The sequence below is a fragment of the Macaca fascicularis genome, chromosome 4 (assembly GCF_037993035.2).
Source record: "Macaca fascicularis isolate 582-1 chromosome 4, T2T-MFA8v1.1".
NCBI lineage: Eukaryota > Metazoa > Chordata > Mammalia > Primates > Cercopithecidae > Macaca > Macaca fascicularis.
Window position 1 is genome coordinate 140,284,686 of NC_088378.1, and position 117,885 is coordinate 140,402,570.

Below are 117,885 nucleotides of genomic sequence, written 5' to 3' on the forward strand. Positions count from 1 at the left end.
AAGTCAGAGTGGTATGACATGCTTAAAGTGCTACAAAAAGAAAGCTGTCAACCAAAAGTTCTATATCCAGAAAACTTATTCTTCAAAAATGAAAATATGCAGTTTTACAAGATGAAAAGAGTTCTGGAGATTGGTTTGCAAAACAGTGTGAATGTTCTTACCACTACTGAACACTACCACTACAAATGGTTAAGATGGTAAATTTCATGTTATGGGCATTTTATCACAATGAATAAGTTAAAATAAATGAAGGAGAAATTGAGATATTTCCAGTTAATTAACAGCTAACTGAGAGATTCTATTGCCAGTAGATTTTTCCTATAAGAAATACTAATGTGAGTCATTCAGATTAAAATGAAAGGGCAGTAGACAACAGTTCAGAGACACATGAAGAAATTATATGCAAAGAACCCCAGTAAAGGTGTTAAGACAACACAGTGTGTTAAAGTGTACACTCTTCATCTAATGGAACTGGGACACCTGGATGTCCACATTCTAGAGGATGAAGTTGAGGAGCTGGAAGTGGTGACTCCACCTGCAATCTCAGCATTTTGAGAGACTGAGACAGGAGAATTGCTTGGACCCAGGAGTTCAAGGCTACCATGAGCTCTGATTGCACCACTGCACTCTAGCCTGGGTGACACAGACACTGTGTCTGCAGAAGAAAAAAAAGAAACTGAAACCCTACCTCACAGCATGTGCATAAATCAACACAAAATGGATTAGAGATGTACATGTAAGGGTTAAATTATAAAACTCTTAGAAGAAAATACAGAGGACTCTATTTTAATAATTTTTTCTGTTTGTCTATCCCTGAACAAATACTTCACTCTTTTTATTTTTTATTTTTTGAGACGGAGTCTCGCTCTGTCGCCCAGGCTGGAGTGCAGTGGTGTGATCTCTGCTCACTGCAAGCTCTGCCTCCCAGGTTCACGCCACTCTCCTGCCTCAGCCTCCCGAGTAGCTGGGACTACAGGCGCCTGCCACCATGCCTGGCTAATTTTTTGTATTTTTAGTAGAGATGGGGTTTCACCATGGTCTTGATCTCCTGACCTCGTGATCCGCCCTCCTTGGCCTCCCAAAGTGCTGGGATTACAGGCGTGAGTCACTGTGCCCGGCCCCTACTTCACTCTTTTAATCACTGTGGCTTTCAAATATCTGTTGATATCTGATAGTTTAAGTACTCCAATTGTGTTATCTTCCAATATTGTTCTGACTATTTTAAGCTCCTTACATTTTCGTATACATTTTAGAAGGAGCATGTCAATTCCCACAAAAAACAAACAAACAAACAAAAAAAAAACTGTTGGGATTTTTATTACCATTGCATTGACTCCATGGATCATTTTGTGGATAAACAGTATCTTAGCAATATTATCTTTCTCATATATATGAAATAATTATCCACTTAATTTGTCTCAGCAATGTTTTGTAATTTTGAGTGATGAGATTTTGTGTAACTTTTATATTTTTTTCTAGAATTTCTGTTTCTTCATGGTATTATACATAGTACTGTTTAAAGAATGTCAGTTCTTCTCACTGTTTATTACTCATGTATAGAAATGTTACTTTTTGCTTTATACTGGCCTTGCCAAATTCACTTATTTTTAATAGTCTGTTCATAGAGCTTCTTAATTTTTCTTCATACACAATAATGTTTTCCTTGAAGAAGACAGTCATATTGCTTATCTAGTCTAATTTTTTTTGTTATTGGACACACAGTACAATGTTAAATAAAAGTGATGATAGTGGACATCCTTCTCTTGTCCCCAACTCAGAGGAGTGTTTAATATTTCTTCATTAATTATGACTTTATATATAGGTATTTATTTGTTGTAAATGACTTTATTCTGTTAGGGAAGTTCTCTTTTATATCTAGTTTATTTAGTTTTTATTATGAATGCCTATTGAACTTTATCAAATGGTTTTCCTGCATCTATTGACATAACTGCATGTTGTCTTACTTTTTTCTATTCTTGGGGTAGATTATTCTGACATTTTGAAGTTAAATCTACCATGTATTTTTCTTATAAGTCCCATTTGGTCATTATGTGTTATACATTTCATATATTACTAGGTTATATTTACTAATCTTTTAATCGGAATTTTGGTGGCTATGTTCACCAGATCATTTCGATGATGGGTTTATTTTTCTTGTAATATCATTGTCAAGTTTAGGTCCTTGTCTGAGTTATGTTGCCTCATAAAATTAGTTGGAAGGTGTTTACTCTTTCTTTATTATCTAAGAAATATGAGACAGTGTATTAATCCATTCTCATGCTGCTAATAAAGACATACTCAAGACTGGGTAATTTAAAAGGAAAGAGGTTTAATTGACTCAGAGTTCAGCATGACTGGGGAGGCCTCAGGAAACTTATAATCATGGCAGAAGGGGAAGCAAACACATCCTTCTTCACATGGCAGCAACAAGGAGAAGCCAAACAAAAGCAGAAAAGGCCCTTATAAAACCACGAGATCTTGTGAGAACACTCTCACTATCACGAGAACAGCATGAAGGGAACCACCCCCATGATTAAATTATCTCCCACCAAGTCCCTCCAACAACACGTGGGGATTATGGTAACTACAATTTAAGATGAGATTTGGGTGGGGAAACAGCCAAACCATAACACACAGTCTGCCTTTCACGTCTATGAGTTCCACGTCTGTGAATTCAACTACCTAAGGACTGAAAATCTTACGTTGCTGCTGATGTATACTATGTAGTTATGACTACCTACAATGGTTATGTCTGTACAGAAGATGTACAGACATTTTTCTTGTCATTATTTCCTAAGCAATACAGTATAACAACCATTTACAAATCATTTACATTGTATTAGGAATTATAAATAATCTAGAGATGATTTAATGTATACAGGAGGATGTGCATAGGTAATAGGCAAATACTAGGCTATTTTATATATGGGACCTGAGCATCCATGGATTTTGGTATCCACAGGGGCCCTAGAACCCATTGTTTCTATGTTCCAGGGGAAGACTGTATAAGACTGACATGCCTTTTTAAAAGTTTTTGAAAGAATTGGCAGGCGAAGAAATCTGGACAATGGGGTTTTTCTGGTGGGAAGGAATTTATTTAGAATTCAATTTCTTAATGGATATAGGACTATTTATATTTTCTACTTAGTTTTCTTTTGGCTTTATTCAACCATCTTTTTCAAGATCTCATATCATTATACCCAAATTTTAAAAGGTCTTTCCATGAAGTTGTATCTAACTTTCTCTTATTTTGTTTTAATAAAATTTACAGTTTTATAATGTCCCTTCTCATAGTGTTCATTTATGTTTCCTCTCCTCTTAAAATTAATCTTTCTGGGGATTTGGAAATAGTTTGCCCATCTTTTCCTCTATTTTCCTTAATATATTAATCATAAATATTTTGAAGAATGTTCTTGCTTCCTGACTTCAATATCCAGATCATCTTTGAGTCTGCTTCTGTTGATTATTTCTTCTCTAGTTGTTGCATTCTCTCTGCTGCTGACATGGCACATATTCTAGATGATGGATTTTAGAGGCTCTGGGTTTTGTTTTCTTCCTCCAAAGACTGGTAATAGTTTGTCAGTTAGGTAATTATCAAAGAATCACCTTTAGTAAAAATCAGACCCACTTTGATTCTGCTTACTCTTGATTTTAGCCTTTGCTGGGGTAGGTCTATTTCAGTGTGGTCCTTACTCCAAGGTCAGGGTCCTCACTTATAGGGCTTCTCCATCCTGATGTCTCAACACAAGTTTTGCATGGCTAAAATTCCAACATCTCCTCACACTATGGAGCCTGTGACATTTCTACTTAGCATGCAATCTCCAAGCAGCTGTTCTCTGGTGGGCTTCTTAGAGTGTCATCTGGAGCACATGCAGCTTAGGAGTGTAGACTTTGGGAGTTTCTTCTCTGTAACTCCCTCCCTCAGCACCCTACTCCTAAATCCCAGTCAATGTGCCAAGCCTGCACTCCCATCTCTGTTTCCTTTGCCAGTGAGATTGATTCTCTCTGCGTGGGTTCCATTTCCCTTCATTGTACTTTGGCAAATGCTTTTGGAAAGAAAGCTGATGAGGATGTGAATCTCCCTTTTAGGAACTTCCATTCTCTGAAGGGTGAGAGTCCTGTGCTGGCTGCTGTTTTGTGGCTGCACAACTGCATTGTATGTTTTTTCTGACTTTTATGCTTGTTTACAGTGGGAGGATGAGTTAAAAATGAGCTGTTCTGTGACAATTTGAACCAGAAGACCTCTAAGCCTCCAATGGTCATTTGCATTTCAAATTCTGCATAGGGTAATTTGACACCTCACAGGAAAAGTTAGTATGTTTTTATATTGATGCCTAGTTGAAACCTCAATTTCAGTGTTAACAACCTTACACACACAAAATACAAACACACACACACCCCCCCACACACACTGTGTTATACAGTCATGCATTGTATGTTTGGGTCAATGATGAATTGCATATATGACTGTTGTCCCATGAGAGTTTAATGGAGCTGAAAAATTCCTATCATCTAGTGACACTGAAGCCATCATAACCTCATAGTACGATGCATTAATCATGTGTTTGTGATGATGCTGCTGTAAACAAACCTACTGCACTGCCAATCCTATAAAAGTCTAGCAGATACAGTTATGTACAGTATGTAATACTTCATCAATGATAATAAATGACTATGCTGTGTTTTATGTACTTACTACAGTTTTTATTGTTATTTTAGAGTGTGCTCCTTCTATGTATCAAAAAAAGTTAACTTAAAACAGCCTCAGCCAGTTCCTTTAGGAGGTATTCCAGAAGAAGGCATTGTTATTATGGGAGATGGCAGCTCCATGCATGTTATTACCCCTGAAAATCTTCCAGTGGGACAAGATGTGAAAGCTGAAGATGGTTGATATTGTTGATCTTGTCCCTGTGTCAGCCTAGGCTAATGTATGTCTTTATTTTTACCAAAAAATATTAAAAGATAAAAATAATTAAATAGGAATAAGCTTCTAAAATGGGAATATAAAGAAAAATATTTTTGTAGAGCTGTATAATGTGTTGATGTTTTAAACTAAGTGCTATTACAAAAGAGTAGAAAAGTTAAAAAGTTTATAAAGTTAAAAAGGTTACAGAAAGCTATGGTAACTAATTTATTATTAATTATTAATTATTAATAAATAATAAAATTATTAGTTAATTATTAATTAATAAGATAATTTATTATTAAAGAAAGAAAATGATTGTTAAAATCAACTTAGTGTAGCCTAAGTGTACAGTGTTTATACAGTCTAAGCAGTGTACAGTCATGCCCTAGCTTTCACATTTACTCACCACTCACCCAGGGCAACTTCCAGTCCTGCAAGCTCCATTCATGGTAAGTGTCCTACACTGATACGCCATTTAAAAAATCTTTTTTTAACCACATTTTTACTGTACCTTTTCTCTGTTTACACATGCTTAGATCCACAAATACTTACCATTGTGTTAGAATTGGCTGCAGTGTTCCATACAGTAACCTGCTATATAATTTGCAGCCTAAGAGCAATGGGCTCATCATGTAGCCTAGGTGTGAAGTAGGTTATACCATCTAGGTTCGTGTGAGGACACTCTGTGATGTCCACACATGACAAAATCACCTAAGGACTCATTTCTCAGAAGCTATCTCACCGTTAAGCAAAGAATGACTGTATATATATATAAGTCCTCCGAAGTTTAAACATTTTCAATTTGATACATTTGTGTCTCATTTAAGAAATACTTTCCATTCCAGCAGGTGTTAAAAAAAAAAAAAAAAAAGAAGAAAGAGGCTGGCACAGTGGCACATGCCTATAATCCCAGCACTTTGGGGGGCTGAGGTGGGTGGATCATTTGAACCTAGAAGTTTGAGACCAGCCTGGGTAACAGGGCAAAACCCCATCTCTACTAAAAATACAAAAATGAGCTGGGTGTTGTCTCACACACCTGTTGTCCCAGCTACTCAGGGGGCTGAGACGAGAGGATCACCTGAGCCTTGAGAGGTCGAGGCTGCAGTGAGCCATGATCGGGCCACTGTAATTCAGCCTGAGTGACAGAATGAGAACCTGACAAAAAAAAAAAAAAAAGAAAGAAAAAAGAAAGATTTTCCTATTCAAATATTTTTAGGATATCCTCCTAATAACTTTGGCAGTAATATTACTTTTTCATATTTATCTATACTGCTTATATAATTTTTTGTTTATATCAAGGTATAGAGATATAATTTAATCACGGCATGTTTAGTAGACTATCGGTGCTGGGAAAGGGCTTAGGAGATGATGATGAATCAAAACACAGGATAGAGGCTGGGTGTGTGGCTCAGCCGGTAATCCCAGCATTCCGGAGAGCCAAGGTGGGTGAACTGTTTGAACCTGGGAGTTTGAGAACAGCCTCAGCAACATAGTGATACCTCATCTCTACAAAAAAATTTAAAACAAATTAGTTGGGCATGGCATGTTCCTGTAGTTTCAGCTGCTCAGGAGGCCGAGGCTGGAGGATTGCTTCAGACAGGGAGGTCAAGGCTGCAGTGAGCAATGATTGCGCCACTGCACTGCAGCCTGTAAGGTTGGTTTGTTTGTTTGAGACAAGGTCTCACTGTCTTTCAAAAAACCAACCAAACAAAAATTAAATAAAAAACCCACAGGATAGAACTCTCTATGGATAGTAATATATAAATTAAAAGAAAGAATGACAGGAATCAAATTAATGAAGTCATTTCTGTGTGGAAGACTTCCTGATGATTTTGATGCTTTTCCCAGAGGAATTTTTCCTTTTTTTTTTTCCCCAGGAAACATGTATGATATGAATTAAGATAAACTACTCTTTCCTCTGACTCCTGACTTTCTGGTTTCCCTTCATCTCCGCTGACATCAGGACATTCCTGAGTATCATAAAGGTCCTGCAATCATAGCCATTTAGAACTTTGAAAAACGCAGTCACTCTCTTCCAAACCAGTATTTGTTAAAGTTGCAGAGAGAGTATTTTTTGGTTTCTTGGGAGATAGAGGATGAAGGGGGCACTCACGCACAGAACATCTATTCCAACACTTCTGTCCTCATCAGCCTTTGGTTCCTTCCTATACATTATACCAAAAAATTTCTCACATCTAATCCTGTTTAGCTAGGCCATGACTAAGTCAAACGTTTAGATCCACTCTGAGTGTGGAAAATCTCAAATTGTTTTCCACTGCTCTCACACCACAACAACTATTAATGCAGAAGACTTCTCTGACCAAATGTAGGGAATTTCTCCATCAACCAAGCAATTGGTTCTGTGATGGACACCAGGTGGGTGTCCTCTAACTGAATTCTGGCACTATCTCCCTGGAGATAGCATCACATCCCATGGGTTGAGAGCTCAGTCCCCACGACTGTCCCCCTCCCACTCCTGATGCCAATCTCTAGCCTCAGGTTATTTTGTCTGTGTTTCTAACTAACTCGCTATAAATCGGGGTTCCCATAACCCATTTCTCAGGTTTGATTAATTTGCTAGAATGGCTCACAGAACTCAAGAAAACACTTACATACATTTACCAGTTTATTTAAAAAGATACTCTAAAAGATACAAATAAAGAGCCCCATGAACAGACACATAGGGTAAGGTCAGAAGGGTCTCCAGTGCAAGAGCTTCTGTCCCGTGGGATTGGGATGTGTCACCCTTTCTGGCACATGGTCAAGTTCTTGTTCACCTTCCTGTTAGCCTCCCTATGTTCACCTATCCAGAAGCTCTCCAAACTCTGCCCTTTTGGGTTTTGATGGAAGCCATATTTCTTAGGCATGATTCATTAAATCATTGGCCATCAGCTTAACCTTCAGCCTCTCTCCCCTCCCTGCTAATGATATGATCCTATATCTAGAAAACTCTGAAGACTCCACCAAAGAACTATTAGATGTGATAAATTCAGTAAAGTTGTGAGATGCAAAATCAACATACAAAAATCAGTATAATGTCTATATATTATTAATGAAACAGCTGAGAAAGAAATAAAAAAAGCAATTCCATTTACAATAACTAGAAAAAAATGCCTAGCAATAAGTTTATACAAGGAAGTCAAAGATCTCTTAAAAAGAAATCTAACAACACTGATGAAAAAAAGAAGAGGACACAAACAAATGGAAAGATATTCCATGCTCATGAATCAGAAGAATTAATATTAGAAAAATGACCATAATTCCCAAAGCAATCTGAAGATTCAAGGGAATTCCAAAAAAAATACCAATGTTATTTTTCCACAGAATTTGAAAAAATAATTCTAATATTCCTATGGACCCAAAACATTTTTAAAAAGCCCAAATAGCCAAAGCAATCCTGAGCAAAAAGAACAAAGCTAGAGCCATCATACTAGTTGACTTTAAAATGCATTACGAGGCTATAGTATCCAAAACAGAATGGTATTGATATGAAAACAGACATGCCAATCAACGGAACATAATAGAGAATGCAGAAAAAAATCCATATATTTATAGCCAACTGACTTTTAACAAAAGTGCCAAGAACACACATTTGGGAAAAGGACACCCTCTTCAGTAAAAGGGCAGGAAAATGGATATCCCATATGCAGAAGAATGAAACTAGATTCCTGTCTCTCACTCTATTAAAAATCAACTCAAGTTGACTTAAAGACTTAAATGAAAGACTGAAACTATAAAACAACTGGAAGAAAACAGGGGAAACACTCTAGGTCAGTGGTCCCGGCAAAGGTTTTATGGCTAAGACTTCAAAAATATAGAAAACACAAAGAAAACCAGACAAATAGGACTATAATAAGCTAAAAGCTTCTTCACAGCAAAGAAAACAATCAACAGAGTGAAGAGACAATCTGTTGAACAGGAGAAAATATTTTCAAACAATTTATCTGACAAGTGGCTAATATCCCGAATATTATAAGAAACTCAAACAACTCAAGAATTAAAAAAACCAAACAATCTTATTAAAAGTGGGCAAAGGGCATGAATAGGTATTTCTCAGAAGAAGAATACAAATGGCCAACAGGTACATAAAAAAATGTTCAACATCACTAACCATCAGGAAAATGCAAATCAAAACCACAGTGAGATGTCATCTTACCCTAGATAGAGTAGCCACAAGTGAAAAGACAAAAATAATAAAATAAAGTAAAATAACAGATGCTGGTGATGTGGAGAGAAGGGAACCCTTATACACTGTTGATAGGAATTTAAATTAGTACAGCCACTGTAGAAGACACTACGGAGAGTTGTAAAAAATCTAAAAATAGAACCACTATATTATCCAGCAATTTGGGGGTGGGTTTGGAAAGCCCTGGAGTTCAGGGGTCACGGTTGGCAGAGAGCAGGGCCTGGGGGTGCTTGGGTAGCTGGAGGAGAATGAAGGAGGCAGACGCCTGGGTCCCAAGGTATCGAAGTGAGGGAGGTGTGGGGCTGTCCCAAGAGGGCAGGAGACTAAGAGAGAAGAATTCTTGAGACCTGTTGGGAATAGGGAAGGGTCAAACCCTCAGGATCCAGGGCAAGGGGTCAGAAGCTTGGGCCAGGCTCATCGCTGAGCTCTTTGTAACCCACCACCATCTTCAGACTCCCAGCTAAGTTGTGCACACGTCCTCTAAGAACATCTCCTTGGCTGCCAGCAGAGGGACCTGCTCTTTGCCTGTGACCCTGTGGCCACTGGGCCTAACAAGGTGGCTCCTCCTGTCAGACAATGAAGAGGCAGCCGTCCAGCAAGCCGAGTGCTGTGACTCCAGGCTTCCTGGGGCTGGACTCTGCTAGGATAGTAAGGCCCTAGCTCAGAAAGTGGGGCCCTCAATCTACCAGGGCTGGGCCCCTTAGACCCTGTCCTTCACTCTCTTTTTGTCAGGACCCTAGGAACTCTCTCTTGCTTTACACACACCTACACATACACACACACACACACCCCTCTTCTAAAGAAACACTTCCCACTTTTCTCTCCTCCCTGACTCCTTTCACCCTCCTCCTTTTTCCTCCTCCTTCTCCAATTCTTCTTCTTCTTTCTTCCTTTTCCTTCCTCCCTCCTCCTCCTCCTCTTCCTCCTCCTCCTCCTTTTCTTCTTCTTCTTCCTCCTCCTCCTCCTCCTCCTCCTCTTCTTCTTCTTCTTCTTCTTCTTCTTCTTCTTCTTCTTCTTCTTCTTCTTCTTCTTCTTCTTCTTCTTCTTCTTCTTCTTCTTCCTCTTCCTCTTCCTCTTCTTCTCCTTCTCCTTCTCCTTCTCCTTCTCCTTCTCCTTCAAAAGATTCAATTGACTCATAGTTTTAGTGTTGGGTATGACTCCTTCTTTTCTTATGATCCATTTCATCTCCCTTCTGCTGTCTGGGGCCTCCCTTCTTCCCGGACTGAGGTCCCAGGGGGCTGCTGTCCTCAGGCCCCAAGGTTGGAGCTCACAGACTGATTCCCGGGATGAGCAGCCTCCATCTGCAGGAGTAGTGGCAGGAACACGGGAGGGGACAGGAGGTCAAGGTCCCATCCTGGAGGCTGGGGGACTGGGTCTGGGTCGTGCATTAGGAAGGGGCTGGGGTTGAGTCAGCTCCAGACCTGATCCTGCTGTTTTGGACTGGAGGCCTCTCTCTGCCCTGAGACAAAAGTCCAGCCAATCAGTTGTGGGAGAAAACGTTCGTATCAACGTGGATTTTGGGAGGCTGGATGAACTCAGAGCCTGACATGAGACCGGGAGACTCCCTTGTGTGCAAAGCTCTGTCCAGGTGCTGGGAACAGAGGGAGAGCCTGGGAAGTCCTGGCTGGGGAGACAGGGGAGCGGGGTCCTCTGTCCTCAGCCCTGTGGCGACACGGGGGCACCGCCACGCTGCTCTCGGATTCTGACTGAGCGCTCTGGGGGACCGGGCTGCGGGCTGCGTAGGGCAGACGGTGCTGATCCTGAGGTCATCCACTCGGGGATGGAGGTTCCTTCTGAGCAGCCCTGGAATCCACAGGACTCCGGCTACATTTGCTGTCCTGCAACGTGAGGCAATTGTGAAGTAACAAGGTCTGGCTCTAGAATTCTTATGGCAAACACGGCTGTCATAAAATCCAACCAGAATGAGAGTCCAGGGCCTGAGTTGACCGCCCTGGGCACGCCTGGCTTTGATGGGGTTGCCAAAAATGTAACTTTGGCACTTACAGAAATTTCAATGGTTGCCGAAAACTCCAAATAAGTGTGTACGATTTCATTTCTGATGTCTCTGGCTGTGCTTTTAAAAGGGCTGAATGAGCCATGGAAAGAGGCTGAAAAGCTCCTCTGGGAATTCTCAAATCCTTTTCACAGCAGTAACTTGGACCTAGAAAGCCAAGACTGAAGGAAATAGGGAGAAGGATCTGGAGACGGAGCTGTCTTTTCTGATCAGCAGGGGCATGGTGTCAGGGCGCTTTCCCCTCTGTGTTCAGCAGGATGGACTCTGCAGTGAGGCACAGCCCCTGTCTCCCGGGAGCCTCAGATCCACACATCCTCCCAGTGCCCCACATCAGAAGCATTTTTTTCCTTATCTTGTTTTTCACAGACTCCTTTCCCTTTTTGTCCTGTGGCTACTAATACAACAGACAGGCAAGATCTTATAAGACCAGGTAAAAGATGTCACTGATGATAGCTAAGACACGATTATGAAGGAACAGTGGCAGATACAGACAGAGCAAGAGACAGAGACAAAATAGAGAGACAGAACAGAAGTAGAAAAACACAGGAAAAGAATATCCATCCATCCATCCATCCATCCATGCTTCTGCTACCTATCTACCTCCTTGCAAGTTAGGTACATCAACACTTTTTTTTTTTTTTTTTTTTTTTCTGAGACGGATCTCGCTCTGTCACCCATGCTGGAGTGCACTGGCACGATCTCGGCTCACTGCAATCTCTGCCTCCTGGGTTCAAGCAATTCTCTGCCTCAGCCTCCCGAGTAGCTGGGATTACAGGTGTCCGCCATCATGCCAGGCTAATCTTTGTATTTTTAGTAGAGACGGGGTTTCATCATGTTGGTCAGACTGCTCTCATACTCCTGACCTCATGATCCACCCACCTCGGCCTCCCAAAGTGCTGGGATTACAGGCATGAGCCACTGCGCCTGGACACATCAACACTTTTAAATTCATGCTCCAATAAAATCACAAGCATTTTTTTTGCTGGCTCACACCTGCCCTCCTTCATCCAGCTGACTGATATATTTGCTGAAGTCTTGCCATGTTCTGCACTGGGTACTGAGCACTGGCATCTAAACAGGAACAGATCCCTGTGATGCACTCACATGGGGCCCTTTACTGTCCCGTCCCTGGTTGTGAGACATCCTCATCTCCCTGAGGCTCTTCCTTCTGGTTACTGGGAAAAGTCCCCGGCCCGCCTCCCTTCTGACACCTGAGAGACTCCAACATCCTGGAACATCACTATCTTTGAATCGAGCACTGATTTTCAGCATTTATCCTGTGTCCACCACTTGAGTACTAAATACCCTTTTGATGATTTTCTCATTTAGAAGTGAAGCTGCTAGAAAAGAATGTGGTTGTAACTTCAGGTGTGTTGTTTAAGAGAATTCTAAAAATTAGGAAAATTCATGGAAAGGGCCTTTTCTGCTTTCTTTCAGAACACTTCATGTTCATCTTCTTATCTGTGGTTGATAGATGGAAAAGTGGCTTCCATATCTGCTGACTTATTGCAAGTAGTGGAAACACCTCATCAGAAAGACATGTGTGTCTCCCTGCTCAATCCTGGAGCTGCCAATATGCTGCATGTTAATTCCTCACCGACCTTACTCAAGCCCTCTGGAAGAGGATGGTGCTCCTAAAAATGTCCCAGTGGCGTGGGACAGCAAATTCCTCTGTGCTCACTGCAAGCAAGCAAACAATTCAACTTTTCAATCCCATTGAGTATCTGAAAATGAACTGTGTTTTCAATGTATTCCCCTACAGACAGTACACTGCAGAGGAAACCTGTTCAAATCCACAAAATGATTTTGAGTCAAGAAGCTAAATGTGAGGTCCTTCAAGAAAGAAAAGTTAAGAGATTCCCTGACCTTAAATTTCATGTTGCACTTGTAAGATGGAGCTGTTAGCATCTGTCCCTACCTCTGGGTACCCAGCAGAATGTGCTGTCTTTTGAGACTCAGGAAGATAGTCACCCACACACCAGGGGCACCAAATAAATCCCTAGGAGGGACCCCGTGGTCCACCAAGGAGCCTCCTCAAGTAACTTCTTCCCAAAAAAAACCTTGAAGTCCTAGAAATCAACTAAGAAAAAAGATATTCATGTCTCTGATTAAAAAAATAATGAGGCCGGGCATGGTGGCTCAAGCCTGTAATCCCAGCACTTTGGGAGGCCGAGACGGGTGGATCACAAGGTCAGGAGATCGAGACCATCCTGGCTAACACAGTGAAACCCTGTCTCTACTAAAAAATACAAAAAACTAGCCGGGCGAGGTGGTGGGTGCCTGTAGTCCCAGCTACTCGAGAGGCTGAGGCAGAAGAATGGCCTAAATCCGAGAGGCGGAGCTTATAGTGAGCTGAGATCTGGCCACTGCACTCCAGCTTGGGCGACAGAGCGACACTCCGTCTCAAAAAAAAAAAAAAAAAATGAAATGCCAACAGTCTGGCACCCAATAGGGAAGCTATGAGACTACATTTTCTGCATGTGGAGAAGACATATCTAATGGAGAAATGGGAACTTGTCTCAAAAGTGTTGGGCTACAGTGAGAGAATGTGGTTGTCACCACCACCACCCACTGCCCACTCACTCAGTAAACCCTCCCCATTTTAACAAAGGCACCAATGATGAGAAATGCTTAGCACCTTCCTCTACTGTAGTAAGCCTATTATAATGTCATCTTCTGTGGTTGATTTTTTTCACTTAAGTGTGGCCTCTGGGCTTGTGATGGGAGAGGTTGCTGTGAAGGTTTCTGACATTCCCTGGAGACATTTTCCCCATTGTCTTGGTGATTAACATTGAGCTCCCCCTTACTGATGCAAATTTCTGCAGCGGACTTGAATTTCTCTCCAGAAAATGGGTTTTTATTTTCTGTTGCATCATCAAGATGCAAATTTTTCAAACTTTTATTCTCTGCTTCCTCTTGAACACTTTGCTGCTTAGAAATTTCTTCTGGCAGATACACTAAATCATCTCTTTCAAGTTCAAAGTTCCACATATCTCTAGGGCAGAAGCAAAATGCTGCCAGTGTTATTGCTAAAGCATAAATCACCTTTATTCCTGCTCCCAACAAGTTTCTCATCTCCATCGGAGGCCACCTTAGCCTGGACTTCATTGTCCATATTACTATTAGCATTTTGGTCAAAACCATTCTACAAGTCTTTAGGAAGTTTCAAGCTTTCCCATATCTTCCTGTCTTCAGAGCCCTCCAAGTCTCTAGGAAGTTCCAAACTTTCCCACATTTCATGTCTTCTTCTGAGCCCTCTAACCTGTCTCAACCTCTGCTTGTTACCCAGTTCTAAAGTCACTTCCACGTTCCTGGGTATCTTCATAGTAGCACCCCACTCCTGGTACCAATTTAATGTATTAGTCCATTCTCACACTGCTATGAAGAAATACCCGAGGCTGGGTAATTTATAAACGAGAGGTTTAATTGACTTACAATTCCACACTGCTGGGGAGGCCTTAGGAAACTTATAATCATGGCAGAAGGCACCTTGTCACATGGCAGCAGGAGAGAGAATGAGTGCAATCAGGGGAAATGTCAGATGCTTATAAAAGCATCAGATCTCATGAGAATCACTCACTATCATGAGAACAGCATGGGGGATCTGCCCCCATAATTCAATTACCTCCCGCCGCATTTCTCCCATGACACATGGGAATTATGGGAACTACAATTCAAGATGAGATTTGGGTGGGAACACAGCCAAACTGTATCATTAATGCATTATGAAAGTCAGATTTATACATTCTAGATGTTTTGTGAGGCTGTCTAGAAAGCAGTTTGAGACATTTCCTATAGGAAAAAACAAATCATCTCTCCAAGATGTTATTGGGTTTAGAATTTCATGTTTATCATTATTAAAATGGGGCCGTCCAACTGAATTATCTAGAAAACTAAGTGTAGGTGAATTACGCTGGATACATTTAGATTTAGCCATCACTTTTCAACAACACTAAGAAATGGAAAAAACAAGGTATTAAGGCAACAGCCTGCATGATGAATAAAATAGTACCTCACATCTCAACGCTAATGTTGAATGTCAATAATCTAAATGCTCCACTTAAAAGATACAGATTGGCAGGATTGGTAAAAGTCCACTAATCAAGCATCTGCTGTCTTCAAGAGAATGCCTAACACATAAGGACTCACATAAACTGAAGGTAAAGGGGTGGAACAATTCCATGCAAATGGAAGCCAAAGGTGAGCAGAAGTAGCTATTGTTATATCAGACAAAACAGCCTTTAAAGTAACAACAGTTTTAAAAAAAAGACAAAGAGGAACACTATATAATGATAAAAGGATTAGTTTAACAGGAAAGTATCGCAATCCTTAATATATATGCACCTAACACTAGGGGTTCCAAATTTATAAAACAATTATTACTAGAGCTAATAAATGAGACAGGTGGCAACACAATAATAGTGGGGGACTTCAATACTTCACTGATAGCACTAGACATGTCCTCAAGAAAGTCAACAAAGACACAATGGACTTAAACTATACCCTAGAACAAATGGACTTAACAGATACTTACAGAACATTCTACCTAACAACTGCAGAGTATACCTTTTTGTCATTATCACATGGAACATTCTCCAAGATAGACCATATGATAGGTCACAAAATAAGTCTCAATAAATTTAAGAAAATCAAAATTATATCAAGTACTCTCTCAGACCACAATGGACTGAAACTGGAAAGGAACCCTCAAAACTGTGTGAATACATGGAAGTTAAATAATCTGCTCTTCAATGATCTTTGGGTCAACAATAAAATCAAGATGGAAATTTAAAAATTCTTTGAACTGAATGGTAACAGTGACATAACCTATCAAAACCCTGGAATACAGCAAAAGCAGTACTAAGATGAAAGCCCAGAGCATTAAATACCTATGTGAAAATGTCTGAAAGAGCACAAAAAGACAATCTAAGGTCAAACCTCAAGGAACTAGAGAAACAAGAACAAACCAAACTTAAACCCAGCAAAAGAAATGAAATAACAAAGATCTGAGCAGAACTAAGTAAAATTGAAACATGAAAAAATGATAAATGAAACAAAGCTGGTTCTTTGAAAAGATAAGCAATTGATAGACCATTAGTGAAATTAACTAAGAAAAAAAAAGACCCAAATGAGCTAAAGTAGAAATGAAACAGGATATATTACAATTGATACCACAGAAATAAAAAAGGTCATTCAAGGCTACCATGAATACCTTTACACACACAAACTAGACAATTTAGAATAGATTGATAAATTCCTGGAAATATACAATCCTCCAGATTAAATCAGGAAAAAACAGAAACTGAACAGACCAATAACAAGTAGCAAGATTGAAAGAGAAATAAAAATTTGCCAACCAAAAAAATCCAGGGCCGGATGAATTCACAGCTGAATTCTATCAGACATTCAAAGAAGAATTGGTACCAATCTTACTGAAACTATTTCAAAAGAAAAAGAGGGAATCCTCCCTAAATTATTCTATGAAGCCAGTATCACTCTAACACCAAAAGCAGGAAACGACATAACCAAAAAAGAAAACTACACACCAATATCCCTGATAAACTTAGATGCAAAAATTCTCAACAGAATACTGGTTAATCCATCCAACAGCATATCAAAAAGATAATACACCATGATCAAGTGGGTTTCATACCAGGGATGCAGGGATGGTTTAACATATGCAAGTCAATAAATGTGATACATCACATAAACAGAATGAAAAACAAAAATAATATTGTTATCTCAATAGATATATATATTAGGGTTCTCTAGAGGAACAGAACTAATAGCACATATACATATGTATATGCATATATATATATAGGAGTTTATTAAGTGTTAACTTACACAATCACAAGGTCACACAATAGGCTCTCTGCAAGCTGAGGAGAAAGGAGAGCCAATTCAAGTCTCAAAACTGAAGAACTTGGAATCTGATGCTCGAGGGCAGGAAGCATCCAGCACGGGAGAAAGATGTAGGCTGGGAGGGTAGGCCAGTCTCTCTCCTTTTCAAGTTTTTCTTCTTGCTTTATATTTGCTGGCAGCTGATTAGATTATGCCCACCAGATTAAGAATGGATCTGCCTTCCCTGGCCCACTGTCTCAAATGTTAATCTTTTTTGGCAATACCCTTACAGACACACCCAGGATTAACACTTTGTATCATTCAATCTAATCAAGCTGACACTGAGTATTAACCATTACAAGTTGACCCCTTGTCAACTTGAACTCATACTCCTCTCCTGAGATCATATATAATCTTCAAACAAAGACAATAATAAGGTCATAATTACACCTAACATAATACAATGATCCTTCGTACAACTAGAAACACACCAATCCCCAACCCAAATACTATTACATAAAATTAATAAAACTGAAATGATGACATGAAGTCAATAAATCTTAAGTCACATGATAAAGGCAAAGGAAATAAAATAAAGGTATTTTCTTAGTCCAAGCATATACATGCACAAACATGATTTTTAGAAAAAGGAGGCAATATTCATGACAATTACAGTCCCTGTTTCTGCAGGTGGTCATGTGGGTATAGCTGGTATTGATGACTACCTTCTTCTACTACCCATTCTCTATTCCCTTTGCCTTCAGCAAGCACCTCAGCAGGTTGTGAACTTTTTCCTGGTGGAGAGTGACCCAAACCTTCATTCCTGAGTGATCTGGGCCATTTGTAGTCTTGCCTGGATTGGGCTGTTGTAGTTTCCCATTGACCCTAATTACAGGGCATGGTAATACTAAGAGGCATCCTAATGGATCTTCCATGCATACTCTTCCTTACCTCTGCTGTGGAGTAGTAGACTGATTTCATCTTGACAGTCCCGGTCGATCACCCCAGCCAACACTGTAACTCCCTTCATAGCCTGTTGACTTAAATATAGGAGGAGCCCAAAGTATGCAGGTGGCAATCTTAACTTCCAGTTTAATGAAATCGATGTTGTGTCTCCCGGTGGCAGCGTTCCCCCCTCTGGAACTAAGACCTCTAGGCCAGCAGAATGTAATGTTGTGGGAACAGGAAGCAGAAATTTTGCTAGTGGATCACTAGGGGTGATGTTGAGTGGTGCCACTTCCAATCCTTGATTCCTGCACTCATAAATTCTGGCTATGGGAGAAACACTACCATATATTGGACACTGACTCAGAGCATACACAGCCTTCTGGATAACTTTGCCTCATCCCTACAAAGTATTGTTATCTAGTTGGCATTGTAATTGTAACTTCAAAAGGTCATTCCACCATTCTATCAATCCAGCTGCTTCAGGATGATGGGGAACATGGTAAGACCAGTGAATTCCATGAGCATGAGCCTACTCCTGCACTTCTTTAGCCATAAAGTAAGTGCCTTGGTTAGAGGCAATGCTGTGTGGAATACCATGATGGTGGACAAGGCATTCTGTGACTCCATGATGGTAGTCTTGGCAGAAGCACTGCATGCAGGATTGGCAAACCCATATCCAGAGTAAGTGTCTATTCCAGTGAAAACAAACCTCTGCCCTTTCCATGATGGAAGAAGTCCAATAATTCACCTGTCACCAGGTAGCTGGCTGATCGCCCAAGGAATGGTGTCATATTGAGGGCTCGGTGTTGGTCTCTGCTGTTGGCAAATTGGGCACTCACTCAGAAGTGGCTGTAGTGAAGTCAGCCTTGGTGGGTGAAAGTCTATGTTGCTGAGCTCATGTATAACCTCCATCCCTGCTGCCGTAGCCACTTTGTTCATGGGCCCATTGGGTGATGACAGGAGTGGCTGAGAAAACATGCTGAGTGTCCATAGAATGGGTCATCCTATTTGATTATTAAAATCCTCCTCTGCTTAGATCACCCATTGGTGAGCACTCACATGGGATACAAATATCTCGGTGGGTTTTGACCAGTCAGAGAAGCCCATCCACAAACGTCTTCCCCAAATATCTTTGCCACTAATTTTCCAATCACGCTTCTTCCAAGTCCCTGCCCCTCCAGCCAAAACATCAGCTACAGCCCATGAATCAGTATATAATCCTACATCTGGCCATTTCTTGTTCCATGCATAGTGCACAACCAGGTGAACTGCTCAAAGTTCTTCCCACTGGGAAGATTTCCCTTCACTGCTGTCCTTCAGGGATGTCCTAGGAAGGGGCTGTAGTGCTGCAGCTGTCCCCTTTTGGGTGATGCCTCCATATCGTGCAGAACAGTTTGTGAACCAGGCTCTATTCTTCTGTTCCTCTGTCAACTGATCATAGGGAACTCTTCATGAGGCCATCGGTGCAGGCTGAGGAAGAGAAAGCAGGGTGGCAGGAGTGGAGACCCTGGGCATCTGAGCCACTTCCTCAAGTACCTTACTTGTGCCTTCAGGATCTGCTTGAGCCTGATCATGTATATGCCACTTCCATTTGATGATGGAATGCTGCTGTGCATGACCCACTTTATGGCTAGATGGGTCACAAAGCATCCAGTTCATGATAGGCAGTTCAGTTGCATGGTGACTTGATGACCCACAGTCAAATGTTCAGTTTCCACCAAAGCCTAGTTACAGGCCAAGAGGTGTCTCTCAAAAGGAGAGTAGTTATCTGCAGAAGATGGCAGGGCCTTGCTCCAAAATCCTGGAGGCCTCTGCTGTGATTCACCTATAGGGGCCTGCTGGAGGCTCCAAACAGCATCCCTATCTGCCACTGACACCTCAAGCACCACTGGACCTGCTGGGTCATATAGTGCAAGGGCAGAGCAGCTTGCACAGCAGCCTGGACCTGTTGCAGAGCCTTCTCCTGTTCTGGACCCTACCCAAAACTGGCAGCCTTTCACGTCACTTGATAAATGGGCCAGAGTAACATACCCAAATGAGGAATGTGTTGCCTCCAAAATCCAAATCGGCCCACTAGGCATTGTGCCTCCTTCTTGGTTGTAGGAGGGGCCAAATGCAGCAACTTATTCTTTACCTTAGAAGGAATATCTTGACAGGTCCCACACCATTGGAGCCCTAGAATTTTACTGAGGTAGAAGGTCCCTGAATTTTAGTCAGATTTATTTCCCATCCTCTGGCACACAAATGTTTCATCAATAAGTCCAGTGTGTTCTCTACTTTTTGCTCACCAGATCCAATCAGCATAATATCATCAAGGTAATGGACCAGTGTGATATCTTGCAGAAGCGAAAAGTGATCAAGGTTTCTTTGAATCAGATTATGACACGAAGCTGGATTGTTGATATACCCCTGAGGTAGGATAGTAAACGCATATTGCTGGCCTTGCCAGCTGAAGGCAAATTGCTTCTTGTGAGCCTTATGGACAGGAATGGAGAAAAAGGCATTTGCCAAGTCAAAGGCTGCATACCAGGTACAAGGAGATGTGTTAATTTGCTCAAGCAATGAAACCACATCTGGTACAGCAGCTGCAATTGGAGTTGTCACCACTTGGTTAAGCTTATGATAATCCACTGTCATTCTCCAAGATCTGTCTGTCTTCTGCACAGATCAATTGGGAGAGTTGAATGGGGATGTGGTGGGAATCACCACCCCTGGGTCTTTCAAGTTCTTGATGGTGGCACTAATCTCTGCAGTCCCTCCAGGGATGTGATATTGTTGTTGATTTACTATTTTTCCAGGTAAAGACAGCTCCAATGGCTTCCGTGTGGCCTATCCCACCATAATATCCCTCACTCTACCAGTCAGCATGCCAATGTGGGGGTTCTGCCAGCTGCTATTTCTATGCCAATTATGCACTCTGATAGTGGGGAAATGACCACAGGATGAGTCTGGGGGTTCATTGTACCCACTGTAAGTCAGAACTGAGCTAAAACTCAATTAATTACCTGATCTCCATAAGCTCCTACTTTAACTGGAGGGCCACAATGACATTTTGGGTCCCTTGGAATCAACGTCACCTCAGAACCAGTGTTCAGTAGTCCCTGAAATATCTGATCATTTTCTTCTCCCCAGTGCACAGTTAACCCTGGTAAAAGGCTGGAGGTCTCCTCACAGAAGGATGGAAGAAGATTCACTGCATAAATTGTCAGTAATGTAGTGGGGTCCTTCTTCAAGGGGACCCAGCCTCCCTTTCATTCAAGGGGTTCTGGGTCTGTAAACTGGCTCTAGTCTGGAAATTGACCAAGGGGCCATGATTCTTTGTTTTTATAATTCAAATTAGTCTTTTGTCCATTGCACATAGAAATTTTCTGCTTTTATAAATTAATTAGGAATGAAGTAGGCTTCCTATCAATTTAACTCCTAGGAACACCATAATTAATTAACCAATGCCAGAGCTCTACACGAGTCGGACTATTCTGATTGCCACTTTGCCTCTGCTATCCAATACGGTAGCTACACTCACCTTGCCTTTGATGGTTGAGTGCTGCCACTTGGCCCCTACCACCTCGGGATCCAATTATTCCCATTGTATTTAAATTTTATTTTATTTTATTTTATTTTTTGTTTTGAGACGGAGTCTGGCTCTGTCGCCTGGGCTGGAGTGCAGTGGCCGGATCTCAGCTCACTGCAAGCTTTGCCCCCCGGGTTTACGCCATTCTCCTGCCTCAGCCTCCCGAGTAGCTGGGACTACAGGCGCCCACCGCCTCGCCCGGCTAGTTTTTTTGTATTTTTTTAGTAGAGACGGGGTTTCACCGTGTTCGCCAGGCTGGTCTCGATCTCCTGACCTCGTGATCCACCCGTCTCGGCCTCCCAAAGTGCTGGGATTACAGGCTTGAGCCACTGCGCCTGGCCTTGTATTTAAATTTTATAGTTGAGTGACTGTGATTCCCACTGTTACCTCTGACATACAGAGAAGAGCAATTACAGGGCTCTTCAAAGATGCAGGTGCTGCCCTCACAAACCTATTTCACAAGGCATTGGTCAAGGGTATATCTTCTGGACCTTCCTAGCTGGGATGAGTAGGTCTAAAGTGACTAATCCACTCCACCATCCCAATCTCCCTAAGCTTTTGGATTCCTTCCTCTACATTAAACCAAGGGAGATAAGGCATGTCCAGCTTGCTCACAGTGGGCCATCTTTTAATCCATATTTCAGCTAACCAAGCAAACAAACTATTAAAACCTTTTTTAACTCCCTGAGTTGCAACATTAAAAGCAGAGTCCTTACTTATTAGGCCCAAATCAATAAATTCAGCCTTATCCAACTCTATGTTCCTTCTACCATTATCCCACACCTGTAATATCCATTCCCATGACTGTTCTCCACATTTCTATTGATATAAATTAGAAAACTGAAACAGTTCTTTTCGAATGTAGTATACCTCCTCATGGGTCACACTCTCAACCTCACCTCTAGGGGCCTGCCGGGACTTTAGTGTAGTTATAGGTCTAGAAGCAAACAGAGGTGTTAGGGGCGGCTCCTGAGGAGAATCAACATTATCTTGCCTGGCAACTGCCTCAGGGCAGGCCATCACTGTTGCCTCACGCAGTGCAGGGTTTGTCTTCTCAGACAAAGGTGGAAAGGCTGATGGCAGCATGGGCTGGGGAGGGGATGTTGCCTGTACTGGGGACGAGGAAGCTGATTCTTCTAGCAAAAAAGTTTCATCATAGTTTACACACTCAGTGTCCCCAGCTTCATTAGGATCCTCCCACATATCCCCATTCCAAGTTGCAAGGTCTCATTCTTTTCTGATCAATGCCCTCACTTTAACAGTAGACACGTGGTGAGGTTGTGCATGCATCTTTCATTGCAGGTCAGCCACTCACATGGGAAAAGCTTGTGTCTGTCTTTCCACAATTTCAGCTTTTTCTCTACAGGAGATAAGACTCTCACTCATGGGGCAATCTTAGCAGATTTGAGGCTCAGTATCTGCTTCTGAAGCTGGGAGTCAGAATCCCTAGTTAATCATCTTCTTTCATCACTTTGTCCACTGAACTTGGGAGAAACCAACCAGCTTTATTATGTTCCCTGGTTCTCTACATATGGTCAAAGGTATTAGGTTTAGAGTCACTAAACTTGCTTCTCAGGAGTAGTGAATCAGGAGTGTCAAATGCATTTATTTTGCATAACTCTCTAAACAGTTCATGCCAGGGACTATCAATGTTCTCCATACTATTAGAAGTAGAGTCCTTAGCATTTTTGGGTCTAATCATATTAAGCAACCAACACCAGAAACCCCCAAACCAATGAAAGAACTCCATCCTTAATATTCTGTTCCTCTAGAACCACTCCTGATACCAAAATCTGTATTAGTCAGGGTTCTCTAGAGGGACAGAACTAATAGAATATATATACACATACATAGTAAGTTAGTACTTAATATATAAATTATTATATATATATTATGTTAGTACTTAATGCTAACAGAATAATATAACAGAATAATATAACAGAATAATATATATTATAATGTATTATATGTAATATATATTATATATATATGCTTATTAAGTACTAACTTACACAATCACAGGGTCACATAATAGGCTGTTTGCAAGCTGAGGAGCAAGGAGAGCCAGCCTGATTCCCAAAACGGAAGAACCTGGAGTCTAATGTTTGACGGCAGGAAGCATCCAGTATGGGAGAAAGATGTAGGCTGGGAGGCTAGGCCAGTGTCTCTCCTTTTCTTGCTTTTCTGTTTGCTTTATATTTGCTGGCAGCTGATTAGACTGTGCCCACCAGCTTAAGAGTAGATCTGCCTTCCCCAGCCCACTGTCTCAAATGTTAATCTATTTTGGCAACACCCTCACAGACACACCCAGGATCAATACTTTGTGTCCTTCTATTCAAATCAAGTTGACACTTAGTATTAACCATGCATAAAAAGCATTTGACAAAAATTTGACAAAATCCAGCATTGCTTTATGATTAAAACCTTCAACAAAGTTGGCATACAAGGAACATACCTGAAGGTAGTAAAAGCCATTTATGACAAACCTACAGCCAACATTATATTGAATGAGGGAAATTAGAAATCATTCCCTCGATAACTGAAACAAGATAAGGATGCCCGTTTTCACCCCTTTTATTCAACACTGTACTGGAAGTTCTAGCCAGAGCAATCAGACAAGAGAGAGAAATAAAGGGCATCCAAATTGGCAAAGAGAAAATCAAACTGTTCCTGTTTGCCAAAGATATGATTGTACAGCTAGAAAACCCTAAAGACTCATGTAGACCAATGAAACAGAATAGAGAACCCAGAAATAAAACCAAATACTTACAGTCAACTGATCTCTGACAAAGGAAATGAAAACATAAAGTGGGGAAATAACACCCTATTCAACAAATGCTGCTGGGATAATTGGCAACTCACATGTAGAAGAATGAAATCGGATCTTATGTCTCACTGTGTACAAAAAGTAACTCAAGATGGATCAAAGACTTAAATCTAAGACCGGAAACCATAAAAATTCTAGAAGATAGCACTGAACAAAACCCTTCTAGACATTGGCTTAGGCAATGACTTCATGAGCAAAAACCCAAAAGCAAATGCAACAAAAACAAAAATAAATTCATGGGACCTAATTCAGCTAAAAAGCCTCTGCATAGCAAAAGAAATAATCAGCAGAGTTAACAGACGACCCACAGAGAGGGAGAACATATTCACAAACTATGCATTTGACAAAGGACTGATGTCCAGAATCTACAAGGAACTCAAACAAATCAGCAAGAGGAAAACGAATAATCCCATCAAAAAGAAGCCTAAGTACAGGAATAGAAAATTCTCAAAAGAGGATATACAAATGGCCAGCAAACATATGAAAAAAATGCTCAGCATCCCTAATTATCAGGGAAATGTCAGTGAAAACCACAATGCAATACCACCTTACTTCTGCAATAGTGGCCATAACTGAAAAATAAAAAAACAATAGGTGTTGGTGTGGATGTGGTAAAAAGGGAACACTTTTACACTGCTGGCAGGAATGTAAACTAGTACAATCACTATAGAAAACAGTATGGCAATTCCTTAGGGAACTAAAAGTAGATTCACAATTTTATCCAGCAATTCTTCTACTGGGTATCTACCAGAGGAAAAGAAGTCATTATATGAAAAAGACACTTGCACACACGTTTATAGCAGCACAATTCACAGTTACAAAAATATAGAACCAGTCCAAATGTCCATTAACCAATGAGTGGATAATGAAAATGTGGTGTGTATCATGGAAAACTATGCAGCCATAAAAAAGGATGAGTTTATGTCCTTTGTAGAGACATGGATGAAGCTGGAAACCATCATTCTGAGCAAACTATTGCAAGGACAGAAAACCAAACACCACATGTTCTCACTCACAGGTGGGAATTGAACAATGAGAACACCTGGACACAGGGTGGGGAACATCGCACACTGGGGCCTGTCATGGGGCAGGGGGAGGGGGGAGGGATAGCATTAGGAGATATACCTAATGTAAATGACGAGTTAATGGGTGCAGCACACCAACATGGCACATGTATACACATGTAATAAACCTGCACATTGTGCACATGTACCCTAGAACTTAAAGTATAATAAACAAACAAACAAACAAACAAAAAACCACCCAACAATCTATTGATAGATACATCCAATAATGTAAATGAATCTTTTAATCTTTAGGGAGTCATGCTGAGTGGAAAAAAAAGCCAATATCAAAAGAACATGTACTGCATGATTCCGTTCATATCACTTTCTTGAAATGACAAGTTTAATAGAAGCAGAGAACATATTAGTGGTTGCCAGGGGTTAGGCTTGGAAGTGGGGAGAGGTCAGTGTGATTATAAAAGGGTAGCATGAGGGCTCCTTGTGGTGGTGGAACTGTTCTGTGTCTTGACCATATCAATGTCAGTGTCCCTTGTGATATTATGCTGTAGTTGTAGCATGCCATTGAAGAATACTGGGTAAAGAATGTGTGACATTTCTCTTTATTATTATCATTATTATTGTTTTATTTGTAAGACACAGGATCTTGCTGTGTTGCCCAGGTTGGTCTCGAGCTCTTGGGCTCAAGTGATCCTGCTGTCTCCACCTCCCAAAGTGCTGGGATTACAGGCGTGAGCCACCACACTTGGCCTCTTTATTCTTTCTTACAGTTACATGTGGATCTATGATTACCTCAAAATAAAAAGTGTAATTTAAAAAAAAAGAAAATGTGGTATGTATATATACACCACAGAACGCTACTCAGCCACAAAAAGAAGTGAAATAATGGCAATTGCAGCAGCCTGAATGACGTTGGAGGCCTTTATTCTAAGTGAAGTAATTCAGGAATTGAAATCCAAATGTCATGTGTTCTCACTTATATGAGAGTGCAAAGGCAAAAGAATGATATAATGAATGTTGGGGACTCAGAGGGTAGGGCCATAGGATGGTGTGGGAGAAAAGACTACACACTGGGTACAGTGTACACTCCTCGGGTGATGGATGCACCAAAATCTCAGAAACCACCGCAAAAGAACTTATCCATGTAACTAAAAACCACCCCCTTCCCCCATATCAAGTTTATCTCTGAATTAGCAAGGTACGTTCCTTGCTTGTCATGACCCATGGTCCTGGGATGTTTATAGCTAAGGAAGCAGTTTGGTAATACCTTCAAGGATAAACTCCTATGACAGCAAAATGTCCAGATACCCCAATATCACATAACAGTATTTGCTTTAAAACTGATTATGTAACTGATACAGGAATTAAAAAGAAATTATTTAGGCAGATAGTGAGAGTAAAGAAGTCCTTGGTAAGGTTTTCCTTTTAATGAAAAGCAGCCCCCAAATCATTTTCTTTTCTAACAAAGAGCAGCCTGTAAAATTGAGCTGCAGACATAGACAAGCAAGCTGGAAGCTTGCATGAGTGAATGCCTGCAGTCGTGCCAATAGGAAAAGGCTACCTGGGACTAGGCAAGTTCAAATGGCAGCTCCATTTTTCCTTTCCAACCATGTGTGCAGTAGGGAGCAGACAACATGGTGTCAGCCAAGTGGAAAGCCTATTTGCATAAGATTAGGGTGGAGTGGTCAGCTTTCCCATGCACTATGTAAACATCACACCTGGTCCAACCAATCTGTGGGCCCTATGTAAATCAGACACCTCTTTCAGCCTGTTTCTAAAATCCACTGCATTCTGCCATGGGCTGGAATTCCCACTTGGGTGCCCCTTCTCTCACAGGAGAGAGAGCTATTCTCCTTTCTCTTTCTTTTCTTTTGGCTATGAAACCTCTACTCCTAAACTCACTCCTTGTGTGTGTCTGTGTCCTTAATTTTCTTGGCATGAGGCAATGCACCTTAGGTATCACCCCAGACAAAGGTGTTGCTTTATTTTTGTTGCTCATTTGGGATCCCAAGGTACATTCATCAGAATGGTGAGTATAGAAGCAGACCTCCACTCTGTTTTTTTTATTTTGAGGCTCTTGGCCTCCATTTTGGAATCAAATCAAACCAAATACTGGGTCCCCTTCAGCCATTTAAAAATGGTTAGTGTGGCTCCCAGCATTACAAGACTTGGGATACAGGCTTCCTGGGGAAAACATGGAGAATCCCCGATTACCCATGGGTTTCTGGGCATATTGGCCATGTTTGAACCAGTTTCCTTTCATGTAGGACCTAGACATCACGTGGGGCTGGAAGAAGTCATGCAGCAACTGAGGATTTCTGGTTGGGGCTACCACGTGGTGTTATCAAAGGCTTCTAGACTGACCCCAGCCTCTGACTGCCTGATTGGGTGTTGGCAACAGGATCTCTAACTTTCCTATGATTTCCTCCTTTCTTGTCCATGATCGTCATGTCTCCTATTCTCTCTCTGTATACAATGCTGCAGGAATTTTACAGTTTAGAGAAGTAATCCTGTTAGGCATGCTCAGCAAATGCTGTAGTAACCAGGGATATAGCTCAGGGGAATGTCATTGCGATATTCTAGGAACACATCCCCCCTACCCGCCACAGTGAGCATCTCTGTCTGTTCTTGGTCTGGAGAGCACATGACATTTTGAGGTCACTCTCTGCCCTTGGTCTGGAGTGTACATGGCATTTCAAGGTCAACAGCACCAACTAGTGGAATAGAAGTCCTATCCATGAGGCACATTGTTGGTCCTTTGCCAAAAACTCTAACTTCCCAATTCTCCCTTTTTGCATCCCTCTACTAGAAACTAGGTTTTATGCTGCTTCTGTAAATGGGAAATCTCTGCCTTCAACAAGGAGGGAAATGTCCTCCAAAACCAAATTTTAGTCTCAATACTGTCTCATCAGCAGGAAAACCACCATTCAGTCTCTATGTTCTTTTAAGGCACCTATTCTGCCTCCAATTAAAATGGTACCTAAATATTAAGGGGATTTAAGTCCAGAAGTTAGCTGGAACCATTCTATAAGGGTAAAGGCTTTAGCATGGCCCATAATAGCAGGATATGAAGTTCAATCTAGTATGCCCCTTCTATTAAAGGGGTCTTGCTGAAATGTAACTATTACGTAGTTTTTTCCAAGGCATTTCTTTCTGGGAGCCAGGCAGACCACATAAGTCTATGAAGTCAAAGGGAAATCGCAAGCAGAGGACTGGAGTCCCATGGGTAAGTGTGACTAATTCCAGTCACTTAGTTTTTCTGGTTCCATGGCTGAGGGTCATGCCTTCAACCATGGACAGCACATTAAACAAGGTACCAGGATCCAGACACCAAGGAGGGAAAACAGCAGGGGGGAAGCCCCACTCTTCCCAGCCACCCTAAGTCACACCCAAAGGAAGGAGACTAAAGGGATGCGTTTTTCTTGCTTCTCTTTCTAGATAGGTAACACAGATTCTTCAGCTTGCACACCTCTGGAGTGCATTCTGAAGCACAAGGACTCCTTTGACCATGAGAGTTTGATGAAAAAGCAGCTCATTTTCTTTTGCACAAGAGCATAGCCTTTTTACTAGGCTTTGTAAGCATTGCACAGTCAACTCAGCTCTTTTAGCAGTCGTATCAGGCAGGCCTATAGAGACTGATTCCCGAAAATTAGAGAAGTAACTTCCAGGGAACCATCTGAGGATACCCCTTATTTGGGGCCCCATCAAATTCCTTTCTCATTAAAGGAACTTAGGCAAATAAAGGGAGACTTAGGCCATACCCTGGCCCTACCTGCCTCTCCCATCCACATCGTCATCTCCTCCAGTTCTACCACCCAAACTCCCAGACTTTTCTATGGTATTTTTCCTTAGTTCTTTTAATGTTTTAAAATGGTTCCTATCTCTAGAAGGTTAACTGGAAAAAGTTAACCTCCCCAAACCTTAAATGCTTGATTTAGAATTGAGCTTGGCAGGAAGGGAACCCAGAAGGCTGACATGCTGACAAAAGGGTAATAGTTATTTTACCAGCTTGGCTTTTGGCTTCTCTCTCCCTGTGCAAACCAGTAAAAGGGATAATAAAGATCCCTGTTTAAACACTCTGTAAAGTTTTAATGAAAAAGGATTTGTGAGGTTGGTCTTAACTTGCAGCCAATCTGGTGTGCTTTTTGTCTCTTTCTGTATTGTGCTTATTTCACACACATGCCTAAATGAAAACATCTCATGGATCCCATAAATACATACACCTACTATGTACTCAAAACAATTTTTAAAAATAATTAAAATTGTTTTTTTAAAGAAAAAGGGCCAGGCATGGTGGCTCATGTCTATAATCCAAGCACTTTGTGTGGCCAAGGCAGAAGGATTGCCTGAGGCCAAGAGTTTGAGACCAGTCTGAGACAAAGTGGGCAACAAAGTGAGACCTCATCTCTACAAAAAATGAAAAAATTAGCCAGGCACAGTGACTTGTGCCCGTAGTCCCAGCTACTTGGGAGGCTGAGGTGGGAGGATCCCTTGAGTCAGGAAAGTTGAGGCTGAGTGAGCTGTGACCATGCGACTGCACTCTGGCCTGAGCGACAGAGCAAGACCTTGTCTCAAAAAAAATTATTTAGCCACTTACCCAACATCTCATAAAATTGTGACTCAAATGAATTATAGACCTAGAGTTTATACTGTAAAATTTCTGAAAGAAAATATAATGGAAAAATTTTGCGACTTTGGGCTAGGCAAAATTGTTACACAAAACACCAAAACCATGAGTCACAAATTTTCAAAAAAATGATAAATTGGACTTATTTTAAATGTAAACTTTAGTGCTAAAAAAATACCATTAAGGCCGGGCACAGTGGCTCACACCTGTAATCCCAGCACTTTGGCAGGTCAAGGCAGTTGGATCACCTGAGGTTGGGAGTTCGAGACCAGCCTGACCAACATGGCGAAACCCTGTCTCTACTAAAACTACAAAATTAGCTGGGCATGGTGGTGCATGCCTGTAATCCCAGCTGCTCAGGAGGCTGAGGCAGGAGAATTACTTCAACCCAGGAGGTGGAGGTTGCAGTGAGCCAAGATCATGCCATTGCACTCCAGCCTGGGCAACAAGGGCAAAACTCCATCTCTATATCTATATATCCTCTCTCTCTTTCTCTCTCTCTCTCTCTCTCTCTCTCTCTCTCTCTCTATATATATATATATATATATATATATATATATATATTTTTTTTTTTTTTTTTTTTTTTTTTTTTTAAGAAAATGAAAAGGCAAGCCACAGGGAAAATATTTGAAAATTGTATATGTGATAAAGAACTTGTATCCAGAATATGTGACAAGTTTTTGAATTCAATAAGAAGAAAGCCCAATTAAAAATTGGCAGAAGGTACAATATGTCCAACTGATATTTTACAAAAGTACAAAAGAAATTCAATGGAGGAAGGAGAGCCTTTTGAACAAATGGTGCTAGAGCAACTGAACAACCACAGTGAAAAAAAAACAACAACCTTGGCCTAACCCTCATACCTTGTGCAAAAAATAACTCAAAGTGGATCACAAGCTTAAATGAAAAACATAATTTTAAAATGACAAATCTTGAGTCAGGCATGGTTGCATAGGCCTGTAATCCCAGCTACCTGAGAGGCTGAGGTGGGAGGATCCTTTGAGCCTGTGCTACATTTTTTTTCCAAATAAACAAACAAACAAATAAATATATATTACAACCCTTTTACGAAAACATTGTCAGATTAGGAGAGGACAAAGAGCACTTAGATATAACCCCAAAAGTATAGTCCATAAAAGAAAAAGTTAATAAACTGGATCTTAAGAAAATTTAAAACTTTGCTCTGTGAGACACCCATGAAGAGCATAAAAAGACCAGCTACAAAATAGAAGAGACATGCAAGCAACATATTCTATAAAGAATTGTAGTTAGCATATATGAAGAATTCTTAAAACTCAATAGTAAAAAATAAATCCAAATACAAAATAGGCAATGAGCAAAAGACATGACCACACATTTCACTGAAAAGGATAAACACAGGGCTAATAAGCACTTAAAAATGCTCAGCATCATTAGCCATTAGGGAAATACAAATTAAAACCACAGGAGATATCACTATACACCTGTGAGAATGGCTAAAATACAAAATAAAGATAACATTAGATGTTGGCAAGGATGCAAATAAATCTTATTGTTCATATATTGCTTGTAGGAATGAGAAATGGTACAGTCACTCTGGAAATGAGTATGGCAGTTTTCGGCAAATCTGAACATGCGACTACCATACAACAGGCAATTGTCCTCCTTGGCATTTATCCTGAACAAATACAAACTTATGTTCACAAAAAACCTGTACACAATATTCATAACTGCTCTATTCATAGTAGCCCCACACTGAAAATAATGCAAATGTCTTTTAATGAGATCAGCTAGTTTAACACACAACTCAGTCATCCAAGTGCCCTTCCTCAAGACTACCATCCTCTTTCCATATCCAGTAAGTTTTTTTTTGTACACTTTCCATTTTCTTGAAAAGAACATTAAAAAGACATGTATTTGGGATCAAAATTTAACAAAAGTCATAATTTTTATTGCTCCATCAAAATATTCTTAAGCAAGAATTCAGTTTGACTCCACTGCCTTGATTTTTGTTACGGTGCTGGATGTGTTACCTACCTTGGCATTTGCACCATCCATGGAAAGGTCAACAAAATGTAACAGGCAGATTGCAACCTGGTCTTATTGTGAAAACAGGCAGATTGCAACCTGGTCTTATTGTGAAAACAGATTTCTCTCCTGGATCCTCTGAAAGGCACCCCAAAATCTCAGTAATCTACAGCCACACTTTGAGAACTGCAAAAATTAAGTATATTTCCTAGTGGGATACAACTTCTAGGACCTTTAGATTCAGCTCTCTCTTTCTCTCTTTCCTTCATTCTTCCAACTGATAATTATATAAATGTTCAAATGTGCAAAAAAGCTGAAAGAATAGTGGAATGAAGTTCATCAGTTGTCATTGTGCCATATTTGCTTAATATCTCTTTAGATACATGGAAGCAGATTATGTGATGACGGACAGTGGAGACTCAGAGGGGCTGAGGTAGATGAGAGGGAGTGTATGATGGGAGGTTGCTTGGTGGATACAGTGGTGCTTGATGGATACACTGCTCCTGTGATGGATGCACTGAGGGCCTGCCTTCACCACAGTGCAATACATCAATGTAGCAAAATTGCACTCGCGACTCATGAATATATACAACTTTTAAAAATACAATTTTTGTTAAATAATAAATAAATAAAGGCTGAGCGTGGTGGCTCACATCTGTATTCTCAGCACTTTGGGAGGCCAGGTGGGAGGATCGCTTGGGGCCAGGACTTCTGGATCAGTCTAGGCAACATAGTGAGATGCCATCTCAAATATAATTATAACAAATAAAAAATATATATATCTCTCTTTTTTTTTTTGAGATGGAGTCTTGCTCTGTCACCCAGGGTAGAGTGCAATGGTGCAATCTCGGCTCACTGCAACCTCCACCTCCCGGGTTCAAGTGATTCTCCTGCCTCAGTCTCCCGAGTAGCTGGGACTACAGGCATCCACCATCATGTCTGGTTAATTTTTGTATTTTTGTAGAGATGGGGTTTCACCATGTTGGCCAGGCTGGTCTCGAACTCCTGACCTCAGGTGATCCTTCCACTTCGGCCTCCCAAAGTGCTGGGATTACAGGCATGAGCCACCATGCCTGGCCATATATATGTGTCTTTATAGATTCAGTTGTATGTGTTTGTATAGTGTGTGTGTGTGTTTATGTATGAAGAGAGACAGAATGGACTAAGATTTTTGAGTGAACCATTTAAACTAGCTTGCTAGACCCATGATACTTCACCATTAAGCACCTCATTGTGCATCTCCTAAGAGTAAAAACCTACATTATCACACCAAAGAAAATAAACAATAATTCCGTATTATCTAAAGCACTTTCATATTCAAATATCTTCACTTCTTCAATCTATTCTTTGTACATTTTTTATAACTTGTTTCCATAAAATATCCATTCATTGCCTTTGATTATGTGTCCTTTAGTTACCTATAATCTACAACAATCCACTAATCTTTTTTTCTTTTAGAACGGCATGACTTATTGCAGGCCAAATAACTTTAGAATGCTCTCCACACCTAATTTATCATATTATTTCCTCAGAGGCCTTTTACTTTGCTCTTCTGTCTGCTGTGTTTCCTAAAGACCTAGACAGATCTGGGTTAAACATCTGGCAACAATGTTTCCAGGAGGGGCTGTCACCTGCACTTTCATTACATTGGGAGGCACACAAGGCTTTTCAGGGCTCTTTCTGACACCATGATAGCCAAATGCATTTTGATTTCCCAGAGACGCGTACACCTGGGCTGGGAATGCAGCGGGTACAAGTGCGATTTTCTGGCAATAGGAGGTCCTGTCACTCTCCCCATTCCTCACGGGCTTCAGTCCCACACACCCTGAGACTCTGGTCTCCAGACCTGCAGCCATCAGGCCAGGTCCCTCCAGGCCTGAACTCCCTTTGCCTGTTTCCCAGCCCCACTTCGTTTTGTGTCTGTTTCCTCATCCCTTCCCCTGTCCAAGCCCAGCTCCTGAGTGTCTACCTCTCAAACCAGTGTTCTCATCCAGGGGAGATTTTCCCACCAGAGGACAGGAGCTATGTCTGGAGACATTTTTTGTTGTCATAACTGGAGTGAGGAGGAGGTGCTGCTAGTATCTTGTGGGGAATGGCCAGGGATGCTGCTAAACATCCCGCAGTGTACAGGTAAGCCCAATCACCCATGTAACAGAAAATTATCCAGCCCAAATACCTAGAATGCCAAGGGTGAGGAGGCCTGCGAGGACCTTCTCTTCCTTGAGTACAAACTTCCTTGAACTCCAGCAAAGGACAGAGACAAAGACCACTGAGAGATGCCCTGAAAGACATGTGTGGCTCCACCCCAGTCATCCCTCCCTTCCCCAGAGCTCTATCTCTATGTCTGTAGTGCTTAGGCCCTTAGCTGGGATCCAGAAACCAATTCTCCTATGACACTGCATGGAAAAGTGATGTTATGTGCACATGTGGCTTCATTACCAGAGGTCGGACTTTGATATTTATCATATCAGCCAGGGGTCCTAGACACAACGGTTCCCCCAACAGGCCACGATCCTCTGCACCAGAGAGAGGGTAGAGATTGAGGGACGCCCTCACTCAAATCTTCTACCACTGCTAATGAAGTACTAAAAAGAGGTACAAGGCAGTGTATCCCCTGTGGGGACCTGGCAGAAAAGCAGGGTCTCCACCATGTCAAATTCTATAGAAAAACATACCACTTTGGCAAAATATCCAAGCCACATTTCTAAGCCCCAGGCAGCAGCTCAAATACAAACTATATAAAAAACTCAAAGTCTTAGTCAAGCTAAAATCATGGAAGCTGGCTGCAAGGGTTTGTGAGACCTGTAGTTAGAGAAAAGGACAACTCCACTTAGAACCGCAGCAGAAGGGCATCACGTGGTTCCCTGAATGAACCCTCTCCTTTCAGCAGGAAATTGTGAGGTATTTTTTTGGGGAAAAAGTAGAATCTCCTTAAATTTCTGAGATTTACACTTACTGCTTATTCATTGACTTTGTAGATGTCAACTTCCTTTGAACATCCTGCAATTCACTTTTTTACTGTAAGTGGAGAGAATCTGAACTTGTTCTGAAGCAGGAAACCAGGGACTGGTTATGTGAGCTATCACCCCACCCCATGGCTAGCTCCCTTATGCAATAAGCATAAGAGATTGTGAGCCAACAAAATTTGTAGCAAGGAAAACAGTAAACCCTCCATTTCAGTCTATGTTTCAGCTTGTCTAGTAATGATCTAGTCTTGCCTCACTCTTAACATTTTAAAGTTTATAATTCTACTTGATACTGATTTTATAAGAATTCATGTATTTTCATTTCTGTTGTGTTTGTCACTGGAAGCCTCCTCAAAACAACTGTGGAGTAAAGAAAAGGAAATAAATGCATGGTGTACTAGTGCTCAATGCATCTTGCAAATGTGTCAGCCCCACTTCCACAGATGGTGCTTTAACAAATGGTGCTGAGAAACTGGATATCCACATGCAAAAGAATGATGTTGGCCAAAATTCATAGCCTTCCCTACACCATACTCAACAATTAACTCAGAATAGATCAAACAACTAAACTTAAGAGTCAAACCTGTAAAACCCTTAGAAGAAAACATTGAGGAAAGTCTTGTGAACATTGGATTTGGTACTAGTTTCTTGGCTGGATGACCCAAAGCACAAGCAATTAAAGAAAAATGATAAATTAGACTTCATCAAATTTAAAAACTTTTTTGCAACAAATGACATTATTAAGAGAGTGGAAAGAAAATGCACAGAACGGGTGGGGTTATTTGCCAATCATATATTTGATGAAAAATTAATATTCAAAATACATAACAAACTACAACTCATCAATTAAAAAACCAACACCATTCAAAAATGGGTAATGGACATGAAGAGACATTCACGCCACTGTTCATCACCCACACAATGGGTAGAGTGAGGCTTTCAAATGGGAATTAGAGCACATCGTCACCACCACATCCCAAAGTCACTCCAGCTTCCTCCCTTTTTAGTGCAATGAAACCCCAATGTCTCACCATTTCCTACAAGCCCCTCAACACAGGGCCCCTCTGTCAACTCTGAGCTCATCCTACCCCTCTCAACCCAGCTCACTTGTCTCCATTCACACCAACCTCTTGTCACCGCTCTGTCCTGTCTCTGCCACCTACCCATGCTGTGACTCCCACATGTACCTACTCCCCAGGGATTCACATGACTCACTCCTCACACGATTCAGGTCTCTTCTCAGATAACCAGTGGTCAAGTTCTCAGAAACGTCTTGCTCAATGACCTTGTCTAAACTACGTCTCCTGCTATTCCCACCATCACCGATCTTCTGGCCTAGGGCATATTTTTCTCAATGGCAATTATTGATAATACTAGGCTTTATTTCCTTACTGTCCATTAGTGTATCAGGGTTCTCCAGAGAGACCCAACCAACCGGATAGATAGATAGATGATAGAAGGAAAGCACCACGGTCACTGAAGAAAGGGCCCTCATGGAAGACGTGTGACAAGAAAGGTCTGCTGTCCCAGGGCCACCATATTTGGAGTGACTCCCATTCTAGGCAGGACTTCTCTTGCTTTTTGTATTCACAGTAGTTCTGAAATTGCAGGATGCTGAAACTGCAATGCTGAAACTCCCTGTGTTGAGGGGCTTGTAGGAAATGGTGATGCAGCACTGGCCATTTATACTGTTTCTTTCTTTACCATTAAACACTGTGCCAAAGAGCACCTTAATACATTTCTTTCCTCTTCCTGGAGACAGGCAAAATAATAGTAGATATGTTGAAACACACAAATGTACTTTAAACACGTGCTTTCAGAAAAAGCTACTAGAAGATTAAACGCACCAAAATGAGGGGGGGGATACAAAAGTAAAAAGAAAGATTGCATATCCATGTTCATAGCAGTGTTATTCACAACAGGCAAGACATGGAAGCAACCTATATGTCTACCAACAGATGAACAGATCAAGAAAATATGATGATGTACAGACAATGGAATATTATTCAACATTAAAAAGAAGAAAATCTTGCTATATGATACAACATATATGAACCTTGAAGTCATTGCTAAGTGAAATACGCCAATCAAAAAAAAAAACCAACTCCAAACACTGCATAATTCCATTTATATGAGGTGTCTAAAATAGTCAAACTTGATGAACGTGAAAGTAGAATGGTGGTTGCTAGGTAAAATTTCCAGGTAGTGAGGCATTTTTGTGCAATGGGCACAGAGTTTCAGCTTTCAAGGTGAAATATTCTAGAGATCTGTTGCACTACAATGTGCTTACAATTAACACGATTATAGTACTGTATATTTTTCGGTTTTTTTTTTTTTTTTTTTGGCTGGAGACAAGGTCTCACTACTTTCCCCAAGCTGGACTTGAACTGTAGGCCTCCAGTGATCCTCCTGCCTTAGCCTCCCAAATTGCTGGGATTACAGGCATGAGCCACCACACCTGGCCAATGGTACTGTATTCTTAAAAATAGTTATGATAGTAAATTTTATGTGATGTATTTTTTGCCACAATGAAAAAATGCTTAGCTTTGTTACTAATTTAGAAAGAAACTGCATCAGCTAATTAAAAATATATTAGGATGTGGCCTGTGGTCCTGACTACCCAGGAGGATGAGGTGGGAGGGTCACTCGAGCCTATGAAATCGAGCCTGCAGTAAGCCATGATGGCACCACTGCACTCCAGCCACCACTGCACTCCAGCCTGGCTGACAGAGCAAATCCCCTCTTTCTCTCTCTCTATACACACACACACACACACACACACACACACACACACACACACACCCACCCCCAGAAGAATCAGCATCTCATGAAACTAGAAAGAAAGGCTCATATGCCCCAGCCCTGACATCTTGAATCAGTCTGCATTTGGCAGGACCCCAGGTGGCTCCACCGCATGTAAAGCACTGCCTCATGCAGTGGAGGGAGATCCTAGGATGGTGACTCTGCTCCACAGGGAGAAGCCTCCAGTCCAGATGGGAGCAGCCAGAAGGGCCCAGGAGGGACATTTCCAAGAAGGTAAAGTGGAATATCCAAAGTCTGTAACTTCTTAAAAGAGTAATACAATACGGCTGGGCACGGTGGCTCACCCCTGTAATCCCAGCACTTTGGGAGGCCGAGGCGGGTGAATCACCTGAGGTCGGGAGTTCGAGACCAGCCTGACCAATATGGAGAAACTGTCTCTACTAAAAACACAAAATTAGCCGGGTGTGGTGGTGCATGCCTATAATCCCAGCTACTCAGGAGGCTGAAGCAGAAGAATCCCTTGAACCTGGGAGGTGGAGGTTGTTGTGAGCCAAGATTGAGCCATTGCATTCCAGCCTGGGCAACATGAGCAAGACTCCATCTCAAAAAAAAAAAAGGCTAGGTGCAATGTCTCACGCCTGTAATCCAAGCACTTTGGGAGGCCGAGGTGGGTGGATCACGACGTCAAGAGATTGAGATCACTGTGGCCAACATGGTGGAACCCCGTCTCTACTAAAAATACAAAAATTAGCTGGGCATGGTGGTACATGCCTGTAATCCCAGCTACTCAGGAAGCTGAGGCAGGAGAATTGCTTGAATCTGGGAGGTGGAGGTTGTGGTGAGCCGAGATTGCACTACTGCACTCCAGCCTGGACAACAGAGTGAGACTCTGTCTCAAAAAAAAAAAAAAAGGAGTAATACAAATAGAAGAAATATCAACATTAATGAGTGCTATTTATAAAATAAACAAAACAAAGGCAAGTATTAACTACAGGAAGAACAAATGTTCAGGAAGTGAAAAGTGGTCAAGCTGACATATGAGAAAATTAGTCATGGAAAAAGAAACAAGGAATGACTGAACTAAACATAATTACTATAGAAATACATTGGGAAGATGAAAGAATGGGAAGAGTGAAAGGGAACAGGTACAATTAACTACTGCATTCACCACTGTGCTGTGCAACAGATAATGGCTGCAACTGAAAAATCAAGCAGTATTAATGAAGGAATTGTATTTAGACATATGGAAGTAAAAGTTGAAAGACTTAGCAAAAATGTTGAAAATTGTTACCTCTAGGAAGGCAGAAATTGAGAAGATGCAGAGAGGACTTGTTTCTCTAGAGAAATCCTATGCAAATATCTGATGTTTTAAATCATGGACAATTAAACTTTGATTAATAAAAACTTAAATGAATTTGAAAATTTATACCTAATGAGAACTGAATTCAACAAGTGACAACTGTTAACTAATATAAATAAGACTATTAAATATATAACATAAATGCATAAATGTGTGAATGACATCAACCTGAATAAAAACATAAAAGAAAATGTCGATGAACACATCTCTGTAAAAATAAGTAGCACATGAGTGAATTCCCTACTCCAAGCTCCCTTACTAGTTGCTTTGTGAACCCAGGCAGTTGGAGGAAACAGGGCCCAGCTAGGGTCCCTCATCCTTCTCGTTTCCAGGCAGGTCCTGCATCCACTCCTGCTGCAAGGAGGGTTCCCATCCCTGCCTTGAGTCTGTTTCACAGGTGTCACCCTAACGCTGTCTGCCATGACCGCCTTACCTGGGTGGGGCTGAGGTTGCCTTGACCAAGAAGTGCATCACCCATCTGTGTGTCCCAACACCAGCAGTCAGGAGGCATCAAGAAACAAGGTGAGGAATAACCCACCTCTTACATGTCCACTTTCCTGGTTCATTTATTCTTCATTAATTCAGTCCACACCTCCCCAGCAGTCACTTTATGCCAGAACCTGACTGACTGGAATTCTTCAAAATCAGAAAACCTCGAAGCTCTCTCTATCCCCTCCCCAGTATCATACTTCAGCTCTGTGTCATCACTGGAAGACTCCAACTCTTCAAGCAGATGTTCCCTCACACGGTCAGTCCCTGAATGTCGGTGCCAGATGTCCCACCTCCACCCCTCCCTAGTCCTTTCTGTTCTGCTGTGAATCTGTCAGTCATCGGGAACTAGCAGGGAAAGCGGACAAGGAGGGGAGGTTGTTTTCACGCTGCACCAAGGCATTGAGACAGACCTCTCGTTCTCCCTGAGCCTCACACTTTATCTGCTCCCAGACGCATGAAATAAAAGAGACTAGAAATGTCTGTTTAAAGAGTAAACATCTATGGTATAAAATTATGCACACATAATAGTAGACACAGAGTAATGCATAACAGTGTGACGGGGTGAGGGGACCTCAAGGTGACAAGAAAGCTGGTCCTGGGCTGGTCAGGAGGAGTCATTACCAAGACACTCACTCATAAAGCTCACCTACGATAACCTAATTACTACACATGTAATATATTAAAATATCTTAAAATACAATAAAATAGGCCAGGCACAGAGGATAATATAATAAAATAAAATAAATTAAAATGTAATAAAATAGGCTGGGCACGGTGGCTCATGCTTGTAATCCCAGCACTTTGGGAGGCTGAGGCAGGCGGATCACTTGAGGTCGGGAGTTTGAGACCAGCCTGGCCAACATGGCAAAACCCTGTCTCTATGAAAAATGCAAAAATGAGCCGGGTATGGTGGTGCGTGTCTGTAACCCCAGCTACTCGGGAGGCTAAGGCACGAGAAGTGCTTGAACCCGGGAGGTGGAGGCTGCAGTGAGCCAAGATTGTGTCACTGAACTGCAGCCTGGGTGACAGAGTGAAACTCTGTCTCAAAAAAAAAAAAAAAAAAAAAAATACAAAAACAACAGAAATGATGAACCAATTAATATGGTACAGCTGCAAACACCTCATATCTACTAACACTTTGCAGCATCCAACAACAATAAATAAGTGCTGATATTTTCTCTGTTTCATAGGTCAGGAAACAGAGGGAAAGTGCTGGTGAGATCCAGGCAGGGAGTTGAATCCCAGCCACCTGTCTGTAGAGTCTAGGCACCCTCAGCGGAGCCAGTGGACCCAGGAGCTGACATCAGAGGCTGAAATCCGAGCTATGTGGCATCCCTGTGGTCTCCTGTCCCAACCGAGTGTTGATCCAGGGTCCGCAGGCTCACGAGCTCTGGAGAAAAGAGGGAAACGGGTAAATGCTCCACTGGGTGCAGTGTTCTGTTTATTCCCTGAGGACTTTTCTCTCTTCAGTTGCTCCAAAACCAGATTCACCCTTTCTCTGAGGGAAGATGAGGCCCCCACTTTTTTCTTCCTCCCTCCCTGCTTTTCCCAGCTCCTGCCAGTTCCCTCCCATCACTCCATCAACATCAGCCCCTGCCCTTGCCCATCACCCATCGTGCACGGAGTGAAAGGGCCACAAGACTAAAGGACAAGACCCAAGAGGGAACCCAGTGCCCTCCCTTCCTCTCAGACCTGACCAGTCCTGTTACAGCGAGAGGCCTCCCCAAAGAGAGGCCCTGACCCTTGCTCTCAGTCCCCAGGCCCTCCTCTCCTGCAGAGGCACCTGCACACCAGGGCAGGCCCTGCCCACTGTGGGCTCTGCCCTCTATCTGCAGCTCAGTGCTCCTCCCCTCCCAGCCCTGAGCAGACAGCTCCTAACTGGGAACCCCATCAGGAAGGCTGGGGGGTCTAGCAGGCCCAGCATGGAAAGACGTGGCTGCCAGAGAATCCGCACCTGACGTGACCCTGGGACCCCCACCTTGCTTGAGAAGGCCTGGCCTCTCCTGACCCACAGCACCTACCGAGGCCTGTGACCTGCTCTTGAGTCACCACTGCTCCTACCTGGTCCACTTACTCCACCCCAGGGCTGCTGCTTGGTGAGGCTGCGAGGCCTTCCTGCTCTGTCCCTAGCAGGGATTCCACCTAGGCCACTGCCCTTGCAACCTACAAGGGATTTTCTCCATGTGAAGTAGGGGAGTCCCCTTAGCCTGAGGCTGCCTCCGCCCACCCTCTGCACCTGGGAACTGCCACTGCCACAGCCACCATCTCCCACACAGATTCTCCTGGAGAGGGGGCTCCAAATTTGAGTTCCTGTTTCATTTAATATGCTTTACAGTATTACAGGAAATCCTATTAAGATGGCAGAGCTGAAATTATGAACATCCTTATTGGACATCGCAGGAATTTTGTGAAATTTGAGTTCCTGTTTCATATAATATGCTTTACAATATTAGAGGAAATCGTATTAAGATTATAGAGCTAAAATTATGAATACCTTTACTGGACATCAACATTGAAAGCAGGAATTTTGAGAAACTGGCACATGAACTTCATACCCTTTTCCTGGCCAAAACCCCAGTGACCTATGAGAAAACCATTCCTGCCCACAGGGAAGCAGAACTGACATTCCCTCTACGGGAGACACCGCAGGTGAGAGCAGGAGCGACCACAGACCTGCGCTGCCCCTGCTGTGGGTGCCTCCTGGACGGGGCCCTCTTGCTGCAGGGCAGAGGATGAACCTTCCCATCTGCTCAGGCCTGAGGGGCCGACTGATAGTGCAATTAGGTTCAAGGATGAGAAACCAGCGCCCCTAACGCTAGACACGCAGAAGTGGGGAAAGATTCAGGTCTCCTGGACACCCCAGCCTCTCACTGTCCCCTGCGCTGCTTCTGTCTTTGCAGAAACACAAAACTTCCTGCTGTCTCTTTTCATCCCCCGCCAAACAACCTGACTGCGGGGAAATGATTCTGACCGTCCCTTACTCCAAACTTACCAGGCAGTGACTACCTTGAGAAAGGGAAATTGGCTCAGGGAGGGCGAGGTGAGGTCACAGAGCACAGAACAAAGCCCCCAAAAGATGGCACCTGGGGACTGTGACCCTCAGGGACTGGAGAAGAAAACACTCGGATGGCCGGGCGCGGTGGCTCACGCCTGTAATCCCAGCACTTTGGGAGGCCGAGGCGGGCGGATCACAAGGTCAGGAGATCGAGACCACGGTGAAACCCCGTCTCTACTAAAAATACAAAAAATTAGCCGGGCGCGGTTGTGGGCGCCTGTAGTCCCAGCTACTGGGGAGGCTGAGGCAGGAGAATGGCGTGAACCCGGGAGGCGGAGCTTGCAGTGAGCTGAGATCGCGCCACTGCACTCCAGCCTGGGCGACAGAGCGAGACTCCGTCTCAAAAAAAAAAAAAAAAAAAAAAGAAAACACTCGGAGGTGGGATGAAAACAGGGACCACAGCTGCCCTGATGAGGGGCTGGGCCCCGCTCCTCAAATGGCCCAGGAACATCTGCTTATCTACTCATCCCTGTCATCTGCAAGGAAACTCTAGGAGGCCAGGCAGTAGGAACCTGGAAAGAGCGGGGCCTTGAGTGGCCCAGAGGACACAATACCCCCGAGAAAGCTCCTGGAGGAGGTGCACGGGGAGCTGCAAAGTGGACAGAGATGGCCATGTGTGCTCAGGACCTTCTCTGTTACAAGGGGTCTCCAAAGGGCTACACAGGCAGGGCCCCCAGGCTGGGCCTCACAGGTCTTTTTCTGGGTGTCCACCCCGATGGCTGCAGAAATAGGGGAGAGGGATGCAGAGAGGAAGGGACTAGGGGCACCGCCTCTCCTCAGATTCCTCTCCAGTTTCTGGCCCTCCCCAGATTATAGCCACCTTTACTATTTGCTCCCTCTGAGGCCATGATCATCCAGGCCCTCAGCAATCAGCACGTGATTCCCAGTTCACACCGCCTGGATGCGCCCTAGTGAGCCTGAGAGACACAGAGACCAGCATGGGGACAAAGCAGGCACCGCAGCCCTCCCTGCTGCCCACTGCTCACCTGCAGCAGGAGGAGGCCACAGCCGGACATCTGACCCTCGCTTGGGAAGAACTTAGCGGTGTAGATGGAGATGCTGCTCCCATTCCCCTCCCAAATTCCCCAACTTCCATCCCCTGTTCCAGAAGCCTTGTCACCAACAAGCCTATTTTTGCAGGAGCAAGGAGGGGGCTCTACTGCCCGGAAAGGGGCCTTACCATCTCCAGAAACTGCTCCCTTTCCTCACCTGGACCCTCTGCAGCTGATGTTTTCTTCTTACAACAAAGGACATAGAGAATAATAACAAAAATAGCAGCAGCAGCAGCAGCAACAGCAGCAGCGACAGCAAGAACATATGGAATGTCTAGCCATTGACTCTGAAACACCAGCACTTTCCCTGAAAAAAAATTATAACTTGTTATACACTGAGCAGAGAGCCACAGCCATCCCTGCTGTCCCTACCGTGGCCTGACCCTCTCCAGGGTCACCCCAGGCTCACCAGAGGGCACAGGGTGAGTGCTGTGATTCCCGCTGTGTTCCATGTAGCAGGCGAACCTCTGCTCCTCGCCTTGGCGAATTCTGGTGGCCACCCAGGTCTGGTAGGTTCCATTCTGATCAGGCAGGATCCCCCCCCACTGCTGGGCGTTGTGGTTCAAAGACACCCCATCCTGACGCCAGGTCAGTGCGATATTCCGGGGATAGAAGCCGGAAGCCCTGCATGTCACGGTGATGTTGCCCTCTGAGGCCTCGCTGTGGGTGACGTTCACCATGGGGGGCACTGGAGAAGAAAGGGCAGAGCCAGTGAAGCCCTGCTCCCCTCTAAGGGAGATGCAGGGAACGGGGCTGCTCCTCTCCACTGTTCTCACTCTGGCTAAAGCCCTCCAGGGCCCCTGACCTGCAAGTCTGTCCTCACCCTGGGGCCCAGTTCCTCCAGGCTAGCAGGAGGATGGGCCTTGGGACTGTGGCCTCAGGCTCTGGGATCCCCGCATTGATGCTGAGGAGGGGGATGTTGGGGTGGACTCCTGGGTCGTGGGGCCAGGAGGGAACTCTCTGGGATGGGCAGGCTGGGAGGCAGAGGGGGCAGCCCTGGCCCTGAAGGCTTCCTCTCCTGCCTGACACCCGCCACAAGCTCAGGATTCGGTCAGAGGGCCCGCCGCTTTCCCAGGTTACAACACTGGAAGGTTCAGTCCCTGACTCACTGTCTTTATCCAGTGGCTCTAACGATAGAGGCAAATCAGGACACAAGATGCCAACAGGAAATGCTTGCATCCATAGCACAGGGAGGGTTTCCCTGGACAGAGTTGGGAGGCGGAGGCAACTCTAGCAGAATTGGAGGGAGAGGAGAGCCCCTGGCCAGGGTTGGTACCTGTTCTCCTGACGGCCACCCCGGATTCTAGATATCGCTGTAGTTTCTTCAGGCAGTCTGCCTGCACAGCGCGATAGTGTGTCTTGGTCTTCATGGTATCTTCCTTCCAGAAATTCCTGATGTTCAGAGCCAGGGTCTGAGCTCTGGAGGACTGGAGCTCTGTCCATTCCTGAGTCTCCAGGTTTTGGGAGAGGAAGAGCTCGCCATCGTAGTAGAAATGCCGCAAGCCCCCGGTGCTGTTGTCTTCATGAATCTCACAGACCTTAATCTCCTGGAGAGAATGCAAGCCTGCCCCCACCCAGCAGTGACTTCTCCATTCCCGAAACCATCACCTTTCTACTGAAGTGAGGAACTCAGCCCAGGGGGTACCCCTTCCTGGCCCTCCTCCATGCCACCCTGTGTGGGTTGAGTGCCGGCTCACCTCCCTGCTGAGATCCACTGACCCCCATTTGTCACCCCTAGCCCGAGCCAGATTCAGTGGGAAGACAGGTCCCTGCTCTCTCCCCCTAACTTTTCTGGAAAAAGCCTCTCCCCGCTGCCCACTCTCACCTCCTTTCTGGCCTTTGATATGAGCCAGGGTCATCCTGAGGTCCTTCCCGTTCTCTGTCAAGTCCGCAGTCTCTGTGTCCCAGGTCTTAGCTCCCAGGACATCTTCTGCCCACTGTCCCTGGGGCCTTGCCCTGCGCGTCTCCCTGTCATAGCGCACGAAGAGCTGACCATCCAGATGTCCCTCAGCAAGAAACTCTGATTGCACAGATCCATCCCGGGACAGCACCGTGACGTTGTAACGAAGACTGTGGAGCTCTGGGGAAGAGGAAATCACAGATGAAACTTCTTCCTGGAAATAACTTAACATCGATGTTTAACACACAGGTCTGCTGTCCCAAGCTTCCTGAGGAGGCAGGAAATGCACACGGGCAAAGGGACAAGAACGAGGATTTCAGATACAAGGAAAACTGTGAGGGTGGGAGGACAGAGGAGGGGACTGACGAACAGAAGAAGGGGGAATGGAGATGGCAAACTTGTAGGCCAGGTGCCAGGACTGGGTGGCCACAAGCCCCCTAAGGGAATAGGGGCCATGGGGTGAGGCTGCCCTGAAGGGGCAAGGGAAGGCAGCGGTGGAAGGAAGGTCTTGCCAGAGGGGACGGGGGGAATGGGAAGGGACTCAGGCTCAGGGGGACCCATGTCCAGTGTGGCTGTGGTGCACAAGTGAGGGTGAGATGGAGGCAAGGGGAGCTGCCTCGAGAAAAGACTCATCATGGGGCATGGCGGGGACAAGGGAGGGGGTGGTCATGAGGCACAAGGGGTAGGAAGGTTGTAGCCCCAGGGAAGCTTAGAGTGGGGTCAGTATCCCAGAGGGGAGCAATGGTGTGGGCTTGGGTCCAAAGTGGAGGAGTGGCATGACAAGGCCCCAGGACAGCAAGTGGGTGGAACAGCTAGTGTCCACTGGGGTGAGCAGGTGACAAAGAGTCAGTTGATCTTTTCAGCAAATAGTTCTGGGGGCACTGGTTGTTCAAATAAAATAAAATTGGACCCTTAATTTGTAGTATATACAAAAATTAACTCAAAATGAATCAAAGACCTAAACTCTACACTCAAGAACTAAAACCTAAAAATTTCTTAGAAGCAAACATTGGGGATAATCTTCATGACATAGGATTTGACAGTGCTTTCATGGATATGACGCCAAGGCACAGATAGAATAGAAAGAACTGACAAACTGGACTCATGAATATTCAAAACATCTGTGCATCAAAGGGCACAATCAGAGTGAAAAAGCAATCAACCCCTGAAATGAAATAAAAATTGCAAGTCGGCCGGGCGCGGTGGCTCAAGCCTGTAATCCCAGCACTTTGGGAGGCCGAGACGGGCAGATCACAAGGTCAGGAGATCGAGACCATCCTGGCTAACACAGTGAAATCCCGTCTCTACTAAAAAATACAAAAAACTAGCCGGGCGAGGTGGCGGGCGCCTGTAGTCCCAGCTACTCGGGAGGCTGCGGCAGGAGAATGGCGCAAACCCGGGAGGCAGAGCTTGCAGTGAGCTGAGATCCGGCCACTGCACTCCAGCCTGGGCGACAGCACGAGACTCTGCCTCAAAAAAAAAAAAAAAAAAAAATTGCAAGTCATATATCCGATAAGAGATTAGTTTCCAGAATATGTAAAAAAGTCTGACAAAAACAACAAAACAGTCAACCCACTAAAAAATGGGCAAAGTAGCCATGAGAAGCTATGTGGGGGAAAAAATGGGCAGAAGACTTAAATCGCCAATTCTTCAAAGAAAATATAAAAATGATCAATAAACACATGAAAAGATGCTCAATACCAGTAGTCACTAGGAAAATGCAAATCAAAACCACAATGAGATACCACCTCAAACCAATCAGGATGGCTATTATCACACACACACACACACACACACACACACACACACAGAGCAAGGTTGGCAGAGAGGTAGAGAAAATGAAGCCCCTGTGTGCGGCTTCTATTTCTGGATATATACCCCAAAATAAATAAATATATACCCCAAAATAAATAAATATATACCCCAAAATAAATAAATATATACCCAAAAATAAATAAATATATACCCAAAATAAATAAATATATACCCAAAAATAAATAAATATATACCCAAAATAAATAAATATATACCCAAAAATAAATAAATATATACCCAAAAATAAATAAATATATACCCAAAAATAAATAAATATATACCCAAAAATAAATAAATATATACCCAAAAATAAATAAATATATACCCAAAAATAAATAAATATATACCCCAAAATAAATAAATATATACCCAAAAATAAATAAATATATACCCAAAAATAAATAAATATATACCCCAAAAAAATAAATATATACCCAAAAATAAATAAATATATACCCAAAAATAAATAAATATATACCCAAAAGAAATGAAATATTTGCCAATATCCGAAAGGTAGAAGTAACCCAAGTGTCCACTGTCTGAGGAATGGATAACCGAGATGTGGTACATACATATCATGAGTATTATCCATCTTTAAAAGGAATGAAATTCTGACCCACACTACAACCTGGATGAACTTTGAAAATATTATTATTATTGTTTTATTTTTTAGTTTTTTAGAGATGGAGTTTCCCTCTTATTGCCCAGGCTGGAGTGCAGTGGCCTGATCTCAGCTCAATGCAACCTCCGCTTCCCAGATTCAAGCGATTCTCCTGCCTCAGCCTCCTGAGTAGCTGGGATTACAGGCACCTGCCACCATACCCGGCTAACTTTTAGTATTTTTAGTAGAGATGGGGTTTCACCATGTTGGCCAGGCTGGCCAGGCTGGTTTCGAACTCCGAAACTTGGGTGATCCACCTGCTTCAGCCTCCCAAAATGCTGGAATTACAGGCATGAGCCACTGTGCCCACCGAATCTCAAAAATATTATAAGTGAAATAAGCCAGAAACAAAAAGACAAACAACAAACATTACATGATTCTACTTAAATGAGGTATCTAGAGTGGTGACATTCATAGAAACAAAAAGTAGAATGGTGGTTACCAGGGGCCAGAGGTAGCGAGGAATGCAGAGTTACTGATTAATGGGTACAGAGTTTTGGGTTGCACAAAAATGTGAATGTAGCTAATGCCACTGAGTATACACTTAAAAGTGGTTAAAACAGTAAAATTTATGTAATGTATACTTTACCACAATTAAACATTTAAAGAACAAGAAATATCAGTCCTATTCAAACTGTTCTGAAAAACAGAGAAGAAGGGAATACTTCCAAACTCATTTTACAAAGCCAGGAATATCCTGATACCAAAACCAGGCAAAGACACATCAAAAAAAGAAAACTGCAGGCCTATATCCCTGATGAATAATGATGCAAAAATTGTCAAGGAAATACTAGCAAACCAAATTCAACAATACATTAAAAAGATCATTCTTTATGATCAAGTGGAATGTATTCCAGGTATGCAAGGATGATTTAACACACACAAATCAATCAATGTAATATGTCATATCAACAGAATAAAGGACAAAAGCCATATCACCATTTCAATTGACACTGAAAAAGCATTTGATAAATTCAACATCCCTTCATGATAAAAACTCTCAAAAAACTAAGCATACAAGGAACAGACCTCAATATAATAAAAGTCACATATGACAAACTCACAGCTAGTAACATACTGAATGGGGGAAAACTGAAAGCCTTTTCTCTAAGATCTGGAATAAGACAAGGATGACTAATTTTACCAGTTATGCAACACAGTACTGCAAATCCTAACTAGAGCAATCAGACAGGAGAAAGAAATAAAAGGCATCGAAACGGGAAAAGAAGTAGTCAAATTATCATTGTTTGCAGATCTTGAGGTCTGATGCTTGGAAAAAACTAAAGACTCCACCAAAAAACTATTAGAACTGAAGAACAAATTTAGTAAAGTTGTAGGATACAAAATCAACAGTAAAAAATCTGTAGCATTTCTACATGCCAACAGAAAATAATCTGAAAAAGAAATCAAGAAACGAATCCCATTTACAACAGCTACAAATAAAATAAAATACTGAGGAATAAACTTAACTGAAGAAGTGAAAGATTTCTCCAATAAAAACTACAAAACAGTGATGTGGCTGGGCGTGGTGGCTCACGCCTGTAATCCCAGCACTTTGGGAGGCCGAGGCAGGTGGATCACCTGAGGTTGGGAGTTCAAGACCAGCCTGACCAATGTGGAGAAACCCTGTCTCTACTAAAAATACAAAATTAGCCAGGCACAGTGGCACATGCCTGTAATCCCAGCTACTTGGGAGGTTGAGGCAGAAGAATTGCTTGAACCTGGGAGGCGGAGGCTGCGGTGAGCCAAGATCACTCCATTGCATTCTAGCTTGGGCAACAAGAGCGAAACTCCATCTCAAAAACAAAAAACAAAAAACACTTATGCAAAAAATTGAAGAGATATTCCATAAAAAATGGAAAACATACTCCATGTGCATGGATTGGAAGAATCAATTCTGTTAAAATGTCCATACTACCCAAAGCAATCTACAGATTCAGTGCAATCCCTATGAACACACTAATGGCATTCTTCACAGAAATAGTAAAAATAATCCTAAAATGTATATGGAACCACAAAAAAACCAGAATAGATAAAGCTATCCTGAGCAAAATGAACAAAACTAGAGGAATCACATCATCTGACTTCAAATTATACTACAGAGCTACTGTAACCAAAACAGCATGATACTGGCATAAAAACAGACACACAGACCAATGAAACAGAATAGAGAACCTAGAAACAAATCCATACATCTACAGTAAACTCATTTCCAACAAAGGTACCAAGAACACACACTGGGCAAAGGAGAGTCTCTTCAATAAATGATGCTGGGGAAACTAGACATCCCTATATAGAAGAATGAAACTAGACCCTATCTTTCACCATATACAAAAATCAAATCAAAATGGATTAAAGATGTAAATCTATGACCTCAAACTATGAAACTATAAGAGAAAACACTGGGGAAACTCTCTACGATGTTGGACTGGGCAAAGATTTTTTAAGTAATACCCCACAAGCACAGGTAAGCAAAGTAAAATTGCATAAATGGGATCATACCAAGTTAGAAAGCTTCTGCACAGCAAAGGAAACAATAAACAAAATGAAGAGACCATCTAAGAATGGGAGAAAATATTTTCAAACTATTCATCTGACAAAGGATCAGTAACTGAAACATATAAGGAGCTCAAACAACTCTATAGAAAAAAAAATCTAATAATCCAATTTAAAAATGAGCAAAAGATCTGAATAATCATTTCTCAAAAGAAGACATACAAATGGCAAACAGGTATATGAAAAGGTGCTCAACATCATGCGCCATCAGATGAAGGCAAATCAAAACTCTTACGATACAACATCCCACCCCAGATAAACTGGCTTTTATCCAGAAGACAGGCAAATAAGGAATGCTGGTGAGGATGTAGCAAAAGGGAACCCTTGCCCACTGTTGGTGGGAATGTAAACTAGTACGACCACTATGGGAAACAATGTGCAGAGGTTCTTCCAAAAACTAAAAATATAATAGAACTGTCATATGCTCCAGCACTCCCACTTTTAGGCATATACCCAAAAGAAAGGAAATCGGTATATTAAACAGCTGTCTACATTTCCATGTTTATTGCAGCACTATTCAAAACAGCCAAGATCTGCAAGCAACCTAAGTGTCCATCGCAGACAAATGGATAAAGAAAATGTGGTGTACATGTGTATGTCAAGTACTATTCAGCCACAGTGTCATTTGCAAAGAACTGGAGGTCATTATGTGAAGTGAAATAAGCCAGGCCCAGACAGACACACTTTGCATGTTCTCACTTATTTGTGGCAGCCTAAAATTAAAACAATTGACCTCATGGGGAGAGACAATAGAATGATGATTACCAGAGGTTGAGAAGGGTAGTGGGGAGTGGGGGAGTGGGATGGTTAATGGGTACAAAATATAGTTAGAATGAATAAGATCTAGTAGATAGCACAGCGGGGTGAGTAAAGTCAACAACAATTTATTGTACATTTAAAAATAACTGAAAGAGCATAATGGGATTGTTTGTAGCACAAAGAAAGGATAAATGCTTGTTGTGATAGATACTGCATTTACCCTGATGTGATTATTACATATTGTAGGCCTGTGTTAAAATATCCCAGGTACCCCATAAATATATACATATATATCTACTACATACCCAAACAAAAGTTAAAAATTAAAAACAAAGCAAGGGGTGGGAGTGCTGGCCAGAGAGAGAAAACCAAGGTAGAGGGAGAGATTCTCAGCCTGAGGAAGGGCCTGCCAAAAGGAGTAGTGCTGGAGGGGGAACAGTGGCACTGCAAGCAGGCAAAACAGATTTTAGGTATGTGGTGTAGGGAGTGAGAGCCCACTGGGGTCAAGGAACCAAAAGAAAAGAATGAAGGTCAAGGAACAGTTGGCCCAACGGCCTGTTTTAGGTCTGTGTTGGGGAGGGGAGATGGGCAGAGCAAGAACTGGAGGGCGGCATGACCATGGGGCAGGAGTGACTGTGGGAGAACTTGAGGTAGGGTGAGGACAGGAGGGGAGGGTGGGACTTGGGAAAGATGAGTACTTGCTGAGGGCCCAAGGCAGCTGGGCAAGAAGTGGGAGCAGTGCAAGGTCCCAAGGTGGAGAGGGGCGGAGGGACCCGGGAGGGATGGTTCAGCACCTGTGGGCTGGAGGGTGGGGTCCTCAAGAAGGTGAGGCTGAGGATGAAGGAGTGGGGAAGGGGCCACCGTGAGGCAGAGTCCAGAGCAGGCACCTGCACTAGAGAGGAGGGGGCATCTGCACTGCCCTGTGCCCTGCCTAAGGCCCAACTGCCATTAGCACCAGGGCTCCCCTTGGGTGGTCTGGAGGGGAGTGGGATGGAGGGAAGACCCCCAGAAAAAAGGCAGCACCAGAAAGTTAGGGTCAGGGACAGTTGGGAGTGGGAGGCATAGGGGCAGCACTGGGTGAAGGCTGCTTGTAGGAAAGGCCCATAAGGGAGGCAGGAGGGACTTTCGGTGGCGGGGGCAGGGGATGAGGGCAGAGGACACCCTGGAAATGGCGACAACGGCCGCGTCCGGCTCCCCGCACCACCGACAGCGCACCTTAGCCCCGCCCTGATAGTACAGCGCTCGCCGCTACCCACCCGACCGCCCGAAACGCCCCGCTGCTCCCGCTCCGCCGAGGACCGCCAGGAACAGCACTCACCAGCAGCGGCTCCCGGACGTGCAAAAGGGAATATGCTGGCCAGAAATAGCAAGACCCGGCCCGGTCCCATGGTCCCGACGTCCCCACCCTCTCAGCGGCTCAAGCAGTGGCGAACTGAGCTAAGCCCGGGGGAATGCGCGGCAGAAACTTAATCACCTGGCCCGGCCCCGACCGCTCATCCAATGAAACTGGGGCCCGGAACTTAGGACCAATCAGGAGCGGAGAGGGCGGGGCCACGCTCGGAAGAGAAACTTCCAGTGGGCTGGAGACCTGGGGAGATTTAGAAGGCTGGACTTGGCTCCCAGAAAAGGGGAGCACGCGGGAGCGCAGCCTAAAGCAGGGACGAGCTTCGAGTAGCTGAGAGTACAGCTCCAACTTCATGAGCACGGCCAGGGCCCTGCCCGCCCTCCCGGCATCGCGACCACCCATCCCCACACCCCCACCCCTAGGAGCGCGGGCCTCACCAAGCCCCATTCGCCGGCCGCCCCATCAGACCGGCTCTCGCTGGCTTGTTCCTTCCAGGACAGACAACGCGTGGCTATTCTCCCAACACACTCCCTTAACCGCGCACAGTGTCACTGGCAATGAGAATAGTGACCAGATTTGCAGACCTGTTTCCAGATGTCAGCCACCTCTGCCTCTCAGAAGCACCTGCCCCAGTAGAACAGCTCAGACCACAAACTCTCTTAGACGTTTCAGCTTTATAATCTCCTTCTCCTCCCTTTGACTCAAAGCCAGGCCCCCCCTTTCACCCCCTTATATCCTTTAAGTGTCTGAGGTCTCCCAGGGCCGCCTCTCTATTCAGTCCCTGGGTGATCACAGGGCCAACGAGGCGGCTCCCCATGGTTCACTACAACAAGCTCTTTCCAGACTCCCTTTTCCAGCCTGATTTAGGACATCTGTACCTCTGGGACCATAGTCCCCTTCAATGTGGCAGATCTACAAGGACTCTCTACACATCTCCCACCACATCATCCTCTCTTCCTCCTCAGTTTCTCTTAAGAGCATCACCATCCTTGGTCCCTTCTGATTTCCTCTTTCCCCTTCATCTCCGGGAGTCAAAGTCAGCTCCTCCAATCCTATTTCAATCCCACAGCCACAATGTTAGTCTAGGCTTTCCCCTCCCTTCAGCCTAGATTACTGCACAGGCTTCCTAAACACTGTGCCTGCCTCAGTTACAACCAGAGTGCTCCAAGCCACCCACAGCGCCCCATCTGCTGAATGTCACACATGATGGATGCTTCTACTCTGTCATGGAAACCACAGCTGCCATAACCTGCTGTCTGGCACCACCCCCATTTCTCTGGTGACATCTCCCCAGGGTTGCAGTAAAAGTGGGCTCTGGGATCTCCTCACCCTATCCCACCAGGATGCCGCTTCTCAAGCAGTTTCCCTCTTCCAGGTTACTGTCACCTCTGACTTGGAACCCATCAGACCGCACCATAGCCTTAAAATCTTCCCAATGAGGCTGTTCTGAGTGCAGTGGTGTTTACAACTAATTGATTACAATCAGTTATAGATGTCTTTGTTTCTTCTTACTCCCACTGTTTCACTTGACTAGCCTTTAAAAGAAAAAGAAAAGAAAAAAGAAAAAAAGGAAAAAAATCTTCCAGGGTAGATAGTGGTGATGATGGTACAACCTTGTGATTATGCTAAAAGACACTGAGCTGTACACTTTAAAAGGATAAATTGTGTGGCATATGAATTCTCAATTCTCAGTAATAAGAATGCTGTCTGGAAAGCCTCTTTCTACTAAGAGAATTGCCTTGTCCCCAATGTGCATCTCTTAGTCGCTGGGACATCTAGGCAGTGGTCTTCAAACCTAGCCACTGCGTAGAACCACCTGGAGAGTTTTAATATCCGTGTTCCCAGGCCACAGCCATAACCTAGGTTGTTAAATCAGTAAACCTAGGTTGGACCTAAATCTCAGTATCCTTTAAAGTTCCCTACATGTTTCCAATGTATAGTCAAGTCATAGAACTACTGATTTAGTCTGTGGTTTGAACCTTCCTGATAGTACTCACTGTGCCCTGCCTTGAATCTTTTTTAATTTTTTTAATTTTTTAAAGAGAGGAGTCTTGCTCTGTCACCCAGTTGGAATGCAGGGGCATGATTATAGCTCACTGCAGCCTTGAATGTCTGGGCTCAAGCAATCCTCCCACCACAGCCTACTGAGTAGCTGGGACTACAGGCGAGTGCCACCACACCCAGCTGTCACCTACCATCTTCTACCCTATGAACCCTCCAAGATCAGGAAATGTGCCCATTTCTTCTTTGTCAGCCTCACAAACTTTTTTTTTTTAAGTTAAAGTATACCTGTCATTACTAACTAGTCCCCCATGATCCCTAGCCTATACTTTTCTGTGGATTAAAATGTAGCATATTTGAGAATTTTAACAATTTCTTAGTTTTCCCATTCACATTCACTGATGATTTATTTTGATCCTCATAATTTATTGAGCACAGCAGGGACTGGGGTCCTTTCCCCACCTCAGAGAGATTATTTTCACTGCTAACGGTAGTAAGCCTAGTGAGAGACAGAGAGGGAGATGGACCCAGCCCTTCCCTCCACAGTGTCTACCCTCCCTCCAGGACCTTCTCCCTGTGCCAGCTCCAGCAAAGGATCTCATTCAGCTCACCGCCAAAAAAGACTTTTAATAGTTCAATAAAAAGAATGAATATGCAAGGTTTGTTCTAAGGCATTTAGAAGTGGTTTCAGGGAGACATGAAGCCAGTCCTCTCTGGGGCTAGGGAAGGCCAAGATGGTCTTGAGCTCCAGGAGAGTTGCTTCTTAGTGCCCAGGCCTGGGCGTCCCTCCCCCACCAAGCCTCCCAGGTCTTCTGTCCAAAGCCCTCCCCCTCCACCCCACCACCAGCCCCGTCTGCTCTGCCCCATCAACTACGTTTTCTCCCTTAGCACTTGCCTTATACCCCATGCACTCACGAGCATAGAGGCGATTTCCTTCTCCCAGACTTTAGGCGCCACTGCAGGGTCCGGAAAAGAAAGAGAAACGGCCCAGCGCGGTCGCTTACATAACCCAGGGCGGGGCTGCGCTCCGCCCCCGAAAGCTTTTCTTTTTTTTTTTCGACGGAGTTTTCCTTCTTGTTGCCCAGGCTGGAGTGCAATGGCGTGATCTCGGCTCACTGCAACCTCCGCTTCCTAGGTTTAAGCGATTCTCCTGCCTCAGCCTCCTTGCTAGCTGGGATTACAGGCATTCACCACCATTCCCGGCTAATTTTGTATTTTTAGTGGAGACGGGGTTTCCCCATGTTGGTCAGGCTGGTCTCGAGCTCACGACCTCAGGTGATCCGCCGGCCTCGACCTCCCAAAGTGCTGGGATTACAGGCGAGAGCCACAGCGCCCGGCCTTGCCCGCAAGCGTTTTCAAGTCTGCGGCCCGGAGTTCACTGCGAGGACTGGGATCACCCGTCACCCCGCCCTGGTCTACGGAAAACGAAACGTGTTTACTGATCTAGAAACGGAATAACGGCGCTGGGGAGGGCGGAGCTGCCTTCAGGCTTCTGGTCTCCAGCTGCGGGTCACTCACACCTGCCGCTGTGAAATGCAGACCCGCGGGGCAGGAATTCCGAGTCCGGGCTGGAGCGCGATCTGGATTGTGACTCGCTTGAAACAGCACTGCGGCGGATTCGGATCCGGGTGAGTAGGGAAATGAGCCTCAGTCCCTCCCACGGGCCGCCCACGGATTCCAGGATGCGAAAACGCTTCCTGCTGCTCCACCACCCCTGGAAGGCAGAGGCCTCCTCTGGGCGGTTCTGATGGAAACGGGCTCTACCGCCCGCAGGAAAACCCACAACTAACGGGCCAGGAAAAAGCCTCTCAGGGTCCCGCCACTTCAGTGAGGATCCTGATTTACGCCCCGAGTGTGGCCTCCATCAAAGACTGGAGTGACCTTCACTGAAATGATACAAGGGGCCCAGGTCGCTGCGGCTCTCAGAATGCGGTGACAGCGCCGCCTCGCGTCCCTTCCCTGATCTGCCCCCGGCGGATGCGGACACGTTTGTTGGCCTGGAGGCTGGAATACACCGGGGATCAAATGCAGAGAATGCAGAAAAGAGGGAAGGATGGGGGGACGCGTTGAGGAAAGGAGGGAAGAGATAGGAAGAAAAGGGGAGAGAAAAAGTCAAGGAGAGATTTTTTTTTTTTTTTTTTTTTTTTTTTTTGGAGACGGAGTCTTGCTCTGTGGCCCAGGCTGGAGTGCAGTTGCGGGATGTCACTGCAAGCTCCGCCTCCCAGGTTCACGAGTAGCTGGGACTACAAGCGCCCGCCACCACGCCCGACTAATTTTTTGTATTTTTAGTAGAGACGGGGTTTCACCGTGTTAGCCAGGATGGTCTCGATCTCCTGACCTCGTGATCTGCCCTCCTCGGCCTTCCAAAGTGCTGGGATTACAGGCGTGAGCCACCGCGCCCGGCCGGAGAGATAAAATTTAAAAGACGCAGTTTCATTATTTCTTTTATTTTTGCCCTTTATCTAGTTTTACTTATGAACATTTTTACCATAGCTTTCTCTCTCTCTGAATCCGTAAATATAATGCTATTATTGCTTTTTCAGAGCCTGTGAGTGTAAGTTGCGGAGAGCATGACCCTCTACCTCCAGATGTGTCAGGGTGTGTCTCCTGGGCACAAAAACAAGGTTTTTGTTTTGTTTTGTTTCACATAAGCAAAGTACAAGTCTCAAAGAGGATAATATTTTTAAATCATCTTATTGGGGGCATACTTTGCATGTAATAAACTGCATCTATTTAAAATGTTCAACTTGTTGAATTTTAGCTATTGTACACACCCCCATCTCCATTACCACAGTGAAGATAAAGAAGATTTCAATCGTCTCCCAAAGAACAGCTACACGATAAAATTCTATGCTGTCATTAAAAAGAGTAAGAGCAATTTTAAGCATTGCTATGAAAAGATGCGCCAAGCATACTTCTAACCTTTTTTTAAAAGGTTAAGGAGGCTGGGCGCAGTGGCTCATGCCTGTAATCTCAGCACTTTGGGAGGCTATGGCTGGCATATAACCTGAGGTCGGAAGTTCAAGATCAGCCTGGCCAACATGGTGAAACCCTGTCTCTGCTGAAAATACAAACATTAGCCAGGTGTGGTGGCGGGTGCCTGTAGTTCCAGCTGTTTGGGAGGCTGAGGTAGGAGAATCGCTTGAATCTTGGAGGCAGAGGTTAGAGTGAGCCAAGATTGTGCCACTGCACTCCAGCCTGGGTGAAAATGCCACTAATACCACTGACATAATATTAATATATATTTTAAGTAGGGGAAAACCTGGAAGATTCCTCATGAAAGTTTTGACAGTGACTCCAGAGACTGGGATAACTTTGTGACTTTCATTTCCTCTTAAATGTTGTGCTGGGGTCTGACCAGCAGACTCAAGCTGCACGATGGATGAATAACATACTCAGACACCAATATTCAGTGAATGAGTGCGCCAGGGGGCCGGGCCACTCACAGAAGGGGTTGTGGCAGCTGGGTACCCTCAGTAACTGGCCCTGTGGGCCTTTATTCAGCACAGATTTAATGACAAAGGCTTTGAGTCAACACATCTGTTGGTAATTAATCTAGTCGCTGTCCCCCGGAGAGAGCAGTACTACAAATGATCAAAGGTTGGTCTTAGGACTGCATGAGTAAACATGCTCTTTAAACTCCCTTACATGTCTTTGTACCTACTCGAAGCTATTAACTCAAGGTAAGAGGATTAGGCTGGTATCCAAGGTAGAGGATTTCAGTCATAACCCTATCCTGAGGCTTTTGCAACACTTTCTGCCTTCCAAGAAGGTTTGTGTCTATTTCCTATAACTTTATAATTATTCCCACCACCTGACCAATCCCCTACGATGTTGAAATTTTATCTTTTAGTATAAACTTAGATTTGGGTGGATTGCAGTGTTTCATGACTATAATCCCAGTTCTTTGGGAATCAGAGGTAGAAGGATCACTTGAGCTGGGGAGTTCCAGGTTGCAGTAAGCTCTGATTGTGCCATTGCACTCCAGCCTGGGTGACAGGAGGAGACCCTGTCCCCAAAACAGAAAAATAAATAAAATTTCAAGATAATAAAAATTATAAACTTGTATCTATGTGGAGGTTAAGGAAGAGAATATTTCAGTTGAAAATATGAGGCTAAGCCCTACAACGAAATAGTTACAGAGTTTTAAAAACTAAAATGTTCATTAAAACCCACCACCAGAAACTCTCGTTCAAGAGGATCATTCCTATTTTCATGGCATTGAATCTTTCTTAAAGTGCCTTTGGAAGAGATGTTTTCAGTGGAATAAAGGGATATGTAACAATATTTACAAAAGGGGTTGGCTGTAATAAAAAGGAAAACGCAAATGAGTGGGGACACAGTTCCATTTATTCTCAAAGCACGTTTGAAAACTGCGTAGCCATAGCGTCCTTGGGTGGAGACAAAGTCGAGGCAGATCTTGTTCCTGGAGTATTGATCTGATTTTGGAACCGGTCAAAGGCTTTCAGAAATCAGGCTGACTTTCAGATCTAAAGTCTCAAGAATGTTCGTTCTAGCAGTGAGCCCGTGGCAAGAATCTAACCCGTCTGGGCGATGCTCGCTCTGCTTCCACCTAGTGGCAGTGGTTGGAAGGACAGGGCACAGTGATACTGTATTGGTGGGTCTGAAGCCAAGGTGAAACCGCCTTTGCAAAATTATAACTAGAGAAATCATGACAGTGAAAGATATCAAACCTAACTGACCCCATCTTGCTTCTAACCGCTAAACTGCCCTTGTTCATTTCTAGGCGTAGGCTGAACTAGCCTTGGGAAGGAATTTAGTTTATAGCTTGAAGGAAAACTGTTCTTGTAAAACGAAGAAAGGCTACCGGCCATTAAGTTAGGATGAGACGGGCTGGAATTCTAAATATTACCAGCCATTATTCCGGAGGTCATAAGATTTGCAACTTATCCTGTTACTCTTGTAGGCAACATCACTATTGTGAACCTCAGAGCAGCCTTTTGAGATGTCTTTTCAGGTTTTTGCATTTCTAACAACTGGAGGACCCGATCTGGACCTGCCAACCAGTCCTGTGGCCCCGACTCAGGAGCTGACTCAGCCTGAGAGAATAGCCTCCACTCACTATGATTTCATACCAGGGCCAACCAATCAGCTCTCCTGATTCACTGGCCCCTCCATCCACCAAATTATCCTTAAAAGCTGATCAGAGTTTTCAGGGAGACTGATTTGAGTAATAAAACTCTAGTCTCCCGCACGGAGGGCTCTGCATGAATTACTCTTTCTCTGTTGCAATTCTCCTGTCTTGGTAAATCGGTTTTGTCTAGGTAGTGGGCAAGATGAACCCACTGGATAGTTACCAAGGGAGTCCAGGCCAGTGTACAGGATGTGCTTTGCCCTAGTGGGGTCCTGGTAGCGGACGAAAGGCGAGGACACTCAGGGAATAAAGGGCAGAGGAAGAAGGAGCACAAGGGAGGACCCAAAGCCTCCAGACCTCTCCTTCCTTCCCTCCCTGTTAGGGTTGGAGGGACCAGCACTGTCCCAGGAGGGGCGGCCGGTGGGGTGCAGAAAATACCCTGGTTGCAAAGGGGTGTCACGTGCCCCCCCACAAAGGTCCTGGCTGTCAGCTGCTACTGATGAGTTCAAACTAGGAGGAGATTCACATGTGTCCTCTGCCAAGTAGACTCCTTATCTCCCACTCTGGCTGGTTCCCCAAATCCATTCTTATAAAGCACAAAAACCAAGAGCCAAATTCTGCCTGACTTTTCTAACAGCTGGAAGGTCCTCCCCCTTCCCATTCCTCACATGCTCCCTTCTTGCCCCGCCTCCTCCTCTTTGTCTCCACTTCCTCATCCTTTTCCCTCTCTGGACCCTGCTCCTGAGTATCTCCCACCTTCTTCAGAGGACTTCCCCTCATGGAGTACAGATTCCTCCACCTCCAGGAAAAAGAGACAACGGCCACTGAGAGAGACCTGATAAATGCCTGTGACGCCACCCCTGAGGTCAGCCTCTCCCTCAGCGCTGGCTCTGGCTGTGTTTGTTTTTTTGTTTGTTTGTTTGTTTTTGAGACAGGGTCTTACTCTGAAGGTCAAGGTAGAGCAGTGTCCCCATCACAGCTCATTGCAGGCTCCAACTCCTGGACTCATGCAATCCTCCCACCTCAGCTTCTCGAGTAGCTGGGACTACAGACTGGAGCTGCCACACCCTGTGTGTGTGTGTGTGTGTGTGTGTGTGTGTGTGTGTGTGTGTGTGTGTATTTTGTAGAGACTGGGTCTTACTTTGTTACCCAGGCTGGTCTCGAACTTCTGGCTTCAAACAATTCTCATGCTTCAGCCTCCCAAAGTGCTGAGATTATAGACATAAACCACAATGCCTGGCTCCTGTGTGTGTACATACAAAGTGCTAAACCTGGTGCCTAGGAAACATCCCCACCTTGGCATTGCTTGCAAGAGTCGGTATTTTGTGCACCTGTGGTTTTATTTCGGGAGCTGGGACAATTATATTCATCAGAACAGCACAGTGTCAAGGCCCTCACCCCCAGAAAGCTTACGGGACACTGTTTTATGGAGGAGAGTGAGATTGGAGGAGCCCTTGACTCCAAGTCTCCTGATCCTTCTTACACAAAGAGATGCTGAAAAAAAGTGCAGGACACTTCATTTCCTCCTGAGACCAGACAGGGAAACCAGAGCCACCATGGATGTCAAATTCCAGCAAGGAAACACCAGTATAGCAAAATCTCCACGTCACATTTTAAAGCTCACACAATGGCTCAAAGAGAACCAACATCAAAAACCCGAATTCCTAGCTCAGGTGAGGTCACCGAAGTTGCCTGTGAGGTTTCGTGGAACTGCAGGTAGAAAGGGCATCTTTACTGAGAGCTGCAGCCCAGTTGCTCCTGCATCTTGGGGCCCCTTGAAAGGACCCGCTCTCTTTAACAGCACGTCGTGAGGCCATTTCCGGGGAGAAATGTAGACTCTCCTTGGACTCCTGAGGTTTTTACACTTACTTGCTGACTCTGTGGACTTTGACTTCATCATTAAACATCTTATAATGATGTAATTTCCTTTGACTGTAAGTGTAGAACAGGATGCTGTTCCTGAATCAGGAAACAAGGGACTAGTGACCTGCACTGTCGCCCCGCTCCGTGGTGCTCAGATGCAGTGAAATCATGAGGCAACAAATCTATGGCTAGGTAAACAGAGAACTCCATTTCAGCAAATGTTTCAGATGTTCCTTCTTGCCTAGTAATGTTCTAGCTTTACCCCAGCCTTAATCTTTTAAAATGTATATTTTCCTTGGTGTTGATTTTAAAATAATTCATATGTATTTATTACACTGGGTTTTTTGCAGTAAGCCACCTCGAATGTTGTTATAGAATTAAAGTAAGCAAATAAATGTGTGGTTCTCCATGGAGTTACTGCTAACACCACGTTAAAAATGTATTAACCCCAAATCCAATAACTTCTCACTCCTCTACTGTCTTCTCACTGGAGCCATCCTCTCCAAGATAGTAAACCGGAGGGCTTTCCAGCCGAGCTTCCTGCTGACTCTCATGCCCGCTGTCCATCACCCACACAATAGGCAGAGTGAGTCTTTCAAATGGGAATTAGAACTCATCCTCACCACCACATCCCACAGACACTCCAGCCTCTTCCCTTCCTAGCACGTTGAAACCCCAGTCTCTCACTATTTCCTACAGCCACTCATCACAGGATCCCTCTGGCCACTGTGGCCTTATCCCACCCCTCTCAGCCCAGCTCACTCATCTCCACTAACACTGCTCAATCCTGTCTCAGGCACCTCCCCCTGGAACTCCCCATGTGCACCTGCTCCCCAGGGATCCAAAGGCCCCTCACACCATTCAGGTCTCTGCTCAGATGTCCAGTGGTCAAATTCTCAGGAACATCTTGATCAACAAAATATATCTCCTACCATTCTCACCTCCATCAATCTTCTAGCTCAAGCATATTTTCTCCGTAACAATTATCACTGATATTAGAATTGTTTTCATTTGTTGTCTGTATCAATGACACAAGTTCTTTGAGGCAGGGACCTTGTCTAGTCACCACTTGGATTTCCAGCATCTAGAAATCCAAATACAGAGACGGGGCTCAATAAATATGGGTTGAATAAATGGGTGAATATAATGGTACACTGCTTTTGAGAAGCAATTTGATAATATGTATGAGAAGGCTTAAAAATGTTCATGCCCTTTCACCTAATAACTTATATTTGAGAAATCTGTGATTTTAAAACCAAATCCAATATCTGGAAAGATCTTTAGGTATAAGGATATTAATTACAATAGTGAAAAAAAAATTACAAAAGAAAAGTGGCTAGGTCCTTTGTTTGGAAATAACCTACAGCTATTTGGCACCATTTTCCCAACAGCATGTGCTCACTATATGTCTCTGTGTCACATTTTGGTAATTATTGAAGTATTTCAACCTTTTTCATTATTATACCTGTATGGCGACCTGTGGTCAGTGGTCTTTGAAGTTACTCTTGTAATTGTTTTGGGGTACCATGACCCACACCCTTATAAAATGGTGAACCTTATTGATAACTGTTGTGACTTCTCCACCAACTGGCTGGTTTACTGACTCTCTCTCTCTCCCGGCCTTCCCCATTCTGTGAGACACAGAAATATTGAAGGCAGGCCGGTTAGCAACCCTACAATGGCCTCTAAGTGTCCAAGTGAGGAGAAGAATCTTGCTGCAAAGTTCGCTGTGTTATTTTAAGAAATTGCCATAGCAATTTTCAGCAACCACCCTTCTGATCAGTCAGCAATTATTAACATTGAGACAAGACTCTCCACAGCAAAAAGGTTAGGATTAGCTGAAGCCTCAGGTGATTGTTAGCATTTTTTAGCAATAAAGTAGTTTTACATTAGGGTATGTACATAGTTCATTTTATACATAATGCTATTGTACACTTAAGAGACTACAGTCAAGTGTAAATATAACTTTTATATGCACTGGGAAACTGAAAAATTTGTGTGATTTGCTCTGTTGCCATGGTCTGGAACCAAACCTGCAATATATCCGAAGTATGACCGTAATTTCTCTTTCCCTCTTCTTGCTGGCCCAGAATGATACTGTAGGGATTTGCCATCTCTGGTAGGTCTGGGCACTTTGTATCCTTTATAACTTTGGCTCCTGGAATATGACACTGGTACAGGCCTCAAGCTCTGTTGGACTAGTGAGCCTCCTCCCATTCTTCCTGAACTAGAACCAAAGCTCCGTGCACACACTGTGCATGTGTGAGCCTGTGTAGAGATGTCGGCTTCCTGCAGCGTGTTCTGAAGGGGTGTCCTGTTGTGACTGGGGGCACAGCCACAGACCACTGGGCAGAGGTGGTTCAGAAGGGAGTGGATGGCCCCAGTTTTGATCATCTGAAAACAGGAAGGTCCTCAGACAAAAACCCACGTCTTAGAAGGCAAAACTGCCTGAGAGTGGACAGCGGCTAGCCAGCTCACCATCCGGGATATCGCTCTGCACTGGGAGGGAAGATGGCCGCTGCCATGGTGTAGGGGTCCAGGAACCAGGCAGGGAGGCCTTCCTGGTGGGCGGTGCTTCTCACAGCTGGTAGCTGAAGCATCTTTAGATGAGGCCAAAGACCTCACGTTCCTCACTAGCTGACTTGTCCCCCCTCAGTGGAAAAAGAACCCAGAAATTTCTTAAAATTTAGGGGAAAGGGACTTTCCCTCTTGTCTCTTAGTGCTAGGGTTATGCATGACACATACTTGCATTGCAATGTGGACACAGCTTAAAGTCTTAATTATTAGAATATAAGAGGCTCAAACTACTGTTGTTATGTATATGTGAAACTATACATATAAGGTTAAACAACCTGCAACCAATTAACATTGAGGAGACATCACATTTGTAAATTTTAAAACAATATTGACAGGCATTTAGAAAAACAACAAATGAGACTTTTGCAAGACAATCTAAATGGTACGCATATAATAACATTGCTTCGTGAAAAGGACATTTGAACCATCTGAGTCTCTGCTTTAGGTTATAACTCCAAAATGGACTAGTCCCCAATAATTTACAGTAGGCAGCCCCAGGCCACAAAGAAAGGTGTCAGGGCAGACCTGAGACCTGGAGTGAGTCACCCCCCTCCCTCAGGGACAAGAGTGAATCCTCTAAGACCCCTCTTCCTCCAGGCCCTCCACCCAGTCATCAGGGAGACAAGAAGAAGTCCACACAGCACTAAGGCCCAACTGTCTCACCGTCCTCACTTCCATGGACAGAGCCCAGGTGAGAGCCATCCCTGAGCCTCCTCCATCGTCTCCCACAGCCTCAGCACCGTTGTCTGCCTTGAGTCCACCAGGACTGAGCTCCTCATGCCCTTTCCCTGTTGGTGTCAGTCACATTGGGTCCCCCAAACACTCTGCATTCACATCCCCACAAGGCTCCGCACACCCCTATTCTGTCTCCCCATACCCCCTCCCGAATCCAGAAATCTTCCCGCTGTGCCCCCGGGAATTCTCAGCCCAGGATCAGCAAAACCTCCACATCCTGCCTCAGATGTTCCTGCACCTCGCAGCTCCAGCGATGTCTGTGTCTCCCAGAGGATGTGGCCCCTTCCAAAATCCTCCCACATGGGGGAGTTTCCACAGGGACCTTGTACCCTTGGCCCAGAGGTGGGGTGGCATCCTCACTCTTCACTGTGGTTCTTCAACCTTTCTGCCTCCTTCATCCCTAAGTCCCCTAAGCTGTCATCAGATTTGGGCCCCACTCCCCTCATTGCAGCCATTCCCTGTGGGCTGCAGGCCGTTCCTCTCAGTCCTGACTCTTGTAGCTTCTGGTTCACTATTGCCCTCTCCAGCAATCCTTGATCCTTGATCTCCTTGATCCTTGATGACTTCAACATACGCAGATGTGATGGGCTGAGTAATGGTTCCCAAAGATGTCCAATCTCAATTCTTGGCACCCTGGAGCAGGTTACATTACATGGCAAAAGGGACAACACTGATGTGATGAAGATTAAGGACTTTAAAACTGCGAGATAATTTTGGACTATCTGTGTGGGCCCAAATAAATCTCACAAGCCATTAAAAAGCAGAGAAGCTGCTCTGGCTGGAGTCAGATGCTGCAGAGGAGGAAGGCAGAGGAGATACAGTAGAAAAGGGAGATCAGAAGTTCCAAGCAGGAGGATTGGATATATTGTAAGAGACATGTGTGAGGAACTGAGAGAGGGCTCCAGGAGCTAAGGGTGGCCCCTGGACAATAGCCAGCAAGGAAGTGGGGACCTCAGTCCCATCTGCAAGGAGGTGAATTCATACAAGAATCTGAATGACCTTGAGGGTGGATTTTTCCTCAGAGTCAGAAGGAACACAGACCTTGATTTTAGCCCCATGAGTCTGTTGAACTTGTAACCCACATGATTGTGACATGACAAATAGATGCTGTTTAAAGCCACTTGGTTTGTGTTAATTTTTATGGCAGCAATAGACACCAATACAGCAGAGAGGATGCATCGCCCTCTGGCTTCTCTGATGCTGGAACTCCTCTCCTCCATGACCTTCTCCTCTCTCTGCCTGAATCTCATGCCCTTGTCATCCCTAGGCCTCATCATGGCCAAGAACCCCAGCCCTTCCATACTCTCAATCTCACACTTCCCATTCTTTGACCATCTTTCCACTCATCCCCTTGCACGGAGGCCACAGGCTCTGAGGACACAGATACTATCATTTGATAATATGCTGTGATGTAATATCAGTGAACCACTCATTGCCTATGTGCCTGCTTTCCAGGCTTGGAGTCTGCCCTATAGTACATGAATTCCAACAATCCTTCCACCCACCCTGGGATTCCCAACCGAGTGATCCTGCCATCTACTCTCTGTCCCTCACCCTTGATGTCCTCTCCTCCCTCTTCAACCATTTTGAATTATATTGTAAATAATTTCCATCCCTCCCTTGCCCCTCCCTTGTATTGTCACACTTGTTTGGCAAAACTACACAGCTGGTGGATTCCACCTCTGCCTACACTGCACCTGCCCCCATGAGCTGCAGGAGGCTGGAGAGCAGCACACAGCACACTGACTACTCTCTCCAACTTCATGACCCACACCTCATGGGGGCCCCCTACCACAGCCAGCAATCACCCTCTCCCAGCATGGCTCACCCTCAGCCTCCTCCTGGCCTGGGTGACTCTTACACACCTTCTCTCTGCTCACACATCCAACCCTCTATCTGCATTCTTACTTCAGCTAATGACCTTGCTTCCTACTTCACTGAGAAAACTGAACACACTAGAAGACAACTTCACAGATTCCATCTGCTCTTGCATTTGCAGCTGCGCTGCATGCTGGGCCTTCCACCACATGGATGGTTGTTGTGGGTTAACCTTCCTGCTCCCAGCCAGAGCCAGTCCCTCTACTGGTGTCCCAAACATCATCCCTTCTCATTTACTTAAAGGTATCAGTTCATCAGGTCATACCTCTTTTTCTCTTTTATCATCACCCTTTGTCCTTTCTCCCCACTGGATCATTGTGGCAGTCTTGAGAATGCACATTCCAGCCCCTCAGCTAGAGGAAGCACAACTGATGATGTTGCAGTTGTTGCCGCTTGTTGCCTCTGATGCCACAGAGGAGGAAGACAGAGGAGACACAACAGATCAGGGAGGTCAGAGGTTCCGAGCAGAAGGATTGGATATGTCATAAGGGACACATGTGAGGAACTGAGAGAGGGCTCTACGAGCTAAGGGTGGCCCCTGGACAACAGCCAGCGAGGAAGTGGGGACCTCAGTCCTATCTGCAAGGAAGTGAATTCAGACAAGAACCTGCTATAAAATCTATTGCTACATGTGCTCTGAGACCACACTTGCCATGGGCTTCTTTGATTCAATAATTGAGGGAAGAGGAGAAACAAAGGCAAGACTGTCCCTCCTTTAAAGGCCCACTGAGGCTCCAGGGCTCACCCTTACTGAACTTCTCTTAACCTGCACTGGGTCTAGGATACTTCCAGTCAAACTTCCTTCCCTCTCTCCTTCACTGGGGTTTAAACTTGCATTGCAGTCTGGCTGGGCACAGTGACTCACGCCTGTAATCCCAGCACTTTGGGAGGCCGAGGTGGGCAGATCACATGAGGTCAGGAGTTTGAAACCAGCCTAGCTAACATGGTGAAAACCTATCTCTACTAAAAATACAAAAATTTGCCAGGTATGGTGGTGTGTGCCTGTAATCCCAGCTACTTGGGAGGCTGAGGTGTGAGAATCACTTGCACCTGGGAGGTGGAGGTTGCAGTGAGCTGAGATCACTCAAAAAATAAAAATAAAAAAGCCACTTGCATCACAGTCTTATGGCTTTCCCAGTCTTTTCAAAATCATGATCCATTCTCAATGCCTAGATCTCAGTCAAGCTTCAGATTCAGACCCCAGTGATGGAGGAGGTGTCCATATTCCTAGGAGGGAGTTCCCTGCAACCCTATGGCAAGTATATGCTGAGTCAATTCCCTGAGCCATTCTGCAAAGGGACCTACAGCCATTTACTTTAGAGACTGTACCCTGGGAAAGGGAAATAGGGAGAACCTGGGCGAGTCTGACTTTGGGTGTGAGATGATGTTGATGCCCAGAGGCCCACAGCACCATCATCACCCCCATCGCATTGGGGATTAAGGAGGCCACGAAATAAACCTGGACACATGATGGCTTATCATGGAATCACTGAGTCCATAGACCCAGCCCTAGTTATGTCCCCATTCTCCTAGTGCATCATTGACACGGATGCCCTGGTGGCTGGAGTCACCCCCACACTGGCTCCCTAGTCTGTGGAGTAAGGGCTCTCATTGTATTGAAGGCCAAAGGGAAACCTCTGAAACTGCCTCCATTCTGGCCAAATCACAAATGATCATGTGTCCCAGGGTGAATCTTGTGGAGGTCACTGCAAGTGTTGTGGGGTTAGCACCAACATTAGAGAGCTGAAGGATGTGGGGTGGTGTTGGGCTGCCTATTCTCTCCATGTAATCTAGCAAATAAGCCTGATGGGGCCTAAGGAATGAAGGGGATTACTCCAGACATGACCAAGTAGGAGTCCTGATTGCAGCTAGCATGCTGGCTGGATATATCTGGTAGAGCAGATTAATAAGGCCTCAGGCACACAGTGTGCAGCTGGGGATTTGCTGAGTGCATTCCTTTCCATTCCAATTAGAAGTGGATATAGGCCGAGTGTGGTGGCTCATGCCTGTAATCCCAGCACTTTGGGAGGCAGAGGAGGGCCGATCACCTGAGGCTGGGAGTTTGAGACCAGTCTGACCAACATGGAGAAAATCCCTCTCTATTAAAAATACAAAATTAGCAGAGCATGGTGGCGCATTCCTGTAATCCCAGCTACTTGGGAGGCTGAGGCAGGAGAATCACTTGAACCTGGGAGGCAGAGCTTGCGGTGAACCGAGATTGTGCCATTGCACTCCATCCTGGGCAACAAGAGTGAAACTCTGTCTCAAAACAAAACAAGCAAACAAACAAAAACATTAGCCAGGGTTGGTGGTGTGCACCTGTAATCCAGCCTGGGTGACAGAGCAAGACTCTGTCAAAAAAAAAAGAAAAAAAAAAAGAAGTGGATATAAAGTGACTCATGTGGGATCCACAACACATTTATTTATAGTTTGCCTCAGGGCTACTATCATTCCCCAGCCCTGTATAGTACAGTCTTAACAGATCTGGAGAACCTGGACATCCTATAGAATATTAAATTCCTTCATTTCACTGACAACATCATGTTGACTGGGATGGATGAGCAAGAGGAGGAAAGTACACTGGAGGCTTTGGTAAAACATCTTCTCTCCAGAGGGTGAAGATAAACCTAACAGAGATTCAGAAATGGCAACTGCAGTGAAGTTTTACAGGTCCAGTGTTTAGGGGCATCCAGGTGTGTCCCCTCCAAAGTAAATGACAAACTGTTGCCTCTTGCATCCTCATGCAAGGAAGCAAGCACACTGCCTGATGAGCCTGTTTGAGCTCTGACATCAAATTCCACAGATAGATATATTGCTTTAGCCAACACTCTAGGTGACATAGAAGGATGCCAGCTTTGAGTGGAGCCTCCACAGGAAAGGACACTGCAGTAGATCCAGGCCATGGTGCAGCCGCCATCCCTCAGAGCCCCCGGTGCTGAAAGTGCCAGTGGTGGGGTAAGATTTGGGATGGAGCCGAACCAAGCACCAGCAGGAGAGTCACAACGGAGGGCCTGGGATTCTGGAGTAAGGCCACGCCATTCACAGCAGAGACATATACCCCATCCAAAGCAGAGCAATATGTTAGAAGCAGCTTTTGGCATGTTACAGGCCCTGATGAGATGAGAATGCTTGACCATAGGACACAAAACAACCATGTGATTCCAAGTGCCCATACGAATCAGCATCTGTGTAACTCATGAAGTCATACATTGGACATGCCCGACAGCATCCATCATGAGATGGAAATGTTTCATGTGAGTTGAGCCTGAATCCCATGTTAACATCCGCAGAAAACACCCAAACCTGAAATGGCCCTGAATCACCAAGCAGAAGCATTGAAATTAGCCAGCCTTCCCCATGGGTCAGCCAAGCCGGGCAGGATGGGTACATAAATGGAGCAAACACAGTGGCAGGGCTGAGGCTACCTATGGGTCCAACAGTACTGACTCCCTCTTGCCAAGGCAGATCCAGATGCTGCCACCTCTAAATGTCTTACTCATCAGCATTTGAGGCCAATGATGTTACCTGGTAGGGCTCTATGTTTTCAGGTGACCAACAAGACCCTAAGTGAGGAGTTGACTACATTGCACTCCTTCCATCCCGGAAGGGCCAGAGGTTCATCTTCACAGGGATAGGCACCTATTCTATAGGTGAGTTTTCCTGTCCTGCTCTCAGACCTTCAGCCAGCACCACTCTCTGGGGGCTGTGGATATTCCTGATCCACAGGCTTGGCATTGCTGTCCGTGCAGTATCTTCGTGGGGACCCACTTGACAGGGAAGGAGGTGCAGTGTGGCCATGGCTGTGGGACCCACTGGTCCTATCACCATCTGCACCAACCAAGGGCTGCTGGCCATAAAGAATGCTGAAAAGAGCTTCTGTAGGCACAGCTCAGCGCCAGCTTGCAGGAAGCTCTCTGCAGGTGGGAGGGTGCCATCTTTCAGGACATGGTGCATTTTTAAAATCAAAGACACCTCTACGGTTCTGTGATCTCAGTAGGAAGAACACGTGGGTCCAGATACCAAGGGGTAGACATGGATGTGGCTCCATATCCCATTCCTTCAACTCACCTACTGTGGGATTTTGCACTTCTCCTCTCCCAAAACCATGCTCTGCGGGGTAGAAAGTCCTGGATTCTAAAGGAAAGTACTCTTAAAAGGGGACAAATGAGTGCCCACCGAACTACACATTACAGCTGCCACAGAGCAACTTTGGACAGTGTGTGCCCAGAGATCAGCAGGTGAGGAGTCCCCTCCTCTCCAGGCACAGGTAACAGATCCTGATCCCCAGGAGGAGGCATGGCTGCTGTCACACAATGAGGGGAGGAGGAGTTCATGTGGAACCCAGGGATCCTCTTCGGGGCCTCCTCGTTCTGCTTGTCCCATTGTAAGTGTGAGGAGAATGGTCCACCAACCCAGACTGAGAGGGTTTTATTTCCAAGGACCCAGACCCCTCAGGAAGGAAGTTTTGAGCTGCATTTTCAGGTAATTTCCCAAGGCCTCGTTCCTGTGCTCTGACATCCTCAGCAGCAGTGATGCAGAGGCCCTGCTTCCCGCGGGCTGTTCCCAACCAGTGATGGGTCACACCAGGGACACGAAAGCAGGACCATTCCTGGGACACAGAGGACTCCTTTGATGGCCAACGGTGGCTGCAGGACTCTTCCATGGCCTTGCTCAACTCTCCTTAGATTGCCTGTGTTCTAGAATGCATCCAAAACACCTTCTCACCTTCTGTCCATCACTTGGGGTCACACTTGCATCTCAGTCTATTGCCTTTCCCAGGGTTTCCTGGCTCCCTTCCCACATTGTCTAACAGGTGCCTGCCCTAATAAAATGCTGCAACTTTTATCCCATGGTGGCATCTGCTTCTTGGAGGACTTGGACCAACAAAATCTTTTCCATCTGCACACCAGTGACCTCTTACCTATTCCAGTTTGTAAAATCCTTCTGTTTATCTAACTTCTCCCACCTGCAGTGGCTCCAGTTTCAAGTTGTTTTACATTTAAGTTGTTTTAAGTCACTAAACTTGGGGAACATCTGTTACACAGCAACAGACAACTAATGTAGCTCTCTTATGTCTCCACGATTCTAGAGTGGCTACCTATGTGTGTTCACTTCCTTCTATTTTGATAATACTGGCTATACATGGTGTTTCCAGTTCCTCTACATCTATTCTCTTCTTGATTTCAGTTTGTCTTTTCCTCTTTGTTGCTTTCTGTCCTTCCCTTTTTTCTTCTGTCCCTCTCCCTCTCTCTTTCTTCTCTATTTTCATCCTCCCTCCTTCCTTTCCTTCCTTCCTTCCAACCTCCCGCACTTCATCCAGTTTTCCTTTTTATTATGAAACATTCCTAAGATATAAAATAACCCTATGTGGTAATGCTCTAAGGAAGCATTTTCTGAAGCTATATTATAAGTATAATGCCACATAAATGGGATACCAGTAAAGAGCAGGATGTTATTAACAGAGTCTGAATAAAAAACACCTGTTGTAATTCTGCAGTCAAGACAGTGGCTTTTTAAATTAAATTAAACTAAATTAAATTAAATTTTATTTTATTTTATTATACTTTAAGTTCTAGGGTACATGTGCACAACGTGCAGGTTTGTTACATATGTATGCGTGTGCCATGTTGGTGTACTGCACCCATTATCTCCTCATTAAATTAGGTATATCTCCTAAAGCTATCCCTCCCTCCCCCCCGCCCCACAATAGGACCTGGTGTGTGATGTTCCCCTTCCTGTGTTCAAGTGATGTCATTGTTCAATTCCCACCTATGAGTGAGAACATGTGGTATTTGGTTTTCTGTTATAGCGATAATTTGCTGAGAATGATGGTTTCCAGCTGCATCCATGCCCCTACAAAGGACACGAACTCATCCTTTTTTATGGCTGCATAGTATTCCATGGTGTATATGTGCCACATTTTCTTAATCCAGTCTGTCACTGATGGACATTTGGGTGGATTCCAAGTCTCTGCTATTGTGAATAGTGCCTCAATAAACATACATGTGCATGTGTCTTTATAGCAGCATGACTTATAATCCTTTGGTATGACTTATATCCCCAGTAATGGGATGGCTGGGTCAAATGGTATTTCTAGTTCTAGATCCTTGAGGAATTGCCACATTGTTTTCCACAATGGTTGAACTAGTCTACAGTGCCACCAACAGTGTAAAAGTGTTCCTATTTCTCCACATCCTCTCCAGCACCTGTTGTTTCCTGATTTTTTAATGATTACCATTCTAACTGATGTGAGATGGTATCTCATTGTGGTTTTGATGTGCATTTCTCTTATGGCGAGTGATGATAAGCATTTTTTCATGTGTCTGTTGGCTGTATGAATGTCTTATTTTGAGAAGTGTCTGTTCATATCCTTTGCCCACTTTTTGATGGGGTTATTTGTTTTTTTCTTGTAAATTTGATTGAGTTCTTTATAGGTTCTGGATATTAGCCAAGACTGTGGCTTTTAACTCTTAATTCCTCACCTTTAAGCCAGTGTTTTCAGAAGACATCATGAACATGAGCTCTTCCACTGACGTAAAAGTTGCATTGTAAAAGTTTAAGTTGGGCCGGGCGCGATGGCTCAAGCTTGTAATCCCAGCACTTTGGGAGGCTGAGACGGGCGGATCACAAGGTCAGGAGATCGAGACCATCCTGGCTAACACGGTGAAACCCCGTCTCTACTAAAAAATACAAAAAACTAGCCGGGCGAGGTGGCGGGCACCTGTAGTCCCAGCTACTCAGGAGGCTGAGGCAGGAGAATGGCCTAAACCCGGGAGGCGGAGCTTGCAGTGAGCTGAGATCCCGCCACTGCACTCCAGCCTGGGCGACAGAGCGAGACTCCGTCTCAAAAAAAAAAAAAAAAAGTTTAAGTTGGTAAAATCAGTTTGAAAATCAAATTTTCATCATCTAGTATGGGTAAAGTCCATGCAACATATCATCCAACCATCACACTCCTGATCATATACTCTGGGAACCTTCTTGCCTATGTGTCCAGGAGACAAGCACACTAATGTTTATAACAACTGGAGTCAACCACATATACATGAATAGAAAAGCAGCAAAATTGTAGTATAACAATAAAATATAAAGCTTCAGCAGTCTAAAAATGAATGGATGACAGTCGCCCACACCAAAGAGGGCTCCTGCACAGAATGTGCATCCTGGAAACATAAATGCAGTATGAGTTTACCATACGGGAAGCTCAAAAACTGGCAAAATTAACTCATATTTGGTTTGGGGGTATATATACTTATTGTACAAATCTCTATAAAAATACAAAGGAATAATAATCACAAGACCCAGGATGGAGGCTCTTTCTGGGGGATGGAATTGGGCAGCAGCCCAGGGTGGTCTCACAGATTCTGTGTCTTATGCTAGTGCTGGTTGCCCAGTTAGTTACTTGATTATGACTTCTTAATTGGAACAAAGCCATAGCCAATAGTAAGGAGGCATGTGACAGAGAGTACCAGGATTTCATGAAAATGGCATTGGCTAGAAATAGGTCATTTGATCCTTGACTCACTGGCATCTCTCTAGATTTTCTGGTATACAATGTTCAATCTAATGTGCAAGCCAATTTCATCTTGCAAAGGATTTGATGTGTTACATATTACCACACATATACCCAAATTAAACTTCTACAGAATTGGAAATACACATGGTTGGTCAAAATAAATTAAACAGGGAAATATTACATAGGAATAACCAGTGAGGGAACAGCAAATATAACTGGAAAACACAATAGGGCTGCTTAAAAAAAAACTTTAGAAGCACATAATAGAAGTATTATTTAGAATCTGTTTAAGGAAAATAAATCTTGGGGCCATCAAGTCACTAAGTTAAAGGAAAACTCAAGCTGGGAACTGCTTAGGGCCAACCTGCCCCCCATTCTATTCAAAGTCACCCCTCTGCTCACTGAGATAAATGCATGTCTGATTGTCTCCTTTGGAGAGGATAAACAGAAACTCAAAAGAATTGCAGTCATTTGTCTGTTATCTACCTGTGAGCTGGAAGCCCCTCCCTGCTTCGAGTTGTCCCGCCTTTGCTTTGAGTTGTCCCATTGTTCCAGAAGAAAGCAAAGTTCATCTTGCATATGTTGATTGATGTCTCATGTCTCCCGAGAAGGTATAAGACCCAACTGTGCTCTGACCACCTTGGGCACAGTCATCAGGACTTCCTGAGGCTGTGTCATGGGTGTGTATCCTCAATCTTGGCAAAATGTACTTTCTAAATTAACTGAGTCCTGTCTCAGATTTTCAGGGTTCACAAACCATAGTGGTGTCCAAATCGCTTCTATCACATCTCATTCAAAACCAGAACCAAAGATGTTAAGATTATTATACGATGCCCACCAAAAAGGTAGTTTTAGAAAAATCTTGTTCCTAGATTGGAGCTAACCATTTTGGGAAACTGCATCCAACCAAAGTTATTGGCATCATGCTAAGCTAGATATGTTGACTGAGGCATGAGAGTCACATTTTTCTACCTGAAAAGCAATCTGATTAGGCAAATATTGTTGAATATGATATATGAATACGAAAATTGGCATTTGGAGCATTTTTAAATCACATTTGAGACATCTTAGAAAAAACAAAGACTTATTTTCAAGGCATTATTGTTATGGCACTGAAGTCTTGGAACTATTTGATCTAGTTACTATATGTTCTCAACTGTGTTGCAACAAATTAAAGAGATCATTGTTATCAAAGGTATTTGCAATAAAAACTCAGAGATATTATTTTATCTCCTTCCTGTCTGAAACTTCCCCCCCAGCACCCAAGGCTTTGCGATGTCGCAAACTTTTAATCATTACTTTAAAAAGAGAAGCTGAAATCATTAAATAAAAGAATCAGATGAAAGAAGCTTTTGATTTACAAAATCCTCAAACAATAATTGTAATTTTGCTTTTAACATATATGCGAATTCTTTGAGAATCCTCCCTTCCAGAGGTGCAGCTTAATTCCCTCCTGGTGAGTGTGGCCTGGACTTAATGATGCATTTCTAACTGATAGAGGAATGCTGACATAACAGTTTGTGACTTGGGATGTTAAACATAAAACGCATTGTGGCTTTCCACCTTTGCTCTCTCTGTCTCTGGAATCATGAATTCTGGGGAAAGCCAGCTGCTGTGTCATTAGTAGCCCTGTGGAAAAGTCCATGTGGCTAGGAAGTAAGGGCTCCTGGGACCAGACAACAAGGAACTGAGGCCTTCTGGGACCAGACAACAAGAAACTGAGGCCTCTTCCAATAGCCATGTGAGTGAGCCATGTTTCATGTGAATCTACAAGTCTAGTTAAGCCCTGAGATAATGCAGCCCTGGCTGACAGCTGGACTGTAACCTTGTGAGAGGCCCTGAGCCAGAAGCACTCAGGGAAACCTCTCCCGGATTCCTGACCATTGGAAACTGCGGGAGATGATAAATACTTGTTGTTGTGAGCTGCTAAATTTAAACAATTTGTTAAATAACAGTAAATAACTAATATAGCTTCATAAGAGAGGAAAAATTATTGCACTTTAATTTTCATTTGCTCTACATTTATTATTATTATTGAGAAAAGGTCTTGCTCTGTCACCTGGGCTGGAGTGCCTTGGAAGGATGACAGCTCACTGCAGCCTCAACCTCCTGGGCTCAAGTGATCTGCCCACCTTAGCCATCCCAGTACCTGGGAGTACAGGCATGCACCACTATACCTGGCTAATTTTTTGTATTTTTTGTAGAGATACGGGTTTTGCCATGTTGTTCAGGCTGATCTTGAACCCCTGGAATCAAGTGATTTGCCTCTGCCTCTGCTTCTGAAAATATTGGGATTACAGGCGTCAGCCACTGTACCTGGCTTAAATTAATTATAAGATATTAAACATTTCATTTGGTTTTAAGAGGTGAGAAGAATTTCAATGGCTAGATAAGATATATTTTATTACCATTCACAGTGATTGTTTTATTTGAATTTCAATTTCCAACTATATTCCAATTAAACACAAAAGAAAGATCCAGGCCATGCTAGGCTGATTCTATCATGGCCTCCAAAAATCACCCCCTGGTCATTCACCTTCCCCCAGTTACTCAACCAACACTAATGTCGGTGCTGCTGTGAAGGGATATTTGCACATATAATTAAGGTCCTAAATCAGTTGACTTTAAGACAGGGACTATCCTGGTTTGGGCTGTCCTCATGTTGTGAGCCTTTTGAAAGGACTGGGTTCTTCCTGAGCATAGAGATTCACAGTGTGCGAGGAATTCAGCATGAGTGGTTTCCTGCACTGTGGGCTTTGAAAATGGAGGAGCTGTGTGGCAAAGAACAGTGGTGGGAACCAGGAATTGAGTGCAGCTCTTGCCCCTCTCCATCCTGACAGTCTGCAAGGAACAGGGACCTCAGTCCTACAACTGCCAGAAACTGAATTCTGTCATCTCTGTATAGGCTTGAAGGAGGAACTCAAAGTGAAAACACAGCTTTGGGAATCCCTGAACAGAGACTCTATCCACATCATGCTGGGATTTCTAAGGAGCTGTAAACAAATAAATAGGTGTTGCTTGGCTTGGTGTGGTAGCTGATGTCTGTAATCCTAACATTTGGGGGAATGACTCAGGAGAATCACTTGCAGCCATGAGTTTGAGACTAGTCTGGGCAATTTGATGAGACCTTCCTCTCTACAAAAAAGGAAAAAAAAATTAATTAGATGGGCATGGTGACACTTGCCTGTTATCCTAGCTACTCTGGAGACTGAGGCAGGCAGATCCCTTGAGCCCAGGAGTTTGAGGTAACAGTGAGCCATGATTGTGCAACTGCACTTCACCCTGGATGACAGAGGCAGACTCTGTCTCTAAAAATAAATGAATAAATGGGTGCTGTTTAAAGCCAGTGTTTGTGATAATTTGTTATGCAGTCGTATAAAATTCATACACAGGCTCAAAAGGTACATGGAATGAATTTATGAATTTATATACACAGTAGTTGCATAAAATAAGATCTTTCTTACCTTTTTCCAGTGTTTTTCATTTTATAATTTTCCATGATGCAATTAAATTTTAATACACTCGTATTTCATTTATTCAATCAACAAAAATTAATTTAGTGCCTATGATGAACCAAGTGTGCCCTCATATGCTCATGTGCCTTACACTCTATAAGCTTCACAAGAGTGAGATGGAGCCATTGGAGTGTTTTATGTGAAGAAATAACACACTCTGTGACAGAGCAGGAGCATCACCATCTCTGATAAGTCCCTCGTTCTAAAGTTACCTTAATAAAAAAATGCCTAAATCCAAAGGGCATCAGCCTAATGTCTAAAGTCAGCACGGCCATAAACCACAAATAACATCTCCAACCAGAAACATTCCAAACTCCTCCCCGACCAGAGACATGCTAGCTTCGAGATAACGCCCCTCCGGCCAGGAAGATGTCTGCCCCAAGATAAACTCACCTCCTCCCAGAAACATTCCAACCCTGTCATAAAACTTCTCCCTCACACAGGAAGATTTCAAGCTTGTAATAAGCGCCTCACCCTAAAACCAATATATATTCTTAGTCTGTAAAAGAAAGTGCTCCTGACCAAAATTGGTCAGAAGACCCTGTCAGGTTTTATCTAAAGTAAACCTGTCTTTAACTGCCAAGCCATGTTTCATGTTTCTTTCCTCTTTCTTTAACTCTTACACTCTAACTCACAGTAGCAGGACCACTGTGGAGAGAACAGTCATGTAGCAGGTAATGGGACAGTGCTAGAGGTGCTATTCAGGAGTGACAGAGTGGTGGGGACTAAAGGGAGAGGAGGAATCCTGAGGAATGAGAGGGATGGAGGGAAAGACTGGAGAAGCAGGAGGTGAGGAAAAGGAGCAGAGGGAAAAAATTCGAAAGCAGCAGAATTCTTAGGTTTAAACACATTGTTTAATAGATTTTTAATACATTCATCCACAGAGACTCGAAGGGTGTTTTTTTTTTTTGCATTTGGTCTTTAATACCTTATGTGGGACTGCCTAAAAACTAATTGCTTTTTAATCAGGTTTAAAAAAATACTAAGTGTTCCTATGAAATATGCACACCACTTAGATGTGGTTATTTTCTAAAAACAGGCAGTGCCTGAGCACTGATGAGGGGCATTGTGACTGCATTCAGTGCTTGCAACTGTGAGGTGAATGAATGTACTAGCTCCTGGTTGCAACATACAGTAACACATTGTGCTACTTTGTATTGAGGAGATGTCCTGGACTCACACAGAAACTCAGGGCTATGAAATGAAGGTAATTTTAAAATACAAGCCAGAGTCACAGATATATAGTCTGAAAGAGGAAAACTTAGGAGCCTTGTGTGTCCAGTTGTAATGACAAAGTCACATTTTTTACAGATTAGCTTCCTGATAATTCAGGGGTTACCAAGATTCTGCTACTCACTATAGCTATTAAACAAAATGGAAACTGGTCTCTAATCTCATGGGCTCAGGCACAACTTTTTCAGATTTAAACAAAAAACAACCCCTGTCTTTGCACCTCCATTCCCAGGACAAGCTCACTCTCTGGAACCAAGCTCCCTGGGGTGAGTTTTCTTCTAGAAGAGTCCTGGGGGACAGGTAAGGAGTGGGAGGCAGAAAGTCTAGTTCAGGGACAGGTATTCTGGGATGAAAAGTGAAGGGAGAGGGCCTGGGCACATGCAGAAGGTTTCTGCCTGGTTTCTCAGACAACTCCTGGGCCCACAAACGGGGAGACATTGGGACAGAGCGCTTGATACAAAAGAAGCAGGGTAAGAGCAAAGTTCCTGGGCCCTGGAGCTTGGCTTTCTGGGTTTCAGGTCCCGAGGGCGGTGTCTGGGGTGGTGAGGCTCAGCCTTGGGGATTCCCCAACTCCCCAGCGTCTCTCTTCTCCCTCTCCCGACCTGTCGGGTCCTTTTTCCCGGATACTGATGACACGGCGCCAGTGCTCACTCCCATTGGGTGTCGGGTTTCGAGAGCAGCCAATCAGCGTCGCCACGGTTCCCGGTTTTAAAGATCCGGCGGACACACCCCGACTCAGAGTCTCCACAGACGCCAAGAATGGGATCTTGGCGCCCCGAACCCTCCTCCTGCTGCTCTCGGGGGCGCTGGCCCTGACCGAGACCTGGGCAGGTGAGTGCAAGGTCGAGAGGGAAACGGCCTTTGCGGGGAGGAGCGAGGGGCCCGCCTGGCGGGGTGCAGGACTCGGGGAGCCGCGCCGGGGGGAGGGTCGGGCGGGTCTCACCTCCTCCCGCACAGGCTCCCACTCCATGAGGTATTTCGGCACCTCAGTGTCCCGGCCCGGCCGCGGGGAGCCCCGCTTCATCTACGTGGCCTACGTGGACGACACGCAGTTCCTGCGATTCGACAGCGACGCGGCGATTCCGAGGATGGAGCCGCTGCGCCGTGGGTGGAGCCGGAGTGTTGGGAGCGGGAGACACGAGGCGCCAAGACCCACGCAGAGAATTTCCAAGTGAACCTGCGGACCCTGCTCCGCCACTACAACCCGAGCGAGGCCGGTGAGTGACCCCGGCGCGGGGCGCAGGTCACGACCCCTCTCCATCCCCAACGGATGGCCCGGGTCGTCCCCGAGTCTCCAGGTCCGAGATCCACCCCGAGGCTGCGGGACCGGCCCAGATCCTCGACCCAGGAGAGCCCCAGGCGCCTTCACCCGGTTTCTTTTTCGGTTTGGGCCCAAATCCCTGTGGGTTGGTCGGGTCGGGGCGGGGCTGACCGCGGGGGCAGGGCCAGGGTCTCGCCATCCCGGAGTTGTACGGCTGCGACCTGGGGCCAGATGGGCGCTTCCTCCGCGGGTACGACCAGTTCGCCTACGATGGCAAGGATTACCTCGCCCTGAACGAGGACCTGCGCTCCTGGACCGCAGGGGACACCACGGCTCAGATCTCCCGGCGCAAGTGGGAGGTGACCCGTGAGGCGGAGAGGGTGAGAGCCCACCTGGAGGACAGGTGCCTGGAGTGGCTCCGCAGATACCTGGAGAACAGGAAGGAGACGCTGCAGCGCGCGGGTACCGGGGTCCACGGGGCGCCTTCACCATCTCTTGTAGATCTCCCAGGCTGGCCTCCCGCCAGGAGAGGAGGAAAACGGGAACAAAGCTAGAATATCGTCCTCCCTCTGCTCCTGAGTGGGAAGAATCCTCCTAGGTTTCCGGATCCTGTACCAGAGAGTGACTCTGAGGGCCCACCTGCTCTCTGGGACAATTAAGGGATGAAGTCTCTGAGGGAATGGAGGGAAGACAATCCCTGGAATACTGATTAGCAGTCCCCTTTGACCCCTGCAGCAGCCTTGGGCACCGTGACTTTATCTCTCAGGCCTTGTTCTCTGCCTCACACTCAGTGTGTGTGGGAGTCTGATTCCAGCTCTTCTGAGTCCCTCAGCCTCCACTCAGGTCAGGACCAGAAGTCGCTGTTCCTCCCTCAGAGCCTAAAACTTTCCAAGTAATAGGAGCTTGTTCCAGGTACCTGTTTCCAGGCTGGTGTCTGAATTCTGTGCTCCCTTCCCCACCCCAGGTGTCCTGTCCATTCTCAGGATGGTCACATGGGCACTGCTGGAGTGTCCCATGAGATGTGCAAAGTGCCTGAATTTTCTGACTCTTCCCCTCAGATCCCCCAAAGACACATATGACCCACCACCCCGTCTCTGACCATGAGGCCACCCTGAGGTGCTGGGCCCTGGGCTTCCACCCTGTGGAGATCACACTGACCTGGCAGCAGGATGGGGAGGACCAAACTCAGGACAGGGAGCTTGTGGAGACCAGGCCCGCAGGGGATGGAACCTTCCAGAAGTGGGGAGCTGTGGTGGTGCCTTCTGGAGAGGAGCAGAGATACATGTGCCATGTGTAGCATGAGGGATTGCTGGAGCCCCTCACCCCGAGATGGGGTAGGGAGGGGGACTGGGGGGTCATGTCTCTTCTCAGGGAAAGCAAGAGCCCTTCAACAGGGTCAGGGCCCCTCACCTTCCCTTCCTTTCCCAGAGCAGTCTTCCCAGCCCACCATCCTCATCGCAGCCATTGTTGCTGGCCTGATTGTCCTTGGAGCTGTGGTCACTGCTGTGATGTGGAGGAAGAAAAGCTCAGGTAGGGAAGGGGAGAGGAGTGGGGCCTGAGTTTTCTTGTCCCACTGGGTGTTTCAAGCCTCAGGTAGAAGTGTGTCCTGTCTCGTTACTGGGAAGTACCATCCACACACACAGGCCTACCTAGCCTGGGCCCTGTGTGCCAATACCTACTCTTTATGAAGCACCTGTGACAATGAAGGACAGAGAATCACCTTGATGATCGTGGTGATGGAGACCTGATCCCAGCAGTCACAGGTCGGGGGAAGGTCCCTGCTGAGGGCAGACCTCAGGAGGGCAGTTTGTCCAGAACCCACACCCACTTTCCTCATGTTTCCTGATCCAGCCCTGGGTCTGCAGTCACATTTCTGGAAACTTCCCTGGAGTCCAAGACTAGGGGTTTCCTCCAGGACCTCATGACCTTGCCTTCCCCCAGCCCCTCACAGGACATTTTCTTCCCCCAGGTGGAAAGGAGGGAGCTACTCTCAGGCTGCGTGTAAGTTGGGGACTGGGATGTGGAGGAGCTCACCCACCCCCTAATTCCTCCTGTCCCACGTCTCCTGGGGGCTCTGACCAGCTGCTGTTTTTGTTCTACCCCAGGGAGCAATGGTGCCCAGGGCTCTGATGTGTCTCTCAGGGATTGTAAAGGTGAGACCCTGGGGATCTGAAGTGGGTGGGGGTGGGGCAGAGGGGAAAGGACTGGGTTATGGGGATTCTTTGTCTGGGACATTTTGAGTGTGTGGTGGGCTGTTCAGTGTCACTACTTACCATGACTGACCTGAATTTTTTCTTGACTATTGTTTTCTGTAGCCTGAGACAGCTGCTTTTTGTGGTACTAAGATGATGGGATTTCCTCATGCCTCCCCTTTGTGACTTCAAGAGCCTCTGGCATCTCTTTCTGCAAAGGCGTCTGAATGTGTCTGCGTCCCTGTTAGCACAATGTGAGGAGGTGGAGAGACAGCCCAGCCCTGTGTCCACCGTGACCCTCGTATCCACGCTGACCTGCATTCCTTCCGCAATCATCTTTCCTGTTCCAGAGAGGTGGGGCTGGATGTCTGCATCTCTGTCTCAACTTCGTGGTGCACTGAGCTGCAACCTGTTACTTGGCTAGTGAAAATAAGAATCTGAATATAAATTTGTTTTCTCAAATTCTTGGCATGAGAGGTTGATGGATTAATTAAAGGAGATGATGCCTAAAATTAGAGAGAGGAATTAAAGACCTGAGAACCTTCCAGAATCCACCTGTTTTCTGTGCAGAGTCTGTTGCAGGTGGGGACTGGAGAAGGCTGTGGGGGGCTGGGTGTGGATGGGGCCTGTGCCCAGTTGGTGTTGAGTCCATCATGGGCTTTATGGGGTCAGTCCTCAGCTGGGTCACCTTCACTGCTCCATTGTCTTTGTCCCTTCAATGGAAACTTGTCCTGCAGGAGCTGTGGTCACAGAAACTCAGACATCGCCCAGGGTGGCCTCTGCACACAGGAGTCACTGTGCTATTGAGAGAAAAATTTTGAGAGCCATTCAGCTCCTGCCCTCCTAATAGTCCTCTATCCTAGATTGTATTTTCCATCTTCTCTTTAACATTTCTGTTTTATTTTTTATGACTTTTCTATTTTTATGGATACATAAGAGTTGTACATATTTGTGGGGTATGTATGATATTTTGATACAAGCATATGATGTGTAATCATCAAATCTGAGTAACTAGGATATCTGTTTCTTCAAACATTTATAATTTCTTTGTGTTGGGAACATTCTAAATCTTCTCTTCTAATTATTTTGAAATATACAATACATTATTGTTAACTATAGTTTCCCTATTATGCTACTGAATACTAGATCATATTCCTTCTATCTGACTGTTGTACCCATTAACCAACCTCTCATCAACCCCTGCCTCCCTACTGCCCTTCCCAGCCTCTGGTAACCACCATTCTATTCACTACTTTGTTGAGATCAATTTTTGTAGCTCCCACATATAGGAGGGAGTGATATTTGTCTTTCTGTGCCTGGCTTACTTTACTTAACCTAATGTCCTCCATTTCTATCCATGTTGCTGCACCCAACCTTTTTAAAGGAACCAGTTTCTGGAATTAGCGGAGAGGAGGGATCCCATAATTTTTCCTCTTAGGTATGTTTCTGGTGGAACTGCTATTCTACTCTGCTCTCCTACCCTCTCTCCCTGCCCTGGTTCCGGTAATCTTGGTGCTGGCTCCAATCCAAACTCATGAATCTATAAAGCAGAGTCTAATTTAGAGTTATATTTGTTTGTAAAATTGGATCCATAGTCTAGATTTTTTCTTTCCTGAAGAGAGAAACCTGATTAGGTGCTGCAGAGTGTGTGTGTGTGCGTGTGTGTGTGTGTGTGTGTGTGTGTATGTTGGGGGAGGGGGGTTGGTGTGGCGAGGGCACAAGCAGCCCTGTTGAGAAAAGCACAGGCCATCCCGAATGTCAGTGTGAGGGAACCTTGTGCTGTGGCTGTCAAAAAACAGCATTTGGCCTGAGGCTATGTTAATAAAGCTATAGTCTTTAGAATAGGGAGGTGTGCTACAGTGATCATTCATTCAACTGACCTTTGTTGTCTGACAGACATACGGCAGAGTGGTTTTGCATCTGGGGAACATAATTGAAGTAAAATAAGAAAAATCTTTGGCCTTGTGGAGCTTGTGTTCCAGTGGGAAGAGGCAGAGGATAGATACACTATGAGCAGAGTAAGGAAGAAAGATGCTAGAAGGTAGCAAGTGTCTTCGGGTAGGTGATCCAAGGTGGCTGTTATACAGTGTGGCCTTGTTGCAAAGGTGACCTTTGAGGAAAGATTTGAGGGACATGAGTTATCCGTGAGGATGTCTGGGGAAGTTCTTTCCAGACAGGGGAACCTCCAGTGGAAATGCACTATGGCAGGAAGGTGTCTGTGTGCCAAGAAGAGCAGGGAGGCCAGGAGGGCTGGACAGAGAGAAACTGAGATGAAGGCAGAACTGTGGCCAGAGCAGGTGGGCCTGGAGGGTGTGGTGAAGGATCTGATATTTGCTCTAAGTGAGATGGGAGTTAGAGGATAGTTTTGAGCAGAAGCGGGACATGGTACAACTTCTCTTTTAAAAGAATCTCTCTGGATTACTGGCAAGACGGCCGAATAGGAACAGCTCTGGGTTCCAGCTCCCAGTGAGATCGACGCAGAAGGTGGATGATTTCTACATTTCCAACTGAGGTACCTGGTTCATCTCACTGGAACTGGTTGGACAGTGGGTGCAGCCCAAGGACGGTGGGCCGAAGCAGGGTGGGACGTTGACTCACCCAGCAAGCACAAGGGGTTGGGAAACTCCCTCTCCTAGCCAAGGGAAGCCATTAGGGACTGTACTGTGCACTCCAACACAGATACTGTGCTTTTCCCATGGTCTTTGCAACCTGCAGACCAGGAGATTCCCTCTGGTTCCTACACCACCAGGGCCCTGGGTTTCCAGCACAAAACTGGGCGGCCATTTGAACAGACACTGAGCTAGCCACAGGAGATTCTTTTCATACCCCAGTGGTGCCTGGGATGCCAGTGAGAAAGAACTGTTCACTACCCTGGAAAGGGGGCTGAAGCCAGGGAGCCAAGGGGTCTGGTATGGTGGGTCCCACCCACACCCAGCAAACTAAGATCCATTGGCTTGAAATTCTCATGGCCAGCACAGCAGTCTGAGCTTGACCTGGGACACTCGAGCTTCGTAGGGGGAGGGGTGTCCACCATTGCTGAGGCTTGAGTAGGCGATTTTACCCTCACAGTGTAAACAAAGCCACTGGGAAGTTCAAACTGGGTGGAGCCCACCACAGCTCAGCAAGGCTGCTGTGGCCAGACTGCCTCTCCTTTCTGGGCAGTCCATCTCTGAAAACAAGGCAACAGCCCCAGTCAGGGACTTATTGATAAAACCCCCACCTCCCTGGGACAGAGCACCTGGGGGAAGGGGCAGTTGTAGGCGCAGCTTCAGCAGACTTAAACATCCTTGCTTGGCAACTCTGAAGAGAGCAGCAGATCTCCCAGCACAGTGTTCAAGCTCTGATAAGGGACAGACTGCCTCCTCAAGTGGGTCCCTGACCACCGTGTATCCTGACTGGGAGACACCTCCCTGTAGGGGCAGACAGACATCTCATACAGGAGAGCTCTGACTGGCCTCTAGTGGGTGCCCCTCTGGGACAAAGCTGCCAGAGGGAGAAACAGGTAGAAATGTTTGCTGTTCTGCAGCCTCCGCCAGTGATGCCCAGGCAAACAGGGTCTGGAGTGGAACTCCGGCAAACTCCAGCAGACCTGCAGCAGAGGGACCTGACTGTTAGAAGGAAAACCAACAAACAGAAAGGAATAGCATCAGTGTCAACAAAAAGGACATCCACTCAGAGACCCCATCTGAAGGTCACCAACTTCAAAGACCAAAGGTAGATAAGTCCACAAAGATGGGGAGAAATCAGCGCAAAAAGGCTGAAAATTCCAAAAACCTAAACACCTCTTCTCCTCCAAAGGATCACAACTCCTTGCCAGCAAGGGAACAAAACTGGACAGAGAATGAGTTTGACGAGGTGACAGAAGTAGGCTTCAGAAGGCGGGTAATAACAAACTCCTCCAAGCTAAAGGAGCATGTTCTAACCCAATGCTAGGAAGGTGAGAACCTTGAAAAAAGGCTAGATGAATGCTAACTAGAATAACCAGCTTAGAGAGGAACATAAATGACCTGATGGAGCTGAAAAACACAGCATGAGAACTTTCTGAAGCATACGCAAGTATGAATAGCTGAATCGATCAAGCAGAAGAACGGATATCAGAGACTGAAGATCAACTCAATGAAATAAAGCAAGAAGACAAGATTAGATAAAAAAGAGTGAAAAGAAATGAACAAAGCCTCCAAGAAATATGGGATTATGTGAAAAGACCAAATCTACATTTGATTGGTGTACCTGAAAGTGATGGGGAGAATGGAACCAAGGTTGAAAACACTCTTCAGGATATTATCCAGGAGAACTTCCCCAACCTAGCAAGACAGGTCATCATTCAAATTCAGGAAATACAGAGAACACTACAAAGATAGTCCTCAAGAAGAGCAACTCCAAGACACATAATCGTCAGATTCACCAAGGTTGAAATGAGGGAAAAAATGTTAAGGGCAGCCAGAGAGAAGGCTCAGGTTACCCACAAAGGGAAGCCCATCAGACTAACAGTGGATGTCTCAGCAGAAACCCTACAAGCCAGAACAGAGTGGGGACCAATATTCAGCATTCTTAAAGAAAAGAATTTTCAACTCTGAATTTCATATCCAGCCAAACTAAGCTTCATAAGTGAAAGAGAAATAAAAGCCTTTACAGAAAAACAAATGCTGAGAGATTTTGTCACCACCAGGCCTCCCTTACAAGAGCTCCTGAAGAAAGCACTATGCATGGAAAGGAACAACTGGTACTAGCCACTGCAAAAACATACCAAATTGTAAAGACCATTGATGCTATGAAGAAACTGCATCAACTAATGGGCAAAATAACCAACCGACGTTATAATGGCAGGATCAAATTCACACATAACAATATTAACTTTAAATGTAAACAGGCTAAATGCCCCAGTGAAAAGACATAGACTGGCAAATTGGATAGAGTCAAGACTCATTGGTGTGCTGTGTTTAGGAGACCCATCTCACGTGAGAAGACACACATATTCTCAAAATAAAGGGATGGAGGAATTTCCAAGCAAATGGAAAGCCAAAAAAAAAAAAAAAAAAAAAAAAAAAAAAAAAAGGCAGGGGTTGCAATCCTAGTCTCTGATAAAATGGACTTTAAACCAACCAAGATCAAACAAGACAAAGAAGGGCATTACATAATGGGAAAGGGATCAATGCAACAAGAAGAGCTAACTGTCCTAAATATATATGCACCCAATACAGGAGCACCCAGATTCATAAAGCAAGTTGTAAGAGACCTACAAAGAGACTTAGACTCCCACACAATAATAGTGGGAGGCTTTAACACCCAATATTATCTGTCAGTATTAGACAGATCAACAAGACAGAAAATTAACAAGGATATCCAGGACTGGAACTCAGCTCTGGACCAAATGGACCTAATGGACATCTACAGAACTCTCCACCCCAGATCAACAGAATATATGTTCTTCTCAGCACCACATTGCACTTATTCTAAAATTGACCACATAATTGGAAATAAAACACTCCTCAGCAAATGCAGAAGAATGAAAATCATAACAAACAGTCTCTTGGACCACAGTGCAATCAAATTAGAACTCAGGATTAAGAAACTCAGTCAAAACCACACAACTACATGGAAACTGAACAACCTGCTCCTGAATGACTACTGGGTAAATAATGAAGTGAAAGTAGAAATAAAGATATTCTTTGAAACCAATGAGAACAAAGACACAACATACCAGAATCCCTGGAACACATTTAAAGCAGTGTATAGAGGGAAACTTATATCAATAAATGCCCACAAGAGAAAGCAGGAAAGATCTAAAATTAACACCCTAACATCACAATTAAAAGAACAAGAAAAGCAAGAGCAAACAAATTCAAAAGCTAGCAGAAGATAATAATTAACTAAGATCAGAGCAGAATTGAAAGAGATGGAGACACAAAAAAACCCTTCAAAAAAATCAGTGAATCTGGGAGGTAGTTTTTTGAAAAGATCATCAAAATAGACCGCTAGCCAGATTAATAAAGAAGAAAAGAGAAAAGAATCAAATAGATGCAATAAAAAATGATAAAGGTGATATCACCACAGATCCCACAGAAATACAACTACCATCAGAGAATGCTATGAACACCTCTACACAAATAAACTAGAAAATCTAGAAGAAATGGATAAGTTCTTGGACACATACACCCTCCCAAGACTAAACCAGGAAGAAGTCGAATCCCTGAAAAGACCAATAAAAAGTTCTGAAATTGAGGCAGCAATTAATAGCCTGCCAACCAAAAAAAGTCCAGGACCAGATGAATTCACAGTTGAATTCTAGCAGGGTACAAAGAAGAGCTGGTACCATTCCTTTTGAAACTGCTCCAAACCATAGAAAAAGAGGGTATCCTCCCTAATTCATTTTATGAGGCCAGCATCATCCTCATACCAAAACCTGGCAGAGACACAACAAAAAAAGAAAATTTCAGGCCAATATCCCTGATGAACACTGATGCGAAAATCCCCAATAAAATACTGGCAAACCGAATCCAGCAGCATATCAAAAAGCTTATCCACCATTATCAAGTTGGCTTCATCCCTGGGATACAAGGCTGGTTTAACATATGCAAATCAATAAATATTATCCATCGCATAAACAGAAACAATGACAAAAACCACATGATTATCTCAATAAATGCAGAAAAGGCCTTTGACAAAATTCAACAGCACTTCATGCTAAAGACTCTCAATAAAATAGGTATTGATGGAACCTATCTCAAAATAACATCTCAAAATAATAAGAGCTATTTATGACAAATGCACAGCCAATATCATACTGAATGGGCAAAAACTGGAAGCATTCCCTTTGAAAACCGGCATGAGACAAGGATGTCCTCTCTCACCACTCCTATTTAACATAGTATTGGAAGTTCTGGCCAGGGCAATCAGGCAAGAGAAAGAAATAAAGGGTATTCAATTAGAAACAGGAAGTCAAATTGTCTCTGTTTGCAGATGACACGATTGTGTATTTAGAAAACCCCATTGTCTCAGCTCAAAATCTCCTTAAGCTGATAAGCAACTTCAGCAAAATCTCAGGATACAAAATCAATGTGCAAAAATCATAAACATCCCTATACACAAATAACAGACAAACAGAGAGCCAAATCATGAGTGAATTCCCATTCACAGCTGTTACAAAGAGAATAAAATACCTAGGAATACAACTTAACAAGGGTTGTGAAGGACCTCTTCAAGGAGAACTACAAACCACTGCCCAAAGAAATGAGAGGGCACAAACAAATGGAAAAACGTTCCATGCTCATGGATAGGAAGAACCAATATTGTGAAAATGGCCATACTGCCAAAAGTAATTTATAGATTCAATGCTATCCCCGTCAAGCTACCATTGACTTTCTTCACCGAGTTGGGAAAAAACTACTTTAAATTTCATATGGAACCAAAAAGAGCCTGTGTAGCCAAGACCATCCTAAGCAAAAAGAACAAAGCTGGAGGCATGTTACCTAACTTCAAACTATATTACAAGGCTACAGTAACAAAAACAGCATGGTACTGGTACCAAAACAGATATATAGACCTATGGAACATAACAGAGGCCTCAGAAATAACATCACACATCTGCAACCATCTGATCTTTGACAAACCTGACAAAAACAAGCAATGGGGAAAGGATTCCCTATTTAATAAATGGTGCTGGGAAAACTGGCTACCCATATGCAGAAAGCTGACACTGGGATCCCTTCCTTACACCTTATACAAAAAATTAATTCAAGATGGATTAAAGACTTATATGTAAGACCTAAAACCATAAAAGCCCTAGAAGAAAACCTAGGCAATACCATTCAGGACATAGGCATGGGCAAAGACTTCATGACTAAAACACCAAAAGCAATGGCAACAAAAGCCAAAATAGACAAATGGGATCTAATTAAACTAAAGAGCTTCTGCACAGCAAAAGAAACTATCATCAGAGTGAACAGGCAACCTACAGAATGGGAGAAGATTTTTGCAATCTATCTGTCTGACAAAGAGCTAATATCCATACTCTACAAAGAACTTAAACAAATTGACAAGAAAAAACAACCCCATCAAAAAATGGGTGAAGGATATGAACAGACACTCCTCAAAAGAAGACATTTATGTAGCCAACAAGCATATGAAAAAATGCTCATCATCACTGGTCATTAGAGAAATGCAAATCAAAACCACAATGAGATACCATCTCACACCAGTTAGAATGGTGATCATTGAAAAGTCAGGAAACAGCAGATGCTGGAGAGTATGTGGAGAAATAGGAACACTTGTACACTGTTGGTGGGAGTGTAAATTAGTTCAACCATTGTGGAAGTCAGTGTGGCCATTCCTCAAGGATCTAGAACTAGAAATACCATTTAACCCAGCAATCTCATTACTGAGTATATATATACCCAAAGCATTATAAATCATGTTGCTATAAAGACACATGCACATGTATGTTTATTGTGGCACTGTTCACAACAACAAACACTTGAACCAACCCAAATACCCATCAATGATAGACTGAATAAAGAAAATGTGGCACATACACACCATGGAATATTATGCAGCCATAGAAAAGGATGAGTTCATGTTGTTTGCAGGGACATGGATGAAGCTGCAAACCATCATTCTCAGAAAACTATCATAAAAACAGAAAATGAAACACTGCATGTTGTCACTCATAAGTGAGTTGAACAATGAGAACACATGGACACATGGAGGGGAACATCACACACCATGGCCGGTTGGGGGGTGGGGGCTTAGGGGAGGGATAGCATTAGGAGAAATACCTAATGTAGATGATGAGTTGATGGGAGCAGCAAACCACCATGGCACGTGTATACATATGTGACAAACCTGCACATTCTGCACATCTACCCCAGAACTTAAGGTATTTAAAAAAAAAAAAAAAAAGGATCTGTCTGAATGCTGTGCTGACAACAGAATTGAGAGGCGAGGGACGAGGGAGGCAGAAGGGAAAACAGTAGGAAGCGAGTGCAGTATTCCAGGCTGGAAATATCGGTTGCTCACACTGGGGTGTGAGCAGTGGAAATCGTGGGACGTGAGCAGATTCTGGATGCATTTGAAGATGGACTTCGCAGCATTTGCTAATGGATTATATCTGTGGTGTAAGAGAGGAATCAAGGACCCCCATAGTTTTAAACTGAGTGAGTAGAAGGATGGAGCTGCTGTCAGTGGAGATGGGGAGACTCTGGCAGGCGCTTATTTGAGGCGGGGTCTTTGCAGGCATTCAGTGGAGGAGATGTCTATGCGTCATGCAGGTGAGGGAGCTGGGGTGGCAGTTGGACAGACAAATCTGGAGTTTAGGAGAAAGGACTGGGCTGGAGGACTCAATTAGGGAGGTCACAACTTATAAATGATACTTAAAACCTCAAGCATGGATGAGGGCACCAAGGAAGTGACTGCCTGTAGAAGAGAATGAGTGCAAGAACTGGGCCCTGGACCTCCAGTGCTAAGGGATCTGATCAGGCCACACTCAGAGCAGACTGCACAGTTCTGAACACCAAGTTTAGAAGGCACATAGACCAAGGAGTCCCAGACTTTACTGTGCATAGGAATCACCTGGACGTGATGCTAAGATCCAGGAAGTCTGGAGTGGAGAAAGAGATTCTGGATTTGTGACAAGGCTGGAGCTCATGCTGCTGGTCTTCAGATCACATTTGGAGTAGTAAGAACACCAGGATCCCAATGCCTGTGTATCAGCCTCAGCTGTAAGGCTTGTTAGGTAAGCGTTTTCTGAGTCTTGTGCATAATACTCTGATCCAGGGGGTTCTGGGGAGTGGCCTGAGTATTTCCTGAGCCTCCACTAGCAATCTTGTTGATCAGCCAGAGTGGGAACCACTGATACAAGTGATCAGAGAGTGCCCAGGGTGGGTTCGTTGGGTGGGTTTTGAAGCCCTGTTTAAAAGTGGGTTTTCCCCTCAGAAAGAAAAAGGAAGACATATATCATCAAATATGAGATGTGATGTCTTTATTATTCTCTGCACCATGGAGTGGAGGCCAGGTAGACGATTCAAGATGTGGCTCTCAGCTCTGCACAAAGAAACCCCTGAATGCTGCTGTCTGACACTGGTGCACAGATTGTTACCTCACTTCTTGGAGCAAACACAGAAACCAAATTTTTCTAATTTAAACATAAAGTAGTGTATATGGTATTGGGAGATAATTTTATTATGGGGAAGGCCACAGAAGCAGGCTTGAAACTGCACAGCCAGGAACAGATTCCACAGTCTACCCTACGTCAGGTCCCTCCTAGTAACAACTGCCCCTGCTGCTGAGCACAGATGCCACTGCTCATACCTCTGACACCCTGGTGCTGGACACTGGACCCTAAGGCTAGGACAGATGTCACTGCTGCACCTGGCAACTGGACATCACCACTGTCACTCAGCCATCTTTACTAAAATGCGTTCTGCACAGTCACGGCCTCATCCTGGGTCAGGGTCCCGCAGGTGGTCGTCTGACTGGTGGAGCCTAAACCTCATGTCCATGACCAACTGCCAGGGTGACTGGATCATAGTCCTGTTCCAGGGAGGGAGGTGGTTTCTGTCTCCTCTCAAGACTCTAAGTGTCATAAACCAAAAATAAACTTCAAAGACCCCCGACCCAACCCCAAACGTCTTAATGGACACCATCCTCACCTGCGGCACTCAAAATTTAACCCGAAAGACTGATTCAGGCCATGATGGGAAGTAGGCATCGAACATTCCTCATTTTGTATGTCCTCTTCCCTTTTGGAATTCAGGAAAAGCTGACCAGCATTTAACATCAACACAGACCTTAAGTATGATAAGAAACATTTACAATCTAATCTCTCTGAAATCTGCCACCTGGAGGCATCATCTGCATGAGAAAATTTGGTCTCCACAACCTCTTATCGTAACCCAGACATTCCTTTCTATTGATAACAGCCAATTGCCAATCAGAACATTTAAAAATCTACCTAAAACCTAGACGCTCCCCACCCCCAACCCTGATTCAAGTTGTCCTGTTTTTCTGGACCAAACCAATGTACATCTTAAATGTATTTGATTGATGTCTCATGTCTTCCTAAAATGTATAAAACCAACCTTTGCCCCAACCACCTTGAGCACATGTTCTCAGGGTCTCCTGAGGGCTGTGTCATGGGCTGTGGTCACTCATATTTGGCTTAGAATAAATCTCTTCAAATATGTTACAGAATTTGACTCTTTTCATCGACAGTGTGGAATTCTGATGTAATAAGAGGGTTCAAGTGCTGGAGTGTGAGGGGTGGGAAAAGAATGACAAATTTTAATTCTTGAGCAGTGATCCAAGACAAGAAATTTATCTGATACCTGGCAGGCATGCAGAGTGTCTGAATGAACCAGTGACTAAGAAATAATATATTTCCACCCATTCCCTTGAAAGTATTTACATCAAGTTTTTGTCTATCCCAGTTTATAGTCTAGATTATTGGAGTGGCATTGTGTGATGGTGAAATGATTATTCAAACATCTTCCCTCAGCATTGGCTCTTACTAGGATTAAAACACCCAGGTTTTTAAGATCTCAGAGGATCTAGGTCCACATTGATGTTTTATATTAATATTTGTATTATCTTGTGTGTGGAAATATTTCTGGGGAGAGAATCTCTAACATTTATTGGTTTTTATGTTACCCTCTCAGAGGCCTAAAAGAAAATCTTAACTTCTAGGTTAGAGGTAGGGCCACTCCACGTCTGGACAATGAACAGCTGGTTTAGCTGGTTGAACACCTGTGTTTAGCAGAGTTAGGGACATGAAATAAATGCTTACATTTTGTTTATCTTTTCCTCTGGGACCAAAGAAGGTAGGGGTGTACTTGCTTACTCTTACTCTAAGTTTCTTTCTGTGATGGGGTTTTCCTCCACCCAAATAACTTTCCGATTCTCTAACAGCAGCTGGGAGTCCTACAATTCGACTCAATTCTGACACTAACTACCTGGAGTTCACCTCAGGCTCCACAGGTTTAAGGGCTCAGTCCCACAAGACTGTCCTCACTTTAGATGCAAGTCACAAGTATCGGGTCCCAGGTTACCTGCACTTCTGTCTGTCATGGCTGCAAAGTCAGGGGTCTCTCATCTCCCAAGGACTGATAATTCTTAAACTAACTCAAAGAACTCAGGAAGTTGCTATAGTCATGTAAACTAAAAAACATCTGAGACAGGTCTCAATCGGTTTAGAAGTTTATTTTGTCGAGCTGAAGATTAACCTTGGAAGAAGAGACACAAATTGTTGTACCATCTATGGCCCATGCTTTTTCCTAAGAGGGTTTTGAGGACTGCAATATTTACAGAAGAAAGAGCAGGCAGGAGAGGAAAAAGGAACAGTCAACTATGCTTTCATCTTATGCTCAGTAAATCTGCATTTTACATACGATAAAGTAAATGTTGGGTAGAGAAGTCAAATATGCGTTTGTCTCCAGGTAGATGGAGGGATGATTTCTAGTCTTGTCTTTGTCTTGTACCTGTGAAGATAAGCTGTTAATTTACACTGGCAGAGTGAAATTAAACAAAACTCAGTTTTAGAGTAAAGATGTTGGGGCCCACAAGGAATTATCTTGTGAGCAATTCTTGAGGGAGGCCATCTGGGGAGATATGTGGTCTTCTATCTTTGCAGTTATTTGTTCAGGAACAAAAGAAAGGCAGTTGTTAGGAATAATGCTCAAAATCCTAAGGAAATTGAACACTCGAACAAAGGATTCTTAGCAAAGCAATTTTAATTCTTTGCAGAGGGGTGCCTCCTTGGCCAGTTGCCATGAGAGCACACCTGAGTAAAGGCACACGAGAGCCTTTATTCCTGATTCAAGTCCTGCCCTGTACCCTTTCCCCATTGGCTGGGGTCGAGTTGTACAATCTAAACTGATCCCGGTTGGCTAAACATCTGATTTTTTTTAGATAAGGTGGGCATGTAAAAGAAAGCGGAGAGGAAATGGGAAGGGGTGTCTGTAATGAGCTAGAAAGTTAAGTCCTCTTTCCAAATAAGGAAAGGAATGTGAGCTGGTACTGATAACACCTGGTACTGTGGTGTGCCTGGGCATCAACAAAGACAAAAAGAAAAAAAGGAGAAAAAGGGGAAAAAAGGGGGTGCTATGAATTAAAGAATAAAAGATTGATCGGGTTATTTGAAGAGAAACCTCATAATAACCCGCAGCTTCCCCTGCTTCCTTTTTTTTTTTTTTTTTAATAACTCTTTCTCTTCAAATTTTTCTAGCATAATTTGGTTCTACTTGGTCTTCTAGAAGGAAAAGCTTATTTGAATCAGGGGGAGGAGGATCATAAGAGGTTTTAGTGAGAGCTGTTTCAATAAGTCTTTGTATTAATCCTCAGGCACAGGGTATGATGCAGCATCCTACGAGAATAAGAAATGCTAATCCAATGGCCAGAGAGATAAGGATTGAGGACATAAGTCCCTTCCATCTACTGAACCAATTTTCCCATTAAATTTGTGAAGGGATCATTTAGTCCAGAATTTTTAGCTAGCTCATTTGATAGGGCAGTAAGACACTGTAATGCTTTAGTTATGGTCCTGCTGGTAGCAGTATTATTAGGGATATAAGTACAGCATTGGGTCTCGATCATGACACAAACTCTACCTTATTTTGCTAGTGTCATGTCTAATGCTATCCTGTTTTCCCAGGCCATTTGGCTGGTAGGTCCTAATTGTTCACCTTTAATAGCATCTCTAGTATAATTAATAAATCATTGCTGAATGTAATAAAAGTAATTTATCTAATTGACATTTTTATTTACAGTTAACCACTAGAAGAATGCAGATTCAAATCTGGCAGTTATTTGATTTCGGGCCTATAATTCATTTGGCATTCCTCTTGGGACCCTAATGGTATCTATATAAACATGAGAACCGAAGGACCCATGGGGGTCCTCTTTTGTTTGACGATGTTTGGTTCTTACCCTTTCTGGTTGATGAAATGCCAGGGTGAAATGGATGGCCAATTGAATTAGAGCACAAATTCCACTACAGTCACTTGGCAGAGTGTCCAGTATTGGTGCACCACAATACCACCACACATCTCCTCGAGGATGGCTAAGGACAGACTGATGGATAAGCTCTTGGAAAGGCTTAAGTTCACTGCATCCCGTTAAAGATCCCAGGAACACCAAGTTCTCTCCCTGTCGTGAGAGACACGAAGTAAAATTGGCATTGGGAGACGGATGCTGAATGGTCCTCGGGGGCTGACCCACAGGGTGTTGAACTTCGGGGAACAGCAGAGAAAGAGCTTGACATGATTTGTTGCCCCAGGCTGAGGGGTTTTGGAAGACAGCGACCATACAGCCCATGCTCGGTCGGTTGGAAGACCATCCAAGTGGGAAGGGGACAATCTGGGCCTCCGATCTACTGTGCGCACAAGGGTAACATTCGCTTTTGTTTAAAGTGCGAGAAGAATGTTTAATCCATTCCAGCCAAACATTTGCATCTTGGTATCCTGTCTCTAGAGCTATAGTTTGCCTTAAGTTTTCTACCTCCACAATTGTTTCCTTGGTTGGGTCATTCTGGAGATGGGAGGAGGATGTTGGACTCGCTATATGTGGGGAGAGCGTTGGGTTCCACGTGTCTCCGGAACTTGGGGTCTGAACTCCTTTATTAGTGTTAATCAGTGTATTAACGAACCTTAAGGAGAAGATTCCTGTAGGGTGCTGTCCTTCAGTGTCTGCTCCCAACCCATACCATTTGAATATAGAGGGATCTGGGGCCATTGTCCGGGGATTATTTATAATCAGCAACAAGGGGTTACAGTGTAATGGCTTACAGTTTGGTGGGGTGGGACCACGGACTAGTTGGAGTTTTTGTTTCAGTCCCCATAACTTATTTGAAGCAGGGGGCTTGGCTGTCCACCTTTTGTACTTAGTAGTTCACCAAACATCTGCCCAGTCACCACAAGGACTTTTTAAAGCTCCATACTTATACTTGTTTGATTCTTTGCAATATGGACATAGATACTTATCAACATGGGATAGCCTCCTTTGAGCTTGCTCGTCTCCACATGGGATGACTGAACAGGCATCGAACTGAAGGGTTAAAGGATGACTAGCCTGAGTTACATTGATGACAAGGTGACCTTCTGTTGAAAAGAAAAAAGATAATAAACAAGTGATTATTAAGCTCTTTTTTTTTTTTTTTTGAGATGGAGTCTCACTCTGTAGTCTGGGCTGGAGTGCAGTGGCACGATCTTGGCTCACTGCCAGCTCTGCCTCCCAGGTTCATGGCATTCTCCTGCCTCATCCTCTGGAGTAGCTGGGACTGCAGGTGCCCTCCAGCATGCCTGGCTAATTTTTTTGTATTTTTAGTACAGACGGGGTTTTACCGTGTTAGCCAGGATGGTCTTGATCTCCTGACCTCGTAATCTACCCGCCTCGGCCTCCCAAAGTGCTGGGATTACAGGCGTGAGCCACTGTGCCCTGCCCTAAGCTCTTTTTTAGAGTTAGTTTGGTGGTGGTTGGCCCTGGAGTGACAGTCCATGATTCTGGAGGTGGTGGTGCCTTCTTGACTTGGGTGTGATGAGTCCATCCTCTTTCCACTGACCAGACTGCAGTCTCAGTAGTTAGGAGCACTAGGTAGGGTCCTTCCCAGGCTGGTTCAAGCTTCCCTTCCTTCCACCCTTTGATGAGAATGTGGTCTCCAAGCTGATGCTGATGTGCTGGAAACTCCAGGGGCAGTGCCTGTGCTAGGAGACCTTTAGTTTTAAGGGAAGAGAAGGTACAGCATAGACCAAGTACATAATTTCTGAGGAACTGATCCTTTGTTTCAAACATAGGGATGTCAGCAGTAGAGTGTAAGTAGGGCATTCCATAAAGCATTTCACAAGGGGAGAGGCCAATATCTCTCCGAGGGGCAGTCTGGATTCTTAACAAAGCAATAGGAAGACATTTAGTCCATGGCAATCGAGTTTCTAAAACTAACTTAGTTAAGTGGTTTTTTAGAGTCTGATTCATCCACTCTACTCTTCCTGAGGAGGATGGATTCCAAGGGGTATGGTATTCCCAAATTATATCTAGTACCTGGGCTAACTTCTTAATGACATGCGCAGTGAAATGGGTTCCATTATCTGAATCAATATTTTCTTCTAGTCCAAATCTGGGTACGATGTTTTCAATTAATGCTTTAACTACATTACTGGCAGTTGCACATGAGAATGGGATTGCCTCTATCCAGTGGGTAAAGTGGTCTATTATTGCTAATAAGTATTTTAAATGACCAGTTGGAGGCATTTCAGTGTAATTGATCTGAACACTTTGAAATGGTTTCAGCCCTGGATTTCTTCCTCCAAGGGGCGATTTCCTTAGAACCTGTTTATTAGGTTTTTTTTTTAAACATATTAAGCAACTATCTGTAACTTGTTTGGCCAGGGTATAAATTCCTATACACCCATAAACCCAGATAACTGCATCGCACATTGCTTGGGGTCCCCAGTGTGTCCCTTGATGTAATTGAGACAAGACCTCCCTTATGAGAGGTTTTGGCAACATCTCCCTCTGATCTGGTAATATCCATTTCCCTTCCACCTTCTCTTTAGCTCCTATTTTTATCAACTTCTCTTTTTCAATGGAAGAGAAAATGAGGGTTGCAGTAGGAGAAGGAAGGCATGGAGTTAAATGAAAAACAGACGTTTTGGAAGAAATGGCAACTTGTTTTGCTATTTAATCTGCAAGATTATTTCCCCGACTTGTGAAAGACAAGTCCCTTTGGTGCCCTGGGACATGTACAGTAGCTATCTCTTCCAGCAATTGGAGGTTGTTGAGGACATGTGCAATCAGTTCTCTATGAACTAAATCTTGGCCTGTACTACTGATAAGACCCTTCTCTATCCAAATTTTCCCATATATGTGTGCCACCCCAAAGGCAGTCTAAATAGTTCCTTCTTTGTTTTGTAAATGTCCTAAAGCTTGGCTGAGTGCAAACAGTTCACACATTTGGGCAGACCAATTATTAGGCAGCCTTCCTGATTCTACTTCTTCAAGTGTCTTTTCATCCATCACTGAATACCCATTACGTCTTTTCCCTTCAATCACCCAGGAGTACCCATCTATGAATAAGTGCCGCCCTGTCTTGAAGGGAGTTTCTCCTAAGTCTGGTCAAACTTTTGTATGGTAATCAATCAGATCCAAACATGCATACTCTCATTTTAAGTTTGGATCCCCCATTAAAAAGCCTGCTGGATTAAGTGAATTATCAGTAGTTAATATTAAATAGTCTTGTTCTAGTAAGATAGCCTCATATTTTAAAATTCTGGAGTCAGTGATCCACCTCCCTGCTTTCTGATTTAATATAGTTCTAACTTGGTGGGGCGTGCTTACTGTTAACTTTCCTCCAAAGGTTAACTTCTTACTTTCTTCGACTAATACTGCTGCAGCTGTGATGGGTTGGATATGTTAGGGCCACCCATGAGTGACTGGGTCTAAGACCTTTGACAAGAGGCCATGGGCAGTTGGCAACCTCCATGTTCTTGGGTGAGCACTCCTAGGGCTAACCCATTGTTTACATTAACTAAAAGATGAAATGGCTTTTCTAGGGAGAGTAGAGCTAGAATAGCGGCGGTTATGAGCATCTCTTTTAATGCCTTAATTTGCTGGATTTCCTGGAAAGTCCACAAGAGACGATCAGGCTTCCACTGGGCAAGTTTCTCATATAGAAGTTTACTTTCTAATGCATATGAATCAATCCATAAATGACAATACCCAATTAGTCCTAAAAATTTCTTGAGTTCTTGTTTAGTTTGAAGCAGGGGTAGGGAAACAATTCCCTCCACTCTTTCAGGTCCTTTTTTTTTTTGTTTACCTGCACTGATTAGGTGGCCTAAGTATTTAACTTCAGGTCCTACATACTGAAGTTTCCATTTTGAGACCCACAACCTCTCATATTGCAAGTGATTGAGAATGTGTGTAGAGAAGTCACCTACTTCTTTTATGTCTTTACCAGATATTAGAAGATCATCCCCATACTGAAGCAGACATATTTGTTTAGGGACTGTAACTTTCTCTAGTACTTGTTCTAGGATCTTACCAAAGATGTTGGGGGAGTCTGTGAACCCCTGGGACAAGACTGTCCATCGATATTGCTGTCTCCACCCTGTATAGGGGTCTTCCCACTCAAAAGCAAATATGTCTCAGCTATCCTCAGCCAAGGGGCATGCCCAGAAGGCATCCTTCAAGTCTATCACTGTAAACCACTGATGATCATATGGAATTTTGCTAAGAATGGTGTAAGGGTTAAGAACAATGGGGTGAGTGGTCTGGACTATTTGATTAACAGCTCTAAGGTCTTGCACCAATCTATGCGACCCATCTGATTTCTTGACAGGCAGGATTGGGGTATTGTGAGGAGACATACAGGATTCAAGGAGCCTATCTTTAACGAGACCCTCAGTTACAGGCTTTAGCCCTACTCTGCCCTCTGGAATGGGGTATTGCTTTCTCCTTACTATTTCCCCAAAAGTTTTTAGTTTGATACGTATTGGAGGGATTTGGAGTCTCCCTCTATTTGCTTCTTTTAACCAGACATTGGGATGAATATATTTCTCATCCACAGCAGTGAGTAAATGTAGTGAAGTGAGGAATCCTTTAGGGCCCACTTGAAGGCCTATGCCTAGCCTTAACATTAAGTCCTTCCCTAATAAATTAGTTCCCGCTTCAGAAATTAATAAAAACTGAATATGAGTAAATTGATCTTGATATCTGACTTCTGTGCTTTCTAAAATGTTTGCCTCAAATCCTTCTCCTTTTACCCCAGAGATTAAAAGTTCTTCTGAAGAGCAGGTGAGACCAGGTGGAGGGAAACAGAGGAGCGTGAAGCCCCTGAATCAACTAAAAAGGTGATAAATTCATGCTTAGGTCCCACCTCCAAATTTATCAAGGGCTTCTGGTGGGACTTAAAATAAAAGAGGTGGAACCCTTGACTCTCCTGTTGTTCTTCAAAAGTCCTGAGTGTGAGAGTCTCTCTCTCTCTCTCTAGTTCAGGACACTCCCTCTTGAAGTGGCCTGTTCTTCCACATCAGTAACATCTATCTTGTCCCTCTCTCTTCTCAGTCTTAGCATTCTCTGTGCTTGCCCCCCATACCCCTTAGGGGGCTTATGAGTTGAGGTCCTCAGCCCTCCAGATGGAGGCTTGGGTCCTCTCAAGACCGGTCTAGGCCCCTTATAATCTCTGGCTCCTTGGAAGCCCTGCTTAGAGGTATATGGATTTGGAGCTATCTGCTGGAAGGTAGATAACGTAAATTTTGTGTTTTGTTTTTGCTTTTCCTCATCTCTTCTGACATATACCTTTTGAACCTCCCTGAGCAGTTCACTCAGGGGATGGTCCTCCCAATTTTCTATTTTTTGTAATTTTCTTGAAATGTCTGGCCAACTTTTAGTAACAAAGTGAAATTTTAACATTCCCTGTCCAAGGGGTTTTTCCAGATCAAGGCCTCCGTACAGTCTCATTTGTTCCCTCAATCTAAGAATCTAGAGGGTTCCTCATCTTTTTCCTATTGAATATCAAATGCTTTAGAAAGATTTCGAGTTCGGGCTACTGATTCTCAAATTCCTTTTATTATCATCTCCCTTAGATCCTGCATGTTTTCCCAGTGATTTGCATTGTTGTTGTCCCACTGGGGGTCTCCGGTGGGAAATTTATAGTCCTCAGGAGGAACATTTTGACTGGGAGTTTGCTCGCGTTCCCAAACCGCCATAGCAGCCCTCCGAATCATACTTCGTTCTTCCCCTGAAAAGAGGATGCCCAAGATGGACACCAACTTGGCCCAAGAGTATATCTGAGGCCCTAAAAATTGATCAATTTGATTTGCTACTCCGTAAGGGTCATCTAGTAATGGCTTAAGCTCCTTTTTAAAATTCCGGACCTCTGAACTAGTCAAGGGAGAGCTTACAAAGCCAATAGTCCCTCAGCCTTGTGGTACCTCTCTTAAAGGAAAGAAAGTTGGATCTGGCTCTTTGGGTGTGGAGGGAAATGGAAAGTTCTGAATATCCTTTTTACGTCGCTCTATTTCACGTTGAAGCCCCTTTAAAGAGGGATACTTAATAGGTTGGGAGGGGGCAGGCTCACAAGACAGTAATTCTGGAGAGTTGGGATTATAAGGAGGGGGAGCAATATGAGCAGAAGCACCACAAGCAGAGGAGGGATCCACAGCAGCAGCTGGGGGAATAGAACAGGCTGGGATGCTGCCTGAAATGGCTGGGGAGTAACCCGAAGTCACAGCCGGAGGGACAGCACAGCCTGGGGCAGCTGGAAGAGTGACCCAAACAGGGGAGGAACCTGAGACGGGAACCGGAGGGGTGGGATCCGGGACGCTGAATGAAGGAAGATGATTTAGAAGATCCCACGTGTTAGTAGGTGTAGGTTGTCCAGGCACGGGAACTTTTTCTCTTTCAGAAGGGTTGACTTGTTTCTCCCTCCGAAGTCTAAAAGATAAAGGAGACCTAGTCCCTGCTGCCAGCAGAGGGCGCAACCGATTTTTTTCCTGGGAGACAGGGCTCTTACCAGTAATATGTTCCATTAAGAGCTGACAAATCATTAGACCCAAATTTTGGCCAGAAAAGTGAGGGTTTAAGGATGGGTTCTCGAACCCAAATAAAGCAACAATATTTTATCATCTGCTATTTTCGTTTATACTTGGTTCTCTCACTATCTTTCCAATACTTTGGCATAAACCCCCAAGGGGCTACCAGAAGGACTTCCATCTCTCTCTAGACTCTTTGATTTTCCTGTCTTACTTGAAACGTTTCCCATCTTAGGCCTTATGGGGGGGTCCAACCCCTCCTGTTAGAGATTTCTACCCTCCCCCTTCCTGGAGGCTTACTGAGGCTTTGGGAAAAGTCTCCAACCCCACCTGTTTGGGATTTCTACCCTCCCCCTTCCTCTTTGTCTACTCTGTTCCTGCCTCTAGCAGATAGATGGCAGCAACAGACGGCAAAGAAGACTCACTCACTCTACACAACCACAATACTACTTAGTTCCATTCACACACTCTCAGCCTCCAACTTATCTCGACCACCCAGGAAATACTTAGTGGCCTTCGTGAAGTTTCCTACCTTATTCCATGCACAAGAATTACCTGGTACTCTTATTGCGGCAGTCTTGCAAGCCTCTCCTCCCTGCTTTGCTGAGAATCCAGATTTGTTCGTCACAACGGACGAAGGAGATTTGTTCTCCTTCACCCTAGGGCCACCATAACTAGATAGTAGGACGCGTCCCCCTGGGTGGAATGCCTGAAGGCTCCCTTCCCAAAGGAGAATATTAGATCCCCAAAGTTGGGTGCCAGAACTGTTAGGAATCACGCTCAAAATCCTAAGGAAATTGAACACTCGAACAAAGGATTCTTAGCAAAGCAATTTTACTTCTGCGCAGAGGGGTGTCTTCTCGGCCAGTCGCCATGAAAGCGCCCTGAACAAAGGGGCATGAGAGCCTTTATTCCTGATGCAAGTCCTGCCCCTGTACGCTTTCCCCATTGGTTGGGGTTGGGTCATACAATCTAAACTAATCCCAGTTGGCTACACATTTGATTTTTTTAGATAAGGTGGACATGTAAAAGAAAGCGGAGAGGAAATGGGAAGGGGTGTCTGTAATGAGCTAGAAAGTTAAGTCCTCTTTCCAAATAAGGAAAGGAATGTGAGAAGGTACTGATAACGCCTGGTACTGTGGCGTGCCTGGGCATCTAACAAAGGCAAAAAGGACAAAAAGGAGGGAAAGGGAAAAAAAGGGGGCCACTATGAATTAAATAATAAGATTGATTGGGTTATTTGAAGAGAAACCTCATCATATACCACACAGTCTTTCCATCACTCAGTTTCCAAACTTAACTTTTCCCTTTGGTATAGCGAATTTGGTGTCCTGAAATTTTATTTTCCTTTCACACTCAGTATTGCAGTTTATTATTGTTATAGCTTAAATTAGCAGTCCCCAGCCTTTTGGGCACAAGGAAGACAATTTTTCCATGGACCATTCGGGGGTAGAGGGGAGTGGTTTTGAGATGAAACTGTTCCACCTGAGATGATCAGGCATTAGCATTTCATAAGGAGCATGCAACCTAGATCTCTGGCATGCAGAGGTCACAGTAGGGTTTGTGCTTCTATGGGAATCTAATTCTGCCACTGATCTGACAGGAGGCAGAACTCAGGTGGTCATGCTCATGCTCTCTCACCCACCGATCACCTCCTGCTGTGCGGTCTGGGCCAGGAACCTGTACCAGTCTGCAGCCGGGAGGTTAGGGACCCCTGGTTTAAATTATACCACTATAGTAGAACACCTGAGACTAGGAAAATTATAACGAACACAAATTTATTTGGTTCATGGTTGTCGAGGATGGAAATTCCAATATCAAGGGACTGTATCTGGTAGAAAGCAAAAGGGCAAGAGAGGGTGAGAGGTAGGGGGAATAAGAGGTTAGACTCACAGACTCAGATCCTTTTATGATCAGACTTAATTCATTAATAGGGGCAGAGCTCTGATGGTCCAATCACCTCTCAAAGGTCTCACCTCTTAACGCTGTTGCATTGCGGATGAAGTTTCCAGCAGATGCTTTTTTGGGGAAACATTGAAACCACAGCAGTTATAAAGGATACAAATGGGCAGCCAGATGAAGAGGTGCACAGGGTGAGGTCTGGAAGGGCTCTGAGCACAGGAGCCTCTGTCTCCATGGAGATGGGGTTCACTATCCTCCCAGCACTTGGACACACGGATGTGCTCAACAATTGGGAAGCTCTCCAAAACCCACTTTCTAGAGGTTTCTATGGACGTTTCATTGTGTGGACAAGATTAATTAAATTATCAGCCATTGGTGACCGACCTCAACCTCCAGCTTCTCTTTCCTTCCCAGAGGTAAGAGATGGGGCTAAAAGCTCCAATCCTCTAATCACAGCTTGGTGTTTCTGAGAACCAGTCTCCATCCTGAAGCTATCTAGGAGCTCCTCACCCCATAGTCATCTCATTGCCACATTAAAGTCATGCTTATCACAGAGGAGATTGTAAATGTTTTACAACCTGCTTGTCAGGTAACAGGGACAAAGACCAAATATTATATTGGACAACAGATCACACCCTGGTCTTTGACCACATTACCTCTTTTTATAATATTTATTTATTTCAGAGATAATCTCTTGCTCTGTTGCTCAGAGTAGAATGCAGTGGCACAATCATAGCTCACTCTAACCTCAAATTCCTGGATTCAAGTGATCCTTCTGCATCAGCCTCCTGAGTAGATACCATTACAGGTGCACACCACCATGCCCAACTAATTTTTAAATATTTTGTAGGAATGGGTCTCACTATTTTGCCCAGGCTGGTCTCGAACTCCTGGCCTTAAACAATTCTCCTACCATGGCCTCCCAAAGTGGTGGAATTCCAAGCGTGAACCACTGTGCCTGGCCAATTACAGATCTTTTATACCAGAAGAATCATAACAGTGAAAAGATCCTGGCACATTACCAGAATCCTCTTTGGTCATTAACAATTATCCCAGTGCAGTCCAAAAATAGGAATAGTCTCAGCAACATACGGCTGCACCCTTTCAGGCATCTGGTAAAATTGAGCTAAGAGACAATATCATCTCTTGCTTATACCTCTTTCGAGTAGTTCATGTAACATTGGATTTTCCTCATTACACAAACCATGTGTTCATTCATTTACCCTCAGCTACTATTTCTTTTTCTCTTCATTTATACCAACATTTCTAGTTTTGGAAGGGACATTAGGCTCTGCTACTGTGCTGGCTTAGACTTCAGGGACCAATACTGTTCTAGCAATTGTCTCGCATCATCCATTCCAGTTCATAGAGGTTAGGGTTATGCAGGTAGAGAACTGGGTGGTTATCTGACTCCAGGCAATACAGCTGCATTCAGTGTTAAACCCAACTTTGCCAGATTCAGTGAAGGCACAACCTTCTTCTCCAGGCCCTTAGGAATTATTGCATAATGGACGTAAAATATATTTACAGTTTCTTGCTTAGGAATAATTGCTGTTTCTGGACTTTTATTTGCATCCCTAGTCCTGGGACCACTGCATCAGGGATGAGAAAAGCAAGTTGAGGTGAATTACAGTCATCATTCCAGTGTCCTCCCGCCATGGGAAGGAATATATGTAGATCACACCAGCACCTTCCCCTGATCCACCAGGAAAAGAGAGGATACTCTCATGTCAAGTGTGAGCACACTCAAGAAGGTGTGTAAGCCCACCCTTCGTGCTTGTTTCCCCACTCTTGCTTTATACACCCAATGTTGACTATTTTAATTCTCTACAGAACTCTTCCTTTGAGGATGGTATCACTCTGACCATTGTTGGACATTTAGAGCAATTGCATTTTCTGGTGTAAAGAGATGTGACTCGGTGGTCCACATGGTTGCTGTACCTCCCATTCAAGTTCTTTTGTAGCACTCCAACCATGTGCATCTGAGATAAAGGAGGGACCTCTCTTAGAAGCCTACCAGGGCCTCCCAACATGGAAATAAAGGAAAACCTTCAGTTTCTTCAAGAGAAATTCCAGGCACCTTGCCAGCCCTAAAAAGTAAGTGAGTGACTTTATAAGTAAGAAGGTAGTGATAGCTTAAAACAATAGCCAAGGAAGTTAGAGTCACAAGATGTTTGAATCTCTATACAAACTGACAATAATATCTTAATATATGTCCCTGAGTTGTTTTTCAGAAACATGGAATCCCACCTAATAAATCCACTGCCAGGGAGACCTCAGAAAAGGGGAAACTGAGGACTGAACTCTGACCCCCATTCTTTGTTCTAAATTTTTTCCTGAGGGGCCTGGAGAGAGTCAAGCCCACAGGCCAGGCCTGAACATTCCTCTCTACTGCCCCCAACTATGTAAGGAAGCTTTGCTTCTTTATCTATCACAAATCAGAGAATCTTTAAATCTACCTAAGACCTGTAAGCTCCCTCATCAGGATATTCCGACTTTTAAGGCCAAACCAATGTATAATTTCCATGCACAGTTTTATGATGTCTGTAACTCTGCTTTCCTAATTAGCCCTGCCTTTAAAAACCTTTGCTTGTAACCCATCAAGGAGGTTGGGTCTTAAGTGTGAGTTGCCTGATTCTCCTTGCTTGGCGTCCTACATATAAATGCCCTCCTTTCTCCCACAACAAAATCTCAGTGTGGATGTTTGCCTTTACTGCACCAGATGAGTGGACCCCATTCAGTTTGGTAACATACCTACCACCAGCTGAACAAGTCCCACTCCACGGTGAGTATCTATTCTTGCCAAGACCCATTTGCTGCCTCTTGGGGCCAAGGTATCTTGGCAACTTGGCAAGTCTCACTTGCCAGCTATGTATTTTCAAGGCCTTCCCGTAAGATAATCTGCCATGTAGCCATATACTGTCTCTGTCTTTTTTGTTGTTAAGAAAACACTTCTTATGGGTATTTTGTGCCTGTAAGGTGGGGAATGCAAGAGGACTATGTCTTGATTCCACCTCTCTCTGCATTGCTACAGCCCCCAGTGTCTACTTAATTCGTGGACCCAGGTGATCACCACAAGCAAACATATGGATTTTTTTTTTTAAGATGTGGTCTTGATATGTTTCCTTGGCTAGGATCAAATGTTGCTCAGGCTAAACTCTACTCTCTGGACTCAAGCTGTCCTTCTGCCTCAGTCACTCTCACAGCTGAAATTACATGTGCACCTGGCAAACCCTTGGAGGTAAATGCTTGTTGACTGCAGTCATCTTCCAAACCTGGAAGGGAGTTATTCTGAGCGGCATTGAGCAGCACTGAGGGGATGGTGCTAAACCATTCATGAGAAATTGCCCCCATGATCCAATCCCCTCCCTCCATGTCCCACCTTTAATGCTGGGGATCACATATTGATGTGAGATTCAGTCAAGAACAACATTCACTCTACATCAGGGATCCACATGTCTTACATTAGTGAGCCTCTCAAATTACCATAGTGGTTTCCATAAAACTGTGTCTCATACAGGGATTTTTTCATAGGCAACTTTCCCATTGCTCTCCTGATTAATTATATGGCCAGGCTATTAGTCACTGTCTGCAAGTCAGTAAAAACCAAAACATAGGAGCTTTATCATTGTTCAGTTCTTCCACCACTGCTAAGAAAACACCATGCAAATCGGTCCACAAGAGCTGTTCTGTTTTTATCTTCTTTGATCAAAGTGGTAGACCTCCAAACAGGATGTTGTCCATTCATCTTGCAAATGCTGTACGCAAACCAACCAGCTGTTTGTGGGTCAGTTGACTGATACTGCAGTTCAAATCCCAGCGCTGTCTGCTGCAGAGTTCCATCTTCCTTGAGGAAGGTCAGTGTTGTGTTTAATTTACATCTTCAATGAATTGGATGAACCCCACTCGTATTATAGGCATCAATCTACTTTACTCAGTCTAGCTATTTATGTGTTAATATTATCCAAGAAATATCCTCACAAATCATCCAGAATAATGCTTGATCACCTAACTGGGCACCATGGTTCAGCCAAGATCACAGATAAAATTGTTTATGACATTCTTCAATATAAGAACACTCTGAGGAAATTAGCCTTTGACCTAATAAAACAAAGAGCAAACAACTGTTTCTAAAAATTTACAACCAATAGTCAAAAGCCCTCTCTATAGATTGTTGCTCAAGTTCACTCTATGATTGTGGGTGAAAAAAACATGTATTTTTTGAAAACCATAGAAGGAGAGAAAATTTAAAAAAAAACAGAAAGTGAAAAATAATAATAAAGATGTCAGCAGTTATTTCACTGGAAACAATGCAAATGAGGAGACAAACGAGCAATATCTTTTTTTTTTTTTTTTTTTTGCGACACGGAGTCTCGCTCTGTCGCCCAGGCTGGAGTGCAGCGGCACGATCTCGGCTCACTGCAAGCTCCACCTCCCGAGTTCACGCCATTCTCCTGCCTCAGCCTCCCCAGTAGCTGGGACTACAGGCACCCGCCACCTCGCCTCGGTAATTTTTTGTATTTTTAGTAGAGACGGGGTTTCACCGTGTTAGCCAAGATGGTCTGGTTCTCCTTACCTCGTGATCTGCCCGCCTCAGCCTCCCAAAGTCCTGGAATTACAGGTGTGCGCCACTGCGCCTGGCCAACATCTTTAAAAACATAAAAGGAAAATGCTGTGAAACTAGATTCTATTCCCAGAAAATAATACCTTTTTCAAACATATATCTGTATAATTTTAAGTGACAAACCATAATACATTCATGAAATATTGGGTGATATACTGATATATGTATACCAAGTGTAATGATTAAATCAAGTTAACTAACATACCCTGAATATGTCTATCAAAAATTACAGGGATTTTAGACATATAGGTAGTGAAAAACATTATAACCATAGACCTAAACTATAATATATGTTTCAGTCCTCCAGGCAAAAAGAAAATTAAGGGACTTGTTGGCACAGCATTTAATGATGAAGAGGCAGCTTCATCTACCCCTCCCACTGAGACAGAGAACACAGGCCCGGGTCCTGGGAATTCCTCAACCCAACCCACCACCTTGGGCACCTGCGCACTCCTCTTGAGGTTGGGTGCTATCACCTTAGCTGTCACCTACATGCAAACACCACCTGTGGGCATCAAGGACTGTTCTTTCCTGAAGAGAGAAACCTGATTGTGTGCTGCGGTGTATTGGGGGGTTGGTGTGGGAGGAAGGATGGAGGAGGGAGGACCACAAGCAGCACTGCTGAGAAAAGCACAGGCAGCCTCGGTGTCAGTGTGAGGGGACCTTGTGCTGTGGTCACCACAAAACAGCATTTAGCCTGAAGCTATGTTAATAAAGATACTGGCTTTAGAATAGGGAGGTGCTCTGCACTGATCATTCATTCAACTGACCTTTGTCGTCAGCCAGACACAGGAGAGAGGGGTTCTGCATCTGGGGAACATCACTGAAGTAAATGAGAAAAATCTCTGACCTTGGGTAGCATGTGTTCCAATGCGGAGGCAGACGAAAGATACATTATAACCAGAGCAAGGGAAGAAAGTGCTAGAAGGTGGTAAGTGCTGTGAGACAGGTGATCCAGGGTGTGGGCAGTAGGGATAGGGAATGTGGCTGTTGTGCTTGGGTGGTCAGTGTGTGCCACGTTGCAAAGGTGATCTTTGAGGAAAGATTTGAGGGACATGAGGAGTTGTCCACGAGGATGTCTGGGGAAGTTCTTTCCAGGCAGAAGATCCTCCAGTTCAGATGTACCAGGGCAGGAAGGTATGTGTGTTCCCAGAAGAACAAGGAGGCCAGGACAGAGAGAAACTGAGGTGAGATCAGAGGTACAGCCAGAGCAAGTGGGCTTGAGGGGAATGGGGAAGCATCTGACCTTTGCTCTGAGTGAGGTGGGAGGTAGAGGACAATTTGGAGCAGAAGAGGGACACGGTAAAACTTCTCTTTTATGTATGTATGTATGTATTTATGTATTTGAGACACTTCCTTCATCAGTCATCTTCTTGTCTTATGTCTCCATGTTTACATTTTTCTTCTCTTCTACCACTGTAGTTCTGCCTTGATTCTTCTGCCATTGCCTCCCTTTTATTTCTCCTTCACTTATGAAGCTTAGTTTGGCTGGATATGACATTCTGGGTTGAAAATTCTTCTCTTTAAGAATGTTGGCCGGGCGCGGTGGCTCAAGCCTGTAATCCCAGCACTTTGGGAGGCCGAGACGGGCGGATCACGAGGTCAGGAGATCGAGACCATCCTGGTGAACACGGTGAAACCCCGTCTCTACTAAAAAATACAAAAAAAACTAGCCGGGCGAGGTGGCGGGCGCCTGTAGTCCCAGCTACTCGGGAGGCTGAGGCAGGAGAATGGCGGGAACCCGGGAGGCGGAGCTTGCAGTGAGCTGAGATCCGGCCACAGCACTCCAGCCTGGGTGACAGAGCAAGACTCCGTCTCAAAAAAAAAAAAAAAAAAGAATGTTGAATATTGGTCCCCACTCTCTTCTGGCTTGTAGAGTTTCTGCTGAGAGATCCGCTGTTAGTCTGATGGGCTTCCCTTTGTGGGTAACCCAACCTTTTTCTCTGGCTGCCCTTAACATTTTTTCCTTCATTTCAACTTTGGTGAATCTGACAATTATGTGTCTTGGAGTTGCTCTTCTCGAGGAGTATCTTTGTGGCGTTCTCTGTATTTCCTGAATTTGAATGTTGGCCTGCCTCGCTAGGTTGGGGAAGTTCTCCTGGATAATATCCTGCAGAGTGTTTTCCAACTTGGTTCCATTCTCCCCATCACTTTCAGGTACACCAATCAGATGTAGATTTGGTCTTTTCACATAGTCCCGTATTTCTTGGAGGCTTTGTTTCTTTTTACTCTTTTTTCTCTAAACTTCTCTTCTCACTTCTTTTCATTCATTTGATTTTTAATCACTGATACCCTTTCTTCCACTTGATCAAATCAGCTAATGAAGCTTGCGCATGCATCATGTAGTTCTTGTGCCATGGTTTTCAGCTCCATTAGGTCATTTAAAGACTTCTCTACACTGTTTATTCTAGTTAGCCATTCATCTAATCTTTTTTAAGGTTTTTAGCTTCTTTGTGATGGGTTCGAGCATCCTCTTTTAGCTCAGAGAAGTTTGTTATTACTGATGGTCTGAAGCCTTCTTCTCTCAACTCGTCAAAGCCATTCTCCATACAGCTTTGTTCCGTTGCTGGCAAGGAGCTGCATTCCTTTGGAGCAGAAGATTTTTTAAAGATTTTTTTGTCAAATTTTTTGGTAATCATTTTTATATCCCTATCAACACCCCATATTGTGATGAATATATTAGCTTCATTTTGGCAGAATGGGCATGACACTGGTCCTACTGAGCAAGAATTTTCTGGGTCTTTCCATGGGATTCAGTGTCTGCCATGGTGGATAAGGGGAGAGCTGTTGGTGTAAGGTTTAGTCGTCATAATGAACCATGCTGTTTGGGCAGCAGGTTTATCTCTGGAAACTTGAAGGTTAGGCAGGAGTGCGATTCTCCTCCCCATTCAAAAGGTCAAGGTAGAGCAGGTTCTTGTTCAGGGTGCAGTGAGTGAGAGAAGGGAAAGTAAGAGAACATTCTTTCACCTTTTTGTGACCTGCATGCATCCAAGTCTCTGACGTTTTAAATAACTGAAACTGAGACCTAGATCCACTTATCTGTAAAGTTGAACTGTGGAGGAGGAAGCATGTCATCCCCGCCACTGGAGAGATCCCTGAAGAGTTTGTGAGCCCCTATTTTATCGAAAATGACACAAAATTTCATCAAAATAAAGTGAAATTATGACTGTAGATGGGGCTTTATTTAGAGCTTTGACTCCACACCTGCTTCCTAAGACATGATCCTTCCCCAGGATACTATAGAATCACAGGACTTACACTGGAGGGGTAAGGAGTGATGGTGTTCTTCCTTTTTGGCCAATAGGATGTTTTGGATTGCATGTATTTTCCAAAAAGGGCTACAAAAATATCTTCCATCACACTTGGTTTTCTTTAGTTTGACCCACCATTCCCTCATCAGGAGGTAAGGTCTCTCCACCCCCTTAAACATGATCAGATCTGATAAATGTATTAGCCAATAAAATATGGCTGAAGTGTGATTGTGTAAGTTCTGGACACTGCTATTAACCATCCTGCCTGCATCTGGTTCCTTCCGCTTCATTTCCTGAACGATGTAAAACTCCCAGGCCATCATCTGAGCTCAGCCAACACATAGAACCTTTTGAGAGATCATAAAAAATTCTTCTTTACTATTTTCATGAATGTCCTTTTCTATCCTTCCAGTTTCAACTAGTATGTGTCCTTAGATGCAAAGTGAGTATCCTGTAGTCAGCATATGGTTAGATTCTTTTTGTTCTATCCATTGTGATAATCTCTGAGTTCTGACTGGGTAGTTTAATCCACTTACCTTTAAAGTAATTACTGATAAGGAACGACTTACTTCTGTAATTTTGATGTTGGTTTTATGCATGTCTTATAGCTGTTTCATCCCTCATGTTCTTCATTCCAACCTTCCTTTGTGTTAAGTCAATTTTTTTCTAGCAATATATTTTGAATAACTTCTCATTTTCTTTCATGTATAGTTTATGTATGTTTTCTTTGTGATTACTGTGGTATTATATGTAACAAAACAGTTATAAGAATCTCGAATTGAAACCAACTTCAGTCATATATGAGCACTCCGCTTTTTTTTTGTTTTGTTTTGAATTTTTTTTTTTTTTGAGACAGAGTCTCACTCTGTCGCCCAGGCTGGAGTGCAGTGGCGCCATCTCAGCTCACTGCAAGCTCCGCCTCCTGGGTTTACGCCATTCTCCTGCCTCAGCCTCCCGAGTAGCTGGGACTACAGGCGCCTGCCACCACGCCCGGCTAGTTTTTTGTATTTTTTAGTAGAGACGGGGTTTCACTGTGTTAGCCAGGATGGTCTCGATCTTCTGACTTCGTGATCCGCCCGTCTCGGCCTCCCAAAGTGCTGGGATTACAGGCTTGAGCCACCGCGCCCGGACCCGCTTTTTTTTTTTTTTTTTTTTTTTTTTTTTTTTTAAGAGAGAGAGAATCTCACTCTGTCGCCCAGGCTGGAGTGTAATGGCATGATCTCGGCTCACTGCAACCTCCACCTCCTGGGTTCAAGTGCTTCTCCTGCCTCAGCCTCCCGAGTAGCTGGGATTACAGGTGCCTGCCATCAAGCCATGCTAATTTTTGTACTTTTAGTAGAGACGGAGTTTCGCCATGTTGGCCAGGCTGGTTTTGAACTCCCAAGCTCAGCCAATCCGCCCACCTTGGCCTCCCAAAGTGCTGGGATTTCAGACATAAGCCACCACACTTGGCTTGCTTCTTCACATCTTTTTCCAGCCCTCATTTTACATTATTGATGTCACAAATTACACCTGGCAGGCTGGAAAGTCACAATGTTGCAGGCTTCAGTCTGAAATTTGTAGACCGGGCTGGGAGACTGGAAGCCTAAACTGTAGTTGCTACTGTCAACCTCAGGCAGAATTTTTTCTTCTCTGGGAAGCCTCATATTTTGCCCAAAGGCCTTCAACTGACTCAAAAAGTCCCACCCAGATTTTTGAGAGTAATTTCCTTTTCATAAAATCAACTGACATCAGATTTTAACCACAACTGCAAAACACCGTCATATCAACATATAAATTAGTGTTTGATTAAATAACTAGGTGCTATGGGATAGTCAAATTGACACATAAGACCCATCGTCCCAGTCCATGCTTGTGAACTTGGCACCCATTAACGTTTTCTTAAACCATACTTAGTCTCCAAATAAAAACAACTATAAAGTCACACATTTGCCAAAGATGATACAACTAGTTTGCATCCAACTAAAAACACACTAACCCTTTCCTCAGAAAAAGAATCAAACTGAACGCATGATATGCACTCTTTTCTTCGATATGCTATAACCTCAATACCATGTTTAAAAAAAGTTTAAAAATCATTAATAAAAGGGAACTATTAGCACATCTTATGTTTTATTATAAGACGATCAGGAAAAGATGAAAACAAAGGTATTTGCTTAATGCATGTACAGATACATACACACAGACATAAATATCTTTATAAAATATAAGAAGGTAATACTCATAACGTTTGCCATCTTTATTTCTATAACAGGTCACATGGTTACAGCTGATTATTTATTTACTTACTTATTTATTTGAGACAGAGTCTTGTTCTGTTGCCCAGGCTGGAGTGCAGTGGCATTACCTTGGCTCACTGCAATCTCCACCTCCTGAGCACAAGTGATCCTCCTACCTCAACCTCCTAAGTAGCTGGGACTACAAGCACATCACCAAGCCTGACTAATTTTTTGTATTTATTTTCAGTAGAGATGGAGTTTCAGCATGTTGCCCAGGTTGGTCTCACATTCCTAGACTTAAGCAATCCACCCACCTCAGCCTCCCAAAGTGCTGGGATTACAGGCATAAGCCACTGTGCCAGCCAAAACTAATATTTATAAAGACTTTTTTCTTTTTTTACTAAGCATCCCATATTCCCATGGCCTTCAGCAAGTTCCTCAGCTGATTAGGTTTCTTTTCCTGCTTGGATGACTTAAACCTTCATTCCTAAAGGGTATGTGTCATTAGTAGTCCTACCTGACTTGGGTTGTTTTAGTTTTTATTGACTTTAATTATGGCAGAGTATTAGTAAGAGATGCTCTAAAAGATCTCCTGTGCTCCAGACATAGTCTTATTTGCTGCCATTGTGTAGTAGCAGACCAATTCCCCATGATGACCAGGACCAATCACCCCAGACAGTGTAGTCACTCCTTCCTTTTCTGTTGATTCAGAAGCATAAGGAGCTGAAGGCGCCGGGTGGCTGTGTTAGCTTCCAGTTCAATGGAATCATTTCTGTGTCTCCTGAGGGCACTTTCTTCCCTTTAATAAACCTCCGGATCCTGATCTTGTTCCTCCTGACCGGGCAAGACCTCCCAACCAAGGTCTCTAGCACCTCCTACAGGTGGGTTTGGCCTGCAACAGGTCTGTACCTCCCTGAGAGAGAGCTTCCAGAGGAAGGGGCAGACTGCCATCTTGGCTGTTACATAGCCTTCACTGGTGATACCTCCAGGTACTGGAAAATCAGAGGCAACTAGGGACTGGAGCAGACCCCCAGCAAACTGCAGCAGCCCTACAGAAAAGTGGCCAGATTGTTAAAAGAGAAAACAAAAGAAGAGAAAAAACTAAACCCATTCAAAGGTCAGCAACCCCAAAGATTGAAGGTAGATACGCCCACAAACATGAGAAGGAATCAGCGCAAGAATGCTGAAAACTCAAAAAGCCAGCACGGGTTTGGAACCAGGCTAAGGCTGAGTAACAGAAAGTAGGATTCAGAAGTAGAATTCAGAATATGGATCGGAATAAAGTTCACTGTGCTAAAGGAGCACACTGTAATCCAATGCAAGGAAGCTAAAAATCATGATAAAACATTGCTGGAGTGAATGACAAAATAGCCAGTATAAAGAAGAATGTAACCAATCAGATAGAGCCAAAAAACACACTACAGGAATTTCATAGTGTAGTCACAAGTATTAATAGCAGAATATGGCAAGTGGAGGAAAGAATCTCAGTGCTTGAAGACTGACTTCTTGAAATAAGACAGGAAGATAAGAATAGAGAAAAAAGAATGAAAAGGAATTAATAAAACCTCCCAGAAACATGGGATTATGTAAATAAACTGAATCTACAAATAATTGGTATACCTGTCATGGGGAGAATGGAACCAATCTGGAAAACATTTCAGGATATCATCCATGAGAACTTCCCCAGTCTAGTTAGACAGGCCAACATTCAAATTCAGAAATGCAGAGGTGGCAAGTAAGTTACTCCATGAGAAGATCATCCCCAAGACACGTAATCATCAGATTCTCCAAGATTGATATGAAAGAAAAAATGTTAAGGGCAGCAAGAGACAAAGGCCAGGTCACCTACAAAGGGAAGCCAATTAGACTAACAGTGGACCTCTCAGTGGTAACCCTATAAGCCTGAAGAGATTGAGGGCCAATATTCAATATTCTTAAAGAAAAGAATTTCCAACCCAAAATTTCATATCTGGCCAAACTAAGCTTCATAAGCAAAGGAGAAATAAGATTATTTTCAGACAAACAAATGCCATGGGAATTCATTACCACCAGACTTGCGTTACAAGAATTCCTAAAAGAAGCACTAAACATGGAAAGGAAAGACAGTTACCAGCCACTACAAAAACACACTGAAATACACAGACTAGTGACCCAATAAAGTAACCACATAAGCAAGTCTGCAAAGTAACCAGCTAACATCATGATGAGAGGATCAAATCCATACATATCAAGACTAACTTTAATGTAAATAAGCTAAATGCCCCATTTAAAAGACACGGATGGGCAAGCTGGATAAAGAACCAAGACCTATCAGTATGCTGTCTCCAATACACTCATCTCACATGCAATGACACACATAGGCTCAAAATAAAGGGATGAAGGAAAATTTACCAAGCAAATAGAAAGCAGAAAAAAGTCAGAGTTGTAATCTTAGTTTCCGACAAAACAGACTTTAAACCAACAAAGATGAAAAAAGATTTTTAAAAAGGGGCATTATGTATGGGTAAAGGGTTTAATTCAACAAGGAGATCTAACTATCCTAAATATATATGCACCCAATACGGGAGCACACAGATTCATAAGTGAGTTCTTAGAGACCTCCAAAGAGACTTAGAATCTCACACAATAATAATGGAAGACTTGAATTCCCCACTGACAATATCAGACAGATCATCAAGACAGAAAATTAACAAAGGTATTCAGGCCCTGAACTCAGTCCTGGATCAAATGGACCTGATAGATATCTACAGAACTCTCCACCCCAAAACAACAGAATACACATTTTTCTCATTGCCACATGGCACTTACTCTAAAATCGATCACATGATTGGAAG

At 44.1% G+C, this 117,885-nt stretch overlaps 1 protein-coding gene, 1 long non-coding RNA gene and 1 pseudogene across 5 annotated transcripts; 2 read left to right on the top strand and 1 right to left on the bottom strand.

The window, feature by feature from the left end:
• Positions 1 to 40,015: 40,015 nt before the first annotated feature.
• Positions 40,016 to 56,288, bottom strand: LOC123572792 (MHC class I polypeptide-related sequence B). 4 transcript variants are annotated; one of them, XR_012434008.1, is made up of 6 exons: positions 52,650 to 52,776; positions 45,466 to 45,720; positions 44,917 to 45,204; positions 44,050 to 44,328; positions 43,575 to 43,947; positions 40,016 to 40,923 (listed from the first exon to the last, which is right to left on the bottom strand). XR_012434008.1 is itself a non-coding variant. In XM_074038525.1 (6 exons), exons 2-6 carry the CDS (start codon positions 45,497 to 45,499, stop codon positions 40,856 to 40,858), a joined length of 819 nt encoding a protein of 272 aa, XP_073894626.1. In that variant the 5' UTR covers positions 45,500 to 45,720; positions 55,593 to 56,288; the 3' UTR covers positions 40,016 to 40,855. The 4 variants fall into 4 exon arrangements, 3 of the variants coding, with proteins under 3 accessions (XP_073894626.1, XP_073894624.1, XP_045246069.2); XM_074038525.1 differs by lacking the exon at positions 52,650 to 52,776 and adding an exon at positions 55,593 to 56,288 and having other exon boundaries at positions 43,798 to 43,947; XM_074038523.1 differs by lacking the exon at positions 52,650 to 52,776 and adding an exon at positions 55,573 to 55,654 and having other exon boundaries at positions 43,798 to 43,947.
• LOC135970337 (saoe class I histocompatibility antigen, A alpha chain-like) lies at positions 56,152 to 83,089 on the top strand (annotated as a pseudogene).
• Positions 83,090 to 83,855: 766 nt separating this feature from the next.
• LOC141410133 (uncharacterized) lies at positions 83,856 to 86,202 on the top strand. Its single transcript, XR_012434012.1, has 3 exons — positions 83,856 to 83,977; positions 84,946 to 85,051; positions 86,066 to 86,202. It is a non-coding gene; the product is annotated as an uncharacterized lncRNA (long non-coding RNA).
• Positions 86,203 to 117,885: the final 31,683 nt, after the last annotated feature.

Bases quoted from the DNA above. Each gene is read 5' to 3' on its own strand.
- LOC123572792 (XM_045390134.3), bottom strand. From the start codon at position 52,719: ATGGGACCGGGCCGGGTCTTGCTATTTCTGGCCAGCATATTCCCTTTT. The intron at 45,205-45,465 runs GTGAGAGTGGGC...GGGTGGGGGCAG, and splicing joins TATCAAAGGCCAGAAAGGAG to GCTTGCATTCTCTCCAGGAG. The intron at 40,924-43,797 runs GTGAGGAAAGGG...TCTTTTCTCCAG, and splicing joins ATCAGCTGCAGAGGGTCCAG to AGCTCGTGAGCCTGCGGACC.